This window comes from Meriones unguiculatus, assembly GCF_030254825.1.
Source record: "Meriones unguiculatus strain TT.TT164.6M chromosome Y unlocalized genomic scaffold, Bangor_MerUng_6.1 ChrY_unordered_Scaffold_25, whole genome shotgun sequence".
NCBI lineage: Eukaryota > Metazoa > Chordata > Mammalia > Rodentia > Muridae > Meriones > Meriones unguiculatus.
In genome coordinates this window covers 17,461,152-17,605,330 of record NW_026843710.1, presented here as the reverse complement: position 1 = coordinate 17,605,330, position 144,179 = coordinate 17,461,152, and positions in this window count along the sequence as shown.

Here is a 144,179-nt window from a genome sequence, read left to right as displayed (position 1 = left end):
TTCATATTCAATTAAAGAGGGGGCAGTCTTATCAGCAAAGGAAGGAGTCAGGGAGGCAGAGGACATTTTTCTTAGGCTCTGTCCATGTGGGAAAATAATTTTTCTTGGGTTCTATCTGTGCTGGTGGGGTGAGGACAGGTTTGGGTCCAATAGCTATGGGTGGAATAGCTGAATCTTTCCTTAGGGTAATGTAAAAAATAACTACTGGACCATTTTTGGTACAAGCTTAGTATACACACAGGCCCCATGTGAGGCCCTTATACCAGGGAACAGATTTTTGTTTTCCTTTGGAAGTGAAAGACAGCTTTAAGATGGAGCTGTTGCCATCTTGAGGACCACCTTAGCCTGTCACAGGTATTTGTTTAATAATAATATGATTTCCAGGAGATAATATCAATCTTATATGTAATAAGTATAATAATGTAATCATCAGTATTAAGGTGTCCCCAGTTTCCGGTGGCAATTATAGCTGAGGTTTCACATCCCCAAGAGGTGGACTAAAAGTCTTCAGAACCTCCACATCCCTTAATCCTCTTATAACCTGGGCAGGCATAAAGCCCAATTGCTGGTTCCTGTTGTTCACAGGTGAAGAGTGACTCAGGGACACGAAAGGATATGTCTGGGTACCACTCAGTCTCTGTAATCACCTTCTGGTTTTGCATCATCATTCCAAGGAATATTATCGCAAATAGTCTCATCTGCAAAGAAAAGAGAAATATTTCAGGGTGGCTAGTCATCCTAGATATCAGGAGTACACGTGGCTCTCCAGATGGCTCTATATTTTTTTTCTGCTGTTTAGAAGAGAGGCCATCTATTTATTTTACCAGCCTTTCTGGCAGCCATCTGGCTGCTCCCTCCTTGGTGTCAAAATGGCACATTGATCCTTGACCCCAGATGAAAACTGGATCTGGGCCATTTCATTTGGAAGTGAGGGGGTCTTTCCACATGATTGTGGCATAATTTTTATTTGTTTCAGGGTGCCAAAGGCGATCAGCAGCAGACTTGCCATAAGCATCCAAGGTTAAAAAATTAAGAACAAATAGTGTGTGATGAAGAATATTTCTTGGGGATGCTTTCATGGGATATAACTCCCCCTTCTTTAACTTGTGTAGGGTATTTTTAATAGTTTGATGAACACACTCAACAATGCTTTGTCTTTGAGGATTATAAGGAATGCCAGTGATGTTTTTAATTTGTAATTGATGGGAAAATTCCTGAAAGTTTTTTCCAGTGTAACCAGGACCATTATCCATTTTTAAAACCTTAGGTTTGCCAAAAACCAAAAGGCAATTTAAAACATGAGCTACAACATTTTTTGAGGCTTCTTCTGTATGTAAACTGGCAAAAATGAATCCACTAAAGGTATCTATTGTTACATGAAGATATTTAAGATTGCCAAATTCAGGTAAGTGAGTAAAATCCATCTTCCAGATGTCATTTGGGATGAGGCCTCTGGGATTAATGCCCAAATGGGGGATGAGCAAGAGAGTGACACAGGAAATACATTGTTTATGACAATTTGGTGTGCCTGCTTCCAGGTGATTTTAAAAAGCAGTTGAAGTGTTTGGGCATTTAAATGATGCAGGGCATGGTTCTTTCTGGCCTGCTCAACAGGGTCTACTGAAATGGGAAAATCCAGCATGGAACAACATCAGTGCAAACATTTCCCAGAGAAAGAGGACCTGGAAGGTCTGAATGTGTGTGGAGGTGACCAAGATAAACAGATTGACTTCTAGAGATAATTAACTCCTGGAGCTTGACAAAAAGAGGAACATTTGTAGAAGGTCTAATATAGGGAACTGTTTCAAGAAGTGGAACAGAGTGGGCAATGTAGGCACGGTCAATATAGAGATTAAAAGGAAAATTTCCTAGAACCAGAAAAACCTTAACTACTGGAAAAAGCTCTACAAGCTGTGCCTATTTAAAAGGAGATTGGATAGAATTAGTTTTTCCATTAATAGTACAGGTGGCGATACCATTAGAGAAGCCATCTGTAAACACTAAATGTGCTTCTTATAACGGTTAAGGGGAAGTAATTTTTGGGAAGATGAAAGGGTGGGTTTAATAAATTGTAGTTAATATGTTATCAGGGTAATGGTTATCAATTATGCTAGAAAAGGAATAACAGACAATGGGCCAAATATCGGTAGTTTGCATGACCCATTATAACTGATCTTTAGAATAGGGCATTATTGTTTTATCAGGAGCTTTGCAAAAATATTGATGGGTTTTTCTGTGCTCCAAAAGGATGAGATCTGCAACCAAAGTAGTATAAGGGGCAAGAACCTTAGTTGGAGAAGCAGAGACATGAGTCCACAACACAGGATTATGTTGCCAAAACACACAAGTGGGTGTATGGGATGAGGTACACACAACAAAGAGAAGCAGTTCCTTATAAGAAATAAATGTAACACCATGATTTTGAATAGCTATTTCCACAACCTGAAGGGCCTGTGTTGTGGCAGGGGTTAATGAGTGAAGGGAGTAGGGGATAGTGTCTCCCTTGAGAATATCAAAGAGAAGATTAAATTCTCCTGTGGTGAGTTTAAGATGAGGTCTAATCCAATTGATATCTCCTAGGCGCTTTTGAAAATCATTTAAAGTCTTTAAATGACTTTAAAGACTTAGTTTTTCACTGGATTTTTTGTGTAGTAATTTTTTGATGATGGAGCTCAAATCCTGAATGAAAATATGGGTCTTTTAATTGAATTTTATCTGGTGCAATCCATAAACCATAATTTGTTAATTTTTGTGAAAGCTCTGACAGCTATGAAGCAACAGGGAGCCATCAGGTACAGCTAAAAGGATATCATACATATAATTAATTATATAAATAAGAGGCCAGAGTGTTCTAAAAGGATCAATAATCTGAGCTACAAATTTTTGACACAGAGTCAGACTATTAGCCATGTTCTTGGGCAAAACTAGGCATAGGCCCTTTGAAGTTTGTTACTGGCAGGCTAAAATCAAAGAGCTTTTTATCCATAGGATGCAGGGGAATTGTAAAAAAGCAGTCTTTAAGATCGATAACTATAGAGACTTAGATGTATCTCTCAAAGAAAATGTTAAATCTAAAAAATTAATGACCCAGATAATCCAAAAAATTCAAGACAACATAAAAAGACAAAAACTAAAAATAATAGTAGTAGAGGAAAAAGAATATTCCCTGCTCTAAGGACCAGAAAATATTTTCAACAAAATCATTGAAGAAAACTTCCCCACCTTAAAGGAATGGCCAATAAGAATACAATAGGCTTATAGAACACCCAATAAATTAGACCAGAAAAGAAAATCCTCCCATCACATAATAATCAAAACAGTAAGTATACAACAAAGAAAAAATACTAAAAGCTGCAAGGAAAAAAGGCCAAATAACCTATAATGGCAAACCCATCAGAATCACACCTGACTTCTCAACAGAAACTATGAAAGCCAGAAGGGCCTAGACAGATATCATGCAGACCATAAGAGAACACAGATGTCAGCCTAGGCTACTGTACCCAGCAAAACTCTCAGCCCTCATGGACGGAGAAAACAAGATATTCAATGAAAAAACAAATTTCAACAATACCTACACACAACTCCAGCGTTACAAAAGACACTGGAAAGGAAAATACAACCCAAGAATACTAGCTAATTTCAAGAAAACACAGGAAATAATTAACCACACTATAGTAAAACAAAAAGCAAACAAGCACACAACCTTATGACCACATCCAACATCATAATAAAAGGATCTAACAGCCACTGGTCATTAATCTCTCTCAACATCAATGGACTCAATTTTCCAATGAAAAAAAACAGAATAACAGAATGGATGCATAAACAAAACCCAGCAATCTGTTGCATACCAGACACACCTAAGTTACAATGATAAACATTACCTGAGGGTAAAGGGTTGGAAGATGGCTTTTCAAGCAAATGGATCTAAGAAGCAAGCAGGAGTAACCATTCTAATATCTGATAAAATACAATTTCAACCAAAAAGACATTGGGAGGACAATTCATACTCGTGAAGGGAAAATTTCAACAAGAAGACATAACAATCCTGAACATGCCCCAAATACAAGAGGCACCCACATTCATAAAAGAGACACTAATAAAACTTAAACCACACATAGATCCCCAAACATTATTAGTGGGAGACTTCAATACCCCACTCTCAACAAAGGATTGGTCAACAAGGCAGAAATTAATCAAAGACACAATGTCTCTCTCAAAGGTCATGAACAAAATGGACCTGACAGACATTTACAGAACCTTACACTCAAACACAAAAAGAATTTACTTTCTTCTCATCACCTCTTGGAACCTTCTCCAAAATAGACCACATAGTTGGTCACAAAGTGAGCCTCAACAGAAACTGAAATAATTCTCTGTACCCTGCATGATCACCATGGAATAAAGTTAGACCTCAACAACAACAGAAATAGTAATAAGCCTATGCACACATGGAAACTGAACAACTTGCTACTAAATGACAGCTTGGTTAGGGAAGAAAGAAAGAAAGAAATTAAAGTCTTCCTAGAACTCAATGAAAATGAAGACACAACATACCCAAACTTGTGGGACACAATGAAAGCAATGAGCAAAAGCTAATAGGAAAGTTCATTGCACTAAGTGCCTTCAAGAAGATATTCCAGACAGCTCATTCAAACAACATAATGGCTCAATTAAAACCCTAGAAAGAAGCAGACACACAAAAAAGGAGTAGACAGTTGGAAATAATAAAACTCAGGGCTGAAATCAATCAATTAGAAACAAATAAAACAATTTAAAGAATCAATGAAACTAAAAGCTGGTTCTTTGAGAAAATCAACAAGATAGACAAACCCTTAGCCAAGCTAACTAAAAGGCAGAGAGACACCATCCAAATAAATAAAATCAGAAATGAAATGGGGACATAACTACAGACACTGAAGAAATCCAAACAATCATTAGGAGTTACTTCAAAAGTCCATATGCCACAAAATTTGAAAATCTAAATGACATATATGATTTTCTTGATCAATTCAACTTGCCAAAGCTGAATCAGGACCAGGTAAATCAATTAAATAGTCCAATATCCCCCAAGGAAATAGAAGTGATCATCAAAAGTCTCCCATCCAAAAAAAGCCCAGGACCAGATGGTTTCAGTGCAGAATTCTACCAGATTTCAAAGAAGAGCTAACTCCAATTCTTTTCAAACTATTCCACAAAATAGAAACAGAAGGAACATTACCAAACTCATTCTATGAAATCACAATCACCTTGGTACCTAAACCACACAAAGACCCAACAAAGAAAGAGAATTTCAATCTCCCTTATGAACATTGATGCAAAAATGCTCAATAAAATACTTGCAAATGGAATACAAAAACATATCAAAGATATCATCCACTATAACCAAGTAGGCTTCATCCCAGGTAGGCAGGGGTGGTTCAATATATGGAAATCCATCAATGTGATCCACCATAATAACAAACTGAAAGGGAAAAAAAAAACACATGATAATCTCCCTAAATGCTGAAAAATCATTTGACCAAATCCAACATCCATTCATGTTTAAAGTATTGGAGAGATCAGGGATACAAGGCACATATCTAAACATACTAAAGGTGATATACAGCAAGCCTATAGCCAACATCAAAGTGAACTGAGAGAAACTTAAAGCAATCCCACTGAAATCAGGGACAAGACAAGGCTGCCCACTCTTCAACATAGTTCTGGAAGTCCTTGCAAGAGCAATAAGACAGTTGAAGGAGATCAAGGGGATACAAATTGGAAAGGAAAATGTCAAATTATCATTATTTGCAGATGATATGATAGTATACGTCAGTGATGCCAAAAACTACCAGGGAACACCTACTGTTGATAAACACCTTCAGCAAAGTGGCCATATAAAAAGTTAACTCAAAATCAGTAGTCATCCTGTATACAAAAGTCAAAAGTGCTGAGAGAGAAATTAGGGAAACAACACACTTTATAATAGCTACAAATGACATAAAGTACCTTGAAGAAATTCTAACCAAGCAATTCAAAGAGTGTATGAAAAAAATTTCAAGTCTCTGAAGAAAGAAATAGAAGATATCAGAAGACAGAAAGATCTCCCATGCTCATGGCTTGGCAGGATTGCCATCTTAACAAAAGCAATATACAGATTCAATGCAATTCCCATTGAATTACCAACACAATTCTTTACAGACTTGGAAAGAAAAATTCTCAACTTCATATGGAATAACAAGAATTGCTAAAAGAATCCTCTACAATAAAAGATCTTCTGGAGGTATCTCCATCCCTGATCATAAGCTGTACTATAGAGCAACAGTTATAAAAACTTCATGGTACTGGCATGGAAACAGAATGGTGGATCAATGGAATTGAACAGAGGACCCAGAAATAAACCCACACACTTATGGACACCTGATTTTTGACAAAGATGCCAAAACCATACAATGGATAAAAGATAGCATCTTCAACAAATGGTGCTGGTCTAACTGGATGTCTACATGTAGAAAAATGAAAATAGATCTATACTAATCACTCTAAACAAAACTGAAGTCCAAGTGAATCAAAGACCTGAACATAAACCAGACACTTTAAATTGGTTAGGAATAAAAGTGGGGAATACCCTTGATCTCATTGGCACAAGAGACAACTTCCTGAACAAAACACCAACAGCACAGGCTCTAAGAGCAAAAATTATGAAACTGATCTCATGAAACTGAAAAGCTTCTGTAAATCAAAGTACACTGTCATGAAAACAAAAGGATTGTCTACAGATTGGGAAAGAATCTTCACCAACCCTTTATCTGACAAAGGACTAATATCCAGTATATATAAAGAACTAAATAATCTGAAAAGCAGCAAACCAAGTAATCGAATCAAAAAATGGGGAATAGAGCTAAACAGAGAATTCTCTGTAGTGGAATATCAAATGGCAAAATAAATAAATAAATAAATAAATAAATAAATAAATATTTAAAGAAATGCTCAACCTCATTAGCCATTAGGGAAATGTAAATCAAAAGGACCCTGAGATTTTGAGAGACCAAAATGATTAAAAATTAGCAGATATTATTAAGGCCTGAACTATGTGGGTGGAGAAGTCTAGTAATGTCCTGAGGAGAAGGACTGCCTTACTCCATTCTTTCCCTACCAACTAGGGATGACAATTGCTATGAAATTGGCCCATCCCCCTGGGGATGGATACTAGATCATCATTGACTGGGGACCTTCCTATAGCCAATCAATTCAAAATGTAGCATTTTGACAAATAGATGCTTGCCAGGCAGGAATTGTCCCTGCCTTGGGCATGCTGGGAGGGACCAGAATCTATATATCACCCAACTAACCTGGGCACAGGGCACTCGGCTCCCACCGCTTTGGTGGTGGGTGTGTGTGGGCCCAAGCTGCAGTTTGTAATTTACAATAAAAAGAAACTCATATATTTACAGGGGAGTATGTTTATTCCTGGTCTTTTGGGGTTCATCAACTGGGCAGAACATTTTTGGGGGCTTATTCCAGAACCCCAAGACTCCATGTACCTAACCCAGAGGTTTTTTTTTTTTTATGCCAGCCATAAGTGTCTAATTGTCTCTGTGTAATGTCTGTATGCACAGTACTTTCTGTTCTCTGTTTTGAAAATTCCTCAGAGCCTACCCAGGTTGTCAGTATTTGGGTAGCAAGATGTGAACAAGGTTGACATACTGGTGGTCACAGCTTCAGGAGTTCAGGGGGACGGCCCTAGCTTCATCAGTATTTTCAGTATTTTGGTGGGCCTGGTTCCAGTGAGTACCACGTGGTGTCAACTGGGGCAACAGCCCACTCTCTGTGTCTCCTGGGGCATCAGGGCCCTTGCCTCCTGTACCCAATGCAGGAGGAATCAGTATGTTCAGCCTGCCCAGAATAGTCAGTTTTGGACCTGAGAAATTTGGCCATCTGGTGAGTGGTTTTTGTCTCAATGTCTCTGTGTGGTAATTGCTTGCGTCTATCTTCTGTTTTTTGTTCTAAAAGGCCTGATGAAACTTTTTTAAAATGTATATGTGTGCCTATGTGTTTATAAGATCTACGAACGCATATGTATAGGTTACCACATAGTATATGAAGTGCCTCAGTGCCTCACTGCCATCTTGACTTTACCATGTGGGTTATAATGTGACCACCATCTTGATATTGGTAAAAAAAAAAAGGGCTGGTACCTTAGTCAAATAATTTTCATTTCCTTCTAGGTTAAAAGGATGAGTTATTTAAAATTGCTATTGGTTTTAGAAATTAAATTGTTTGCACTGGTAAATTCTGGTTTTAAAATCTGGTTTTGATTTTTAAGATTATGGTTATACCTGTGACTTCTCTCCTACAAAAGGGGTACTTTATTTTGATATTGCAAAAACAGGTTTTTAAAAAATGTTTAAATGTTTAAGGCTATAATAAAATGTATAAAATTCATCAGGCATTTGGGTATGAGAATGATCTTGGGTAGCATAACAGAAAATTTGAAAGTTTCTCAATCCTTTGGGGGAAAATAAAAATACTTTGGTATTTATTTGATCAGTTTTACAAAATGGAACCAATCCTATGGTTTGTATTAATTGAGAAAATTGCAGTTTTTAGAATGTATCTCATGGAGAACTGTTTGTTTGTTAAGCTGCTTTGTTTATAGAAAACATGTTTACACCCTGTTCGTTAGCTTGAGACAGAGAAAAGAGGAAGTTTCACCAAGTTCCATAAAACTGGTTCTAAGCTCCTTAGAATTTGTTTATGTTACCTTTATGTTATCTGCTACAGGGAAGTTATTTTAGAAAAAGAATTTGGCAGTTTCAGAACTCCTTTTCGTATTAATGTAACTTGTTTTTGCTTTGCCTATAAAAAGCAAAACATAGATGCTGGGCTCCAGCAAGATCATGTCAGAATGGAAAGAATTTTGAAGACAGTTTTTATGTTGTCTGAAAAGCAAGAGAGATAGAGAAAAAATAATAATGTCTGGTTAAGCCAGAAAAAGGAAGCTAGGAACCTGAAGGTATATAGGATGTTGCAGAAAGTTAGTGGATATATTATAAAAAGCCAGAGAGTTAATATGATTTGAGAAAGAAATGTATTTAAATATGTTATAATTCATTTAAAAGGCTGGTGATTCCTCATTGCAAAATGTTTTTTTATGCTCTTTTAAGGGGAAAGAATTCTGGTTGATAGGTTTGGTGTGGCCAGAATAATTTACATAGTTTAAAATTGTTCTGTACTGTTCTGTTATGCAATTGGTTCTAAAACTTATTTGATCACTATAGAGTTCTGAGAAGTTGTTGGAGCACTGACTGCTTATTATTCAGTCATCAGCTTGAGATTTTAATTTCCTTTGTTTGTCTTCTGGAAAGAGACTTAAAGGTGCTTCTCATCATGTTAAAAACATCAATTTAATGTGTATATCTGACCAAAAATCCATAGCCTTTACTATGGTAGTCTTAACATCTGCCATTTCTGGGGTATACTTTGACACAGGAGCTTCTTAAATCTATTCCTTTTAGTTACTTATAAAGAAAAATCCAAGCATCCAGGGTTTAGCACTAAAGCCAGTAATGTATTTTTGCCTAACTTTCCAGTGTAAACATGGAAATGGGTGTTGGGAGCTGCGTGATAGTCTTACCGGCAGAAACCCACATGGACACAGAATCCTCCCGCAACGATATCTTTATTACAGTCACGCAATGGAAAATGGAGAGGAGAGAGGCCTCCCGGCCACCTCTCGGGCGCAGGCGGCGTCCCGCGGGCCGCAGCCCTGGGCGGGAAAATGGGGAAGGAGGAGAGGGATGAGGAGAGGGGAGGAGAGCGCGGGCCCGAAGTGGCGCTGATTATATAAGCCCAGGTCACACCTGAGTGACTTGTCAATACCCTGATTGGCTGCTCACTCTTACCCGACGTGCTTACGCAATCCGTGCATGCGCACTGGATGTTTAGTTTTGAGGGCGAGATGTCAGCGCCACCTAGTGGCGTCTGAGTCTCGGCTCTCCACAAATGGGGGCTAAAAGTAGATGCTGAGTGTATGAGAAATGGCCAAGCTCCATTTGTGCCTGATTACGAACAGCTATGCCCACAGGGAAAAAAAAATGTTACCATGGACACACTTAAGTTGTTTATAAAGGTTATAAAACAAACAGCCAACTGATACTCATTCAGTGGGATGCAGTTTTACATGTTACTCTCAGAATGTTATGTTAGATTTACTAAATATATATTTCCTTTTGTGTACCAAAAAAAATCATATCAGTTTCAGGATGTGACCTGGATCTGGCATAGCTCAAAAGGATCACAGATGAGATTTTCCCTGATCTTTCCCATTTAATAGACAAATTTTAACTTCTGTCTCCAGTCTGAATTTGTCTCAGCAGATTTTCATCTGTTTGACTCTGTTCTGGGATCAGCTGGGGACTTCAAGCTGAAATCTGGACTTCCTGGAAACTGACATGATTGCTCCCTGCCTCTTTGGGTGGATCAACTAACCAGATGCTTGAGACTGCCCTATTGCCCAGCCTTTGGCTAGCATTTCAGCCTCCCTAGCCCCTGATGCCTGTGGTCCAATGGTTAGCATTGGAGAAGCTCCAGAAGATTTGGGGATTTCACCCAAATCCCCCCTAGCAGGCTGAAATGCTAAGTAAAAAAGGGGCTCCCTGGAATTAGCTATTATTTTGGGCATCTGCTTAGCTGAAATGGAAACAAATATTGCAGCAACTGGGCTAAAAGCCTAGAAAAACCCTAGAGGAAAAGGATAATAGTTCTCCTTGGCTTACTACCCCTATATCCACCCTGAAGGGATCCCTACTCATTTTGATTTTTATCTTTGGGCCTTGTATTTCCAATGGCTTAATGGCTTTCATAAAGAAATGCTTGAGAGCAATACACTAATGGTACTCAGATCCCATTGTAAAAAGGCAAATCTATAGGATACAGGGGTCATATCTGGAAGACCCTAGATTGGATCTTCAAATTATCTTCAAATCATGGGGAAAGGGGAAATAAGAGACCAAAAAGATTAAAAACTAGCAGCTATTATTTAGGCCTGAACAATGTCGGTAGAGAAGTCTAGTAATGCCCTGAGGGGAAAGCCCACCTTACTGCATTCTTTCCCCACCCACTAGGGATAACAGTTGCTAGGAAACGGGCCTATCCCCATAGGGAGAAATACTAGATCATTATTGTCTGGGGACGGTCCTATAAGCCAATCAATTCAAAATGTAGCATTTTGACAAATAGATGCTTGCCAGGCAAGAACTGCCCCTGCCTTGGGCATGCTGGGAGGGACCAGAATCTATATATCACCCAACTCACCTGGGCAAATGGCACTTGGCTCCCACCGCTTTGGCAGTGAGTGTGTGGGGGCCCAAGCTGCAGCTTGTAATTTACAATAAAAAGAACCTCATATATTTATAGCAGAGTTCCTTTATTCCTGGTCTTTTTGGGGTTCGTGAACTGGGCAAAACAATTTCACCTTTCACCTATCATAATGGCCAAGATGAAAAACTCAAGTGACAACACATACTGGAGAGGTTGTGGAGAAAGGGGAACCCTCCTCCACTGCTGGTGGGAATGAAAACTTGTACAACCACTCTGGAAATCAATCTGGCACTTTCTCAGACATCTAGGAATAGCGCTTCCTCAAGACCCAGCCATACCACTTCTGGGCATATATCCAAAAGAGGCTCAAGTACACAAGAAGAACATTTGCTCAACCATGTTTGTAACTGCTTTATGTGTAAAAGCCAGAAGCTCGAAACAGCCCAGATGCCCCTCAATTGAGGAATGGATGCAGAAATTGTGGTACAGCTACACAATGGAGTATTACTCAGCAATGAAAAATAAGGAAATCATGAAATTTGCAGGTAAATGGTAGGACCTAGAAAGGATCATCCTGAGTGAGTTATTCCAGAAGCAGAAAGACACACATGGTATATACTCACTCATATAGACATATAACATAGGATAAGTCTACTAAAAATGGTACAACTAAAGAAACTAATCAGAGAGAGGACCCTGACTAAAATGGTCAATCCCCATCCTGAAATGCAAAGAGGTTGGACATCAGAAAAATAAGAAAACAGGAAATAACCTAGGATCCTGCCACAGAGGGCCTCTGAAAGCCTCTGCCCTGCAAACTATCAAAACAGATACTGAGACTTATGGACAAATGTTGGGGAGAGTGCATGGAATCTTATGTAAGAAGTTGGAAATAGTAAGAGCTGGAGAGGACTGGAACCATAAAAAGGGAGCAACAGAACCAGAAAATTTGAACACAGGTCTTTCCAGAGACTCATACTCCAACCAAGGACTATTCATGGACAGAACCTAGAACCCCTGCACAGATGTAGCATATGACAGTTCAATGTCCAAGAACCTGGAAGATATAGGAGCTCCACAAAAGACAAAGTAAAAAAGAAATCTGTGAAGACTGATGCATCAGTCAAGGACCACGCATGGAGAGGACCTGGACACCCTGCTCAGATGTAGTCCATAGGCAGCTGAGTCTCCCTGTGGGTCCTCAAGTGAGGGGAGTGAGGGCAGTCTTTGGCATGAACTCAGTTGCCTGCTCTTTGATTGCTTTCCCCCATGGGGTGGCATTACCAGGCCAAAGAGGAAGAGAATCCAGATAGTCCTAAGGAGACTTGATAGGCTGGGGTCAGGTAGTAGGGAAAGAGGACTCCCCCTTTTCAGTGGACTGTGGGAGGGGAATGGAGAGAAGGAAGAGGGAGGGAGAGAAAGGTGGCTGCAGTCTGGATATAAAGTGAATAAATTGTAGAAAAATATGTTCTGTGAATAACAAATCTTTTTAAATTAAAAAAATATATTTTACAGTTTCAAAAAAAAAAGATCTATAACTATCTCATAAAAGCCAGCAGGGTTGGCTACAGGAATAGTCAGTCCTGGTTGTAAAGCAACCATGGTAAGCATAGTTTTATTAACTTCTCTTAGGTGTTGCAATAACCTCCATTTGCCAGACTTTTTCTTAATAATAAAAATAGGTATGTTTCAAGGAGAAGTATTAGACTCAATGTGATCAACAGCAAGCTGTTCCTGTACTAACGCCACAGCTGCTGATAACTTTTCTGAGGTCAAAAGCCACTGGTCAACCCAAACAGCTAAATCAGATTTCCAAGTGATTTTGTCTGCATGGGGTACAGGGATGCCAACAGCCATTAGGGTAAATTTGTCATGCCTAATCCTGCACAGTCAGATTTTTCAATTACCTGTATAGGTTCTTTTATTCCCTGCAAATGTTTTCCTAAACTTTGTCCGTGAAGAAAGCCATGTTTTAGCATTTGGTGGGTAACAATTTCATTTAGACTAAACATAGTGAGATTTAACTGGGAGAGAGTTAACAGGTAGGCCGGGTTGAATGGAGACTGTATTACCTTCCTCATCTGTCCATGTGAGGACTTTAGAACTTTGGTGGGGATTGGACATTTGTCCTATGCCCCTGAGGTGGGCTGTAAGGGGCCAGGAGGGAGGCCATTTTTTTTTGTGTGAAATTACGGTGGCATCTGCTCCAGTATCTACAAGCCCTTCAAAGCTTTTTCCGTTCAATTTTAAATTGAGGAGGGGTTGATCCTGATTAATTGTCTGAATCCAGTAAACATCCAAGGAGCCAAAGTTATTGCTGCCTCTGGATTTTTTAAAGCTTTTCTGGTTAAGATGGGTGAGGGGAAGCAATAACAGCTGAGCAATTCTTTGTCCCTGGTTGATAGTTAAAGGACCAGAAGTGGAAGAAGCAAGAATCTCTCCTGTATAATCATTGTCAGTAACTCTAGGGAGATACGTAGTCCCTGGAGAGTTGAACTAGTATGACCAAGAAGTAGTCCAAAGGTGCCAGAAGGCAGGGGGCTGAAAACTTCTGTACGCAAGACCTGAATTCCCATATCAGGTGTTAGCGTTGTGCAGGTGGAGGAACACAAGTCTAACCCTGCACTTCCTGTAGTTGCTAGGAGGAGAGAGGAAAGTCCTGATTGTTTGGGAATGGAGGAAATACTTGATATGCCGGAGCTTGAGGGATTAATGTTTGGGGGACAAACCCTATAACCCCAGAAGTTTGTCTCATGTTCAGGGCCAGGGGCTGGCTCCTTAATAAGTTTCCCTGCTTTGGTAGGGGATTGCCTTGAATATCCATTTTAGAGTGACACTCTGAGGCCCAGTGTTTCCCCCTTTTGCACCAGACATGGAGATGAAGGCTGCTGGCCCTCAGCCTTAGCAGCCTTGCAGTCCTTGGCGAAATGTCCTGGTTGTTTGCAAATAAAGCAAGCTTTGGGGGAAGCCCCTAGTTAGGCCTTTAATGGCAGCTCCAAGTGCAATGCCAATAGAACGAGATGAGCTGATGCCTGCACAGCTCAGCTGTGCAGTGATATAGTCAGAAATGTCCTTGCCTTTGTGGATATGGCCATTTGGCAGCTTCGAAGGCAGGGTTAGCATTTTTGAAAACGAGATGTTTTGTGAATTCACTCTAGTTTTCATGTTTGCCCAGAAGCCATTCTGCCGTGTCAGTAAGACGGCTGATGAAATTACTATAGGTAGGGCTCCTCTGGTCCTTGCTGGATATTAGCTAGGGAGGTTGTTACAGCTCCCTTAGGGGGAAGCCTTTTCCAAGCCTTGAGTCCCACAGTTTGGACCAGGAGGGTACTTGGCTTGTTGCTCATTGGTATCATAGGGGCTATTCCCTCATAATTTTTGCAAGGCCCAGTGTTTGGAAGAGCTGCCAGCTACCACATTATGGTGTGCTGTCTCCTTGCAAAATTCAGTAAAATCTGACTTCCAGAGGACAAAATTGTTTCCTGATAATACAGCACGCATCAAAAAATAGCAATCATTGGGTGTGAGCCGCTGGTCAGAGTTTCAATTATGGACTGTGTGAAGGGAGCAACTGGTCCATATTGTAACACTGCATTTTTTTTAGTTCTTTCATATATTTAAATCCGAGGCAGCAATACTGCTGTTCCTATATTCCATCCCCCTCCCCATATGAGATGGCAGAAATTTCGTTTTTGCCACAGGGGCCTCTTTACTGGAGGTAAGATTCTCCTCATCATTTGGGTTAGAGTCCTCTCCCTCTACTACAGGGCCCAAGGTGGACTGGACCTCCTCAGTGGGGGATTGGGCAGAAGCCTGCCCTTGGCTACAAGTTACAGGAAAAACCTTCAGGGTATTAGGGGCCTTTTTCTTGGGTAGGAGGGAGGCAGCCACAGGATGGGGCCTGGTTAATTCAAGATCCAGCTTCCACAGTTCTTTAAGAAGTGTTAAATGCTCGTTTCTTTTGGAGTAGTTCCCTGAGGGATTTGACCTCCTGACAGATTTTACTTTTATTATGCTGAGCAGCGTCCTCTAAGTCAGAATCAAAATGGAAGGCCGGCGTGCAGAAAAGGAGGAGTTTTAATATATGGAGGCAGTAAACAAGAGGCAGTTGCTGAAGCCGTGAAAAACAGGAGGGGTTGCCAGTCTATATTACAGTATTTGGCAGCTTTCTCCTCAAGGGAAATGGCCTTTTCAGGGAAAGGCGGGTCATTAGGAACATCCCATGTCTGCAAGCCAAGGGCTGTAAGGAAGGGGTAAAGGGAGCAGGCAGCAGGCTGAACTAGGACTGGAGCCTCTGGTTCCAGCAAAGGTATGGAAATATATTTGCAGACAGAGGCAGCTCAGGAGAGTTGGGGGAAGTATAGCCCCTTCCTCACCTACTTTAAGGGATTTGGGACTGCCTCCAGAATCGTTTTTGAAGAACTTTTCACTTTGAGAAACTACCTCAGCCAAGTCAGGTTGGGAATGTCTGACCTGAAGAATATCATTAAATTCCAGTAGGAAAATTTTGTGGACCACAAGAATCATAAAATTCTGTAACCAATTTCCAACTCTGCCAATGTCTTACATCAATTGTGCCTTCTTGTGGAAACCAGGGGCAAATATTCATAATAAAAACTAAGAAGCTAACTATATCCTTTTTTCTTAACCCTTATTCCTCAAGTCTTCAGAGATTCCTTGAGACCCTATAAAAATAAGTCATGCTTACTCAATTCTTGTCCCATAATTCATCTTTCTGACTTACCTCTCAAATAAGACTTACAGACATGTGGGTGTGTAGAGATCTCTTATGCAGGAGCTTATTCACTTCCCAGTGAAAATGATAGATCCAATGTAGATTGTGGCCACAAAAAATGACATTCAATTGATTCCCTGTACCTTATTTCCTCATTGGATGACAGAAGTCTTGTCCAGTAGGAGTTCAACAAGGTGCTAAGGGGTGTGTGTAAATAGAATGGTATGGGACAGAGACATGAAGAAGGAGGCCAAGTCTGTTCATCCAATCAAAGCTTTCTTTATTTAGAAATTTATTTCTAACCCTCATTTATTAGAAATTATAACCCAACTTACATAGGGAGAAGGCAGGAAAAGAGTGAAGGCTAATTTACTGCTGCAGGAGATAGCAACAATGCTTTCATGGCTTCAATATTGCACCTGCAAGATACCATAAGGATATTTTCTTAAGATATCTCACAGGTGCTTTAAAACTAACAGAAGGATGTCCTCACAAATCTATACCCATGATTTAGGGTCCTAGATAACTCTTTCACTTATTGGCTTTAGGTCTCCACTAAATGACCTTTGCTCACTAGTAGGCTTTGGCTTTAGAAATTAGTTTTGTCTCCACTAACTAGCTTTGGCTCACTATTTGGCTTTGGCTTCAGTAAAGAGCTTTGGTCTCTGTATGCAAACCCATTTGATGAAGAAGGAAGCATCTCTGTGAATCCAAGAACATAGCACTGATCTATCAGTTGAGGGCAGAGAGCAACATATTTTAACAAAAACAGCCTGGGTTGCCTTAATTTTTTTAGGGTGCCCTGGCCCAACAACTCAATTAACTGCTATCCACTCCCCCTAGTGGAAGACTGGTTTGGTCACAATAGATGGCCTATTGGAACTTTATCCCCCAATATTAGGAGACCTAATATTGTGAATACATAGCATATTTGTCTTGTGCATTTTAATTACTTCACACAGAGTGATTTTTCCTGGTTCCATCCAGTTGCCTGAAAATAGGTTGTTATTTTCTTAGCTGAAGAATACTCCATTGTGGAAATATTGCACATTTTAACCAAAAGTGATTGTCAGTCCTGTTCTTTAGTCTTTGGAATTTGCTGGGATTTAATCATTTTATTGAATGACAAACTTTCAGGATAACTGTTCTTTTAGCCTAGAATTTCCTCCACCTTCTTCTACTTCCTGGTGATTTGAATTGAGATGTCCCTTCAAAGCCCATGTATTTACAGGTGGAGTCACCAGTGAGGAAATGTCTGGTTAGGGTTATAAGGTATGGCCTTGTTCAATAATATAATTCCTTTGGTTTCCCTAATTTCTTTCTCAGCCATTTTTATCTTTTGTATACAGGAGGGCTACTGATTTTTTTTTTTTGAGTTAATTTTCTATCCAGCCACTTTGCTAAAGGTATTATTCAGCTGTAAGAGTTCCCTGGTAGAATTTTTGGGGTCAGTCATGTATCATATCATCTACAAACATTGACTTTGACTTCTTCCTTTCCGATTTGTTTCCCCTTGATCACCTTCAATTATTTTCTTGCTCTAGCAAGGACTTCGAGAACTATTTTGGAGAGATATGGAGATAATGGGCAGCCTTGCCTTGTCAATGATTTCAGTGGAATTGCTTTAAGTTTATTTCAGTTTAGTTTGATGTTGGCTATAAGCCGCTGTATATTGCCTTTAGTATATTTAGATTGTATGCCTTGAATCCCTGATCTCTCCAATACATGAATGCATGTTGGTATTTGTCAAATGCTTTTTCAACATCTTAGGAGATTATGATGTGTTTTTTTTTCTTTCATTTTTTTTTAAATATGGTGGATCACATTGATTGATTTCTGTATATTGTACCATTCTTGCATACCTGGGATGAAGCCTACTTGGTCATAGTGAATGATATCTTTGATGTGTTCTTGTATTCAGTAAAAGACATGAAGTACTTGATATGATCCTAATCAGGCAAGTCAAAGTCTTGCATGAAAAAAAAATCAAGACTCTGAAAAAAGAATTACAAGTTATCAGAAGATAGAAAGGTTTCCCATGCTCATAGCTTGGCAGGCTTAACATTGTAAAAATGACCATTAAAAATTACCAAAAGCAATCTACAGATTCAAGGCAATTCCCATCAAATTATCAAAACAAATCTTTATAGAACTTGAAAGAAAAATTCTCAATATGGAAAAACAAGACACCCAGAATTCCTAAAACAATCCTCTACAATTAAAGATCTTCTGGAGATACCTCCACCCCTGACTCAAGGTGTGTTATAGAGCAACAGTAATAAAAACTGCATGGTACTGGCATAAAAACAGAATGATGGATCAATGGAACCAAATAGAAGACCCAGAAATAAACCCACACACTTGTGGACATTTGAGTTTTGAAAAGGAGGCCAAAATCATACAATGGATAAGATAGCATCTTCAACAAATGGTTTTGGTCTATCTGGATGTCTACATGTACAAAAATGCAAATAGATCCATACTCATCAGCCTGCACACAGCTAAAGTCCAAGTGTATCAAAGACCTCAACACAAAACCAGACAAATTAAATTGGTTAGAAGAAAAAGTGGGGAAGAGCCTTGAATCCATTGGCACAGGAGACAACTTCCTGAACAGAACACCAACAGCACAGGCTCTCAGAGAAACAATCAATAAATGGGACCTTATGAAACCAAAAAGCTTCTGTAAAGTAAAGGACACTGTCATCAAAACAAAAGGAATGTCTATAGATTGGTAAAGAATCTTCACCAAACCTCCATATGACAGAGGGATAGTATTCAGTATAAATAAAGAACTAAAGAAGTTGGAAAGCAACAAATCAGTAATCCAATTAAAAAATGGGGAACAGATCTAAACAGAGAATTCTCAATAGAGGAATATTGAATGGCAGAGAAACACTGAAAGAAATGCTCAGCATCAGTCTTTAGCCATAAGGGAAATACAAATCAAAATGACCCTGAGATTTCACCTTACACACATCAGAATGGCCAAGATCAAAAACTCAAGAGACAACAAAGGCTGGAGAGGTTGTGGACAAAGAGGAACCCTCCTCCACAGGTGTTGGGAGTATAAACTTGTACAATCAGTCTGGAACTCAATCTGGTTCTTTATCAGAAAACTAATAATAGCACTACCTCAAGATCCAGCAATACCACTCCTAGGCATTTATCCAAAAGAGGCTCAAATACACAATAAGGACATTTGCTCAAACATATTTGTAGTAGCTTTATCTGTCATAGGCAGAACCTGGAAAAAATGAAGATCACCCACCCCCAACTGTAGGATGTACTACCCAAAAACTCAAATAACTGCCACCCATTACCACTAGTGGAAGGCTGGTTGGGTCACAATTAGGTGGCCTATTGGAACTTTAACTACCCCTATTAGGAGATCTCCTTATAAGTGCACACATACCAGATTTGTTTTTCTGCATTTTAGTTACTTCACACAGAACAATTTTTCCTGGGTACATCTATTTGCCTGAAAATATTGTGATGCCATTTTCTTAGCTAAATAATATTGTGTTATGGATATATTCCACATTTTCCCCAAATGAGATTGTCAGTCCTGTTCTTTAGTTTTTGGAAGTTGCTGGGACTTTAATCATTGTATTGAATAACAAACTATCATGATAATTTTGTTCTTTTAGCCTAGAAGTTTCTGCATCATCTTCCACTTCCTGGTGATTTGAATTGCAATGTCCCCTCAAATCTCATCTATTTACATGTTTATTCACCAGTGAGGAAATACCTGGGAAAGCCTAGAAGGTATGGTCTTCTTAGATATTATGATTCTTATTGGAAGTATATTACAAGTGGGTGTGATGTGAGGTTGATATGCCAACTAAAGTAACCATACAGAATGGATTCTTTGTGTCTCAGTCTTTGTCACATTCTATCTTTGTTTATATCAGATAGTCTCAGGCTCTCTTTCTCTGAATTTGTCTCTCTAGCTCTTTATCTCTCAGTCTCCCTGTCTCAGCCTCCTGCTTGTGGTTCAATATGAAATGCTATCAGTTCTGCTGAAGGACTTCCACAAGATGACTGCTTGATGACGTGACATCATGGATGATCACAGTCAAAATATAAGCAAGGTCCCAAAAATGTTTTTTATCCAAAGATTTGCCTTGGTCAAAGAATATTTTCACAGTAATTAGTTCAATGACTGAGGGCACATTTCTGCATTTAACAAATAATAATGGAATCTGTGATAATGGGAAGCTCATATTTCAAGCATTTGTGACTTTATTTCTGATCACTTGAAAGAAATATGGGGCATTTTTGCAGAACTAAGATTCTTGGACACAAGAACAGTCATCTCAGGGTTGTGTATTTTCAGCTGCCCAAGTTGAAGCTTGTAGGGCTGCTCAGCCTTTTTCTCAAGCATGCTGTCTATTTGGCTGTTTTAATAACTGGCTCATGAACTCTTACTGACTTTTACCTTTGCCATGGCATCATTCTACCCCTCAGCCAATTAGCCCCTGAGAGAATCTTGAGATTTCCATGGAGATGAGTAAACAAACTTTCCTCAGTGTCCAGTATCTCTGATACTGTGCACACTTGACTCTTTCTTGTGAAGCCCAACAAGCCTTTATCTCATCCCTTTATCCAGATCCCACACCTTTATTCATGTTTACCTCTGTGACAATGTCAGGTAAGAAAGAAACTTTAATGATTATTTAAGTCGACATCTTCCTTTAGGATTGACTCCAAAAAGAGGAACAGGCTGAAATTGAGGACAAGTAGTGCAAGGCTTGGCTATAGATGGGCCTGTTCCTTAGTCAATCAATATTTAATCTTAAGGTTTTACTCTTAAGATGATGCATATTATGGGCATCCTGGGCTATTTTTAACTGTTCACAGTAAACTTTGATGACTTTATCTGCCAATGCATTTTCTTTAGACAGGGTTCCTGACAAATTAGAATGATCACACAAATATCCCATAAAAAAAGGAAAAGATTTTTATTTTTTTTGTATCAAAATTTGAATTTGTAAAAATAAAATTCCAGCAGGAGAAGATGTCTGAATTTTACCTGCAGTTTCTAATCTAGATAAAGACTGATCTATATATGCTCTATCTGTAAAAATGTTCAAAGACTGCTTCTGAAAACTTTGAAACACAGACATTACTGCAGATAACTCTGCTATTTGCACAGATGTGTTAGACATTTGAAAAGATTGTTTTCCTTGTATAAGCATAGGCAGCAACACCAGTTAATGAACTATTAGTAAATACTGTTAAAGTATCAACAATTGGGTTAACTTTTAAATGGAAAAACTATAGGTTGCTCTTATAAAAACTGAATTAATATTCTTTTGTGCCACAACAAGTTGGATTTTGTCATAATAAACTTACATATATTAAAATGCCATATTTATAAGATCTCTGACCAGTCTGAGAGACAGCAAATTTGAGTTACTCATTGTCTACCTTAATCATCTACTCTAAATTTCATCCTATAAAACATGATGTTATAATCTCAATTTTGGCATATTTTTGAAATGTATGTTTTAAAACCAAATTTTCGGTAGATCTATATAGGAACAATTTATGGTTACCCATTTTAGATTTAACCTTGAAAAAAAACCCTAAATACAGAGACTAGGTAAAACTCAATCTTGTTCTCCACTATAATCTTTAGCATAACTTTTAATCTGCACTTTTTAAACTAAAATTAAAGCAAAAATTTTAATTAAACCTACTTTATAAAAGGGCTAGTAAATCTTATTAATCCTATCATATTGTATTAAAACATAATAGCAAAAAAAAAGGACAAAAGCTTTATTTGACATTAAATAGAGAACTAAAGAAACTTAGCCTGTAGCCCTCAGCAAAAATAGACTATTCTGGCCGTACCAAACTTATTGGCCAGAAAGAAACAGCATTAAATCATTTATTTAGGTACTGGCAGCTAGACATATAGTTTATATAATGGTTAACAATGATCTGAATATAACCCTGTATAACCCTAGGCTAACATGGAACAATAGTCCATTTTTTCCTATAAAAGTGCATAAGCAAACATTTTGCATTGAAGAATCTCCAGGCTTTTTAAATAAAGAAAAACATTTTATAGTTTTTTATACATAACATATTGTAATAACTTCAGTTTTTGTTTAATTGGCTTAAACAGAATGGCTTGGTTTTACTTTGTAAAATTAATAAAATAAATACTAAGGTCTTTTTTATTTCCCTCAAAGGGTTGAGAAACTGTTTTAAGTTCTTTGTGAGACTACCCAAGGGTTACTATTTTAAAATACCTAATACATTTTAAAATGTTTTATACAATTTAACTCTGATGGTCCAGGACCAAACTCAGAGGTGTTGATTCAATCTGTCACATGTCTAAAAATATCTAATTCTACAGATACACATACACACAGAGAGAAATACATAAGGAACATAGAAATGTGACATTGTCACCTTGGAGAAACCAGAATACCCAAATACCAGGACTTGATGAGCTCATACTGGACACAAGTCCCATAGATTCCCAAAGGAGTGGACCCCCCCATGGGTCCCCTCCACACATATAGATTCTAGAATGAGCAGAGCCCCCATGGCCCCTACCACAGCTTCTAGATGAAGAGCGGGCTGCAGCAGCCCTATTATCACATAGGGTCCCAGCAACCCTCTCTCCTGCTTCCAAAAGGAGTAGAACTTTTAGGGGCCTCTTCCACGGGAATTTGAGTGTTCTCCAAATTCCCTTGACCAGATTTGAAACTCCCCAAGTTTCCCAGACCTCATGAGCAAACCAAAACTATAAAACAAAACAGAAGCTGGCAGACAAAAACAAAACAAAACAAAACAAAAAACAAACAAACAAACAAACAAACAAAAAACAGAGACAAAGACAAAAAAAAACCAAGATACCTGCTTTTTAAATATTTAAAACATTTTTATTAAAACCCGTTTTTGTAATATTAAAACAAAGCATCCTCTTTAGAAGTGAAATTATAAAGCACTTTTATAATTTTAAAAGTCAAAACCAGACTTTGAAATTTACCACTACAAACAATCCAATTTTTATTATTGTTATTTATTATTACTCTCATTTTTACTATTATTTTTATTATTTTGTAATATTTATTTCTTTAATTCCCTTAATAACTGAATTTGTTCCCTTTCTAATTGGACTTTCTATTGGAAAACAGTAATGTGCTCCTGCAGTGGTCCCATATCTCCTGCACATCTGGCAGGGAAAGCCACCTTTTCTTCCTCCCTGTAATAGTGAGAGACCAAAAGATAAGCAGCAATCGTTAACACTATGTAGAGTAGGCGCGGTATAGCAGTAAGTTCCCTGAGGGAAGAGCTACCTCGCTGCATTCTTTCCCGCCTTCCCGGTTCCGGGTGGGTACGTGACTCGGCTCACAATCTGCCTTCCCGCCTTCCCTGTTCTGGGTACGTGACTTAACTACGGCTTTGTTCAAACCACCCAATCAGACCCCTGTAACTATGCTTATCTCTTCTGTAACCACGCCTCCTGCTCCCGAGCCCTATAAAAACCCATCACCCCAACTGAGAGGCGCGCAAGTCCTCCAATAGGCTTGGTCGCCCCAGGTACCCGTGTATCAAAATAAACCTCTTGCGGCTTGCATCCGAAGGCTGGTCTCGCTGTTCCTTGGGAAGCAGGGTCTCCCCGTCTAGATAGGCTCCTGGGAGTCTTTCAATAGGTTGTCATCATGAAGCACATTTTTTTCTTAGGCATCTGGAACTACAAAAAGCAGCCTTTCTCATATTGCCCCTTGTTTTCAAGGTCCTTAACTCAGGCGCCACCCAAACCATCTTTCAGGCTAGTCAAAAGAATCCACTGAAAGAAGGAGTATAAATGGGGGGACAGAGATGCAAAGAATGGAAACAAGACAGATTCCTGATAAAGACTCAGTTTACTGAACATGCAAACAACACTTATAAAGCAAACAGTTCAAGCATTTTTTTTTTTCACAGTGCAACTGTGAAATTGTTTCTGTGCTGCCTGGCAAGGCATCCAGGAATTCACTCAAGTTTACATAAAGTTTTCTGTCTGGTTCCCAAGGTTTCAGGGAGCTTGCTATCCACTTCTCATGCTCAGAACACCCAGCATGTACAGACCACCAAGGGACAGTCTCTGAGACATGGAACTTAGATAAGACCTGCATCTGCCTAGGCCAGGAGGCACAATTCCAATTACCAGACTCCTTTAGAAACCAGACAATTCCGGGGACTGGTTTGGCTGAAACAGAAAATCTGTGAGTGTAAAAGGAAATGAGGGGGAAATAAACTATTTGACAGCTGGTTCTGTTCCACACTAGTGTTGCCAAACCTCTATAAGCAGGTTTGCCTTGTCTGACCTGGCTGGATGGGCAGCTATGTCCTACTGAGTGGTCAGTGAGAAACCCTCCTTGTCCTGGTGTTTACATTTAAAATTGGGCCTTCAGGACAGTTAAATGGGTCTGAGTTATATGCCTAGGTAGCAATAGCAGCTGTGTTTCCTGCTGTGGTCATCCAGTCAAACCCTCAAAACATAGTGTTATTGCATTTACTGCTTGTTCAGCAATGCCACCTGAGCTCGTACAGTTTGAGATAGCTTGAAAAAGAATAGTTCATTGCTAGGAATCTCTGCTACATACTGAGTTCCTGGAAAGTTTGCCTTACAAAATTAAGGCAAACTCCTGGCCTCCTTTAGCTGTATCTTTTCTCCATGTTAAAAGTCATTGAAAAAGTTGTCAACATATTAATTTTATTTGTTATGTGGGATTTTCATATAATATATATGACATTCCTTTTCTATTGCTCCGAGGTTCAAATTCCTAGCCCTGTGCCACTATATTTTTTCTTTAAAATAACATCAAATGAAGTATGTGTTGTTCATCTAATCAATGGCAGATGATCAGAGTCTCAGTCCCTCCCACCCTCATTCTTTTACCCCTATGCCCATTCTCTACTTCCCTGAGAGGGAAAGTCCTCTTCCCCTTTCTATCTGACCCTAGCTTATCAGGTCTCATCAAAGCTGGCTGACACATCTTCCTCTTTGCCCTGATTCTCAGGGTTTATTTCACCTTGTGTCCTCAATTCCCTCTACTTAGAAGACTCTTCCTGCCTCCTCACCTGCTGATTTTCCAGAGATCAGAGGGGAGGGAGGATTCCTTTGGTAAATCCCATTTAGAGCTGGGTGTTTTAATATTTCTCTGCATAATATAGTAACTTGGGACTCTGTATGCAATCCCATTTGATGCAGAAGGAATCATCTCTATGGATTCAAGGTACATGGCACTGATATATCATGTGAGAGCAGAGAGCAACATCTTTTAATAAAAACAGTCTGAATTGCATGAAAATTTCTATAGGAAGCTCTGGCCCAACAACTCAATTAACATGGAGTTGTTGACATCCAATCCCCCTAGTGGAGGCCTGATTAGTTCACAACAGATGGCCTTTTGGAACTTTTTCCACACTGTTAGGAGACCTCCTAATAAGTGAATACATACCATGTTTGTCTTTTTTTCTTTTAATAACTTCACCCAGGATGATTTATTCTAGTTCCAACCATATACCTGAAAATATCATGTCATTTTCTTACACAAATAGTACTCTGTTATGGAAATATTCCACATTTCCCCAAAGAAGATTGTCATTCCTGTTTTTTAGTCCTTGGAAGTTGTTGGGAATTTAAACATTGTATTGAATGACAACTATCAGGATAACTATGTTCTTTTAGCCTAGAAGTCCCTCCATCTTCTCCACTTCCTGGTGATTTGAATTGCAAATCCCCTTGAATCTCATCTATTTACATGTTTAGTCCCCAGTGAAGAAATGTCTGGGAAGGATTAGGAGATATGGACTTGTTTTATAATATAAATCCTTTTGTTTCCCTAATTTTTTTCTGCCCTTTTGTCTTTTCTATACAGAAAGTCTACTTTTTTGAGTTAATTTTGTATCCAGTCACTATGCCAAAGGTGTTTATCAGCTATAGGAATTCATGAAGAATTTTGGTAGTCACTGATGTATACTCTCATGTTATCTACAAATAGTGACAGTTTGACATCTTCATTTAGAAATCATATCCCCCTTGATGTTCTTCAATTGTCTTACTGTTCTAGCAAGAACTTCCAGAACTATGTTGAAGAGATAGAGAGTGGGCAGCCTTTCCTTGTCCCTGATTTCAGTGGGATTACTCTAAGTTTCTCTCAGTTTACTTTGATGATAGCTATAGGCTTGTTCTATATTGGCTTAATATAATTAGATATGTGCCTTTTATACCTGATCTCTCTAATCATTTAAACATGAATGGAGGTTTGAATTTTGTCAAATGCTTTTTTAGCATCTAAGGAAAATTTTTTCTTGCAGTTTGTTAATATGGTGGATCACATTGATTGATTTCTGTATATTGAAGCACTCCTGCATATGTGGGATGAAGCCTACTTGGTCATAGTTAATGATATCTTTGATGTGTTCTGGTATTCTGTCAAAGACCTAAATTACCTTGGTGCGACCCGAAGCAAGAAAGTCAAAGACTTGTATGAAAAAAAAAATTCAAGTGTCTGAAGAAAGAATTAGATGAAGATAACAGAAGATTGACAATTCTCCCCTGGTCACGGCTTAGCAGGATTTTCATTGTAAAAAAGGCAATCTTGCCAAAAGCAATCCATAAATTCAAGGCAATTCCCATCAAATTACCAACACAAGTCTTTACAGACCTTGAAAGAAAAATTCTCAACTTAATATGAAAAAAAACAAGAAATCCAGAAATGCTAAAAGAATGTCTACAATAAAAGGTCATCTAGAGGTAGCTCCATCCCTGTTATAAAGATGTATTACAAAGCAACAGTAATAAAATCTACATGGTACTGGCATAGAAACAGAATGATGGATCAATGGAACCGAATAGAAGACCCAGAAATAGATCCACACATTTATGGACACCTGATCATTGACAAAGATGCCAAATGGAATAAATGGAAAAAATATAAATACAATGGAAAAAAGATAGCATGTTCAACAAATGATGCTGGTCCAACTTGATGTCTACATGTAGAAAAATGCACATAGATCCACACTCATTAGCCTGCACACAACTAAAGTCCAAGTGTATCAAAAACCTCAACACAAAACCAGACAAATTAAATTGGTTAGAAGAAAAAGTGGGGATGAGCCTTGAACTCATTGGCACAGGAGACAACTTCCTGAAGAGAAACCAACAGCACAGTCTCTAAGAGCAACAGTCAATATATGTGACATTATGAAACTGAAAAGCTTCTGTAAAGTAAAGGACACTGTAATCAAAACAAAATGAATGCTTACAAATTAGGAAAGAATGTTCATCAACCCTCTCTGTGACAGAGGGCTAATATCCAGTATATATAAAGAACTAAAGTAGTTGAAAATCAACAAATCAAGTAATCCAATTAAAAAATTGGAAACAGATCTAAACAGAGAATTCTCAATAGAGGAATATCGAATGGCGGAGAAAGACTTGAAGAAATGCTCAATGTCTTTAGCCATCAGGGAAATGCAAATCCAAATGACCATGAGATTTCACCTTACACCCATCAGACAGGCCAAGATCAAGAACTCAAGTGACAATATACATTGGAGAGGCTGTGGAGAAAGGGAAAACTTCCTCCCATGCTGTTGGGAATGTAAACTTGTATAACGACTCTGGAAATCAACCTGGTGTTTTCTCAGACACTTAAGAATAGTGCATACTCAAGATCCAGCCACACTACTCCTAGGCATATATCCAAAAGAGGCTCAAGTACACAAGAAGAAAATTTGCTCAACTGTTTTTAGCAGTTTTATTTGTAACAGTCAGAACCTGGAAATATCCCAGATGCTCCCTGACTGAAAAAATGGATACAGAAATTGTGGTACATCTATACAATGGAACTCAGCTATAAAACAAAAAAAAAAAGAAAATCATGAAATTTGCAGGCAAATAGTGGGAACTGGAAAAGATCATCCTGAGTGAGCTATCCAAGAAGCACCAAGATACACATGGTATATACTCACAAATATAGACATAATATAGGCTAAACCTACTGAAATCTGTACACCTAAAGAAAAAAATCATAAGGGAGGACTCTGGCTAAAATGCTCAATCCCCATTCCAAAAGGCAAAGAGGATGGACATCACAAGAAGGAGAAAAGATAGACCAAGTTATGAATCCCCCAAAGAGGGCCTCTGAAAGGCTCTGCCCTACAGACTATCAAAGCAGATGTTGAGACTTATGGCCAACTATTAGGCAGAGTACATAGAATCTAATGAATGAAGTGGGAAATAGTAATATCTGGAAAGGCCAAGAGCTCCACAAGAAGAGCAACAGAACCAAAAAATGTGAGCACAGGGTTCATTCCTGAGGCACATACTCCAGCCAAAAACCATACATGGAGATAAAGTAGAACCTCTGCACAGATGTAGCTCGTGGCAGTTCAGTGTCCAAGTGGGTTCCATAGTAATGGAAACAGGGACTGACTCTGACATGAAGTGATTAGCCAGATTTTTAATCACTTCTCATTTAGGGGGAAGCAGCCTTAACAGGCCATGTAAGATGACAATGGAGCCACTCCTGTTGACATCTGATAAACTAGGATCAGAAGAAAGAAGAGAAAATTCTCCTTTAACAGTGGACTTGAGGAGGGGCATGTGTGGTGATGGAGGAGAGATGGTAGGATTTGGAAAGGAGGAGGGAAGTGTTTATGGGGAAATACAAAGTCAATGAAGTGTAATTAATAATATTATAATAAAAAGATAAAAAGAAATATGTGAACTTTTTCTGAACTAATAGCCTTGGACATAGGAAATGTCATCTCTAGGTTGTGGGCTTTCAGCTGACCAGAATGAGGCATGTAAGGATGCTCAGCCTTTCTTTTAAGCATACTGTCCACTTGCCCCCTTAATAACTGGCTCCTAAAACTCTTACTGTCTTTCACATGTTTCATGACATAATTCTCCCTCTTGGCCAATCAGCATCCTAGAGAAATTTGAGGATTCTATAGATATGAGTACAAACTTCCCTCAGACTCCAGTATTTCTGATCTTATGCATATGTGACTTTTTCTTGAGAAACCAAATAAGCCTTTATATCATCCCTTTATCCAGAAACCAAAACTTACTCCTGTTCACCTCTGTGACAATGTAAGGTAGGAAATGAAACTCCAAGGCCCAGAAAATATTTTCAATGAAACCATTGAAGAAAATATCCCCAACTTAAAGGAGAGGCCAATAAGAATACAAGAGGCCTACAGAACACCCAATAAATTAGACCAGAAAAGAAAATCCTCCCATCACATAATAATCAAAACAGTAAGTATAGAGAACAACAACAACAACAACAAAATACTAAAAGAAGCAAGGGAAAAAGGCCAAGTAACGTATAGTGGCAAACCATTAGAATCACACCTGACTTTTCAACAGAAACTATGAAAGCCAGAAGGGCCCCAACAGATATCATGCAGACCCTAAAAAAGCACAGATGTCAGCCCAGGCTACTATACCCAGCAGAACTCTCAGTTCTCAAAGAGGGAGAGAACAAGATATTCAATGACAAAAACAAATTTCAACAATACCTTCACAAAATTCCAGCATTACAGAAGACACTAGAATGGAAAATACAACTGAACAAAACTACCTAATTTCAAGAAAACACAGGAAATAATTAGCCACACTACAGTCAAACAAAAAGCAACCAAGCACACAACCTTATGACCACAGCCAACATTATAATCAAAGGATCTAACAGCTACTGGTCATTAATTTCTCTCAACATCAATGGACTCAATTCCCCAATGAAAAGACAAAGACTAACAGAATGGATGCATAAACAAAACCCAGCAATCTGTTGCATACCAGAAACACACCTAAGTCACAAAGATACACATTACCTGAGGGTAAAGGGTTGGAAGATAGCTTTTCAAGCAAATGGATCCAAGAAGCAAGCAGGAGTAGCCATTCAAATATCTGATAAAATAAACTTTCAACTATAATTATTCAAAAGAGATGGGAAGGACACTTCATACTCATCAAGGGAAAATTTCACCAGGAAGACGTCACAATCCTGAACATCCATGCCCCAAATACAAGGGCACCCACATTTATAAAAAAGACATTGATAAAACTTAAACCACACAAAGATCCCCACACATTAATAGTGGGAGACTTTAACATTGCACTCTGAACAAAGGACAGGTCAACAAGTCAGAAATTAAACAAAGAAACAATGTCTCTAACAAAGGTCATAAATCAAATGGATATAACAGACATTTACAGAATCATACACCCAAGCACAAAAATAATTTACCTTCTTCTCATCACCTCATGGAACCTTCTCCAAAATAGACCATATAGTTGGTCACAAAGTGAGCCTCAACAGACAGAAGAAAATTGAAATAACCCCTTGTATCCTGTCTGATCACCATGGAATAAAGCTGAACCTCAACAAAAACAGAAATAGCAAAATGCCTACACACACATGGAAACAGAACAACTTGCTACTAAATGAGACAGCTGGGTCAGGGAAGAAATAAAGAAATTAAAGTCTTCCTAGAACTCAATGAAAATGAAGACACAATATAACCAAACTTGTGGGACACAATGAAAGCAGTGCTAAGAGTTAAGTTCAAGACATTAAGTACCTTCAAGAAGAAATTTGAGTCAGCTCATTCAAACAACTTAATAGCTCACTTAAAAACCCTAAGGTCTCTCTCTTTCTCTGGATAATATTGGACTGTGGGTCTCTGTATTCCATCCCATTTGATGCAGAGGAAACATAACTGTGGATCCAAGTACATGGTACTGTCCTATCAGTTGAAGACATAGAGCAACATATTTTAATAACAACAGCCTGGGTTGTTTGAAAATTTCAGTTAGGAAATCCTGGCACCAACTCAATTAACTGCCACCCAATCCCCCTAGTGGAAAAGATGTTTGGTCAAAAAAGAAGGCTCATTTGAACTTTATCCCCAACTATTAGACCTCATGATAAGTGAATACATACCATATTTATCTTTCTATATTTTAGTTACTTCACCCAGAATGATTTTTCCTAGTTTCATTTATTTGCCTGAATATATCTTATAGTAAATTTCTTAGCTGCATACTACTCAGTTATGGAAATATTCCACGTTTTCCTCGAAGGTGATTGTTAGTCCTCTTCTTTAGTCCTTGTAATTTGCTGGGACATTAATAATTATATTGAATGACAAACTATCAGGATAACTATGTTCTTTTAGCCTAGAAGTCAATCCATTATCTTTAACTTCCTGGTGATTTAAATTGCAATGTCCACTTGAAGCTCATCTGTTTACATGTTGAGACTCTATTGAAGAAATGTCGGGAAGTGTTAGGAGGAATGGCCTTGTTAAATAATATAATTACTGTTGGAGTTATATTATAGGAGGGTGTGCTTTGAAATTGATATGATAATGACAATGACCAAACAAATGGAGTCTCTGTCTCTGGGTCTCTGTTACTTTATATCTTTCTTTCTGTTGGTGGGTGTTGGTACTTCTATTTTTGAATCTCCCTGTCTCTGTCATTCTCCCTTCTCTTCATTGCCCAAAGTGGTTTAGTAGGAAAAGATCTCAGTCTGCTGAAGAACTACAACAATATGATTGCATGCAAATGTGACATCCTGGATGGTCTCTGTAAAAATATAATCAAGGTCCCAATTAAATGATTTTTGTTCAAAGGGTTGCCATGGTCAGGAAACATTTTCCCAGTAAGTAATTCAGTGACTGAGGAAACATCTGTGCATTTAACAAATAATAATGGAATCTGTGATAATGTGAAACCTACATGTCAAGGACACGTGACTTTATTAATGACCTCTTGAAAGAAATATGTGACCCTTTTCCTGAAATAAGAGTCTTGGACACAGGAACTGTCATCCGGTTGTGTGTTTTCAGCTGCTCCGATTGAGGCATATAGTGCTGCTCAGGCTTTCTCTCAAGCAGGCTGTCCATTTGGCAATTTTAAGAACTTGATCATGAAAGTATTACTGGCTTTCACCTGTTTTATAACATCATTCTCCCTCTCAACCAATCAACACCTGAGAGACTCTTGAGGATTCTATGGAGATAAGTAAACAATGTTTCCTCATGTTGACCTTTGTGACAATGTCAGGCAGGAAATGAAACTTTAATGTTTATTTAACTGGACAGCTTCTTAAGTAGGGAAACTTCAAAGTGTTGTGGGATTAAGGAGAATGTACCACCTGACAAAGTATTTTCCTATTGTGGTTTTTGGATCGGAAATTTCCTAGGTTGTGATTTTGAACTGAGCAGTTACTCCCGTACTCACTAAATGTACTGTCACATTCTTATTGATATAATAGGCTGGCAGGGTCTAGGGTTCCCTGAGTTATTGAGGATTTTAGAGCAGGGGAAAGGAAAGGAAAACAGATAATTCCTGGGACTGGTTTGCCTGAAAAGTGAAATATCTGTAAGTTAAAATGGAGAACTGACAGACAAGATATTATTTGACAGTTGGTGATGTTCCACACTAGTGTTGCCAACCCTCTATTTGCAGGGTTGCCTTGGCTGACCTGGCAGGATAGGCAGGTGTGTCCTTTTCATTGTTCAGTTAGCAGTCCTGGTTCTCATGTTTACAGTTAAAATTCTGCCATCAGTACAGAGAAATTGATCAAGTGTTATATGCCTAGGACATAAGAGCAGCTGTGTTTCTTGATGTGGTCCTCCAGACAAACTCTATAAATGTAATGTTAGTGACAGGACTGTTTGTTTAGAGGTGCCACCTGAGCTTCTGGGGTCTGAGGTAGCTGAATAACCACTATTTCCTGGCTAGTATCCTCTGCTACATAATGAGTTCCTGGAAAGCATGCCTTACAAAGTCAAACTCTGCCCTCCTTTATCGGAATCTTTTCTCCATGTTAAAAGTCATTGTAAAAGTTGTCAACATATTATTTTTATTGATTATGTGGGAATTTCATATAATATATCTTACACTCCCTTTCCATTGCTCCCAGGTTCAAATTCCTACCCATGTGTCAAGCTAAAATACTTATCTTTAAAATACATCAATTGAAGTATGTGTTGTTCATATACCCATTGGAAAATGATTACAATCTCAGTGCCAAATCCTTTAAAGATAACTGAGTTCATTCTTGCCAAACCATTAAACCATCCCCAAGGAGAAGCCATCATTCCTGTGGAGATCTATACATCATCACTTTGATAACAGTTTTTATTATGTATTTATTTATTATGATTTGTTCCCTTTTTATCCACTTTGTTGCCTCCTTACTCTTCTCTTCCAGTCCCATCCACCATCCTCCCATACCCCTATGCAATTCATTTATTTCCCTGATAGATGAGGTCCTCCTTCCACTCTAACTTACCCTGACCCTCATCAGGTCTCATCATAATGGGCTGGCTTTTTTCCTCTGTGGCTTGGTTCTCAGGGCATTGTTCTTCTTGTGTCCTCAATTCCTTCTACTTATGACACTCTTCCTACCACCTATCCAGCAAGTTTCCCAGAGCTCTGAGAGAATTTCATAGGGAAATCCCATTTAGAGGAGGGTATTTCAAGTTCTCTCTCTGCATAGTATAGGACTATTGGTCTCTGTATGCAATCCCATTCGATACAAAAGGAAGCATCTCTGTGAATCCAAGAACATGACGCTGATCTAATAGATGAGGAGGGCAACAGCAACATATTTTAATAACAATAGCTTGGATTGCTTGACACTTTCCATATGATACCCTGGACCAACAACTCAATTAACTGCCACCCAAAACCCCTAGTTGTACACTGGTCAGGTCACAATAGAGGGCTTATTGGAACTTTATCTCCCACTACTAAGAAACCTCCTAATAAGTGAATATATGCCATATTTGTCATTCTGCCTTTTAGTTACTTCACCCAGAATGATTTTTCCTGCTTCCATCCATTTGCATGAATGTATATCTGATGTTATTTTCTTACCTAAATAATACTCTGGTATGGAAATATTCCACATTTTCCCCAAAGAAGATTGTCAGTCCTGTTATTTAGTCATTGGAAGTTGCTGGGACATTAATCATTGTATAGAATGACAAACTATCAGGATAATTATGTTCTTTTAGCCTGGAAGTCCCTTCATCTTTCACATCCTCATGATTTGAATTGCAATGACCCTTGAAAGCCATCTATTTACATATGGAGTCCCCAGTAAGGAAATGTCTGCAAAGCATTAGGATTATGTCTTTGTTAGATAATATAATGTCTTTTGTTTCCCCAATTTCTTTCTCAGCCATTTTAGCTTTTGTATACAGGAGGGCTACTAACATTATTGAGTTAAGTTTGTATCCAGCCACTTTGCTGAAATTGTTTTTCAGCTGTAGGAGTTCCCATGTAGAATTCTTGGGTTCACCAGATATACTGTCATAAAATCTGCAAATAGTAATACTTTCAGTTCTTCCTTTCTATTCCCTCTATGTTGTTTAAATTTCTTATTGCTCTAGCATGGACTTCCAGAATTATGTTGAAGAGATATGGAGAGAGTGGGCAGCCTTTCCTTGTCGCTGATTCCAGTGGGATTGCTTTAAGTTTCTCTCAGTTTAGTTTGATGTTGTCTATAGACTTACTGTATTTTGCCTTTACAATATTTAGCTATGTGCCTTATATCCCCGATCTCTCTAATACTTTAAAGATAAATTAAGGTTTGACTTTGTCAAATTCTTTTTATGCAACTAAGGAGATTATCATGTATTTTTGTTTCTTTCATTTTTCTTTTTTTAGTTTTTTAATATGGTGGATCACATTGATGGATTTCCTAATACTGAACCACCCCTGCGTTTCTGGGATGAAGCCTACTTGGTCATGGTGATTGATATCTTTGATTTGTTCCTGTATATGATCAAAGACAAAAAGTACCTTGGCATGACTGTAAGCAAGCAATAAAAGACATGTATGAAAAAAAATCAAGTCTCTGAAGAAAGAATTAGAAGTAGATATCAGAAGATGGAAATATCTCTGATGCTCACGGTTTGATGGGCTTAACACTGTAAAAATGGCCATTTTATCAAAAGCAATCTACAGATTCAATGCAATTCCCATCAAATTACCAACCCAATCTTTACAGACCTTAAAAGAAAAATTCTCAACTTCATATGGAAAAACAAGTAACCCAGAACTGCTAAAACAATCCTATACAATAAAAGATCTTCTGGAAGTAACTCCATCCCTGATCAAGGTGTGGGATAGAGCAAAAGTAATAAAAATTGCATGGTACTGGCATAGAAACAGAATGGTGGATCAATGGAACCAAACAGAAGACACGGGAATAAACCCACTCACTACAGACACCTGATTTTTACAAAGATGCCAAAACCATACAATGGAAAAAAGATAGCATCTTCAACAAATGATGCTGGTCTAACTGGATGTCTACATGTACAAAAACACAAATAGACCCATACTTACTGCCTGCACAAAACTAAAGTCCAAGTGGATCAAAGCCCTCAATATAAAACCAGATACATTATAACAGAAAAAAGAAGGGGGGGGGAGAGCATTAAACTCATTGGCACAGGAGACAACTTCCTGAACAGAGCACCAACAGCACATGCTCTAAGAGCAACAATCATTAAATGGGACCTCATCAAACTGAAAAGCTTCAAGGGACAACTCATGCTGAAGATGGTTGTGAAGAAGGGGAACCCTTTTTCAATGCTGGTGGGAATATAAATTTGTACCACTGCTGGTGGGAATGTAAACTTTTACAACCACTCTGGAAATCTATCTGGCAGTTTATCAGTCAACTAGGAATAGTGCTTCCTCAAAATCCAGTTATACCACTCCTAGGCATTTATGGAAAAGAGACTCAAGGACACAATATGGACATTTGCTCAACCATGTTTGTATGAGCTTTAGTTGTAATAGCCAAAATCTGGACATAATCCTGATGCCCCCAAATCTATGAATGGATAGAGAAATTGATGTATATCTAAACAATGGAATATTACTCATCATTAAAAAAAAGCAAATCAGAAAATTTGCAGGTAAATGGTGTGAACTGGAAAATACCATCTTGAGTGAGCTATTCCAGAAGAAAGACAAATGGTATACACTCATTAAGAGACATATAATGTAAGATAAACCTACTAAAATCTGTATACCTAAAGAAATTAATCAAGAGGAAGGACTCTGTATAAAATGCTCAGTCCCCATCCTGAAAGGGAAAGACCATGAAAATGAAGAAGGAGAAAACATGGAACAAGTCAAGAGCCAATGACAGAGGGCCTCTTAAGGGCTCTGATCTGCAGACTATCAAAGCAGATGCTGAGACTTATGGCTAACTATTGGGCAGAGTGAATGGAATCTAATGAAATAAGTGGGAAATAATCACATCTGGGGAGGACAGGACCTCCACAAGGAGAGAAAAAGAACCAAAATATCTGAGCACAAGGGTCTTACCTGAAATTCATACTCCAAACAAGTACCATGCAAGGAGATAAACTAGAACCTCTGCACAGTTGTAGCACATGACAGTGCAGTGCTCAAGGGGGTTCCATTGCAATGAGAACAGGGACTGCGTCTGACATGAACTGTTTGGCCTGCTCTTTGAAAACCATGCCCTGATGGGGGAGCAGCTTTACCAGGCCACAGAGGAAGACAATGCAGCCATTTCTGATGAGATTTGATAGACTAGGATCAGAAGAGAGGAGAGGAAGACCTCTCCTATCAGTGGACTTAGGGAAAGACATGAGTGGACAAGGGGGAGGACATGAGGGAATTGGGAGTGGACATGGGGGAATTAGGAGGGCATTAGGGATGAGTTTATGGGGGGTCATAAATTGAATGAAGTATAAATAATAAAAATAAAAATGAAGAATATTTTAAAAATATGATTCCTTTTGGAGTTATATTATAGGAGGGTGTGCTTGGAGGTTGATATACCAATAAAAGTGGCCAGATAGAATTGAGTTTCTGTCACTTGGTCTAGGTGAATTTATATTATTGTTTCTGTCAGTCTTGGTCATAATATTTCTTAATCTGTTTCTGTAGCTCTTCCTCTATCTCTGTCTCTCTTTGTTACCCTTTCTCTGCCTACCACTTGTGGTTTTGTATGAAAAGCTCTTAGTTCTGCTGAAGAATTACAAGATGAATGCTGGCCTATGTGGCATCCTGGATGGTCTCTTTAAAAATATAAACATGGTCCCAATTAAATGTGTTTTCTTCAAAGATTTGCCTTGGTCAAGGAGCAAAGTTTTCCCAGTAAGTAATTCACTGATTGAGGACAGTCTGTGCATTTAACAAATAATAATGGAATCTATGATAATGTCCCATGTCAAGGACACATGACTTTATTAATGACCACTTGAAAGATATATGTGACACTTTTTCTGAACTAAGAGTCTTGGACACAGGAACTGACATAACTAGGTTGTATGCTTTCAGCTGCCCATTATGAAGCATGTAGGGCTGCTCAGCCTATTTCTGAATCAGGCTGTCCACATGGCCCTTTTCATAACTGGCTCCTGTAACTCTTACTGGCTTTCACCTCTTTCATGACATCATTCTCCCTCTCAGCCAATCAGCACCTGAGAGAATATTGAGGTTTCCATGGAGATGAGTAAACAAACTTTTCTCAGTGTGCAGTATCTCTGATCCTGTGAACACGTGACTTTTGTTGTGAAACCCAACAAGCCTTTATCTCATCCCTTTATCCAGATCCCACACTTTACTCCCTTTTACCACTGTGACAATGTCTGGTAGGAAATGCAATTTATTTTTCATGAAATTGGACACAATCCTATGTAGGAAAATTTCAAAGTGATGTGGGATTAAAAGGAATGTACCAAATAACAAGGTGCTCTCCTACTATGGTCTTGGATTTGAAATTTCCTAGGTTGTTTTTGAACTGAGCATTTACTATTGTACTCACTAAATGTACATTCACATTCTTCCTGATATAATAGGCTGGATGGGCCAGGGATTCCCTGTGGTATTGAGTCTTTAGAGCAGGGAAAGGAGAGGGAAACCAGATAATTCCTGGGACTGGTTTGGCTCAAACAGAGAAAGATCTGTGAGTTTAAATGGAGAACTGAGGGGCAATAAAGAAATTCACAGCTGGTACTGTTTCACACTAATGTTTCCAACCCTCTATGAGCTGGGTTGCCTTGGCTGACCTGGCTGGATTGGCAACTGTGTCCTACTCAGTGTTCAATGAGCAACTCAATCTAGTCCTTCAGGATAGAGAAATACTTCATTGTTATATGCCTTAGGCCCAAGAGTAGAAGTTTTTCCTGCAGTTATCCTCCCAGCAAACCCTCCAAATGTAGTGTTTCTGCCAGGACTGCTTGTTCAGAAGTGCCACCTGAGCTCATATGGTCTGAGGTAGGTGGGTAATCACTAGTTTATGGCTCGGATTCTCTGCAACCTAATGAGTTCCTGGAAACCATGGCTTACAAAGTCAAACTCTGTCCTCTAGCAAATTCTATTCTCCAGGTTAAAATTCATTGTAAAAGTTTTCAACATATCATTTTTATTGATTATGTAGGAATTGCATCTACCACACATTATACTCCTGTTCCATTGCTCCCAGGTTCAAATTCCTACCATGTGTCACACTAAATTTTTTGTCTTTTAAATACATCAATTGAATTATGGATTGTTCATATGATCATTGAAACATGATCAGAGTCTCAGTGCCAAATCCCTTAAAGAAAACTGAGTTTGTCCTTCCTGCATGCTGGTACCTCTCCAAAGAAAACTCATAGTCTTGAAGAGCTCTATAGCTCATCACCTTGACAACAGTTATTCTTATTTATTTATTTATTTATTTATTTATTTATTTCATATTATGCAATTTCTATCCCCTTTGCTGCCACCTCCTCTTCCCATTACAGTACCAGCCTCATTCATCTACCCCTATGACATTTCCCTGGTAGGGGAGGGGCTAATCCTCCTTCTAACTGAACCTGGCTTATCAGGTCTCATCTAGGCTGGCTGCACCAGCTTCCTGTGTAGTCTGTTTCTCAGGGCACTGTTTTCCTAGTGTCCTCAGTTCCCTCTACATATGACACTCTTCCTGCCTTTTCTCCTGCAGGCTTCCCAGAACTCTGAGGGAAGGAAGAAATTGATAGGGAAATCCCATTTGGAGCAGGGTGTTTTAAGGTCTCTCTGTCTGCATAATATCAGACTGTATGCAATCCCATTTCATGCAGAAGGAAGCATGTCTGGATACCTAAGAACATGGCACTGGTCAATCAGTTGAGGGAAGAAAGCATATTTTATTAACAAAAGCCAGGGTTGCTTGAAAATATCTGAATGATGCCCTGGCCTAACAACTCAAGTCACTGCCACAGAATCCCCATAGTAGAAGACTGGTTTGGTCACAATTAGATAGCCTATTGGAACTTTATTCCCCACAATAAAGAGACCTCCTAATAAGTAAATATGTACCACAATTGTCTTTTTGTGGTATGTATTTTAGTTACTTTATCCAGGATGATATTTCCTGATTCCATCTATTTGCCTGAAAATATCATGATGTTATTTTCTTAGCTGAATAATACTCCTTTATGGAAATATTACACATTTTCTCCAAAGGAGATTGTCAGTCCTGTTCTTTAGAACTTGGAATTTAATGGACTGTGGTCATTGTATTGACTGACAAACTATTAGGATAACTATATTCTTTTAGCCTAGAAGTCCCTCTACCTTCTTCCACTTCCTGGTGATTTGAATTGCAATGTCCCCTTGAAGCTCCTCCATTTACATGTGGAGTCCCCAGTGAGGATATGTCTGGGAAGGTTTAGGAGCTATTGCCATGTTAGATAATATAATTCTTATTGGAGTTATAGGAGGGTGTGCTTTGACTTTGATGCCAATGAAAATGACTGGATACAATGGGTCTCTGTCTCTGTCACTTTATATCTTTGTTTCTGTTCACCTCAGGTTTCTGCATTTCTGAATCTGTCTCTCTAGATCTTTTTTCCCTGTCTCATTCAGTCTCCCTATCTCTGCATGCTGCTACTGGATCAGGATGAAATCCTCTCAGTTATGCTGAAAAACTACAAGTTGTCTGCTTGCTTATGTGACATCATGGACAGTCTCTCTAAAAATAGAAGCAAGGTCCCAATTAAACACTTTCTGTTAAAAAAGTTGCCTTGTTCAGGAAGCATTTTCCCAGTAAGTAATTCACTGACTGAGGACATATCTGTGCATTTAATAAATAATAATGGAATCTGTTATAATGTGAAATTCACGGGTCAAGGACACATGACTTCATCATTACATAAAAGAAATATGTGACCCTTTTCCTCAACTAAGAGTCTTGGACACAGGAACTTTCATCTCTCTTTTGTGTGCTTTCAGCTATCCAGATTGAGGCATGTAGGGCTGCTCAGACTTTCTCTCAATCATGCTGTCTGCTTGGCCCTTTTAATAATTGGCTCCTGAAATTCTTACTGGCTTTCACCTGTTTCATGACATTATTTTCCCTCTCAGCCAGTCAGCACCTGAGAGAATCTTGAGTTTTGATGGAGATGAGTAAACAAACTTTCCTCAGATTCCAGTATCTCTGATCCTCTACATATGTGACTTTTCTTGTGAAACCCAACAACCTTTATCTCATACCTTTATCTAGATTCCACACCTTTACTCCTTTTTACCTCTGTGACAATATCAGATAGGAAATGAAAGTTTAATGTTTATGTAACTGAAAAGCATCCTAAGTTGAGAAGTTTCAACATAATTTGGGATTTAGGGGAATGTACCAAATGACAAGGTGGTCTCTTTTTGTTGCCTTGGATCTGAAATTTCCTATGTTTTGACTTTGAACTGAGCAGATACTGTTACACTCACTAAATGTACCTTCACATTCTTATTGACATAATAGGCTGGCAGTGTCTAGGCTTCCCTGAGATATTGAGTCTTTAAGAGCAGGGGAAATAGAAGGAAACAGGGTAATTTCTGGGACTGGTTTGGGTGAAACAGAGAAAGAAAGGTGAGTGTAAAAGGATAACTGGGAGGCAATAAACAATATGACAGCTGGTACTGTTCCACACTAGTGTTGCCAACCCTCTATTTGCAGGGTTGCCTTGGCTGACCTGGCTGAATCTGCAGCTGTGTCATCCTTAGTGGTCAGTGAGGAACCCTCCTTGTCCTGGGGTTTATAGCAAAAACTGGGCCATCAGAAGAGAATAATGGGTCCATGTTATATGCCTAGGACAGGAGAGTATTGTGTCCTACAGCAAACCCTCTAAATGTAGTGTTAGTGCCAGGGCGGCTTTTTCAGAGGTGCCACCTGAGCTCATGAGGTCTGAAGTAGCTGGATAACCACTAGTTCATGGCTAGTGTTCTCAGCTACATAATGAATTCCTGGAAACCATGGCATACAAAGAAAAACTCTGACCTCCTTTAGAGGAATATTCTCTCATGTTAAAAGTTATTGTAAAAGTTGTTAACTTATTATTTTTATTAATTATGTAGGAATTTCATATAACATACATTCAACTCCTTTTCCATTACTCCCAGGTTCAAACTCCTAACTATGTGTCACACTAAAAAAATTTGTCTTTTTTTAATACATTAATTGAAGTATGTTTTGTTCATGTAATCATTGGAATATAATCAGAATCTAAGTGCCAATCCCTTAAAGAAAACTGAGTTCATCCTTGCTGCTTCCTGTCTCAACCCCCAAGAAGAAGCTATCCGTCCTGAAGAACTCTATACTTCATCACCTTGATCACAGTTTTTATGTATTTATTTATTTTTTTTATTTTTTATTTATTTATTTATTTATTTATTTATTTATTTATTTATTTTTATCAGTTACATTTTATTAACTCTGTATCCCAGCCATGTCCCGATCCCTCATTCCCTCCCAGTCCCTCCCTCCCTCCCTCATCTCCACCGTGCCCCTTTCCAAGTCCACTGATAGGGGGGACCTCCTCCCCATTCATCTGATCCTGTTTTATCAGGTATCGTCAGGACTGGCTGCAAAGCCCTCCTCTGTGGCCTAACAGGACTGCTCCTCCCTTCGGGGGTGGGGAGACCAAAGAGCCAGTCATTGAGTTCCTGTTAGAAATAGTCCCTGTTCCCCTCACTTTGGGAAACCAATTGGTTACTGAGCTACCACAGGCTACATCTGAGTGGAGGTTCTAGGTTATAGCTATACATGGTCCTTGGTTGAATGTCAGTCTCAGAAAAGACCCTGTGCCCGTGTATTTATTTATTATGATTTGTTTACTTTCTATCCCCTCTGCTGCCCCCTCTCCTTCTCCCTCCAGTCCCACCCATGCTACTTCGTCTACTCCTGTGCAATTTCTCTAGTTCCATTATAGGGAACAAGAGAATAGGGTCCTTCTATTTGACCCTATCTTCTCAGGTCTGATCAAGGCTGGCTGCATCATCTTCCTCTGTGCCCAGATTCTCAGGGCATTGTTCTCCTTGTGTCCTCATTCCATCTACTGTGACCCTCTGCCTGCCTCCTTTCCTTCAGGCTTCCCAGAGCTCTGTGGGGAGAATTTCACAGGGAAATCCCATTTAGAGGTGGGTGTTTTAAGGTCTTTTTCTGCATATTATGGGACTGTGGTCTATGTATACAATCACATTTGATGCAGAAAGAAGCATCTTTGTGGATGCAAGATCATGGCACTGATCCATCAGTTGAGGGCAGAGAGCAACATATTTTAATAACAATAGCTTGGGTTGCTTGAAAATTTTGTTAGGATGCCCTTGTCCACAACTCATTAACTGCCAAACAATACCTCTAGTGGAAGACTGGCTTGGTCAAAATTGATGGCCTATTGGAACATTATCCCCTGCTATTAGTAGTCCTCCTAATAATTGAATACATACCATATTTGTCTCTTTGCATTTTTGTTACTTCACCCAGGATAATTTTTCCTGGTTCCATCCATTTGCTTTAAAATATCACCATGTCATTTTCTAGCTGAATGATACTCCATTATGGAGTATTCCACATTTTCCCCAAAGGTTATTATCAGACCTGTTCATTAGTCTTTGGAATTTACTGAGCTTTTATTCATTGTATGGAATGAGAAACTTTCAGTTATAACTATTTTCTTTTAGCCTAGTTCTTCGATCTTCTTCTACTTCCTGGTGATTTGAATTGCAATGTTCCCTTGAAGCTCATCTGTTTACAAGATTAGTTCACATTTGAGTGTGTGGGAAAGGTTAGAAGGTATAGCCTTGTCAGATAATGTAATTCCTATTGTAGTTATCAGATTGTGTGCTTTGAGGTGATATGCCAATGAAAGTGACCAGAGAGAATGGAGTCTCTGTCTCTCAGTCTCTGTCACTTTATATCTTGTTTCTGTCTATCTCAGTCTCTCTATTTCTGAATATGTCTGTCTAGATCTTTCTCTGTCAATCTCCCTCTCTCTGCCTGCTGCTTATGGTTCAGTATGAAAAGATCTCAGTTTTGCTGAAAGACTAAAAAAGATGACTGCTTGCTGAAGTGACTTCCTGGATGGTGTCTGTAAAAATATAAGCAAGTTCCCAATTAATTAATGCTTTTTGTTCAAAGAGTTTCCTTGGTCAGGGAGCTTTTTTACAGTAAATAATTCACCTACTGAAGACATATCTGTGCATTTAACAAATAATAATGCTATCTGTGATTTTGTGAAAATCACATCAAGGACACCAGGTGACATCCTCCTCACCCTTTTATCTGACCCGAGCTTATCAGGTCTCATCAAGGCTGGCTGCATTATCTTCCTCTGCCACCTGATTCTCAGGGAATTCTTCTACTTGTGTCCTCAAATCCATCTATTTATGACACACTTCCCACCTTCTCTCCTGTAGGCTTAGAAGAGAACTGAGGAAAAGTAGAATTTCATAGGGAAATCCCATTTAGTGTTGGGTGTTTTAATGTCTATGTCTGCATAATATCTGACTGTGGGTCTCTGTAAGCATTCACATTTGTTGTAGAAGGAAGCATCTCTGTGGATCCAAGAACAATGCACTGATGTATTGTTGGGGGCAGAAAACAACATATTTTAATTGGACAGCTTCCAAAATAGGGAAGATTCAACATGAGGTAGGATTAAGGGGAATATACCGAATGAAAAGGTGGTCTCCTGCTGTGGCCTTGGATCTGAAATTTCCTAGGTTTTGACTTTGAATGGAACAGTTACTGGCATACTGACTAAATATACCTTCACATTCTTGTTGATATAATAGGCTGGCAGGGTCTAGGGTTCTGTAGGGTATTGAGTTTTTAAGAGCAGGTAAAAGAGAAGGTACCCTGACAGTTCTGCAGGCTAGTCCACAGGGTCCACCTGAAAGAGAAAGTATAAATGGGGGCACAGACACTTGAAGAATGGAGACAAAACAGATTCTGGTTCAAGTCTCAGATTACTGTACCTGTAAACAACACTTATAAAGCAAAGGGTACAAGCAAAATTTTTTTTTTCACAGTAGCAAAACATCTGTGCCACATGGCAAGGCATCCAGGAATTCACTCAATGTTTCACAAAGTTTTCTCTCTGGTTCCCAAGGTTGCAGGGAACTTTCTATCTGCTTCTCAGGCTCAGAACACCCGGCTTGCAGAGATTGCCAAAGAGCCAAAGACAGTCTTGGAGACATGGAACTTAGATAAGACCCACATCTGCCATGGCCAGGAGGCAGAATTTCAATTACCAGTCTCCTTCAATTCCCTCTTCTCTGTTTTTTGGAGAGCCTGTTGGTTGGAGAAATGTGCATTATTCCTTAATCATCATCAAGATCTCTGTTGCAATTTTTACGAGCCTCTCTCTTAGGTTGGAAAAACCACAATTTTACTCTTACACGTCATTGACTTACCTCCATATCAAATGGGGTTTTTAGAAATATTTAATTTAAATTCATGCAACTGTACCTGCATGCATTGAAGTGGTTGAAGAAGGAAATGTAACACATAAGGAAGGCAGGCACAGGCCAACAAAACCATAGCCACATTCCCCACAAGTGTCAGTCCCTACTTAAGCACAGAGTCAACTGATTGAAAGTGCCTCCTGAGGGTAGTAAATATATCCCAGGCTGTATAGGTCAATTCTAACTGAGGTATCTTGGCAGATTCTCTGTCATGGATCTTATTTCTCATGTCCAATGAGAAGTTTTTGCTAGACCAAATACCAGCAAGGTGATTCTGAACATCAATCCAATAAAATTCTGTTTCATTATGCCAAGAATCAGAAATCATAAGAGGAATCATAACAAAAGCAGGTTGCTTAACAACTAATACTGAAAGAGCATTATTATCAACACTAACACAATTAGTAAGATTGTAATATACACATTCAATTGAATAGGTATCATTGTTATTCAAAAGTCTTACTACAATGTTTCCAATTAGCAGTTTAAATAGGGAGGATTAACACATGCCAAAACAGAGGTACACTTGATTAATTTAGCAAAGCTACTTGCATTACCAGTGAGAAAGTCTATATATACCAACCCAACCCCCAATTTCCATACATGGGTTTGCAAATTTTTATTTGAAGTCCTCCAAAGTCCAGTCCTTCAAGCTTTTTCTAAAACAAAAGACTTAAAAGCTTTTATCAGAATCCAAGTTCTTAATACCCTTAAGGATAGTCCAGTCCAGTCCACAATGCAGCATAATTGTCCTAGGAGTAGATGGTGGTTGTTTCTCTGTTGCAAATGCAAATGCAGCATAATTGTCCTAGGAGTAGATGGTGGTTGTTTCTCTGATGCATCTTGTCCAAGGAACCATCATTCAAGGACAAATGATTTGATCCCCTTTCTCTCAGGGTGGGTAACTCATTGGAGATATAAGAGTGTTATTCTTAACTCCCATAGGAACGGACAATAATATCCCTCCAATGTTCTGCTTTGCCTAATGGCCACTTTTTGTCTAAATATTTGCTCTGGTCAGGGAGTGTTTTCCCTGACTGAGCACATATCTGTGCATTTAATAAATAATAATGGAATCTGTGATAATGTGAGAGTTACATGTCAAGGACACATGACCTTATTAAGGACCACTTGAAAGAAATATGCAACACTTTTCCTAAACTAAGAGTCTAGAACACTGGATCTGTCCTCTCTGGGTTGGGTGCTTTCAGCTGCCCAGATTGAGGCATGTAGGGCTGTTCAAGCAGGCTGTCCACATGGCCCTTTTAATAACTGGCTCCTGAAACTCTTACTGGCTTTCAACTGTTTCATGACATCATTCTCTGTCTCAGTCAATCAGCACCTGAGAGAAACTTGAGGTATCCATGGAGATGAGTACCTCAGTGTCGAGTATCTATCCTCCTTTAGCTGAATCTTTTCTCCATCTTAAAAGTCATTGTAAAAGTTGTCAACATATTATTTTTTGATTATGTGAGAATTTCATATTGTATATATTACACTTCTTTTCCATTGCTCCCAGGTTCAAATTCCTACCCATAAGTCATTCTCAGTTTTTTTTTTCTTTATAATACAATTGAAGAAAGTGTTGTTCATATACACATTGGAACATGATCAAAGTCTCAATGCCAAGTCTCTTAGAGAAAACTGAGTTCATCATTACCACACCCTGACACCACCCCCAAGAAGAAGACATCAGTCCTGAAGAGCTCTATACTTCATCACCTTGTTCACAGTTTTTCTCATATATTTATTTATTACAGAATGTTCACTTTGTATCCCTACTGCTGCCTCCTCCCTCTTCTCTTTCTAGTTGCACCCACCCTCCTTCTCCTATCCCTGTCCCCTTTTTCAAGTTTTGTGATAGGGGAGGGACTATTCCCCATTCTATCAGACCCTAGCTTAATAGGTCTCATCAAGGGTGGCTGCATCATCTTCCTCTGCAGCCTGATTCTCAGGGCATTGTTCTCATTGTGTCCTCCAGGCCCTCTAATTATGACACTCTTCCTGCCTCCTCACATGCAGGCTTAGTAGAGAACTCAGGGAAAGTAGAATTTCACAGGGAAATCACATTTAGAGCTGTGTGTTTTAAGGTCTCTCTCTGCAAAATATCATACTGTGCGTGTATGTATGCAATTCCATTTGATGCAAAAGGAAGCATCTTTGTGGATCCAAGAACATGGCACTGAGCTATCATTGGAGGGCAGAGAGCAATGTATTTTAATAACAGCCTGGGTTGCTTGACAATTTCTATAAGATACCCTGGCCCAACAACTTAATTAACTGCCATCAATCCTCCTAGTGGAAGACAGGTTTTGTCACAATAGATGGCTTATTGAACTCAATCATCCCCAATAGGAGACCTCCTAATAAATGAATACATACCATATTTGTCTTTCTGCATTTTAGTTAGTTCAGGCAGCATGATTTTTCCTGGTTCCATCCATTTGCCTGAAAGTTATATGATGTCATTTTCTTAGTGGAATAATATTCCATTATATAAATATTCCACATTTTCCATGAAGGAGATTATCAGTCCTGTTCTTTAGGCTTTGGAATTTGCTGGGATGTAATCATTGTATTGAATGACAGACACTAAGCCTAACAATTTACTTTTAGCCTATAATTCCATCCATCTTCTTCTACTTCCTGGTGATTTGAATTGCAATGTCCCCTTGAAGCCCATCTATTTACATGTGCAATCCCCAGTGAAGAAATGTCTGGTAAGTGTTAGAAGGTATGGCCTTGTTAGATAATAAAATTCCTTTTTTCCCCTAATTTCTTTCTCAGCACTTTTATCTTTTGTATACTGAAGGCTAGTGATTTTTTTCAGTTAATTTTGTATCCAGCCACTTTCCTGAAGGTGTTTATCAGTGGTAGGAGTTCCCACGGTAGAATTTTTGGGATCAGTCATACTATTATATCACCTGAAAATAGGTGATACTTTGACTTCTTCCTTTCTGATTTGCATCCCCTTGATCTCCATCAATTGTCTTATTGCTCTAGCAAGGAGTTCCAGAGCTATGTTGAAGAGATATGGAGAGACTGGGTAGCCTTGCCTTGTCCCTGATTTCAGTGAGATGGCTTTAAGTTTTTCTCTCTAGTTAGTTTGATGGTGACTATGGACTTGCTCTATTGCCTTTACTATATTTAGATATGTTCATTGAATCCCTGATCTCTCCAATACTATAAACATGAATGGAGGTTGGATTTTGTCAAATGATTTTTCAGCATCTAAGAAGATTATCATGTTTTTTTTTATCTTTTTTTTTTCTTGTGGTTCTGTTGAAAAGCTCTCAGGTCTTTTGAAGGACTACCACAAGATGACTGCTTGCTGACATGACAACTTGAATCGTCTCTGTAAATATATAAGCAACTTCTAATTAAACACATTTTGTTCAAAGATTTGCCTTGGTTAGGGAGTGTTTTCGCTGACTGAGCACATATCTATGCATTTAACAAATAATAATGTAATCTGTGATAATGTAAGAGTCACATGTCAAGGACATGTGACTTTATTAATAACCATTTAATTTTTAATAAATTAAAACTTTTAATTTATTAAAAATTAAGAAGCAGCAGGAGTCAACCGATATTCTCTGGGAGAGATTTATTAGGAGGGAAGGGGGCATAGGACATGGAGAGAGAGAGATAAAAGGAAGGAGGTGCCCCAAGAGAGAGAAAGAGAGTGTAAGAGAGAGAAGAGAAAGTAAGAAAGAGACCAAGTGTCAGGGTTATCCCTTTATGGAGCAAGGTAACCATAGAGTTAGGGCCTTCCAGGTGTGGCTTCCTGGCTGGCAACACATGATGACGACATAGGTTGCTGGGTAACCCAGGAGCAGGTCGTGTTCCAAAATACTAACAACGTGAAAGCAAAATGTGACATTTTTTTCTGAACTAAGTGTCTTAGACACAGGAACAATCAAATCTGTGTTGTATTCTTTCAGCTGCCCAGATTGAGGCATGTAGAGCTGCTCAGGCTTTCTCTCAAGCAGGCTGGCAATTTTAATAACTGGCTTTCACCTGTTTCATGGCATCATTCTCTCTCTCAGCCAGTCAGTGCCTGGGGAATCTTGAGGTTTCCATGGACATGAGTAAACACACTTTCCTCATTGTTCAGAATCTCTGATCCTGTGCATACATGACATTTTCTTGTGAAACCCAACAAGCCTTTATCTCATCCCTTTATCCAGGTCCCACAGCTTTACTCCTTTTTATCTGTAACCATGTCAGGTAGGAAATGAAACTTTCATGTTTATTTAGTTGGACAGCTTACTAAATGGGGAAGATTCAAGGTGATGTGGGATTAAGGGGAATGTACCAAATGACAAGGTGCTCTCATAAATTTGGTCTTGGATCTGAAATTTTCTAGGTTGTCACTTTGAAATGAGCAGTTACTCATGTCTTTACTAAACATACCTTCACATACTTATTGATATAATAGGCTGGCAGGGTCTAGGGTTCCTTGGGTTGAGACATTAAGAGCAGGGAAAAGACAAGGAAACCAGACAATTCCTGGAACTGGTTTGGCTGAAACAGACAAAATTAGTGAGTGTAAATGGAGATCTGATTGTAAATAAGCTATTTCACAGCTGGTGCTCTTCCACACTAGTTTTTCAAACCCTCTATGAGCAGGGTTGCCTTAGCTGACCTGGCTATATCAGCAGCTGTGATGTTCACAGTGGTCAATGAGGAATCCTCTTGGTCCTGGAATTTATAGTTAAAACTGCTCCCTCAGGACAGAGATATGTGTCTGTATTATAAGCCTAGGACACAAGAGAAACTGTGTTTTTTGCTTAAGTTCTCCAGAAAAACCCTCTAAACATAGAGTTAGGGCCAGACTGTTCAGAAGTGCCACCTGAGCTTTTAGGGTCTCACATAGCTAGGTGACAACTAGTTCATGGCTAGGATTCTCTGCTACATAATGAGCTTCTGGAAAGAATGCCTTACAAAGTGAAATTCTGCCCTCATTTAGCAGAATCTTTTCTCCATGTTACAAGTCATTGTAAAAGTACACAACATATTATGTTTTGATTATGTGAGAATTTCATATAATATACACTACACTCCTTTTCCTTTGCTCCCTAATTAAAATTCATACCCAAGTGTCACACTAAAATATTTTTCATTAAAATACATCAATTCAAGTATGAGTTGTTCATCTACTCACTGGAACATGATCAGGGTGTCAGTGCCAAGTCCCTTAAAGAAAACTGAGTTCATCCTTGCTGCACCATGGTGTCACTACCAAGAAGACGTTATCAGTCCTGAAAAGCTCTATACTTCATCATCTTGATCACAGTTTTTCTTGTGTATTTATTATGATTTTTTTACTTTGTATCCGTCTGCTGTCCCCTCCCTCTTCTCCTTCCAGTCTCACCCACCCTCCTCCTTCTACCCCTGAGCCCTTTCTCTAGTTCCCTGATAGCAGAGGTCTTCCTCCCCTGTATATCTGAACCTATCTTATCAGGTCTCACCAAAGCTTGCTGCATCATCATCCTCTGTGTCCTGAATTTTATGGCATTTTTTCTCTATGTTTCTTCAATTCCTTTTACTTCCTGCTTCCTCTCCTGCAGGCTGCCCAGAGCTCTGAGGGGAGGGAGAATTTCATACTAAAATCCCATTTAGATCAGGGTGACTTAAGGTCTCTCTCTGCATAATATCGGACTGTGGCTCTCTGTATGCAATCCCATTTGATGCCCAAGGAAGCATCTCTGTAAATGCAAGAAGGAGGTACTGATTTATCATTGGAGGGCAGAAAGCAACATATTTTAATAACAGCAGCCTGGGTTGCTTGAAAATTTCAGTTGGATGGCCTGGGCCAAAAAAACAAATAACTGCCACCCATTTACACTAGTAGATGACTGGTTTGGTAACAATAGATAGCCTATTGGAACTTTATCACCCACTGTTAGGAGACCTCTTAATAAGTGAATACATACAATATTTGTCTGTCTACATTTTAGTTACTTCAGCCAGGATGATTTTTGATGGTTACATCCATTTGACTGAAAATGTCATGTCATTTTCTTATCTGAAGAATAATCCATTGTGGAAATATTCCACATTTTTTTTCCCAAAGGTAATTGTTAAACCTGTTCTTTAGTCCTTGGAAGATGCTGGGACTTTATTCATTATATTGAATGACAAATTATGAGGATAACTATGTTCTTTTAGCCTAGCAGTCACTCCATCTTCTTCCACTCCCTGGTGATTTGAATTGCAATGTCCCCTTGAAGGTCATCTATTTACATGTTGAGTCCCCAGTGAGGAAATGTCTGTGAAGTGTTTAGAGGTATGGCCTTGTTAGAGAATATAATTCCTTTTGGAGTTATAATATAGGAGGGTGTGCTTTGATGTTGATATGCCAATGAAAGTAACCAGACAGAATGGATTCTCTGTCTCTCAGTCTCTGTCATTTTATATTTCTTTGTGTTCATCTCAGTCTCTCTATCTGAATTTGTCTCTCTAACTCTTTCTCCCTCTCTCTTTTTCTCTCTGACTATTCTCTCTGCTTGCCACATGTCGTCCAATATGAAAAGCTTTCACTTCTGTAGTACCACAAAAAGATGACTGCTTGCAGACGTGTACCTAGATGGTCTCTGTAAAAATATATGCAATCTCCCAATTAAATACTTTGTGTTCAAAGATTTGACTTTGAAATCAAGGAGCATTTTCCCACTAAGTAACTCACTGACCAAGGAAATATCTGTGCATTTAACAAATAATAATGGAATCTGTGAAAATGTGAAACTCAGATGTTAAGGACATGTTACTTTATTAATGACTACTTCAAAAAATATATGAGACAGCTTTCCTTACTAAGAATCTTAGACACAGGAACTATCATCTCTGGGTAGTGTGCTTTCAGCTGCCTAGATTGAGGCATGTAAAGCTGCTCAGCTTTTCTCTTCAGCACATGTCTACTTGGCCCTTTTAATTCTTGGCTCCTGATATACTTACTGGCTTTCACATTATTTCATGATATTATTCTGCTTCTCAGGCATTCAGCACCTGAGTCTTATACTCAAGTATAATCTTTAGCATAACTTTAAATCTGCTCTTTTTAAAATGAAATCAAAGCAAAACTTATCATTAAACATAATTTATAAAGGGGCTAGCAATTCTTATTAATCCTATCATATTGTATTAAAACTTAACAGCAAAAAAAATTAAGGAAAAAAAGTTTTATTTAACATTAAACAGAGAACTTCCCCCAAAAGGGTTGAGAAACTGTTTTAAGTTCTTTGTTAGACTGCCCAAGGGTTACTATTTTAAAATACCTGATAACTTTTAAAATGTTTTACAGAATTTAACTCCGATGGTCCAGGACCAAACTCAGAGGTGTTAATTCAAATTGTCTCATGTCTAAAAATATCCAAGTCTACAGATAAACATACACACAGAGAGAGCTAGGTAAGGAACATAGAAATCTCACATTTTCACCTTGGAGTATCAAGAATACCCAAATACCAGGAATTGACCAGCCCCTACAGAACACAATTCCCACCTATTCCAGAAGGAGCAGAGACCCCACAGCTGTTTTCAAAGCTTTCAATGGAGAGCAGGCTCCAACAGCCCTCTTATCACACCGAATAGGGTCACAGCAGACCTCTCTCCTGGTCCCAAAAGGAGAAGAACATTTAGGGGCCTCTTCCCCTGGAATTGGAGCATCCTCCAGATTCCCTTGAACAGATTGGAAATTCTCCAAGTTTCCCAGACTTCGAAAGCAAACCAAAACCAGGAACCAAAACAAAAGCTGGCAAACTAAAACCAAAAAACAGAGACAAAGACAAAAAACAACCATGGTACCTCTACTTAAAAATTTAAATTTTTTTAAACTTGTTTTTGTAATTTTAAAACAAAGCATCCTCTTTAGGAGTGAAATCGTAAAGCACATTTATAATTTTAAAAGTCAAAACCAGACTTTAATATTTACTGGTGCAAACAATGCAATTTATTATTATTATTATTATTATTATTATTATTATTATTTAGTAATTTTAATTTCTCTAATTCCCTTAATAACTGAACTTGTTTCCTTTCTAATTGGACTTTCTCTTGGAGAACACTAATATCCTCTTGCAGTGATCCCTTATCTTCTGCACATGTGGCAGGGAAAGCCATGGGGGCAGAGGGCACAGGCGGCAAGTCTGAATTAAGAAACTTGGCAGTTTCTTCCTCTGAATCTATTTCATCCTCACTATCTAGCTCCTTAATTGTTTTCTGCTCTCACATTACACAAATCTGTTTGAGTTCCTTTATGATCATTTGAAATAACCCTAGAAGTATTTTTTCTGCCTGTTTGTGTGCTCTAATTTCCCCAAGTAACTCTTCAGCTTGTAAGGCTCCTTTTCCTAAGTTTCCAGATTGATGGTACCTTCAACTGGCAACCAGGGATTAAATTAATTTACAAACTAAAGAGAGTAAGGGTGTTTTCCCAACTCCTCCCTTTTATTAGCATTCATATTAATGTCTTCATTAACATCTTCCTCCTATTTCTCTACCCCATGAATTCGTTGCCTACCTACCCTTTCTTCATTACTGCAACAGGGGGTCATAACAAAGCACATTTTTTTCTTAAGCATCCAGCGCTTCAAAAACCAGCCTTTCTCATTGCTCCTCATTTTCAAGCTCCCTTGCTCAGATGCCAATTGACCCATAGGTTGGGCTTGTCAAAAAGTGTTGTATGTGAGATTAGTATTTACTAATAATCATCTTTAGTAAAGCTTGCTGTTAATACTAAACAGCTGCATAAACAAATTATCACACAGAGACTGTGTTTATTTACTTAACTTAGAACACAATGCTGGGCAATAGTTAAGCCTTCCTAAAACTCCAAACCATCATAGTTTCCTAACATTTAGATTTTAGCCATTTTACTTATTTTTTTTTTGTGAAAAAGTTTGTGCACTCCATCACTACATAGTTTCAAGGTCTGTCCTCCAGCTCTCTCTCCAAGCTCTCTCACTGTTTTCTCTCACTGATTTCCTCCCCTGTGGCTCCTCCCCTCTTTGCTGTCCTCTTGCTCCTTCCTTTGCACAACATTGTGGCTAGTTGTTTTATTTTGGCCTGTTTATCACAATGCAATATCGAGATTGAAATAAGAGACTGGTGGGAGAGAAATCAATATTTGAATGAACAAGGGTAAGGTGTATCCATTTCAAAGGAACATTAAACCAACATTTCCCCCTTGAAGTCTAATAAAAGGCTCTTTGTCTTTCAATAAATTAGTAATTATGGAAACTGATAGGTAAAATCTACATGTGCAATGTCCAGTCCATGGGTGTTTAGCAACTTAGGAGAAAGTTACCTGATTATCCTATCTTGACAAGTTAAAAGTTCTATACCTAAATTAACTTTTATCCTTATTGGTACTACTTATATGAAAGGATTTCTTAATTTCTAAATAAAGCTTAATTGTGGCACTATAACTATTTGTTCTTCAACCCCATCAGAGACTTGAGAAGGAAATAAATTTAGCTATTAGAGTAAATAGGAAGTGCATATTAGTAGTTTCCAAAAAATAAAAATTTACAGAGATGGTTTGCTGCCTGAACAGACTCCCATAACTCTTTATAATGTTGGAGCATCAACTTCATCCTTCAGGGTGAGAATATATGACAGACATATAAGTGAAAGAGCAACTATTTAGGACTTGCTTACCCTGTCTTGGCAGAGTTTGGCAGTCGACTTGTCCTGCATTTAAGCTTGCTCATTTTTAGAAGAATTTGTTTTTTGTGAAGCAAGGGTAATTTCTTTACCAAAGGGGCTTGTTTGCCACATTTGTAGCCATCTCCATATGAAGGTTATTTGATGCTCCTTTTTTTTTTTTCAGGTAGGCAGACTGCTGCCAGGAAATGACTTGTCTCATTATCAAAGAATCTTTACAAGAATAAAAATATTTTCAAATGCCATATTCTGTAGGTCTCTGAAGTTTTGGAAGACTACCTGTCTTTATGTAGTTGATCTGTCTACAAAATCATATCTATCTGTTAAACCTAGGAAGTATACTTCTTTGATAAAGTAGGCTAGTATCTGACATGACTATTAGTTGAATAACTATCAATTATCTTGCATTACCAAATACCCTAACCAGTTTTTAATAGCAGTTTAAAAGTATTGGAAGAACCTTGAATTTGTATCAATATAGCAAAGCATACACCAATGTATCAAAAATAGATTTATTTTTGCATCAATACACAAATTCCTTTACCAATGAGTTAAAAATAACATTATTTGAGAATAAAAAACAAAACCCTAAGTTGAGTAGATTCAATAATCTACCTTTTTTTTTATATTCTTACGAGATATTCTATATTCCTTGTTTCATGTTGAATGAGACCATTAATAATCAACATCTCTCAATGACAACAAAATTTCATAGCCATAGCAAAGAACCAAAAACATACCCAACCCCCCTTTAAGGAAAACTGGATGTTGATTTCATGGATTTCTTCTAGCTGACAATTTGGACATGTAGAAATCCTGTAGAGGGCCCAAATAAAATTTATTTAAATAAGCAGGCAATAACATTTGTGGTCTAGTCTTTAAAGGTTGAAAATTTTAGGCTAAATAAAAGTCCTCTTTGGAACAGTCTAGAATGCTGAACCATTAAGATTAGCAGCTTTCTTCAAAGTTCTTTTGGAAGCAGGCTTTGATGAGAAAAAGCAATTCAATCAATTGTGGAAGGAACAGGCAGAATGCTAGAAAAGGCAAGATGCTGGAACAGATGTTTCAAGTCTCAGTCTCAGCATTCTGAAGAATGATTCTGTCAGCTTTGATCCAGCATCTCTGGTGTCCATTTTTTTTGTTCTACAAACTTAAAATTTCTCACAAGCATTATAAAGTTATGAATTACATAATGTAATTCATAATTACATTGTGAATGTAAGAGATGTGCAGGATGAAACTAAAAGGTAAGCCAATTTAATCTATATCAATTATAAGGTTAGAATAATACATTTTGAGAATAATATAGCTCGGGATTTATTGGCCAAGTATTGTTGAAGTTTTGGCTGGAGGCATATTTTTATGTCTCAGTCAGTTTTAGAGTTGTTCCATGTAAAGGGATTAGCAATAGAAGTTAGCATTTTTATTAAAAACACAATCATTATCATGCTGACATCAATACAAGTTTGGATATATCAAAATATCTTTTTGGGCTCTTGAATGCCTGTTGTTTTAGGTCACATTGCTACCTATATCCCTAGAGAAACCTCCCATTAGAAAGACAAGCTGGATGCCTCAAACAATAGAAAACACGTTTTAAAGAAACTTTATATAAACTTATTTAAAACAGAATATAAGCATATCATAGGTATCTTGTACCCATATATATATATATATATATATATATATATATATATATATAGTAGCTATTTGTCCTATCCCCTTGTTTATATAGAATGGGTAGTTATGCCTTTATAGCCAAACTTAATTTTAACTCCCTCTTACCTTTAGCATTTAAGCATACCCTAGGCATATTATACCTGGGCTTTACATTGATAGCAGCTATGTTTTGGCTTGCCCACCCCCCCTTTTTTTTTACAGACTGGACAGTTAATGCCTTTATATCCAAACTTAGCATTAGCATTGGCATATAAACTCTCTTACCCTAGCATTAAGTATATCCTAGGCATCTTGTACCTGGATTCTTATATTGGTTTTAGCTCCTCTTTGGCTTGCCCTCTTTTTGATATAGGATGGGCAGTTTTGTTTTTTTAAATTTATGATCATAATTTTGAGTTTTTAAGACTAAACTAGGTTGGCATGTACTTTGCCATCTTAAACCTCTTGTGTCTTTTTGACATACACATGACCAACATTTTTCCCCAGTGAAAATATCTCACGTTTAAAAGGATAAGACAGCTTCCAGAGCAGTGTGACATTATCTTTCTTTACATAAACCTAAAAATGATGTGAATCCCACCTATAGATCAGTAAGGACAAAACATCTATTATTAAGGAAATAAAGGTATGAGTCTTCACCAACTTGTTCATATTCATATATTTATCTCTCTCTCTCTCTCTCTCTCTATATATATATATATATATATATATTCTTTTTTTCAAATCAGTATCATTGTAACTCACAGTATTTAAATAAAAATCAAACAAAGAGACAAGGAAAATTTAAGTTTGAGGTCAGTTGTACTAATTTACACTGTAGCAAATAAAGCCTAGTTGGTTATTTTTATTGATGTTTTAGTGGTGGACCCTTACCAGAAAGAACTGACAAGTATCTTACAGCCAGAGAGCTTTGAATTTTAGCCATTATTAATATAATTATTAGGAAGAATGCCCTTTTTCTTGACTGTAACTTAGAATTCCAATCCTTGTTTTTATTTTCCCCATTTTCTCCTACAACTTTCTTGAAGAAGGAATGGAGAAGAACCAACACCATGAAACATATTGCAACCAGATCCATGACTATAACAGCCAAAATGAATCCAAAAAGGACTAAAACACCCTCTGCCATGGCAATTTTTTATTTTACATTCAGTTTAGGCCAAACTCAGTCTAGAGGTCTGTTTGCCTTCTGTTTCTTTCTTTCCTGCCATGGCTGTGGAGCTGAGCCAGTTGAGCTAGCCACAGTATAAAGGAGTGATGTTGTTTACCCCTCAGATAAATTGAAGCAGCAGTGCTTTACTTAAGTCTCAGGTTTGCCACAGGAAGCTGTCTTTTGCTACGGGGCAGGTTTAAGAGTATCTCTTACAGAGACAGTAATTTACCTGGGAGTTTCTAGGTTTTAAGTTTGAGTTTTAAGACTGGAAGCTTATTCTCCCCACCAAATTATGATAAAGTATGATTTAAGGGGTGTGGATACTTAGATAAGTTGGGCACCATTTATGGTAAGTGACTATTAATATTTACTATTGATTTATCTTCTGGTAAAGCTGCTGTAAGTCCTAAACAGCTGTATAACCAAATCACCACACCGAGACTGGGTTTATGTACTTAACCTAGAACACAGTGCTGGGCAATAGTTACTCCATCCTAAACCTCCAAGCCTTCATAGTTTCCTAACATTTAGATTTCACCACATTATACTTGCTGAAACTCCAAGCCCTCATTTTAGTTCAATGGTTTGATTTTACCCATTATCCTTGCTTTTTGTGAAATAGTATGTCCAGTGCATCACCAGGTAGTTCCAAGCTCTATCCTCCAAACTCTCTCTCCAAGCTCTCTCACTCTTTTCTCCCCCTCGTTTTCTGCCCTCTGGCTCCTCCCTTTGCACAACATTGTTGCTAGTTGTTTTATTTTTGCCTGTTTATCACTATGTAATGACTGGATTGAAACCAGAGACTTGGGGGTGGGAGGAATCAGCATTTTAGTGAACAAGGGTAAAGTGTATACATATCAAAAGAACACTATTCCAATAGAAAAGTGTCCACTGTAAAGAGTGAATGTAAATGGGGGGACAGAGGCACAAAGAATAGAGACAAGACAGATCCCTGATCAAATCTCACTTTACTGAATGAGCAAACAAAACTTATAAAGCAAAGCATACAAGGAAATTTTTTTCACAGTAGCAACACATCTGTGCCACCTGGCATGACATCCAGGAATTCACTCAAGGTTATACAAAGCTTGAGGTCTGCTTCCCAAAGTTGCAGGGAGCTTGCTCTCTATATCTCAGACTCTGAACACCCCATTTGTAGAGACCACCAAGGAAATTCTCTGAGATATAGAACTTAAATAAGACCTGCATCTGCCAAGACCAGGAGGCAGAATTCCAATTACCAAACTCCTTTAGAAACCAGACAATTTCTGAGCCAGGTTTTGCTGAAAAAGAGAAAATCTGTGAGTGTAAAAGGAAAAATGAGGAGAAATAAACTATTTGACAGCTATATCTGTTTGACCCAAATGTTGCCAAACCTCTATCAGCAGGTTTGCCATGGCTCACCTGGCTGAATTGGCAGCTTTGTCCTATTCTGTGGTCAGTGAGGAACCCTCCTGGCCTGGTGTTTACATTTAAAATTGGGCCTTCAGGACAGTGAAATGTGTCCCTGTTATATGCCTAGGAAACAAGAGCAGCTGTGTTTCCTGCTGTGGTCTTCAAGAAAAACTCTTTAAGTGTAATGTTAGTGACAGGACTGCTTGATCAACAGTATAACCTGAGTTAATGGGGTCTGAGGTAGTTGGGTATCTCACTACTTCATGGCTAGGAATCTCTGCTACATAATGAGTTACTGGAAAGCATATCTTACAAAGACAAATTCTGCCCTCCTATAGCGGAATCTTTTTTCCAGGTTAAAAGTCAGTGTAAAAGTTGTCAACATATTATTTTTATATGGGATATAAATTCCCATATATTGCTTATATGCGAATTTGATATAATATTCATTACACTCCTTTTCCATTACTCCTGGGTTGAAATTCTTACCCATGTGCCACTCTAAATATATTTTTAAAAATATATCAATTGAAGTATGTATTGTTCATCTAATCTTTGGCACATGATCAGAGTCTCAGTGCTAAATCTCTTAGAAAAAACTGATTTCATCCTTGCCCAACCCTGGTACCATCTCCAAGAAGAAGCCATCAGTCCTGAAGAGCTCTATAATTCATCACCTTGATCAAATTTTTTCTTATATATTTATATATTAAGATTTCTTCACATTTATCCCCTCTGCTGCCCCTCCCTCTTCTCCTTTCAGTCCCATCCACCCTCCTTTTTAGAACCCTATGCCCTTTCTCTACTTCCCTATATGGGAGGTCCTCATCACCCTTCTATGTGAACCTAGCTTATCAGTTCTCATCAAGGCTGGCTGCATCATGTTCCTCTGTGGCCTGATTCTCAGGACATTGTTCTCCTTGTGTCCTCAATTCCCTCTGCTTAGGACACTATTCCTGCCGCCTCTCCTGTAGATTTCACAGAGCTCTGAATAGAGGGAGAATTCCATAGGGAAATCCATGTTGCAGGGAGCTTGCTATCTACTTTACAGGCTCAGAACAGCCCACTTGCAGACACTGCCAAGGACAGTCTCTGAGACATGGAATTTAGATAACACCAGTATCTGGTAAGGCCAGGAGGCAGAACTCCAATTACCAGACTCTTTCAGTTCCCTGTCTATCTTTCATGGAGAGGCTGTCTTAGATTGGTAAAATATGCATGTTATCTTCCTTATCATCAAGGTCTTGGATGCGATTTTTACAATCCTGTCTTAGGTTGGAAAAACCACAATTTTACTCTTATATGTCATTTACTTAACTCCATATCAAATGGAGTTGTTAGAGATCTTAAATTTAAATTCTAGCAACTGCACTTGTATCCATGCGTTGAAGTTGTTAAAAGAACTGTAACATACATGGAAGGCAGGCACCAGCCACAATCGCATCCTGCCATACCCACAAGTATCAGTCCCTACTCAAGCACAGAGTTAAAGGATGGGAAAGCACCTCCTGAGGCTAGTAAATATATCCCAGGTTGTATTGGCCAATTCTAACCTAGGTTTCTTGGCAGATTCTATGGCATGGATCTTATTTCTCATCAGTAACATATCCAATGAGAAGTTTTTGCTAGACCAAATACCAGCAAGGTGATTGTGAAACTGAGTCCAATTATATTCTGTTTCATCATACCAAGAATCAGAAATCTTAAGAGGAATCATGACAAAAGCAGGTTGCTTAACAAATAATACTAAAAGACCATTATTATCAGCACTAACACAATTAGTAAGATTGTAATATACACATTCAAGTTATTAGTATCATTGTTCTTAAATTGTTTCCAATTAGCAGTAAATAGGGTGGATTAACACATGCCAAAACAGAAGTATACTTGATTAATTTAGCAAACCTACTTGCATCTCAGAGAGAATGCCTATATGTTCAAATGCAGCCCCTTATTTCTATACATAGGTTTGCCAATTTTTATTTGAAGTCCTCCAAAGACCAGCTCTTGCAGCTTTTTCTAAAACAGAGGAATTTTGACTTCTTTTACCAGAAGCCATATTCTTAATACCTTTAAGGATAGACCAGTCCAGTCTATGACTGTAAATGCAGGGTCTTTTTCCCAGGAGTAGATGGTGGGAATTTCTCTGATGCATCTTGTCCAAGGAACCATCATTCGAGGACAAATGCATTGAACCCCTTTCTCACAGGGTGGGTAACTCATTGTAGATGTAAGACTGTCATTCTTAACTCCTGTAGAAAGGACAATAATATCCCTCCAATGTTCCACTTTGCCTGCTTGCAAAGGGAGGCTTGAACTACCACCTCAACTTTAAACTAGTTGGCATTCCAACCTACAAACTGGACAGGGGAGATTGGTAAGCAGTCCTGATGAATATTTGCTCTGGTTAAGCAAAGAAGATGACATATTCCTGTTCTTGAAATGTTAAGAGTCTGTTTTACTTGTGTTCCTTCAAAAGCAGGAAAACCCAGCAACCAAGTGTTGTTGGCATAAACAAGGACTTCTGCATCATCTGAAGCTGGATATAGTAGAGGTGGGTTAGGAACATACACCCAATAAACAGTCATCTTGACCAGAGATGTCTTCATTGACATCATTATCATTGCCAAGGGAAAACTCCTCATCCACTTGTCACACCAGATGTTACATTAGCCATCTAACTGCATCATTTTCCTGTGAAAAAACACAGAAAGATCCTCATCCTCATATGAGTACAGGTTTGGGTCTGCCGGGGCCTGCCGGGCAGAGTCGAATGGTTCTTGAGTCGGGTGTGAGGATTAATATTAATAAAATAAACACACAGCACACAGGAAACTGTTTAAAGGTCCAGACTCGACACCTTTTGCAAAAGGCAGACTGCTGCAGCAAGAAGTGCCAGCAGCCAGTCTCCAGTGCTGCCTCATCCTCTGCCTCCAGCCTTCTGACCATTTTTTTTTTAGGAGTTACTTTAGCCAGTAAAACATCTCAGAACAATGTTAATTTGCACAAGGAGCCTGAGGAAGAGGTGTAACCCTGACAAGCTATCTCACCTGTTGTCATAAATAAAAGGAGATGGACTTGCAAGTTCTCTCCTGCCATTTTTAAAGACCTGCTAAAAGCCATCTCTCTGCCGAGATTTAAATATCAAAACAGGCCGTTGAGTCACAGCTCCCGACAAGTCCCCCTTTTTTATATTATTAAAATTGTCCATAACTTAATAGCTATGGAGCAGAAGATTGTGCCTGTCTTAGGTTGTTTCTCTCGAAAGGTATATATTTTTTATTCATGTCCCCATTTTTGGGTTAATATTCGTACATGAATTTTCATACACCCCAGAGAAAACTTACCCGTCTTTGACTACCAACCTCTGCTAGGGTGGACACTGTGATATGATCTTGTGTAGATCAGCTCAGCTTTGACACACCAAAAGGCCTTCAGGCAGATTTTAGTTGTCACTGACAGGAGCATGTCTCCTATTGCAAGCCAAGTCCAAAGTAACACTCCAAAAGTGACTAGCAGGTGACTCCCTGTGCAAATTACCAAGTCTGAGAAACATTTAGAGGAACCACAATAAAAGGCTGTCGAGTAAACAGAACCATTTGAAAGCTTAACATCTCAAAGCAGCAAAACAATTTACATAGGCAGAGAATTTACATAGGCAGTTTCAGGCCCCCCCAAGAGTTCCTGAAGCAAGTCTGTTTTGCTCTGCTGAAAACCAGAGCCAGATTAAAGTTTCACAGTTAGTTCTCTTTTGATTTTGTTGAAGTTTGTAGCAAAACAGTCAAGTCCAGTTTATTATATAAGAGGTTTTTCTTCATGATGTCTTTTCCCAGGAGCAGAATGAAGCAAAAGCGGGGTCAGGAGCTCAGGTATAACACAGCTTTTCAGTCTAGGTCAGGGCAGAGTTTATGGTTGTCTGCAGCAGGAAAATCTTCTTTCTGGGGAACAACTGCAAACCGTACCAGCCTCTCTGGGATCCACCTGGCTCCCTCTGCGTCCTGTGGAAAAACACAAACATGCCCTCTTCCCCATATTAATACAGGGTTGGGGCCCTGCCATAATCCAGTAATTGGATCTTTCCATTTTACTTGGGCAAAATTATCTTTGGTATAAGGATGCCACAATTGATCAGCCGCAGAATGGCCTTGTGTATCCACATTCAAAAAATTTAAAATCAAGAGAGCATAATTAATATTTGGGGATATGACTCCCCCCTTTTTTATTTTTTGCAATTGGTTTTTAAGAGATCCATGGGCTCGTTTTATAATATTTTGGCCCTGGAAATTACATGGAATGCCCATATTATGACTTATATTAATAGAAGGTATACCAATTGCAGCAAGACACTTTAAGCAATGACTTATAACATGTTTGGTGGCTTCTCTGGTAATATTAAATTGTTTTTTTTAAGCTCTTGTTATTTTGATGATGTAATGCATGAGAATTTTGAGCAAATTCTTGTTGAGTTAATCCAACCAAACGTGTGGCTAGATCTGCTAAATCATTTCCTAAAGTTAAAGGTCCAGGAAGCCCTGAATGAGCTCTAATATGCCCTATGTAACAAGGCTGCACATGCTCCAAATACTTTGTTGAATCTCTCTAAATAGATCTTGTATTTGTTTATTAGCTGTATTAATATATGTTACAGTCTCTAGGACTTGTAAAGCTTTAGCTATATAGTGGCTATCAGTATACAAGATGAAAGAGGTAGAAGCCAATTTTTTAAAGACTGCAGCAACAGCTCGTAATTCTACAACTTGAGCTGAGGCTGGCAATGTTTATAAAACAAAAGTTTGTCCCTCTAGTACATAAATAGCTTTTTTATTTGAACATCCATCAGTGAATACTGTTGGAACTTGAGGTAATTGCTTTTGTTTAATTATTTTAGGAAATACAAAAGCATGCTCATTGGCAAATTGATGTAATTTATCTTTTGGATAATGATTATCAATATGTCCTAAATAATGAGCAAAAGCTATCGCCCAACAATCTACATTTTGAAATAGCCAATCTACTTGTTTTTTGGTAAAAGGGACTCCAATTAAGGAGGGCTCTCTACCGAAATATTTACGAGATTCTGAGCGAGCCATTTGAACTAAACTAGCCACTGCTTCATAATATGGTGTCAGAACTCGAACAGGAGACACAGGCAGGTGCAACCATAATAATGGTCCTTTTTGCCACAATACAGCAGTTGGAGTATGAACAGTAGCCAAAATATATGCACCCCATTCTTTTGAATAATCAATATATTGAACATGCTGCTTTTTAATAGCTAATTCTATCTTTTGCAAAGCATCACGAGCTTCTTTGGTAAGTTCCCTTTTTGACAAAGGATTAACCTTTCTTTTTAAAATATCAAAAAGTGGTTTTAGTTCTCTTGTTAATTTTAAATGGGGTCTTAGCCAATTTACTCTGTAACCAACAAAGCCCAGTTGACTGTTTTAGTTGAAGTTTCAATAAATTGGCAGACCCTTACCAGAAAGAACTGACAAATACCTTGCAGCCAGAGAGCTTTGAATTTTAGCTGTTATTAACCTAATTATTTGGATGAGTACTATTGTCTGTAACGTAGTACCCCAATCCTTGGCCTTTGGTCTCAAGGCTGCTTGGCAAGCACTGTTAGCATTCTCATAAGCCAATTGTTTCACTAATAACAATCCAGACTTTTCATCACTTATAAGTCTGTTTGCTGCTTGCATTAATCTTGCCACAAAATCTTGAAATAACTCATCAGGTCCCTGATAGATTTTAGACAAATCCTCCACCTGTCTCCCTGCTTGTGGAAGCTTATTCCAGGCCCTCTGGGCAGCAGTATTGACCTGAGCATAAATGGCCACATCAAAATCTAATTGCTGTCCTATTTCCTTATAGATTCCTTCTCCAGCAAGCATGTCATAAGTTATAGGAATTTGCTGAGCTCGATTAAGTTCAGCTGTAGCTTGACAATGCTCTGCAAAATCTGACTTCCATAAGAGATTATCTCCTCCTGATAAGCATGCTCTTGCTAACTGTTTCCAGTCCCCTGGGCAGAGAGCCTCAGTAGACATGGATTCCAGCAGAGCCAGGGTAAAAGGCGCTGTAGGACTGTATTGGGAGCATGCAGATTTTAATTCTCTTATCTGTTTAAAAGGTATAGGAGCATGGACTCTCACCATATTACCGTGTCCATCGGGTTGCTCCAAAACTGTAAAACTGTAAAACTCAGATATGTTTTCTCCATTCTGCCTGGCTTCTTGTAAAGAAGCTTGTAAAGCAGATACAGATGTTTGTACAGTGGACAAAGGGAAAGGTCCCCTTGCCTTCTGGGCCATTGAAACTGTAGCATTCCCAGGAGGAGGGCCTAAGCCTTCCACCAAAGATGGAATTGGAGTACGAGATTGAGCCTCATTTTCCCTAGTAGTTAAAGCTCAAATTTTTCTGTTTATTTCCTCCAAGCCATACTCCAGTCTTTTAATTTCTTTTTGCCAAGGCTTACACTTTTTAACATGCATAGCCTGAATTGGAGGGTATCTCTCAGAATAGTGCTGATCTGGTTCTTCCTTCAGCTCTGCAACCTCTGAGGAAAAGGTGTAACCCTCACAAGCTATCCCACCTGTTATCACAAACAAAGCAAGTCTTCCTCAATGTCTCCTTCTGGCAAGAAATTATTGTCATCAGAAGGGAAATACAACTCCTCTGGAGGAGCTGATGGTATAATAACATTTTCTCTTGAAGCCTGCCATCTTTCTAACCTCCTTCTCTCTGAGCCTGAAAGTTTAGCTTTCTCAGTTTCCTGTTGCTTATACAGACTACCTTTAATTAAGTTCCATAAAGAAAACACCAGGCTAATGCCTTGTCCCATTTTTATTTTGGGATTTACTCACCGCAACCTTTCTATTTAATGCGAGCTCAGCAGCCAAACAGCGGTGTCCTTCACGGGTTCCCTGTATCTCAAGTCACACGTTCGGGCGCCAATCTGCCGGGGCCTGCCGGGCAGAGTCGAATGGTTCTTAAGTCGGGTGTGAGGATTAATATTAATAAAATAAACACACAGCACACAGGAAACTGTTTAAAGGTCCAGACTCGACACCTTTTGCAAAAGGCAGACTGCTGCAGCAAGAAGTGCCAGCAGCCAGTCTCCAGTGCTGCCTCATCCTCTGCCTCCAGCCTTCTGACCACTTTTTTTTTGAGGAGTTACTTTAGCCAGTAAAACATCTCAGAACAATAGGTTAATTTGCACAAGGAGCCTGAGGAAGAGGTGTAACCCTGACAAGCTATCCCACCTGTTATCACAAACAAAAGGAGATGGATTTGCAAGTTCTCTTCTGCCATTAGTAAAGACCTGCTAAAAGCCATCTCTCTGCCGAGATTTAAATATCAAAGCAGGCCGTTGAGTCACAGCTCCCAACATGGGTCCATGCCATTGATTTCTGAAAGGATCCCCCCATTTTACTTTAGCAAAAGTTTTCTTGGTTTCTGTATGCCAAAATCTATCCGCTGCAGATTTACCATGCTTACCCAAATTTAAAAATTCGAATGAAAAGAACATGATTAAGAAGATTCTTAGGTTTCCAGGGAGTAGCTTCTCCTAATTTATTTTTTGCAAATAAATCTTAATTGTTTAGTGGGCATGCCTTTTCCTTGAGGATTGTAAAAAATTTAAGTTATATTAGAAACTTGAAACTCTTGACAAAATCTTTTAAAAGATTACCTAGTATATATTGTTCCATTGTCAGTTTTAAATTGCTTATGAACTCCTAGAACATTAAAAGCCAGTAGAAAAGGAGTAATAATATTCTTTGCAGCTTTTCCTGGTTGAGGAGTAGCAAAAATAAAACCAGAATAGGTACCTATGCAAACATGTACATATTTGAAGTGTTTAAATTCAGGAATATGAGTAATATGCATTTGTGAAATCTAATTTTGGAGTCAATCCTTTGACTCTCAAATGAAGAACACGCTGAAATTGAGGAAAAGCAGTGCAAGCCTTGGCTATATTATGGGCCTGTTCCTTAGTCAATTCCTATTTAAGCCTCAAGTTTTGACTATTCAGATGATGCATATTATGGGCACCCTGGACTCTTTTAAATTGTGAACAATAATATTTGGGTAGTTAATCTGTTAATGCATTTTCTTTAGACAAGTGTCCTGCCAAATTAGAATGAGCCCTCAAATGTTCTATAAAAAAGGGAAAGGTTTTTTTTGGTATCAAATTTTGAATTTGTAAAAATAAAATTCCAGCAGGAGAAGATGTCTGAATTTGACCTTCAGTCGCTAATCTAGGCAAAGACTGATCTACATATGCACTATCTGTGAAAATGTTCAGAGACTATTTATTAAACTTTGAAACACAGCCAATATTGCAGACACCTCTGCTATTTGCACTGATGTTTTATACACTTGAAAAGATATTGTTTTCCTTTTATAAGAATAGGCAGCAGCAACAGATAATGAAGCATCAGTAAATACCATTAAAGTATCAACAACTGGGCTAACTTTTGTTTTAAATGGAAAATCTATAGGTTGCACCTATAAAAACTGAATTAATTTGTTGGGGTTTTTTTTTGTGTCTCAACAGGTTGGACTCTGTCATAATAAGCTTAAATATGTTTAAATGACATATTTATCAGATCTCTGACAAGTCTGAGGGCCAACATATTTGAGTTACTCTTTTTCTACTTTTATCATCTTCTCTAAACTGCATCTTATAAAACAGGATGTTATAATCTCAATTTTGGCATATTTTTTCAAATCTGATTTAAAACCAAATTTCAGATCAATCTATATAGGCAAACTTTATGGTTACCAACTTTATGGTTACCCTCTTTCCTGGTCCCAAAAGGCCACTTCCTCCGGAATTAGAATGTCTTCCTTATTCCCTCAAAAAGACTGGAAACTCTCCAAGTTTCCCAGAACTTACGAGCAAACCAAAACCAGAAACCAAAACAGAAGCCAGCAGACAAAAACCTAAAAACATTCTGTGACCTCGGGTCCTGGAGTATTACTACTGAACCTTTGCTAAATTGTCTGCACTGAGAAAGCCTGGAAAGCATTGACCTAAGGAGCTGGACATGGCCTGAGTTAGGGAGCAGACAGCCTACCTTCCACAATACTCCTTTATTTCTGCATTGTATCATTCACAAAAGCTTCAACATCTCACAGAGACACTCGGGTCTACACTGTTCTAAGAACTTGCCATGCATTAAGCATTTTACTTGTATTTAAATCCATGAGTTTGTACTGACAGATCAGCAGCGGGAGTGTGGACACTTGCCACACCAACCTGACAAAAATTTCAATTTCTGGAACCCACAACAAAGGCATGGAAAATAACTGACTCTCAAAAGTTGCGCACACATATACACGATGATAAAGGGGTGGGGCAGATATCAGCAACCTGTGTGAATGCAGGAAGCCAACTTTTCTCCAAAACAACAAAGTCCAAGATTCAGCAGCTGAACCTACCATTACCATAAAAATGTCACTGCTGAGAACCATTATCTACAGGGAAAGGCTCCTCGCAGATAAGAAGGGAGACTTTGAACCCAAATTCTACAGTCCCCAGTAAGGGCCTAATGTCAGGGGCTACTGGTCTCACATGAGACAGCCAGTGTCCTGTGCTTCCTTATTAAGGAGCACAGTGGTGTGCAGGAATGAATTGTGCCAAGCAACTTTAGATCTGATCAGACTTGTATAGGTGCACCTGTTTCCAACAGTGACATGGTGTGGTCTGTAGCTGTGTGGACTGCATTTGTAACTACTCTGGGATGCATGAAGCCCAGGGACACATGTTGGACACCTGGGCCTGTATTTAGTGCCAGCCTACAGCAACTAGAGGAGGAGATACGTCAGCACCACTGTGAAGACATACAGCTCTACCAGAAGGGGACACAGTATCACTAACATTTCATCAGGGAGGAATGAGAGAATGTAGTAAAAAGAAACTGGAAACACATGGATAACTAGTGTTGGAGTTTATTGAGATCTTGTAAAACAATGATCTTTTCATCTTACAAATGGTTAACAAACCAATCATTTGAGACAAGTGCCAAACCTGGAAATGCAGGCATATAATCCCAGCCACTCAGGAGGCTGAGCTGTACTGTGAGTTCAGTGCCAGCCTGAGTAATTTACTGAGACCATGTCTCAAAGTAGAAAGTTTCAAAAATAAAAAAAGCTCAGTAGTAGAGTACTTGCCCAGCATATTCAAGGTTGTAGGTGCCCCCAACACAAACAAAAGAGGCAATGCAGTGGTTTAAGCCCTTCTTCTGTTCAAATTTAGGAGAATGGGGAACTAATGATTTATGGACAAGCATATGGCTTCCAGGTTTGGTTGATGGCACTGGGGTTAAACAACCGTGATCAACAGTGTGGCAGGATGAGGTTGGCAGGATATGCCGGGGTCTGGGGCATAGATGCATGCCTTGATTTTTATGGTCTAAATGTATTGACATTTTCCATGACTGATTTTTAATTTTTATAAATAAAAACTCCACGGACCCTGAGTCTGTGTTCCTGGGACATAGTCACCCATATTTCATTCAAAATAAATTATTTTTCCTTAAACCATGAAAAAACAAAAAAAAAACAAAAAAACAAAACAAAACTAAACTAAACTAAAAACAGAGACAAAGAAAACACAACCATGGTACCTGCTTTTTAAACATTTAAATATTGTTCTAAAACTTGTTTTTGTAATATTAAAACAAAGTTTCGACTTTAGGAGTGAAATCATAAAGCACATTTATAACTTTAAAAGTCAAATTTATAATTTTAAAAGTCAAAACCAGCAATCCATGATGATAATCCTGTGTCCACTCTGGTAGAATTTACCGTGACAATGGCCACTCTCAGCTGCTCCATTGTAGTATCGAATTCTCCAGTCCAATTACCTAAAATGTAGCTAGACAATTGTTTAGACAGATTTACAGCACAGGAAAAATTTTCATGTTGTATGCTAGTGACTCAAAGTCCAGCATACTTTCATTGACAGCCAGCGGACATGGGAGCGTTAGCAGGCCTTCTGGTGTTGGTCTCCTTGGTTTGCCTGTGGTATATATGCAAGATTAGAGTCTCACAACAGTGTGATGCAGCCATGATCATTCAGGCCTTTACAGCCATTGAAGCAGGACATTCTCCCCAAGCATGGTTGGATACCATAAAAAGCTAAAATGTTACGCTCAGGATGTGAGGCTAAGCACTGCACTCAGGGTCAGCCGCTTTGGACCCAGAGAAGAGCATGTCTGGGTTGCATGCGAGTTGATGCCCCAGGTCCCGCCTCTGAGAAAAAAGGTATTGGACAGTTCTGATGCTCTTTGGGTGGATGACACCTAAACGAACATCGGTACAAAGTCTCAATTTATTTCTAATATTTCCTATAAGCCCACACCTGTTTGTTTATATCCCCCATTTTTATTCATTATTAGCCAGATAGAGCCAAGTAATTGTGGTGATGATACTTGCTTTTTTGCCCAATGCTGGAATGCTAGTGAATTTAGGTATGCCCTGGTTACTCGCATGCCTTGCTGGGTGCCTGTGCCCGTTGATGCCCCTCACACTATGACTCTCTTCAGACAGAAAAAGGATCTTGGAGCTACAGCCACCATCGTTACTGCCATCTCATTGGCGGCTGTTGGAGCTACCACCGTAGCATTAGCCATGAGTCATACTGTGCAGACTGCTCAGACTCTGAATAATCTTTTAGCCAATATAGCTCATGCTGTGATGTACAAAAAGGAATTAATGCTCAACTAAAAGGAAGCTTGATGGTGTTCAATCAGAGGATTGACCTCGTGCAGGAGCAAATTGATACCCTATGGCAAATCGCTCAACCTGGCTGTCAATGAAAGTATGCTGGACTTTATGTCACTAGCATACAATATGAGAATTTTCCCTGTGCTGCAAATCTGTCTAAACAATTGTCTAGCTATATTTTAGGTAATTGGACTGTAGAATTCGATACTATGATAGAGCAGCTGAGAGTGGCCATTATCACAGTAAATTCTACCAGAGTGAACGCAGGACTAGCCTCAGGATTACCACCATAGATTGCTGCAGCCATGAATCATCTGAAGGAATGGGCGGGCATGGGAGTGTTAGCAGGCCTTCTGGTGTTGGTCTCCTTGGTTTGCCTGTGGAGTATATGCAAGATTAGAGTCTCACAACAGCATAATGCACCCATGACCATTCAGGCCTTTACAGCCATTGAAGCAGGACAGTCTCCCCAAGCATGGTTGGCTACCATAAAAAGATGATTGTTCAAGGTTCCTGAATAAACTGCATTGAAAAAAAAAATTCTTATAAAAAGAAAAAGTCAAAACCAGATTATAATATTTACCAGGCAAACAATCCAATTTTTTATTATTATTTTTATCATTACTATTATTATTACTTAGTAATTTTAATTTCTCTGATTCCCTTAATAACTGAACTTTTTCTCTTTCTAATTGGACTGTCTCTCCGAGAAATATAATATCCACCTGCATTGTTCCCATATCTCCTGCACATGTGGTAGGGAAAGCCAAGGGGACAGAGGGCACAGGAGGCAAGTCTTTATGAGACTTGGCAGTTTTTTCTTCTGACTCCGTTCATCCTCACTATCTAGCTCTTTAATTGTTTTCTATTCTCAAAGTACACAAATCTGTTTGAGCTCCTTTATGAACATTTGAGATATCCTTAGAAGTACTTTTTTTTCTGCCTGTTTGGCTGCTCTAATTTCTCTAAGTAACTGTTTAGCTTGTGAGATTCCTTTTCCCAAGTTTCCAGATTGATGGTACCTTCAACTAGGAACCGGGGACAAACTTTGTTTACAAACTAAAGGGGAAAATGGCATTTTTCCCAATTCTTTGCTTTTATTAGGATTGACTTTAAAGTCCTCATTAACATCTCCCTGCTACTTCTCTGCCCCATGATTTCCCTGATTTCCTAAATTGTCTTCCTCCCAGAGATGGGCAGTCTTCAGGAAGCACATTTTTTTCTTAAGCATCTGGAGCTTCAAATACCAGCCTTTCTCATGCTGCTCCTTGTTTTCAAGGTCCCTGCTTCCGACTTTAACTGACCCATCCTTCGGGCTTTTCAAAAAGTATCATCTGAGATTAATATTTATCTAATAATTATCTTAGTAAAGCTTGCTGTTAATCCTAAACAGATGTATAAACAAATCACCACACAGAGACTGGGTTTATTTACTTAACCTAGAACACAGTGCAGGGCAATAGTTACTCCCTCCTAAACCTCCAAGCCATCATAGTTTCCTAACATTTAGATTTTACCCATTATCCTTGCTTTTTGTGAAATAGTATGTCCAGTCCATCTCTACATAGTTACAAGATCTGTCCTCCAGCTCTCTCTCTCCAAGCTCTCTAGCCCTTTTCTCCCACTCATTACCTGCACTCTGGCTCCTCCCATTTTTCCTGTCCTCTGGCTCTTCCCTTTGCACAACATTGTGTCTAGTTGTTCTTTTTTGGCCTGTTTATCACAATGAAATATCCGGATTGAAACCAGAGATTGGGTCAGGGGGAAGGTAAGCATTTGAATAAACAAGGGTAAAGTGTATACATGTCAAAAGAGCAATATACCAATAGAAAAGGGTCCACCTGAAAGAGTAAGTATAAATGGGGGAAGACAAGACAGATTCCTGATCAAGTCTCAGTATACCAAACAAGCAAACAAAACTTACAAAGCAAACGGTATAAGCAAAACTTTTTTCACAGTAGCAACACATCTGTGCCACCTGGCAAGGCATCCAAAAATTCACTGAAGTTTACATCAACTTTGCTCTCTGGTTCCCAAGGTTACCAGGAACTTACTATCTACTTCTGAGGCTCAGAAAACCCAACTTGCAGAGACCACCAAGGAAAGTCTCTGAGATATAGAACTTAGATAAGAGGTGCATCAGGGAAAGGCCAGGAGGCAGAATTCCAATTACCAGACTCCTTCAGAAACCCAACAATTCCTGGGACTGGTTTGGCTGAAAATGAGAAAATCTGTGGGTATAAAAGGAGAAATGAGGGGAAATAAACTTTTTGACAGCTGGTTCTGTTTTACACTAGTGTTGCCAAACCTCTATGAATAGAGTTGCCTTGGCTAGACTGGCTGGATGGGCAGCAATGTCCTTCTCAGTGGTCAGTGAGGAACCCTCCTGGTCCTGGTGTTTACATTTAAAATTGGGCCTTTAGGATGGTGAAATGGGTATGTGTTATACACCCAGGAAAAAAAAAGAGCAGCTGTGTTCCCTGCTGTGGTCCTCCAGACAAACACTCTAAAAGCAGAGTTAGTCGCAGGAATGCTTGCTCAAATGTGACAATTGAACTCATAGGATCTGAGGTAGCTGGGTAACCACTAGTTCATCGCTAGGATTCCCTGCTACATAATGAATTCCTGGAAAACATGCCTTACAAAGTCAAACTCTGCAGAATCTTTTCTCGAGGATAAAAGTCATTGTAAAAGTTGTCAACATGTTATTTTTATTGCTTGTGAGTGAATTTGATATAATATATATTGCACTCCTTTTCCATTGCTCCCATGTTCAAATTCCTACCCATGCCCACTCTATTTTTTTTCTTTAAAATACATCAACTTCAGTATGCATTGTTCATCTAATAATTGGCACATGGTCAGAGTATTAGCACCAAGTCTCTTAAAGAATAAGGTGTTCATCCTTGCTGCACCATGGCACCACCACCAAGAAAAATCAATCAGTCCTGAAGAGCTCTACACTTCATCTCCTTAATCACAGTGTTTTTATGTATATATTCATTATGATTTGTTCAGATTGTATCTCCTCTGCCACCCTTACCCTCTTCTTCTTCCAGTCTCACCCACCATCCTTTTCTACTTCCCTAATAAGGGAGGTCCTCCTCTTCCTTCTATCTGACCCTAGCTTATTAGTTCTACATCATTTTCCTCTGGGGCCATTCTCAGGGCATTGTTCTCCTTGTGTCCTCAATTCCCTCTACTTATGACACTCTCTCTGATTCCTCTCCTGCAGGCTTCCCAGAGCTGTAACGGGAGGGATAGATTTCCATAAGGAAATCACATGTAGAGCTGGGTATTTTAAGGTTTCTCTCTGAATATTATATGAGTGTGGTTCTCTGGATGGAATCCCATGTAATGCAGAAGGAAACATCTTTGTGGATACAAGGACATGGCACTGATCTACCAGATGTGGGCAGAGAGCAACACATTTTAATAACAACAGCCTGGTTTGCTTGAAAATTTCTATAGAATGCCCTGGCCCAACAACTCAGTTAACTGCCACCTAATCTCCATAGTGAAAGAATGATTTGGTCACAATAGATGGCCTATTGGAAAATTTTACTACACAGTTAGGAGACCACCTAATAAGTGAATACATACCATATTTGTCTTTCTGAATTTTAGGTACTTCAGCCAGGATTATTATTTCTAGTTCCAACCATTTGCCTAAAATTATCATGATGTCATTTTTTTAGCTGAATAATACTCCATTATGGAAATATTCCACATTTTACCCATAGGAGATTGTCAGTCCTGCTCTTTAGTCTTTGGAAGTTGTTGGGACTTTAATCATTGTATTGAATGGCAAACTTTCAGGATAATTATATTCTTTTAGCTTAGAAAATCCTCCATCTTCTTCCACTTCCTGGTGATTTGAATTGCAAATCCACTTGAAACTCATCTATTTACATGTTTAGTCCGGAGTGAGGAAATGTCTTGTTAGGGTTATAAGGTCTGACCTTGTTAGATAATATATTTCCTTTTCTTTCCCCAATTTCTTTTTCAGCCCTTTTGTCTTTTGTATACAAGAATGCACCTGTTTGTTTGTTTTTTTTTAGTTAGTTTTGTATCTAGTCATTATGCCAAAGCTGTTTATTATTTCACATTTCTATCCCCTTGATCTTCTTCAATTGTTTTATTGCTCTAGCAAGGACTTTAAGAACTATGTAAAAGAGATATGGAGAGATTGGGTAGCCTTGCCTTGTCTCTGATTTCAGTAGGATGCTTTAAGTTCCCCTCAGTGTAGTTTGATGTTGGCTATAGGCTTGCTGTATATTGCCTTTAATATATTTAGATGTGTGCATTTTATCCCTGATCTCTCCAATACTTTAAACATGAAAGGAAGTTGGATTTTGTCAGATGCTTTTTCAGCATCTAGGGAGATTATCATGTGTTTTTTTTTTTTTCCCATTTGTTAATACAGTGGATCACATTGATGGATTTCCCTATACTGAACTATCCCTGCATACCTGGGATGAAGCCTACTTGGTCATAGTGGATGACATCTTTGATGTGTTCTTGTATTTGGTCAAAGACATAAAGTAACTTGGTATGATCCTAACCAAGCAAGTCAAAGACTTGCATGAAAAACAAATTCATGTCTCTAAAGAAAGAATCAGAAGAAGGTATCAGAAGGTGGAAGGAACACCCATGCTCATGGCTTACCAGGATTAACATAGTAAACAAGGTCATCTTACCAAAAGCAAACTACAGATTCAATGAAATTCCCATCAAATTACCAACACAATTCTCACAGATCTTGAAAGAAAAATCCTCAACTACATATGAAAAAACAAAACAAAACAAAAAAACCCAATTTACTAGAACAATTCTCTACAATAAATGATCTTCTGAAAGTATCTCCATTCCTGATCTCAAGCTGTATTATAAAGCAACAGTAATAAAAACTGCATGGTACTGGCATAGAAAAAGAATGGTGGATCAATGGTCCCAAATAGGACACCTAGTCCCTTAAAGAAAACTAAGTTCATCCTGCCGCAAACTGGTATCAACCCCAAGAAGAAGCTATCCGTCCTGAAGATCTCTATACATCACCTTGATCAAAGTTTGTGTCATGTTTTTATTCATTACGATTTTTTCACTTTGTATCTGCTTGCTGCCACCACCCTCTTCTCCTTTCAATCACTCCCACCTTCCATCTCCATACCCTAAACCCTTTCTAAAATTCCACTTATTGTGGAGGTCCTCCTCCCCCTTCTATCTGACCCTTGCTTATCATTTTTCATCAAAGCTGGGTGTGTTGTTTTCTTTGTGGCCTGATTTTCAAGGCATTGTTCTTCTGGTGTCCTCAATTCCCTGTACTTATGACACTCTTCCTGTATCCTTTCCTACAGCCTTCCCAGAGCTCTGAGATAAGGGAGAATTTCATAAGGAAATGCCATTTAGACCTGAGTTTTTTAAGGTCTCTCTGTGCTTAATATTGGACTGTGGGTCTCTGTAAGCAATCCCAGTTGATGCAGAAGGAAGCAACTCTGTGAATATAAGAACATGGCCCTGATCTATCAGATGAGGGCAGGGAACAATATATTTTAATAAAAAAAGCCTGGATTTCTTGAAAATTTCTATAGGACACCCTGGCCCAACAATTCAATTCATGGCTATCCATTCCCCCTAGTGGAAGAATGATTTGGTCACAAAAGATGGCCTGCTGTAACTTTATCTCCTACTATTAGGAGACCTCTACTTGAGTGAATACATACCATATTTGTCTTTCCCCATTTTAGGTACTTCACCCAAGATGATTTTTCTTGTTTCCTTCCTTTTGACTGAAAATATCATGATGTCATTTTCTTAGCTGAATAAGTCTTCATTATGGAAATATTCCACATTTTTCACATAGGAGATTGTCAGTCCTGTTCTTTAGATCTTTGAAGTTGCTGGGACTATAATCATTGTATTGAATGACAAACTATCAGTATAATTATGATCTTTTATCCTAGAAGTCCCTCCATCTTCTTCTACTTCCTGGTGATTGAATTCCAATGTCCCAGAATCAGAAAGACACACAGACTATATACCCACTCATAGAAATATAATACAGGATATACCTACTGAAATCTGTACATCTAAAGAAAGTAATCAAGAGAGAGGACTCCAGCTCAAATGCTCAATCTCCATCCCAAAAGGCAAAAAGGAGGGACATCAGAAAAATAGAAAACAGGGAACAAGTTAGGAGTCTGCCAGAGAGATCCTCTGAAGGGTTCTTCTCTGCAGACTGTCAAAGGAGATGCTGAGACATATGGTCAACTCTTGTGCAGAGTGCATGGAATCTAATAAAAGAAGTTGGAAATAGTAAAATCTGGAGATGACTGGAGCTCCACAAGGAGAGCAACAGAACCAAAAAGTCTGAGCAGGAAAGGATCTTTCCTGAGACTGATACTCCAACCAAGTACCATGCATGGAGATAAACTAGAGCCCCTGCACAGATGGAGCCCATGGCACTTCAGTGTACAACTGGGTCCCATAGTAATTGGAACAGGGGCTACCTCTGACATAAACTGATTTGCTGGTCTTTGAAAACCACACCCTGATGATGGAGCAGCCTTAACAGGCCATAGAGGAAGACAATAGAGCCACTCCAGATGAGATCTTAGAGACTAGGATCAGAAGGAAGGGGAGGAAGACCACCCCTTATCAGTGGATTTGGGGAAGGGCCTGAGTGGACAAGAAAGATTGGTGTTAGTAAAAATTAAAATGAACAAATATTAAAAAATATAATTCATTTTGTACTTATATTATAGGAGGGTGTGCTTGGAGGTTGATATGCCAATAAAAATGACCAGACAGAATGGGGTCACTATCTCTTCGTCTAGGTCAATTTATAGCTTTGTTTCTGTCAGTCTAGGTCCCAATATTTCTGAATCTGTTTCTCTAGCATTTTCTCTCTCTCTTTCTCACTTTGTCACCCTCTCTCTGCCTGCCCCTTGTGGTTCTGTATGAAAAGATGTCAGTTCTTCTGAAGGATTACAACAACATGACTGCTTGCCGACATGACATCCTGGATGGTCTCAGTAAAAATACATGTAAGGTCCCAATTAAACACTTTTTGTTCAAAGATTTGCCTTGTTCAGCGAACATTTTCCCAGGAAGTAAGTCACTGACTGAGGACATATCTGTGCATTTTTCAAATGAAAATGGAATCTGTGATAATGGGAAACTCACATGTAAAGGACATGTGAATTTTAGTAACTACTTGAAAGAAATATGTGACGCTTTTCATGAACTAAGAGTCTTGGACACAGGAACTGTCATCTCTGGGTTGTATGAATTCAGCTACCCAGATTGAGGCATATAGGGCTGCTTAGTCCTTCTCTCAAGCTCACTGTCCACTTGGCCCTTTTTATAACTGGCTCCTGAAACTCTTACTGGATTTCACCTGTTTCATGACAACATTCAATGTCTTAGCCAATCAGCACCTGAGAGAATCTTGAGGTTTCCATGGAGATGAGTAAACAAACTTTCCTCAGTGTCCAGTATCTCTGATCCTGTGCACATGTTACATTTTCTTGTGGAATACAACATGTCTTTATCTCATCCCTTTATGCATTTCCCACAACTTTACTTCTGTTTATCTCTGTGACAACATAAGGGTGGAAATGAAACTTTACTATTTATCCAATTGGTCAGCTTCAAATTGATGTGGGATTACGGGGAATGTATCAAATGACAAGGTAGTCTCCTACAGTGGTCCTGGATCTGAAAATTCATAGGTTATGACTTTGAACTGGAATGCTCACTAAATGTAACTTCACCTTCTTATTGATATAATAGACTCCCAGGATCTAGCCTTCCCTAAGATATTGAGACTTTAAGAGCAGAGAAAAGAGAAAGAAACTGGATGATTCCTGAGACTGGTTTACTGAAACAGAAAAAGATCATTGAGCATAAAAGGAGAACTGAGGGGCAATAAACTCTTTGAGAGCTAGTGCTGTTCCACACTAGTGTTTGGAACCCTATGTCAGGAGGTTTGCCTAGCCACCTGGCTGGATAGGCAGCTATATTATTCTCAGTGGTCAGTGAGAAACCCTTCTGGTCCTGGTATTCATTGTTAAAACTGGGCTTTCAGAGCAGAGAAATGGATATGTGTTATATGCCTAGAACACAAGAGCACCTGTGTCATCCATACAAAACCTTCATACATAGTGTTAGTGCCAGGACTGCTTGTTCAGAAGTGCCACCTGGGCTTATGGGACCTGAGGTAGTGGGGTAATTTCTAGTTCATGGCAAGGATTCTCTGTTCCATAATGAGTTCCTAGAAACATGCCTTACATAGTAATATTCTGCCCTCCTTTAGTGGAATCTTTTCTCCATGGTAAAAGTCATTATAAATATTGACAATATATTATCTTTATTGATTATGTGGAAATTTGATATAATATACATTACACTCCTTTTCCATTGTTCCCAGGATCAAATTCCTACCCAGGTGTCACAATATTTTTTTAAATACAGCAATTAAGGTATTAGTTGTTCATATACTCAATGAAATATGATCAGAGTCTCAGTGCCAAGTCCTTCAACGAAAACTTAGTTCATCTTTACTACACCCTGGCACCACCCCTAATAAGAAGTCATCAGTTCTGAAGAGCTATATACTTCATCACCTTGATCACAGTTTTTATGTATTTATTTATTATAATTTCTTTATTTCTTTCCCTCTGCTACCCCCTACATCTTCTCTTCCTAGTCCTACAAATTCTCCTTCTCCTACTCTTATGCCCTTAATCTAATTGCTTGATTGGGAGATCCTCCTACCTCTTCTATCTGACCCTAGCTTATCAGGATACATCATGGCTGGCTGCATCATCTTCTTATGAGGCCTTATTCTCAGAACATTGCTCTCCTTCTGTCCTTAATTCACTATACGTGTGACACTCTTCCTGCCTCCTGTCCTGCAAAATTCCCAGAGATCTGAGGGTAGGGAGAATTTCATAGAGAAATCCCATTTAGAGCTGGGTGTTTTAAGGTCTCTCTCTGCATAATATTGGACTGTGGTTCTTAGTATGCAATCTGATTTGATGTAGAAGGAAGCATCTCTGTGGATATAAGAACATAGCACTGGTCTATGAGGGCAGAGAGGAAAATATTTTAACAACAACAGACTGGGTTTCTTGAAATTTTCCATAGGATGCCCTGGTCCCACAACTCAATTAACTGATCCAATATTTCATGGAACACTAGTTTGTTCACAATAGATTGCCTATTGGAATGTTATCCCTCACTATTAGAAGATGTCCTAATAAGTGAATACATACCATATTTGTTTTTCTGCATTTTAGTTAATTCAGTCAGAATGATTTTTCCTGGTTCCATCCATTTGCCTGAAAATAACATGATGTCATTTTCTTAGCTGTATAATACTCTTTTATGGAAATATTTCTCATTTTCCCCAAAGGAGATTGTCAGTCTTGTTTAATCTTTTGAACTTGCTGGGACTTTAACTATTGTATTGAATCACAAACTTTCAGGATAACTATGTTCCTTTAGTCTAGAATCTCCTCCTCCTTCTTCCGCTTCTTGTGATTTGAATTGCAATGTCTCCTTGAAGCTCTTCTATTTATGTGAAGAGTCCCCAGAGAGGAAATGTCTGGGATGGGTTAATCGGTATGGCCTTGTTAGATAATATAATTCTTATTGGAGTTTTATTATAGGAGGGTGTGCTGTGAGGTTGATATGAAAATGAAAATGACCAGACAGAATGGAGTATCTGTCTTTTGGGCTCAGTCACTTTACATCTTTGTTTCTTTCGGTCTATGTCTCTCTATTTCTGAATCTGTCTTTCTAGCTCTTTCTCTCTCTGTTTCTCTCTGTCTCCCTCTCTCTGCCTGCTGCTTGTGGTTCAGTATGAGAAGCTCTCAGTTCTGCTGAAGGGCTACAACATGTTGACTTCTTGCTGGCTTGACACCCTAAATGCTCTCTGTAAAAAAATAAGAGAACTATTCCCATTAAATGATTTTTGTTCAAAGAGTTGCATTAGTCAAGGAGAGTTTTCCCAGTAATTAACTTAATAGCAGAGGACATATCTGTGCATTTAACAAATAATAATAGAATCTGTGATAACATGTGAAAGTCACATGTTAAGGACACATGACTTTATTAATGATCACTTGAAAGAAATATGTGACACTTTTCTAAACTAAGAGTCTTGGACACAGGAACTGTCATCTCTGGGTTGTATGACTTTTTCTTTTGAAACCCAACAAGCCTTTATCTCATCCCTTTATCCAGATCCCACACCTTTATTCCTGTTTACCTCTGTGACAATGTCAGGTAGGAAATTAAACTTTAATGTTTATTTAACTGGACTGCTTCCTTAGTAGGAAAGCTTCAAAGTGATGTTGGATTAAGGGGAATATACCTAATAACAAGGTGGTCTCCTATTGTGGTCTTGGATCTGAAAATTCCTAGGTTGTGACTTTGAAATGACCAGTTATTCCTGTACTAACAAAAAGTACCTTCACAATTTTTTCAACTTTAAAAATAATTCTTTATTAATTACACTTTATTCTCTTTGTATCCCCCCTGTGGTTTTCTCCCTCCTCCTGTCCCAATCCATTCCTTCCTCCCCCCCTCTGCACGAATGCACCTCCCCAAGTCCACTGATAGGGGTGGTCTTCTTTTTCATTCCTTCTGATCCTAGTCAATTAGGTAATATCAGGAGTGGCTGCTTTGTTTACTTCTGTGGCCTGGTAATGCTTCTATGCCATCAGGGTGAGGTAATTAAAGAGCAGGCCAATGAGCTCATGTCAGAGATAGTCCCTGTTCCTATTAATATAGAACCTCCCCTGTTCCTATTGATATTGAACTCCCTTGGATACTGAACTGCCATGGGCTACTTCTGTGCAGGGGTCTTAGGTTATCTCCATGCATGGTCCCTGGTTGGTGTATCAGTCTCAGAAAAACCCATGTGCCATATTTTTTGGTTCAGTTTCTCTCCTTGTGGAGTTCCTGTCCCCTCTAGATCTTACTGTTTCCAACTTCTTTCATTAGATTCCATGCACTTTGTCCAAAGATTGTCCATAAGTCTTAGCATCTGCTTTGATAGGCTGCAGGGCAGAGCCTTTCAAAGGCCCTCTGTGGCAGGCTCTTAACTTGTTCCCTGTTATCTCACTCTTCTGATGTCCCTCCTTTTTGCCTTTTGGGATGGGGATTGAGCATTTTAGCCAGAATCCTCTCTCTTGATTAGTTTCTTTAGGTGTACAGATTATAGTAAGTTTATCTCATAATATAAGTCTGTTAGTGAGTATATACCATTTGTGTCTTTCTGCTTCTGTAATAGCTCACTCACAATGAACTTTTCAGTTCCTATCATTTACCTGCAAATTTTATGATTTCCTTGTTTTTTATTGCGGAGTAATATTCCATTGTGTAGATATACCACAATTTCTGTGTCCATTTTTCACATGGGGTGGGGGTGCCTTTGGCTTGTTTCCAGTTTCTGGCTATTAAGAATAAAGCTGCTACAAACATGGTTGAGCTAATGTCCTTATTGTGTACTTGAGCCTGTTTTGAATATATGCCTAGGAGTTGTAGAGCTGGATCTTGAGGTAGAGCTATTCCTAGTTGTCTGAGAATGTGCCAGATTGATTTCCAGAGTGGTTGTACAAGTATATATTCCCACCAGCAGTACAGGAGGGTTCCCCTTTCTCCACAACCTCTCCAGCATGTGTTGTCACTTGAGTTTTTCATCTTAGCCATTCTGATAGGTGTATGTTGAAATCTCAGGGTTATTTTGATTTGCATTTCCCTTATGAGTAAGGATGTTGAATATTTCTTTAAGTGTTTCTCCACCATTTGATATTCCTGTTGAGAATTTGCTTTAGCTCTGCACTCCATTTTTTAATTGGATTAATAGTTTTGTTGCTGTTTAACTCTTTGAGTTCTTTATATATATATACTGGATATTAGTCCTCTGTCAGTTATAGGGTTGGTGAAGATCCTTTCCAAATCTGTAGGCAGTCATTTGTTCTATAAGTGTCCTTTGCTTTACAGAAGCTTTCAGTTTCATGAGGTCCCATTTATTGATTGTTGCTCTTAGAGCCTGTTCTGCTGGTGTTCTGTTCAGAAAGTTGTCTCCTATGCCAACGAATTCAAGGCTCTTCTCCATTTTTTTCTTCTAAGTGGTTTAGTATGTCTGGTTTTATATTGCGGTCTTTGATCTACTTGGAGTTTAGTTTTGTGCATGCTGATAAGTATGGATCTATTTTCATTTCTCTGCATGTAGTCATCTAGTTAGACCAACACCATTTGTTGAAGATGCTGTCTTTTTTCCATTGTATGGTTTTGGCACCTTTGTAAAAACCCAGGTATCCATAAGTGTGGATATATTTCAGGGTCTTCTATTTTATTCCATTGGTCCAGCAGACTGTTTCTATGCCAGTACCATGCAGTTTTTATTATTGTTGCTCTATAGTACAGTTTGAGATCAGGGATGCTGATATCTCTTGATGATCTTTTACTCTAGAGAATTGTTTTAGCAATTCTGGATTTCTTGTTGTTTCTTATGAAGGTGAGAATTTTTCTTTCAAGATCTGTAAAGAAATGTGTCATATTTGATGGGAATTGCATTGAATCTGTAGATTGCTTTTGGTAAGATGGCCATTTTTACTATGTTAATCCTGCCAAACCATGAGCATGGGAGTTCTTTCAATCTTCTGATATCTTCTTCTAATTCTTTGTCAGAGACTGTATTTTTTTTCATATAACTCTTTTACTTGCTTGGTTAGGTTCACACCAAGGTACCTTTTATCCTTTGTGGCTATTGTGAAGGGTGTTGTTTCCCTAATTTCTTTATCAGACCATTTGTCTTTTGTATACAGGAAGGCTACTGACTTTTTGAGTTAATTTTATATCCAGCCACTTTACTGAAGGTGTTTATCAGCTGCAGGAGTTACCTGGAAGAACTTTTGGAATCACTCAGATATACTATCATATCATCTGCAAATAGTGATACTTTGAGTTCTACCTTTCCAATTTGTATCTCCTTGATCTCCTTTAATTGTCTTATTGCCCGAGAAGGACTTAAGAGATATGGAGAGAGTTGGCTGCCTTTCCCTGTCCCTGATTTCAGTGGGATTGATTTAAATTTTTCTCCATTGAATTTGATATTGGCTATTGGCTTGCTATATATTGCCTTTACTATGTTCAGGTATGTGCCTTGTATCCCTAGTCTGTCCAAGACTTTAAACACGGATGGATGTTAGATTTTGTCAAATGCCTTTTCAGTATCTTAGGAGATCATCATGTGTTTTTCTCCTTAAGTTTATTTATGTGGTGGACCACATTGATGCATTTCTGTATATTGAACTACCCTTGTATGACTGAGATTAAGCCACCTTGGTCATCGTAGATGATATATTTGATGTATTCTTGGGTTCGGTTTGCAAGTATTTTGTTGATTGTTTTCTGCATCAATGTTCATGAGGGAGATTGGCCTGAAATTCTCTTTCTTTGTTGGGTCTTTGTGAGGTTTAGGTACCAAGGTGACTGTGGCTTCATGGAATGACTTTGGTAGTGTTCCTTTTGTTTCTATTGTTGGTATAATGTTCTTTTAAAATGTATATGCCTTACCCTTGTTAATTCAAATGCTGATTTCTCCCCTCCACCACTCTCTGGTTTCAATATAGATATTGCATTGTGATACTCACTATAAGCATCCTTTCTCAACTCTTGTGTAAACAGGACAAAATAAAGCAACTAGATACAATGTTGTGCAATGGGAGGAGCCAGAGGACAGAAAAGAGGGGAGGAGGGAGAGAAGGCAGGAAATGAGTAGGAGGAGAGGGCAAGAGGAGAGCGAGGAAAGCAGAGGTAGAGGAGAGAACTTGGAGGACTTGGAGGATGAACCAGACCTAAGATTTCAAAAAAAAAAGCAAGTATAATGTGGGAAATCTAAATGTTAGGAAACTGAGGCTTGGAGGTTTAGGAGGGAGTAAATATTGCCCAGCATTGTGTTCTAGGTAACTAAAAACCCAGTCTCTGTGTGGTGATTTGGTTATACAGCTGGTGAGGATTAACAGCAGCATTACTAGAAGATAAACCAATAGTAAATGTTAATAGTTGATTACAACAAATGGAGCCCAACTAATCTAAGAATCTATACCCTTTAAATCATACTTAAACATAATTTGGAGCGGGGAGTAAGCTCCCAGTGATTAAACCTAAACTTAAAACCTGAAAACTCCCAGGTTAATTACTGTCTCTTTAAGAGAGACTCTTATACAGGCCTTGGAGCAAAAGGTAGCTTACTGTGGGCAGACCTGAGACTTCCCTAACAAAACTAGCTGCCACTACAATCTAACAGGATGGAAGAAACAATAAAACAGACTTCTTGGAGCTTGGCTGATAATCTATCTATGGTTTTAAGACTGAAATAAAGGAAAGTCTAAGAATTGTACCTGTGCTTACACTCATAGTCCTCAATTTAACTTTAATCATTGCATTAGCCTTTTATGTCTTCTTGAAGGCAAAGGCTTTATAAAAGATACTAGAACAATATAAAAGAACAAAATGAAGTTTGGAAATAGCACATAAAACAAGAAATACAAAAACATGGAGAACAGACTAAACAACAGGAAGATAAGGCACAGGTTTTAGAAAAGATACTGCTGAAACACCACAAAGAACAACTAGAACAATATAAAGAAAAAATTAAAAGTTGGAAGAGAGGCATAAAACAGGAGATTCAAGAGATTATTGAACAACAACAACAACAAAAACAAAAAAAACAGGGAGATAGGTATAAAATATGTGTGCAGACCTTAAGAGAAGAGTTTAGAATACTAAGTAAAGAAAATACTCAGGTAGAGGCAAAAGACAAAAATAAAGAAAGCCTACCAAAGGTGGTTAGAAAACAAACATTGGCTTATCCAGTCACTAAACCAGCAGATGATGATCATCCACTAAATTATCATGAAGCTGAATGGCACCTTGTGGAAGTGCTAGATCTGAGGAAATTTAAGGAAAGTGTTACTAATTTTGGAATGCACACACCATTTGTAAAACAAATGTTGACTTCCTGGTCAATCAAAAGTAGAGTAATCCCAAGGATTGGGAGGATATGGCAAATACAATATTTGAACCTGGGCCATATTTACAATGGCTATCATGGTGGAGGGAAGAGGCTAGAGAGATAGCACACAAAAATAGAGCCAGAGGTGTTGGTGTTTCTAAGGAACAGCTGCTTGGTGATTGCCAGTATGCTGATATGGAGATAAAAGTTGTATATAAGGAAGAAACCTTATCATTATGTCGCTTAGCAAACTTAAATGCTTGGGACAAGGGTGAGGAATCAGGAAAAAGGCTTGAGCCATTCTCCCAGGTCATACAACATCCAACTGAAACATTTACTAACTTTTTGCAAAGACTGACTTCAGCTGTGGATAGAAGTATATCAGATCCAAAGATCCAATAGCTAAAAAAGCACTAATAGAATCTTTAGCTTTTTTTTTTTTTTTCAATGCAGTTTATTCAGGAACCTTGAACAATCCTCGGACCCTGGGGAAAGCCATCCCACAGCTTAAAAAGCCTCTGGGTAGCCAACCCAGGCATGCCACGTGGGCATTGCAGATAGGTCCACATACATGGAAGCAAGCCAGATCCTCGGCCTTAGCCAAATGTGGAGTTGTTCGTGACAGAGAGCACTCACCATCGGGAGGAAACCAGCTCCATCTTTAAGGCATAGCATTCCGCAGCTCTCTACAGTTCCCCCTTTTTGTTTTAGACGCATCAGGCAAGAGTAGAGGTCTAATCTCTGATATTAGAAATAAATTGGGACTTTGTACCAATGTTCATTTAGGTGTCATCCTCCCAAAGAGCATCAGACCCGTTGGATACCTTTTTCTCAGAGGCGGGACCTGGGGCATCAACCCACATGCAATCAGACATGCTCTTCTCTGGGTCCAAAGCGGCTGACCCTGAGTGCAGTGCTTAGCCTCGCATCCTGAGCGTAACATTTTAGCTTTTTATGGTATCCAACCATGCTTGGGGAGAATGTCCTACTTCAATGGCTGTAAAGGCCTGAATGATCATGGCTGCATCACACTGTTGTGAGACTCTAATCTTGCATATATACCACATGCAAACCAAGGAGACCAACACCAGAAGGCCTACTAACGCTCCCATGTCCGCCCATTCCTTCAGATGATTCATGGCTGCAGCAATCCATGTTGATAATCCTGTGGCTAGTCCTGCGTCCACTCTGATAGAATTTACTGTGACAATGGCCACTCTCAGCTGCTCCATCATAGTATCGAATTCTCCAGTCCAATTACCTAAAATATAGCTCGACAATTGTTTAGACAGATTTGCAGCACAGGAAAAATTCTCATGTTGTATGCTAGTGACACAAAGTCCAGCATACTTTCATTGACAGCCAGGTTGAGCGATTTGCCATAGGGTATCAATTTGCTCCTGCATGAGGTCAATCCTCTGATTGAACACCATCAAGCTTCCTTTTAGTTGAGGATTAATTCCTTTATGAACAGCTAAGGCATGAGCTACACTGGCTAAATGATTACTCAGGGTCTGAGCAGTCTGCCCAGTATGACTCATGGCTAATACCCTGGTGGTAGCTCCAACAGCCGCCAATGAGATGGTAGTAACAATGGTGGCTGTAGTTCCAAGATCCCTTTTCTGTCTGAAGAGAGAAATAGCGTGAGGGGCATCAATGGGCACAGGCACCCAGTGAGGCATGCGAGTAACCAGGGCATACCTAAATTTACTAGCATTCCAGCATTGGGCAAAAAAGCAAGTATCATTACCACAATTACTTGGCTCTATCTAGCTAATAAAATAAAAATGGGGGATATAGACAAACAGGTGTGGGCTTATAGGAAATATTATGAGAAGCCTTAACCCCTCGTTGGAACATCCTGCGTCAGTTCTAGAACTAGCAGTGGTGGTGTCCTAGCTCTGAGTAGGTTCAGGAGACCATTGCCCCCAGGGGCGAGACGTGCTCCATGCCAATTGACTAACTCCATGTTTTCCTCCAATTTTGAAAGTAATTTAAGGTTCTTAAATTATTTTTTCCCTTTTTTTAAAAAAATTTTCATCAATTACACTTTATGCATTCTGCATCCCCCATAAGCTCCTCCCTCCCCCCTCCCAATCCCACCCTCCCTCTTCCCTCTGCTTGCATGCCACTCCCAAAGTCCACTAATAGGGGAGGTTCTCCTCTCCTTTCTGATCTTAGTCTGTCAGTTCACATTAAAGTGGCTGTATTGTCCTCTACTATGGCCTGGTAAGGCTGCTCCCCCCCAGAGGGAGGTGATCAAAGTGCAGGCCAATCAGATTATGTCAGAGGCAGTCCCTCTTCACATTACTATATAACCCAATTGGACTCTGAACTGCCCTGGGCTACATCTGTGCAGGGGTTCTGGGTTATCTCCATGAATAGTCCTTGGTTGGAGTATGAGTCTCTGGGAAGTTCCCTGTGTTCAAATTTTCTTGTTCTGTTGCTCTCCTTGTGGAGACCCTGTCCTCTCCAGCTCTTACTATTTCCCAGTTCTTACCTAAAATTCCGTTCACCTGCCCAACAGTTGCCCATTCGGCTCAGCATCTGCTTTGATAGTCTGAAGGGCAGAGGCTTTCAGAGGCCCTCTGTGGTAGGTTCCTAGGTTGTTTCCTGTTTTCTTCTTCTTCTGATGTCCATCCTCTTTGCCTTTTCGGATGGGGATTGGACATTTTAGTTAGGGTCCTCTCTCTTGCTTAGTTTCTTTAGATGCACAGGTTTTAGTGGGTTTGTCCTATATTGTATGTCTATATGAGTGAGTATATACCATGTGTGTCTTTTTGCTTCTGGGACAACTCACTCAGGATGATCCTTTCCAGATCCTACCATTTACCTGCAAATTTCATGATTTCCTTATTTTTCATTGCTGAGTAATATTCCATTGTGTAGATGTACCACAATTTCTGCATCCATTCTTCAGTTGAGGGGCATCTGGGCTGTTTCCAGCTTCTGGCTATTACAAATAAAGCTGCTACAAACATGGTTGAGCAAATGTCCTTTTTGTGTACTTGAGCCTCTTTTGGATATATGCCCAGTAATGGTATGGCTGGAACTTGAGGAAGCGCTATTTCTAGTTGTCTGAGAAAGCGCCAGATTGATTTCCAGAGTGGTTGTACAAGTTTACATTGCCACCAGCAGTGGAGAAGGGTTCCCCTTTCTCCACAACCTCTCCAGCATGTGTTGTCACTTGAGTTTTTGATCTTGGCCATTCTCATGGGTGTAAGGTGAAATCTCAGGGTTGTTTTGATTTGCATTTCCCTAATGGCTAGTGAGGTTGAGCATTTCTTTAAGTGCTTCTCTGCCATTCGGTATTCCTCTACAGAGAATTCTCTGCTTAGCTCTGTTCCCCATTTTTTAAGTCAATTACTTGGTTTGCTGCTTTTCAGCTTCTTTAGTTCTTTATATATACTGGATATGAGTCCTCTGTCAGATAAAGGGTTGGTGAAGATTCTTTCCCAATCTGTAGGTGATCGCTTTGTTTTGATGACGGTGTCCTTTGCTTTACAGAAGCTTTTCAGTTTCATGAGGTCCCATTTAATGGTTGTTGCTCTTAGAGCCTGTGCTGTTGGTGTTCTGTTCAGGAAGTTTTCCCCTGTACCAATGAGTTCTAGGGTATTTCCCACTTTTTTTTCAAGCCGATTTAATGTGTCTGGTTTTATGTTGAGGTCTTTGATCCACTTGGACTTCAGTTTTGTGCAGGGTGACAAGTATGGATCTATTTTCATTTTTCTACATGTAGACATCCAGTTAGACCAGCACCATTTGTTGAAGATGCTATCTTTTTTCCATTGTATGGTTTTGGCGTCTTTGTCAAAGATCAGGTGTCCATAAGTGTGTGGGTTTATTTCTGGGTCCTCTGTTCGGTTCCATTGATCCACCATTCTGTTTCTATGCCAGTACCATGCAGTTTTTAAAACTGTTGCTCTATAGTACAACTTAAGATCAGGGATGGAGATACCTCCGGAAGATCTTTTATTGTAGAAGATTGTTTAGCAATTCTGCGTTTCTTGTTATTCCATATGAAGTTGAGAATTTTTCTTTCCAGGTCTGTAAAGAATTGTGTTGGTAATTTGATTGTTGGCATTGCATTGAATCTGTAGATTGCTTTTGGTAAGATGGCCATTTTTACTGTTAATCCTACCAAGCCATGAGCATGGGAGATCTTTCCATCTTCTCATATCTTCTTCTAATTCTTTCTTCAGAGATTTGAAATTTTTTTCATACTAGTCTTTGACTTCCTTGGTTAGGGTTACTCCGAGGTACCTTATGTCATTTGTGGCTATTGTGAAGGGTGTTGTTTCCTTAATTTCTTTCTCAGCCCTTTTTTCTTTTGTATACAGGAGGGCTACTGATTTTTTTGAGTTAATTTTGTATCCTGCCACTTTGCTGAAGGTGTTTATCAGCTGTAGGAGTTCCCTGGTAGAGTTTTTGGGGTCACTCACATATACTATCATATCATCTGCAAATAGTGATAATTTGACTTCTTCCTTTCCAATTTGTATCCCCTTGATCACCTTCAACTGTCTTATTGCTCTAGCAAGGACTTCCAGCACTTTGTTGAAGAGATATGGAGAGAGTGGGCAGCCTTGTCTTGTCCCTGATTTCAGTGGGATTGCTTTAAGCTTCTCTCCGTTCAGTTTGATGTTGGCTATAGGCTTGCTGTATATCGCCTTTACTATGTTTAGATATGTGCCTTGTATCCCTGATCTCTCCAATACTTTGAACATGAATGGATGTTGGATTTTGTCAAAGGCTTTTCAGCATCTAGGGAGATTATCATGTGGTTTTTTTCTTTCAGTTTGTTAATATGGTGGATCACATTGATGGATTTCCGTATATTGAACCACCCCTGCATACCTGGGATGAAGCCAACTTGGTCATAGTGGATAATATCTTTGATGTGTTCTTGGATTCGGTTTGCAAGTATTTTATTAAGTATTTTTGCATCAATGTTCATAAGGGAGATTGGCCGGAAATTCTCTTTCTTTGTTGAGTCTTTGTGAGGTTTAGGTACCAAGGTGACTGTGGCTTCATAGAATGAATTTGGTAATATTCCTTCTGTTTCTATTTTGTGGAATAGTTTGAAGAGAATTGGTGTTAGCTCTTCTTTGAAGGTCTGGTAGAATTCTGTGCTGAAGCCATCTGGTCCTGGGCTTTTTTTGGATGGGAGAGTTTTGATGACCGCTTCTATTTCTTTGGGGGATATAGGTCTACTTAGTTGATCTACCTGGTCCTGGTTCAGCTTTGGTAAGTCAAATCGATCAAGAAAATTGTCCATTTCATTTAGATTTTCAAATTTTGTGGCATATAGACGTTTGAAGTAAGTCCTAATGATTGTTTGGATTTCCTCAGTGTCTGTAGTTATATCCCCCTTTTCATTTCTGATTTTGTTGATTTGGGTGGTGTCTCTCTGCCTTTTAGTTAGCCTGGCTAAGGGTTTGTCGATCTTGTTGATTTTCTCAAAGAACCAGCTCTTGGTTTCATTGATTCTTTGAATTGTTTTATTTGTTTCCAATTGATTGATTTCAGCCCTGAGTTTGATTATTTCCAGCCATCTACTCCTTCTTGGTGTGTCTGCTTCTTCTTTTTCTAGGGTTTTTAAGTGAGCCATTAGGGTGCTTGAATGAGCTGTCTCGGATTTCTTCTTGAAGGCACTTAGTGCTATGAACTTTCCTCTTAGCACTGCTTTCATTGTGTCCCACAAGTTCGGGTAAGTTGTGTCTTCATTTTCATTGATTTCTAGAAAGACTTTAATTTCTTTATTTCTTCCCTGACCCAGCTGTCATTTAGTAACAAGTTGTTCAGTTTCCATGTGTGTGTAGGCTTTTTGTTATTTCTGTTATTGTTGAGGTCCAGCTTTATTCCATGGTGATCAGACAAGATACATGGGATTATTTCAATCTTCTTGTATATGTTGAGGCTTGCTTTGTGATCCACTATGTGGTCTATTTTGGAGAAGCTTCCATGAGGTGCTGAGAAGAAGGTAAATTCTTTTGTGTTTGGGTGTAAAGTTCTGTAAATGTCTGTTAGGTCCATTGGATTCATGACCTCTGTCAGAGACATTGTTTCTTTGTTTAATTTCTGTTTGGTTGACCTGTCCTTTGTTGAGAGTGGGGTGTTGAAGTCTCCCACTATTAATGTGTGTGGATCTATATGTGCTTTAAATTTTATCAATGTTTCTTTCACAAATGTGGGTGCCCTTGTATTTGGGGCATAGATGTTCAGGATTGTGATGTCTTCCTGGTGGAATTTTCCCTTGATGAGTATGAAGTGTCCTTCCCCATCTCTTTTGATTAATTTTGGTTGAAAGTCTATTTTATCAGATATTACAATGGCTACTCCTGCTTGCTTCTTGCGTCCGTTTGCTTGGAAAGTCATCTTCCAACCCTTTACCCTCAGGTAATGTCTATCTTTGTGTCTTAGGTGTGTTTCTTGTATGCAACAGATTGCTGGGTTTTGTTCATGTATCCATTCTGTTAATCTTTGTCTTTTTATTGGAGAGTTTAGTCCATTGATGTTGAGAGAGATTAATGACCAGTGGCTGTTAGATCTCTTGATTTTGATGTTGGCTGTGGTCATAAGGTTGTGTGCTTGGTTGCTTTTTGTTTTACTGAAGTGAGGTTATTTATTTCCTGTGTTTTCTTGAATGTAGCTAGCTTTCTTGGGTTGTATTTTCCCTTCCAGTGTCTTCTGTAATGCTGGATTTGTTTGTAGGTATTGTTGAAATTTGTTTTTGTCATTGAATATCTTGTTTTCTCCATCTATGAGGACTGAGAGTTTTGCTGGGTATAGTAGCCTGGGCTGACATCTGTGTTCTCTTAGGGTCTGCATGATATCTGTCCAGGCCCTTCTGGCTTTCATAGTCTCTGTTGAAAAGTCAGGTGTGATTCTAATGGGTTTGCCATTATATGTTACTTGGCCTTTTTCCCTTGCAGCTTTTAGTATTTTTTCTTTGTTCTGTATACTTACTGTTTTGATTATTATGTTGCGGGAGGATTTTCTTTTCTGGTCAAATTTGTTGCGTGTTCTGTAGGCCTCATGTATTCTAATTGGCCTCTCCTTTAGCTTGGGGAAATTTTCTTCAATGATTTTGTTGAAAATATTTTCTGGGCCTTGGAGAAGGGAGTCTTCTTTTTCCTCTATACCTATTATTCTTAGGTTTTGTCTTTTCATATTGTCTTGCATTTCTTGGACGGTCTGTGTCAGGAATTTTTTGGATTTAACATTTTCTTTGACAGATACATCGATTTCTTCCATTGTATCTTCTACACCTGAAATTCTTTCTTCCATCTCTTGTAGTCTGATGGTTATGCTTACCTCTGTAGTTCCTGTTTTCTTCCCTAGATTCTTCCTTTCCATTATTTCTTCCATTTGTGTTTTCTTTAATTTTTCCAATTCTATCTTCAGGTCTTGAGTTGTTTTGTTTACTTCCTTCACCTGTCTGATTGTACTTTCCTGATTTTCTTTTAGTTCCTTGAACTCTGTTTCTATCATTTCATTCAGTGTTTTAAGCATTTCCTTTCTAAAGGCCATAAACTGTTTGGCTGCATCTTCCTCTATTTCTTTACGGATGGCAATATTCTGTTTGAGTTTATCTTCCTCTATATCTTTACGAATCTTATTTGTTTCCTCTGTTATCATCTTCATGAGCATACTTGTTAGGTCATCTTCTTGGATTTCAGTTATGGTGGGGTGTCCAGGGCTACTTGCCCCTGGGTAACTGGGTTTTGGAGATGCCATATTGCTCTGTCTTTTGTTGCTTGAGCTTTTACGCTGGCCTCTACCCATTGTGTTATCTTAGGTGTTTGGGGTTATTTTCTGGTGGTTCCTGGGGATCCTGTGGTGGAGAGAATCCCCTTTGCAGAAAGCTGGTTTTTCTTGAAGGATGTCTTCTCAGCTTTTTGGGTATAGTCCCTGGATGGCTGGTGTTTTTTCAGGAGTTGCTCACCTCAGGGAGATAGACCTGAGTGGTAACTGTGGTCTTTGTTAGTTGAGAGGGTTCTCCTCTCACCCAGGGAATTCCTGAGGGCAGCTGCCCTGTTTCTGGGTTTCTTGTTGCAAATTTAATGATCAGCTGCTGTGACCCAGTTGGACATCAGGCGCGCCTCAACTGTTTGTGCTTGTGTCTGGAGCACAGCTGAGTGCTGGCGCCTCGGCCCCATTAGACTGCTAGACTTTTTCTAGGGAAGGATTGGGTGATTTAGATCAGTACAGTTTCCTTCCTTCCCTGTGGATTCTCTGGAGACAGGGACTCCTAGTGTCCTTTTTTTGCCCTGGTGCACACTGCTCAGTGTCCGCCAGCTGGCTGGCTGCAGAAATTGCCTGTGCCTGGAGCACAGTTGTGTGATGGTGGCTTGGTCTCTGCCAGCTGTCTGGTGCGCAGAAACTGCCTGTGTCTGCCTTTGCGGCTTTTGGGAGCCTGAGTGGCTCCCTAAGCTGGGTAATTTTCCAGGGACCTTTTCAGGTTGGGGGTGAGCTGAGTGCTCTGAGATCAGACCCGCTGTTTCTATCTCCGGCGGCAAATCAGGCGCGCAGGCAAGCAGGGCTCTGTGCTGGAACCTGGGTCCCTGGCTCTGGCTCTGGGCTGGCTCCTGGGGTGCCTGTGGAACCCGACAGAGTCTTTTCCAGGGGATGTCTGGGTTACCTAAGGCCGGTCCCAATCGTTTCCTGTAGCCTGGGGTTATCTCTCAACTGAAAATTCCAGTCTCTGATAGTGTGGTGCCCACGGTTCAGTCTGGGACCTTGACCAGAGACACTGGCTTGTGGCTCTGGGCTGGGGCTGGGGCTGGGGCTGGGGCTGGCGGCCGGCAGCCAAGAGTCTGGCAGAACTGGGATCTCTTCCGCGGTTTAGCCGGGTGAGTTAAAAGCTGATTGAATCCCCCACCGTGGGGTATCCTCTCACCTGGGAAACACAATGACTGTGTTTTATGGCCGAGAGTTCTGATTGCTGGTCACTGTGCTGATCCTGCTGTGCTGCTGCTCAGAATGAGAATCCTCTCGGCTCCGCCATCTTGCCCCTCCCCCAAAAGCGAATCTTTAGCTTTTGAAAATGCTAACACTGAATGCAAAGTGGCAACAAGGCCATTAACAGCAAGATCTGCTCCAATAGATGAATGGATTAGAAATACGATTGACATTAGACCTCATTCACCCAATTTGACCTTGATAGGAGAAGCTACCTCAAAAGACCTTGAGAAATGTTGTAATTATGATGGGCAAGATTACTACAGAAGAAATTACCAGGAAAACCAAAGTAATTCAAGAAGGGAGCCTATGCTTCGTAGAATATGCAGAAGATGTGGCAAGGGTTGTCACTGGCCTAGTGAAGGTAGAGCAGTCACAGATAAATGGGGTAATCCTTTATCAAAAATCACCCAAGGGGCCTCTCCCAGGCTCCAGAACAGGACAGGGATACTCCTCCACAAGAAAACACCACTGCTCTGGAAATAAACATTAAAAACTTGGACAGTGAGGTTGAAAGGGTTAGACTAACTTTGTAACCTATATGTCTTCTAAAGCCTATAGTTTTGAGTTTTAGGTCCAGGTTAAGCTAAAGCCTCTTCAAACCTTTCCAGAGAACAGAGGAATGTGACCCTATCTGTGAGGACAGATATAAAAAAAGGGGAAGCAAGCAATGACCTTCACTCAGCAAAAGAAGGACCAGACCCTTGTCCTTGAGATACCGTTTCTTAGAAACAAACCTAGACTTCTTCTGAGTAGCTTTTGACCTTCATCCAAAAGTCTGTAGCCCCTAATCTTCAAGGATGAGCCAACCACCCCCACCTTCAATTGCAGCTGCATCCACACTTGGCAGGACTGGCCAAGCTTGAGCACCTAAGACTAACCAATTATCTTACTTTATAACTTCCTCATCCAATCCTAAATTGCCAAAACTGCAACTTCAAATTTCCCGCAATTTTTCTTTTAAAAACCTAAAGGCCTTTGTCTCCTGGCCACTCTTTGCTGACTGGCAGGGGTGACCCCATTGTATGATGGTTAATAAACCTCTTGCTTTTGCAATGAGTCTTGGGTCTGGGGGAGTTTCTGGGAAGGGCATGATTGAACTCCTGAGCTGTGAGACCCCAGTTCTTACAAGGCCAAAGCAGATTCTATAGATGAATCAAAAAATCAGGAGGAGAACAAAAAACAAATATATTGGCAAACCTCTATAAATGATCAAAGGCCAAAATTAAAGATAATTTTAAATAATATTGAAATTGAAGGCTTTGTAGATACTGGGGCTAATGTCACAATTATTACTTCTAAATCCTGGCCTCTACATTGGCCACTTCAAGAGGTGGATATTCAATTCCAAGGAGTTGAAACTATCTAAAGTGAAACAAAAATATTAGATGGCTTAAATGTAAACAACCAGAAGGTCAAATAGGAAAACTAAGACCATACGTGGCTGAGATAACCATAAACTCATGGGGAAGAGATCTATTACAACAATGGAAGACCCAGATTAACATCCCCCCAAGTTCTGAGACAAGCCAAAAAACAGGTAATACTCCCGATAAAGAAGCTAAAATTATTAAAAAATGTCATCAAAAACAGTTTCAGACTGTCCAGGCTGTCCATAAACAAAATACAGGAGAGGCCATTTTTTCAACTGCCTGTTGGGAAGCCACTGCTAATAAAATTCCCACAGCCTTACCACTAAGGTGGTTGGCAAACCAACCTATTTGGGTTGAACAATGGTCTATGAGTAAAAAAAAAATGTTACTGGCACTAAAACAGCTAGTTCTGGAACAGCTGGATGCTCAACATATAGAGGAGTCCAACAATCCTTGGAATTCCCTGGTATTTGTCATCAAAAAGAAATCTGACAAATGGAAGATGTTAACAGATCTAAGAGCAATTAACAAAATTATTTAGCCAATGGTATTGTTACAATCTGAAATCCCTTTGCCTTCCTTGTTACCTAAATAATGGCTTATTATAGTGATCGATTTAAAGGATTGCTTTTTCACAATTCCTTTACATGAACATGATAGGGAAAGGTTTGCTTTCTCAGTACTCACTTTAAATAGAAGCTGTCCAATAAAGAGATACCACTGGAGGGTCTTACCACAGGGGATGTTAAAACAGTCCTACTTTGTGCCAATATGTTGTACAACAACTGTTGGGGGTAATTCTTAAGTAGTTTCCTCAATCCATAATTTACCACTATATGGATGATACCTTATTAGCTGATTCAGATATGAAAATATTAGAAAATATTTTGATGAAATAAATAGAACTTTACCTTGTTTACAGATTGCTCCTCCCAAAAAAATACAAAGAGGAGATTCTATTAATTACCTATGATATAAAATAGGTCTACGGAAAATTCGACCACAAAAGTATAAATAAATAAATAAAAACAGTTAAGAACTCTTAATAATTTTCAAAAATTGCTGGGAGATGTTAACTGGTATGGTCTACCCTGGGTTTAGCTACTCAAGAGCTAAGTAACTTATTTCAAACCTTACAGGGTGATAAAGACTTAAATAGTCCAAGAATGTTATCAGCTGATGCTGAAAAGGAATTGGCTATGGTAGAAAGGAAATTACAAGATGCATGTATAGACCATATTGATCCAAAAAGGGCCTGTATTTTGGTTATTTTGCCCTCCACTCATTCTCCCACAGGAATTCTTATGCAGGGGCAGTACTGTATTTTAAAATGGATATTTTTGGCACACAGACAAAATAAAAAACTAAAAACCTATATAGAAAAGTTTTCTGAATTGATCCTAAAAGGGAAGATGAGACTTGGTAAACTGGCTGGAATAGATCCGGCTGAAATTGTGGTGCCCTTTACCTATGCTGAAATTGTGTCATTATGGGCAGACAACAATTATTGGGAAAGAGCTTGTGAATTTTTGGGAAAAATCAACAACATATACCCAAAAAGCAAACAACTTCAGTTTATAAAAAGAACCAATTGGATTCTCCCTCATATAGTAAAAGAAACTCCAATTTCTGGAGCTCCCACATTTTATATGGATGCCAATAAATCAAAAAGGGCAGATTATAAGTCAGAAAATCTGAGTAAAGTGGAGGAGAGTCCTTATGATTCAATTCAAAAATCATAATTATATGCAATTATCTTGGTGTTATCAGATTTTCAGGAATTTCTTAATGTAGTCACTGACTCTTAGTATGCAGAAAGAGTTGTTCTGCATATAGAAACTGCTGATCTAATTCAGGATCATTCAGACTTAACTTCACTGTTCCTTCAATTACAATAAGTAATCAGAAATAGAAATAATCCATTGTATATAACACATGTCAGATCTCATACAGGTCTACCAGGTCCTCTAGCACAAGGCAATAATTAAATTGATCAACTATTGATAGGAAGTGTGTTAGAGGCCTTAGAATTTCATAAAAAAAACACCATTTAACAGCAAAGATTTAAAAAGAGAGTTTTCTATCACTTGGCAACAAGCCAAAGAAATTGTGAGAAAATGACCCACTAGCTCTTTATATAGCCACACTCCATTACCTGCAGGAAGTAACCCAAAATGGATGTGCTTTATTTTACAGAGTTTGGTAAACTGAAATATGTGCACTATACTATAGACACATATTCAGGGTTTCAATGGGCAATAGCCTTAAGCTCTGAAAAGGCTGATTCAGTTATTACCCATTTATTAGAAGTGCTGGCAATTATGGGCATACCTAAACAAATTAAGACTGATAATGCTACAGTGTATGTCTCTAATAAAATGGAAGGATTTTTTACATATTACAAGATAAAACATGTCACAGGTATACCTCACAATTCTACTGGTCAAGTAGGCATTGAAAGATCCAATCGTACTTTAAAAGACATGCTTAATAAACGGAGAGGGGTATTAAAAACCCCCAGAGATAGATTACATAATGCTTTATTGACCCTAAATTTCTTAAATGTTAATGAACAACAAACAACAGCTGCAGAGAGACACTGGGTCATAGAAAAAATTGCTGAGTTTTTTCAGCCTATATATTTCAAAAACACCCTAACTTCACAGTGGAGAGTGGGGAATGTGTTATGCTGGGGAAGAGGTTTTGCTTATGTTCATGCAGGAGAAGAGAAATTATGGGTTCCTTCAAAACTAATAAAAATCAGAAATGACAGTAGAAGACCACCAGAAGACCTTAGACATTCAGAAGAGGAGAGAAATCAAGATCAAACAGAACAGGTAAAGTAATTTGATAATCCCTTTACCTGGAAATACCTCTGAAACTGACAGATGTAAAAAAAATGTCTCCAGCCAGAACTCCATCAATACTTGGCCAATAATCCTTGGCTATAATATCCTCAAAATGTATTATGCTAACCTTTTAATTTGCATAGATAAAATTGGCTTACAGTTTTGTTTCATCCTATACATCTCATACATTTATAATTTTAGAACTCTATAATGCTTGTGAGAAATTATATGTTTGCAGAACAAAAGAACTAGATGACAGAGATGCTGGATCAAACCTAACAGAATCATTCTTCAGTATGCTGAGAAACTGATACATCTGTTCCAGCATCTTGCATGTTCCAGCATTCTGCTTGTACCTGCCTCAACTTCTTCAACTGCCATTTCTCATCAAAGACTACTCCCCCCCGGAAAAAAAAAAAAACTTTGAAGAAAGCTACTAATTTTAACTGGTCCAGCATGGACTGGACATTGCACATGTAGATGTTACCTAACAGTTTTCATAATTATTATTGTATTGAAAGAAAAACAGCATTTTATTGGACTTAAAGGGGGAAATGTTGGTATAATGTTCTCTTAAAATGTATGTGCCTTACCCTTGTTAACTCAAATGCTGATTTCTCCCCCCCCACTCTCTGGTTTTGATCCCAATATTGCATTGTGATATTCACTATAAGCATCCTGTCTCAACTCTTGTGTAAACAGGACAAAATAAAGCAACTAGATATAATGTTGTGCAATGGGAGGAGCCAGAGGACAGGAAAGGGGGAGGAGCAAGAGAAGGCAGGAGATGTGCAGGAGGAGAGGGCAAGAGGAGAGCAAGGAGAGCAGAGCTAGAGGAGAGAGCTTGGAGGACTTGGAGATGAACCAGACCTAAGATTTCAAAAAAACAAAAAAACAAAAACGAGTATAATGTGGGAAATCTAAATGTTAGGAAACTGAGGCTTGGAGATTTAGGAGGGAGTAAATATTGCCCAGCATTGTGTTCTATGTTAACTAAAAACCCAGTCTCTGTGTGGTGATTTGGTTATACAGCTGGTGAGGATTAACAGCAGCATTACTAGAAGATAAACCAATAGTAAATATTAATAGTTGATTACAACATTCTATTTGGAGGAAAAGTTTGAAGAATATTGGTGTTAGCTCTTGTTTGAAGGTCTGGTACAATTCTGTAGTGAAACCATCTTTCCCTGAGCTTTTTTGTATGGGAGACTTTTGATGACAGCTTCTCTTTCTTAGGGAATATAGAATTTTTTTAATTAATTTACCTGGTCTAGATTCAGCTTTGGCATGTAGAATCTGTCAAAAAAAATTGTCGATTTCATTTCGATTTTCTTGCTGATAGAATAGGCTCTCAAGGTCTAGGTTTCCCTGGGATATTGAGTCTTTAAGAGCAGGGAAAAGAAAAGAAACCAGAGAATTACTGAGACATGTTTGGCTAAAACAGAGAAAGATCATGAGTTAATGAAGCACTTAGGTACAATAAACTATTTGACAGCTGGTGCTGTTCTGCACTAGTGTTGGCAAACCTCTATTTAAATGGTTTCCTTTTGGCTGACCAGGCTGGATCAAAAGCTCTGTCCTACTTAGTGGTTAGTGAATGTTCCTCCTGATCCTGGGGTTTACAATTAAAACTGGGCCTTCAGGACAGAGAAATGGGTCTATGTTATATGCCTAGTACACAAGAGCAGGTGTGTTTCCTGATGCGGTCCTCAAGACAAACCCTCTAAATGTTGCTTTAGTGACAGGACTGCTTATTCAGAGGTGCCACTTGAGCTCATGAGACCTGAGGTAGCTGGGTAACCACTAGTCCATGACTAAGATTCCATGCTACATACTGAGTTCCTAGGAAGACTGCCTTACATAGTAAACCTATCCCCTCCTTTAGCAGAATCTTTTCTCCATGTTAAAAGTCATTGCAAAAGTTGTCAACATATTATTTTTACTGTTTATGTGGTAATTTCACATAATATACATTATATTCCTTTTCCAAAGCTCCCATGATCAAATTCCTAGCCATGTGTCACATTATTTTTTTTTTCTGTAAAGTACATCAACTCACGTATATGTTGTTCATATGGTCATTGAAACATGACCAGAGTCTCAGAGCCAAGTCCCTTATAGATAACTGAGATCATCTTTGTCGCACCCTGGCAACACCCCCAAGAAAGAGCCATCGGTCTTGAAGAGCTCTATACTTCATCACCTTGATATTAGTTTTTCTTCTGTATTTATTCATTATGATTTGTTTACTTTGTATCCCTTCTGCTGCCCCCTTTCTCTTCTCCTTCCAGTCCCATTCAACTTTCAAATGCCTTTCTCTAGTTCTCTGATAGGTGAGGACTTCTTCCCCCTTCTATCTGACCCTAGCTTATCAAGGATCACAAGGCTGGCTCCATCATCTTCCTCTGCAGCATGATTCTAAAGGCATTGTTCTCTTTGTGTTCTCAATTTGCTCTACTTCAGTCACTCTTCCTGCCTGCTCTCTTGCAGGCTTCCCAGAGCTCTGAGGGGAGGGAGATTATTTCATAGGCTAATCTTATTTGGAGCTGGGTGTTTTCAAGTCTCAATATCTGCATAATATCTGACTGTGGATCTTTGTATGTGATCTTATTTGATATAGAAAGAAACATCTCTGTGGATCCAAAAATTTGGCACTCATCTATCAGTTGAGGGCAGAGAGCAACATATCTTAAGAACAACATCCTGTGTTTCTTGAAAATTTCTGTAGGATGCCCTGGCCCAACAACTCAATTCACTGCCACTCAATCCCTCTACTGGAACACTAGGTTTGTCACAATAGATGGCCTATTTGAACTTCATCACCCACTATTAGGGACCTCCTAATAAGTGAATATATACCATATATATCTTTCTGCATTTTAGTTACTTCACCCAGGATGATTTTTCCTGGTTCCATCCATTTGCCTGAAAATATTGAGATGTCATGTTCTTAGCTGAATAATACTCCATTATGGTAATAATCCACATATTCCCCAAGGGGGATTTGCCAGTCCTTTTCTTTATACCTAGGAAGTTGATGGAACTTTAATTATTGTATTGAATGGCAAAATATCAAGATAACTATGTTCTTTTAACCTAGAAATCCCTCCATCTTCTTCCACTTCCTGGTGATTTGAGTTGCAATGTCCCCTTGAACCTCTCTATTTACATATGGAGTCCCAAGTGAGGAAATGTCTAGCAAAGGTTAGGAGGTATGGCCATGTTAGATAATATAATTCCTATGTGGGTTATATTACAGGAAGGTGTGCTTTGAGGTTGATATTCCAATTTTAGTGACCAGACAGAATGGAGTGTCTGTTATTCAGTCTCTGTCAATTTATATATTAGTTTTTGTTGGTCTCAGACTCTATTTCTAGCTCTTTCTCTCTCTATTTCCCTCTCTCTGCCTGCTGCTGTGGTTCAGCATGAAAATCTCTCATAAAGGAGTACAGCAAGATAACTGCTTGCTGACGTGATATCTTGATGGTCTTTGTAAAAATATAAGCAAGGTCCCAATTAAATGCTTTTTGTTCAAAGAGGTGCCTTGGTCAGGGATCAAGTAAGTAAATATGTAAGCAATTCACTGACTAAGGACATATCTGTGCATTTAACAAATAATAATGGTATATGTGATAATGTGAAAGTCAAATGTCAAGGACACGTGATTTTATTAATGAACGCTTGAAAGAAATATGTGGCAGTTTTCCTGAACTAAGAGTCTTGGACACAGGATCTGTCATCTCTGGGTTGTGTGCTTTCAGCTGCCCAGATTAAAGCATGAAGGATTACCCAGCCTTTCTCTCAAGCATGCTGTCTACTTGGCCCTTTTAATAACTGGCTCCTGAAACTCTTACTGGCTTTCACCTGTGTCATGACATCATACGGCCTCTCAGGCATTCAGCACCTGAGAGAATCTCAAGATTTCCATGAAGATGAGTATACAAACTCTCCAAAGCATCCAGTATCTCTAATCCTGTGCACATGTGACTTTTCTTGTGAAACCCAATAAGCTTTTATCTCATCCCTTTATCTATATCCCACACCTTTCTTCCTGTTTATCTATGTGAGAATGTCAGGAGTGATGTGGAATTAAGGGGAATGTACCTAAAGACAAGTTGGTCTCCTACTGTGGTGTTGTATCTGAAATTTCCTAGGTATTGACTTTGAACTGAGCAGTTATTCCTAATTGATATAATAGGCTTGCAGGGACTAGGGTTCCCTGGGATATTGAGTTTTTAAGAGCAGGGAAACAAGAAGAAACAAGATAATTTCTGGGATGAAACAGAGAAAGAACAGTGATTGTAAATGGAGAACTGGGGTGGGAGGATAAACTATTTCAAATCTGGTGCTGTTCCACACTTATGTTGGCAATCCTCTATGAGCAGGGTTGCCTTGTTTGAACCGGCTGAATCTGCAGTAGCAGTGTCTTCCTCAGTGGTCAGTGAGGAACCCTCTTGGTCCAGGGCTTACAATTAAAACTAGGCCTTAAGGGCAGAATAATGGGTCCCTGTTATATGCCTAGGACACAAGGGAAGTTGTGTCCTCCAGCAAAACCTCTAAATGTAGTGTTAGGAATAGGTCTACTTTTTCAGAGGTGCCACCTGAGCTAATGATGTCTGAAGTAGCTGGGTAACCACTAGTTCATGACTAGGATGCTCTGCTACATAATGAGTTCCTGGAAAGCATGCCTTAACAAAACAAACAAACAAAAAACTCTGCCCTCCTTTAGCAGAATTTTTTCTCCAAGTTAAAAGTCATTTTAAAAGTTGTCAGCATATTATTTTTATTGATTATGTGGGAGTTTCATATAACATACCTTACACTCCTTTTCCGTTGCTCCCAGGTTCAAATTTCTTACCCATGTGTCACACTAAAAAATTTATTTTTCATTAAAATACATCAATCAAAGTATGTGTGGTTCATCTAATCATTGGAACATGATCAGAGTCTCAGTGCCAATCCCTTAAAGAAAACTGAGTTCATCCTTGCTGCACCCTGGCACCAACCCCAAGAAAAATCCATTAGTCCTGAAAAGGTCTATACTCTATCACCTCGCTCAAAGTTTTTCTTATGCATTAAATTATTATGATTTGTTCACTTTGTATCCCCTCTGCTACTCCCTCTCATTCTCCTTCCAGTCATATCCACACTCCTTCTTCTTCCCCTATGCCCATTTTCTCTTCCCTGATAGGGGAGGTCCTCCTTCCCCTTCTATCTGACTAGTTTATCAGGTCTCATCAAAGCTAGCTGCATCATCTTCCTCTACAGCTCGATTCTCAGGGCATTTTTCTCCTTGTATCCTCAATTCCCTCTACTTATGACATTGTTCCTGCCTCCAGACTTAGCAAAGAACTGAGGAAAGATAGAATTTCATAAGGAAATCCCATTCAGTGTTGGGTGTCTTAATGTCTCTCTCTGCATAATATTGGACTGCAGGTCTCTGTATGAAATCCCATTTGGTATAGAAGAAAGCATCTCTGTGGGATTCAAGAACATAGCACTGATCTATCAGTTGAGGGAAGAAAGCAACATATTTTAATTGGACAGCTTCCTAAATAGGGAAGCTTCAAAGTAATAGAGGATTAAGGGGAATGTACCAAATGAAAAGGTGGTCACTTACTGTGCTCCTGGAACTGAAATTTTCTTGGTTGTGACTTAATTGAACAGTTACTCTTGTATTCACTAAATGTACCTTCACATTCTTATTGTTATAATAGGCTGGAGAGGCTAGGGTTTCCTGAGGTATTGAGTCTTTAAGAGCAGGGAAAAGAGAAGGTAACCTGACAGTCCTGCGGTCCAGTCCTACATGGTCCACCTGAAAGAGAGAGTGTAAATGGGGGGAAAGAGACTCAAAGAATGGAGACAAGACAGTTTCCTGTTCAAGTCTCAGTTTACTGAATGTGCATACAAAACTTTATAAAGCAAAGCTTGTATAAAACTTATACAAGCAAAATTTATTTCATAGCAATACATTTGTGCAAACTAGCAAGTCATCCAGGAATACACTCAAGGTTACACCAAGTTTGCTTCTGGTTTCCAAGGTTGCAAAGAGCTTGATATCTACTTCTCAGGCTCAGAACAGCCCACTTGCAGAGACCACCAAGAACAGTCTCTGAGACATGGAACTTATAAAGACTTATATCTGCCAAGGCCAGAAGGCAGAATTCCAATTACCAGACTCCTTCAGTTCCCCTTCTTTGTTTCATGGAGAGCCTGTCTTAGTTTGGCAAAATATGCATTTTTGCTTACTTGTCATCAAGGTCTTGGATGTGATTTTTACAAGTCTATGTCTTAGGTTGGAAAAACCTCAATTTCACTCTTACATATCATATACTTACTCCCATATTAAATGGGGTTTTTAGATATATTTAATTTAAGTTCAAGCAACTGCACTTGCATGCATTGAACTTGTTGAAGAAGGAAATGTAGCACACAAGGAAGGCAGGCACAGGCCAACAAACCCATCCCCTCCATGCCCACAAGTGTCAGTCCCCACTTAAGCACAGAGTCAAAGAATGGGAAAGCACCTCCTGAGGTGTCAATCCCCACTTAAGCACAGAGTCAAAGAATGTATTGGCCAATTCTAACCTGGTTTCTTGGCAGATTCTTTGTTATGGATCTTATTTCTCATCGTTAACATGCCCAATGAGAAGTTTTTGCTAGACCAAATACCAGCAAGGTGATTGTGAAACTGAGTCCAATTAAATTCTGTTTCATCATACCAAGAATCAGAAATCCTAAGAGTTTCATGGCAAAAAGCAGGTTGCTTAACAAATAATACTGAAAGAGCATTATTATCAGCACTAACTCAATTAGTAAGATTGTAATATACACATTCAATTGAATAGATTCTTAAAATGTCTTACTACAATATTTCCAATTAGCAGTTAATCCTTCATAAGGAGGATTAACACATGCCAAAACAGAGGTATACTTGCTTAATTTAGCAAAGCTACTTGCATTCCCAGAGAGAATGTCTGTATGTCCAAATGCAGCCCCTAGTTTCCATAGATAGGTTTGCCAATTTTTATTTGAAGTCCTCCAAAGTCCAGCTCTTACAGCTTTTCGAAAACAAAGGAATTTTGACTGCTTTTATCAGAAGCCAAGTTCTTAAAACCCTTAAGGATAGACCAGTCCAGTCCACAACTATAAATGTAGAGTCATTATCCCTTGAGTAAATGGTGGGCATTTCTTCAATATATCTTGCCAAGGAACCATCATTCAAGGACAGGAGCCTTGATCCCCTTTCTCAAAGGAAGGGTAACTCATTGGAGATGTAAGACTGTAGTTCGTAACTCCTGTAGGAAGGGAAAATGATATCCCTGCAATGTTCCACTTTGCCTGCTTGCAAAGGGAAGCTTGAGCTGCCACCCCAACTTTAGAGTAGTAGTCATTCCAACTTGGATAGGGGAGACTGGAAAGCTGTCCTGATAAATACTTTCTCTGGTAAAGCAAAGAGGATGAACTCTTCCTATTCTTGAAAAGTTAAGAATCTGTTTTACTTGTGTTCCTTCAAAAGCAGGAAAACCCACCAACCAAGTGTTTTTGACATAAACAGGGACTTCAGGATCATCCCAGGAAGCTGGATGTAGTAGATGTGGATTGGGACTTATGCCTAATAAACAGTCATATTGACTGAAGGGGTCTTCATTGACATCATTACCATAGTCAGAAGAAAACTCCTCATCCACTTGTTGCCCAAGACAATCCCATAGTCATTGCACTCCATCATTTTCCTGTGGAAAAATAGAGAGTTCTTGTCCCCATATGCGTACAGGGTCATGTCAATGTCATTGATTTGTTAAAGGATTCCTCTATTTTACTTTAGCAAGTTTTCTTGGTTTCTATATACCAAAATCTATCTGCTGCAGATTTACCATGCTTACACAAATTTTAAAAAATCGGAATGAAATGAACATGATTAAGATGATTTTTAGGTTTCTAGTGGAAATTCCACGGGATGATTCTTAGCATACCCTTCATTATTTTTATTGTTAATTACAATTTCTTCACTTTCTATCCCCCCATAAGCGCCTCTTTACTTCCTTCCTGATCCCACCAACCCTCTCCCTTCTTCACACATGCTCCTCCCCAAGTCCACTGATAAGGGAGGACCTCTTCTCCTTCCTTCTGATCTTAGTCTATCACACACATCATAAGTGGATGCATTATCATCTTCTGTGGCCTGGTAATGCTGTTCCCCCCTCAGGGTGAGGTGATCAAAGAGCAGGCCAATCATATTAGGTCAGAGGCAGTCCCTCTTCCCACTTGTGGAACCCACTTGGACACTGAACTGTCATGTGCTACATCTGTGCAGGGGTTCTAGGTTATCACCATGAATAGTCCTTAGTTGGAATATGAGTCTCTGGGAAGACACCTGTATTCAAATTTTCTGGTTCTGTTGCTCTTCTTGTGTGGTTCTCATCCTCTCCATCTCTTACTATTTCCCACTTCTTACATAAGATTCCATGCACTCTGTCCAACAGTTGGCCATAAGTCTCTTCATCTGTTTTGATAGTCTGCAGGGCAGAGGCTTTCAGAGGCCTTCTGTGCAGGTTCCTAGATTGTTTCCTGTTTACTTCTGATGTCCACCCATTTTGCATTTCAAGATGGGGATTAAATGTTTTTAGTCAGGGTCCTCTCTCTTGCTTAGTTTCTTTAGATGTACAGTTTTTAGTAGGTTTCTCCTATGGTATATGTCTATATGAGTGAGTATATACTATGTGTGTCTTTCTGCTTCTGGGACAGCTCACTTCTGATGATTCTTTCTAGGTCCCACCATTTACCTGCAAATTTCATGATTTCCTTATTTTTCATTGCTGAGTAATACTTCATTGTGAAGATGTACCACATTTCTCCATCCATTCTTCAGTTGAGGGGCATCTGGGCTGTTTCCAGATTGTGGCTATTACAAATAAAGCTACTACAAACATGTTTGAACAAATGTTCTTACTGTGTACTTGAGCCTCTTTTGAATACATACCTAGGAGCAGTATGGCTGGAACTTGAGGGAGCTCTATTCCTAGTTGTCTGAGAAAGCACCAGATTAATTTCCAGAGTGGTTGTACAAGTTTACATTCCAACCAGCAGAGGAGGAGGGTTCCCCTTTCTCCACAATCTCATCAGCATGTGTTGTCAATTGAGTTTTTCATCTTGGACATCCTGATGGGTGTAAGGTGAAATCTCAGTGTCATTTTGATTTGCATTTCCCTAATGGCTAATGAGGCTGAGCATTTCTTTAATTTTTTCTCTGCCATTCGATATTCCTCTACAGAGAATTCTCTGTTTAGCTCTGTTCCCCATTTTTTAATTAGATTACTTGGTTTGCTAATTTTCAGTTTCTTTAGTTCTTTATATATACTGGATATGAGTCCTGTGTCAGATAAAGGGTTGGTGAAGATTCCTTCCCAATCTGTATGCAGTTGTTTTGCTTTGATTACAGTGTCCTTTGAATTACAGAAGCTTTTAAGTTTTATGAGGTCCCAATTATTGATTGTTGATCTTAAAGCCTGTGCTGTTGGTGTTCTGTTCAGGAAGTTGTCTCCCGTGCTAATGAGTTCAAGGGTATTCCCAATTTTTTTTTCTAGCTGACTTAATGTATCTGGTTTTATGTTGATGTCTTTGATCCACTTGGACTTTTGTTTTATGCAGGGTGATAAGTATGGATCTATTTTCATTTTTCTACATTTAGACATCCATTTAAACCAGTTCCATTTGTTGAAGATGCTATCTTTTCTCCATTGTATGGTTTTGGCTTATTTGTCAAAGAGCAGGAGTCCATAAGTGTGTGGGCTTTTTTCCTGGGTCCTTGTTCCATTCCATTGATCTACCATTCTGTATCTATGCCAGTACCATGCAGTTTCTTTAACTGTTCCTCTATAATACAACTTAAGATCCTGGATGTAGATACCTCCAGAAGGTCTTATTGTAGAGGATTGTTTTAGCAATTCTGGGTTTCTTGTTATTCCATATGAAGTTGAGAATTTATCTTTCCATGTCTGTATAGAATGTTGTTGGTAATTTGATGGGAATTGCAATGAATCTGTAGATTGCTTTTGATAAGATGCCCAATTTTACTATGTTAATCCTGACAAGCCATGAGCATAGGAGAGCTTTCCATCTTCTTATATCTTCTTCTAATTATTTCTTCAGACACTTGAAATTTTTTTCATACAAGTCTTTGACTTGCTTGGTTAGGGTTACTCCAAGGTACTTTATGTCATTTGTGACTATTGTGAAGGGTGTTGTTTCCCTAATTTCTCTTTCAGTACTTTTTTCTTTTGTATACAGAAAGGCTACTGATATTTTGTAATTAATTTTGTATCCGGCCACTTTGCTGAAGGTGTTTATCACCTGCAGGATTTCCCTGATAAAGTTTTTGGGGTCACTTAGGTATACTATCATATCATCTGCAAATAGTGATAATTTGACTTTTCCCTTTCCAATTTGTGTCCCCTTGATCTCCTTCAACTGTCTTATTGCTCTGGCTAGGACTTCAAGTACTATGTTGAAGACATATTGAGAGAGTGGGCAGCCTTGTCTTTTCCCTGATTTCAGTGTGATTGCTTTGAGTTTCTCTCTGTTCAGTTTGATGTTGGCTATAGCCTTGCTGTATATTGTCTTTACTATGTTCAGATATGTGCCTTGTATCCCTGATCTCTCCTATAATTTAAAGATGAATGAATGTTGGATTTTGTCAAATGCTTTTTCAGCATCTAAAGAGATTATCATGTGTTTTTTGTTTTCATTCAGTTTCTTAATATGGTGGATCACATTGATGGATTTCCATATATTGAACCACCCCTACATACCTGGGGTGAAGCCTACTTGGTCATAGTGGATGATATCATTGTTTGTTTCTTGTATTCATTTTGCAAGTATTTTGTTGAGTATTTTTGTATCAATGTTCATAAGGAAAATTGGCTGAAATTCTTTTTCTTTGTGGGTCTTTGTGTGGTTTAGGCACCAATGTGACTGTGACTTCATAGAATGAGTTTAGTAATGTTCCTTCTGTTTTTATTTTATGGAATATTTTGAAGAGAACTGGAGTTAGCTCTTCTTTGAAGGACTGATAGAATTCTGCACCAAAACTGTCTTGTCCTGGGCTTTTTTTGGATGGGAGACTTTTGATCATTACTTCTATTTTTTGGGGGAATATTGGACTATTTAATTGATTTACCTGGTCCTGAAGTTTTGGATTGTCAAACCTGAAGTTTTGGTAAGTCAAATCTATTAAGAAAATTGTCCATTTCATTTAGATTTTCAAATTTTGTGGCATATGGACTTTTGAAATAAGTCCTAATGATTATTTGAGTTTCTTCAGTGTCTGCAGTTATGTACCCCTCTTCATTACTGATTTTGTTTATTTGGGTTGTGTCTCTCTGCCTTTTAGTTAGCTTGGCTAAGGGTTTGTCTATCTTGTTGATTTTCTCAAAGAACCAGCTCTTGGTTTCATTGATTCATTGATTTTTTTTCAATTGATTGATTTCAGCCCTAAGTTTTATTATTTCCATCAGTCTACTTCTTTTTGGTGTGTCTGCTTCTTCTTTTTCCAGGGTTTTTAATTGAGCCATTATGTTGCCTGAATGAGCTGTCTCAAATTTCTTCTTGAAAGCACTTAGTGCTGTGAACTTTCCTCTTAGCATTGCGTTCATTGTGTCCCACAAGTTTGGGTATGTTGTATCTTCATTTTCATTGAGTTCTAGGAAGATTTTAATTTCTTTCTTTCTTCTCTAACCCAGCTGTCATTTAGTAGCAAGTTGTTCAGTTTCTATGTGTTTGTAGGCTTATTGTTATTTCTGTTGAAGTTGAGGTCCAGCTTTATTCCTTGGTGATCAGACAGGGTACAGGGGATTATTTCAATCTTCTTGTATCTGTTGAGGCTCGCTTTGTGACCAACTATGTGGTCTATTTTGGAGAATGTTCCATGAGGTGATGACAAGAAGCTAAATTCTTTTGTGTTTGGGTTTAAGGTTCTATAAATATCTGTCAGGTCCATTTGATTAATGACCTCTATTAGAGACATTGTTTCTTTCTTTAATTTCTGTCTTGTTGACCTGTCCTTTGTTGAAAGGAGGGTGTTAAAGTCTCCCACTATTAATGTGTGGGGATCTATGTGTGGTTTAATTTTTATCAATGTCTATTTTATAAATGTGGGTGACCTTGTATTTGGGGCATAGATGTTCAAGATTATGATATCTTCTTGTTGGAATTTTCCTTTGGTGAGTATGATGTGTCTTTCCCCATCTGTTTTGATTAATTTTGGTTGAAATTCTATTTTATCAGTTATTAGAATGGCGACTCCTGCTTGCTTCTTGGATCCATTTGCTTGGAAAGCCATCTTCCAACCTTTTACCCTCAGGTAATATCTTTGTGACTTAGGTGTGTTTTTTGTTTGTAACAGATTGCTGGGTTTTGTTTACACATCCATTCTGTTAGTCTGTGTCTTTTTATTGGAGAATTCAGTCTATTTTTATTGAGAGAGTTTAATGACCAGTGGCTGTTAGATCCTTTGATTATGGTATTGCCTGTGGTCATAAGGTTGTGTGTTTGGTTGCTTTTTGTTTTACTATAGTGTGGTTAATTATTTCCTTTGTTTTCTTGAAAGTAGCTAGTTTTCTTGAGTTGTATTTTTCCTTCTAGTGTCTTCTTTAACACAGGAGTTGTGTTCAGGTATTGTGTAAACTTGTTTTTGTCATTGAATATCTTGTTTTCTCTGTCTATGAGAACTGAGAGTTTTGCGGGGTATAGTAGCCTTGGCTGACATCTGTGTTCTCTTAGGATCTGCATGATATCTGTCCGGGCCCTTCAGGCTTTCATAGTTTCTGTTGAAAAGTCAAGTGTGATTCTAATGGGTTTGCCATTATATGTTACTTGGCTTTTTTCCCTTGCAGCTTTTAGTGTGTTTTCTTTGTTCTGTATACTTACTGTTTTGATTATTATGTGGTGGGAGCATTTTCTTTTCTTGTCTAATTTGTTGGGTGTTCTATAGGCCTCTTGTATTCTTATTGGCCTCTCCTTTAAATTGGGGAAATTTTCTTTAATGATTTTGTTGAAAATATTTTCTGTTCCTTGGAGGAGGGAATCTTCTTTATTGCTACTCCTATTATTCTTAGGGTTTATCTTTTTATGTTGTGTTGAATTTCTCGGACGGTCTGTGTCAGGAATTTTTTAGATTTAACATTTTCTTTGGCAGATACATCTATTTCTTCCATTCTATCTTTCACACCTGAGATTCTTTCTTCCATCTCTTGCAGTCTATTGGTTATGGTTTCTGTTTTCTTCCCCAAGTTCTTTCTTTCCACAATTTCCTCCTTTTGTGTGTGTGTGAAGTTTTCCAATTCTGTCTTCAGGTCTTGAGCCATTTTCTTGATTTCCTTACCTGTCTGACTGTATTTTCCTGTTTTTCCATCAATTCCCTCAGCTGTTTGTTTGAACAATCCTCTTTTTCTTTTATTTCATTCATTGATTTAAGCTTTGCCTCTCTATAGGTCACAAACTCTTTTGCTGCAACTTCCTCTATTTCTTATTGATGACCATAAACCTTTTTTTTATCTTCTTCTATTTCTTTGTGCATTTTTTGTTTCCTCTGTTATCCTCTTCATGATCGTAGATGTTAGGTCCTCTTTTTGCATTTCAGTTACACTGGGGTGCATAGGGCTACTTGTGCCTGGATAATTGGGTTCTGGAAATGCCATATTGCTCTGTCTCTTGTTGGTTTAAGTTTTATGCTGGCCTCTACATAATGGGTTATCTTAGATGTTTTCAGTTGGTTTCTGGTGGTTCCTGGAATCTTGTGGTGGAAAGAATCCCTTTGGCAGAAAAAAGTTTTTTCCTGCCCTTCTTTGTTTTTTTCAAATAAATCTTAATCGTTTAGTGGCCATGTTCTACTATGCCTTGTTCTTGAGAATTGTAAAATATTTTAGTTATATTAGAAAACTGAAATTCTTGACAAAATCTTTTAAAAGATTTGCTAGTATATCCTGCTCCATTGTGAGATTTAACGTGCTTAGGAACTCCTAGAACATTAAAAGCCTGAAGACAATGAGCAATAACATTCTTTGCAGCTTTTCTGGTTGAGCATTGGGAAAATAAACCCAGAATAGGTATCTATGCAAACATGTATATATTTTAATTGTTTAAATTCAAGAATATGAGTAATATATATTTTCCAAATTTGATTTCCACTCAGTCCTTTAAGATTGACTCCCAAATGAGGAACAGGCTGAAATTGAGGACAAGTACTTCAAGCTTTGGCTATACTATCAGCCTGTTCCTTAGTCAATCCATATTTAAGTCTGAAGATTTGACTCTTCAGATGATGTGTGTTATGAGTATTCTGGGCTCTTTTTAACTGTGAACAGTAAACTTTCGTAACTTTATCTGCCAATGCATTTTCTTTAGACAAGGGTCATGGCAAATTACAATGAGCCCTCATATGTCCCATAAAAAAGGGAAAGGAGGGTTTTTTTTGTATTAAATTTTGAATTTGTAAAAATAAAAATACCAATAGGAGAAGATGTCTGAATTTGGCCTGCAGTCTCTAACCTAGGCAAAAACTAAGCTACATATGTACTATCTGTAAAAATGTTCAAAGACTTCTTCAAAAACTTTGAAGCACAGATATTACTGCAGATAACTCTGCAATGTGTTAGACTTGAAAAGATATTGTTTTTCTTTCATAAACATAGGCAATAACACCAGATAATGAACCATTAGTAAATACCATTAAAGTATCAACAGTTGAGCTAACTTTGGTTTTAAATTGAAAATCTATAGGTTTTTCTTCCAAGAGTTGCCTTGTCAAGGAGTGTTTTCCCAGTAAGTAATTCACTTATATATTCTGTGCATTTATCTACTTATAATAGAATCTCTGAAATGTGAGGCTAAGGACACATGGCTTTATTAATGACCACTTGAAAGAATTATGTGACTGTTTAACTGAACTATTAGTATTGGATACAGGAACTGCCATCCCTGTGGCATGTACTTTTAGATTGAGGCATGTAAAGCTGCTCCGTCTTTCACTCAAGTAAGCTGTCCATATGGCCATTTTAATAATTGGCTCCTGAAACTGTTACTGGCTTTCACCTGTTTCATGACATCATTCTCCCTCTCAGTCAAACAGCAACTAACCTTTGTGATGTAAAAATAGCATGGTGATGTGATAATACCATTATGAATTAATATCATTGTGATGTCAAATTACTATTTTGGTATCATAATAACATTGTGATTTCATAATACCATTGTGATATCATCAAAGTATTGAGAACTCATAACATCTTTTTGATGTTATAATTGTATTGTGCTTTCATAACATAATTGTGATGTCATCATGGCATTGTGATATCATAATAGAATTGTGATATGATACCACAATCATTTTTAGCAGCTTTATAATGTTATAATAGCATTGGGATGAATTGATGAATTGATGAATTTTGATGTCATGATGCTTTTGTGAAGTTATCATAGCATTGTGATATCATCATTGCATTGTAATGTCATATATTATTGTAAAGTCTTACCATTGTGAAGTCATAATATAATTTTGATGACAAAATTCCATTGTGATGTCATACTAAAATCATGTAATAATACCATTGTGATGTCATAATAGCATGGTGATGTCATAATGCCATTATGAAGTCATAATACCATTGTTATATAATAATAGAATTGTGAAGTCATGACACCATTTTGATAACATAATAGCCTTGTAATGTCATCAAAACATTATGTTGTCCTTATATCATTATAAAGTCATACTGTTGTGAAGTCATATCATAGTGATGTCATAGTAATATTTCAATGTCATCCTAATATTGTGGTGTTATAATACTGTGTGATGTCATATCAACATTGTGATGTCCTATCATTGTGATGTCATAAGACCACTGTGATGCCATAATAACATTGTGAAGTCATAATACCTTTGTGATAGAAAATAGGATTGTGGTGTCATGACAGCATTGCGATATTGTAATAATATTTAGAAATAGTGATATCATTGGGATGTCATAACATTGTGATATCATCATCTATTGTGATGTCATTATACAATTGCGATATCATAATACCATTTTGCTGTCATAATAGCATTGTGATGTCAAAATAACATTATGATTTCATGTCATTGTGATGTCATAATGACATTAATATATCATAATAGCATTGTGAAATAAAAATAGTATTGTCATGTCACAATATTATTGTGAGGTCATAATAGCATTGTGATATCATGATTTATTTTGATGTCATAACACCATTTTGATATCATATTACTATTATGATATCATACAATTGTGATGTCATAAATGCCATATTGAGGTCATAATTGCTTTGTGATGTCATAATAGCACTATTTTCTCATAATAGCATTGAGATGTCATAATAGTACTGAGATAGTATAATACCATTGTGATGTCTTAATACCTTTTTTTGCGGTCATAATAACATTGTGATGTTATAATAGCATTGTTATCTCAAAATCTATTTTTTGATGTCATAATAGCCTTATGAGTCATATTATTGTTATGATGAAATAGCATTGAGATATAATCATATCATTGTGATATCATTACAACTTTTTAAAGTCATAATAGCTTCTCATATCATATAAAACCATTGTGATATCATAATACTATTTTAAGGTCTTAATAAGATTGTGATGTCATCATAGCATTGAGATGTCCTAATATCTTTGTAAAGTCATACCTTGGTGAAGTCCTAATATTCATAATATCAGTGTAATGTCATAATCCACTGTGATTTCCTAACACACTCATGTAATAGGATTGTGAATTCATAATACAAATGCAAAATCATAATAGCATTTTGATCATAATAGTATTGTGATATCATAATAGCATTGTGGTGTCATACCACAATCATATCATAATAGCTTTGTGATGTTACAATCCCATTGGGATGTATTGATAAATTTTGATGTCATGGTGCCATTGTGATGTCATCATAACATTGTAATCTCATAACACCATTGTGATGGCATACTAACATTGTGTTGTCATACCATTTTGCAGTCATAATGGCTTTGTGATGTCAAAATACCATTGCTATGTCATATCAGCATGATGTCATAATAGCATTTAGATATCATACCATTGTGATGTTTTAATAAATTTTTGAAGTCATAAAGTCTTGTATGTCATAAAAGACTTGTGATGTCATCATAGCATTGTGATGTCAAAATAGCATTGTGAATTCATAACACCAATGTGATTTCATAACACCATTGTGATGTCATAATACCATTTTGTGGTCATAATAGCATTGTGATGTTATAACAGAATTGTGATGTCACCATAGCATTGTGAACTCATAACACCATTATGATGTCATAATATCATTGATATATCATAATAGCATTGTGATGTCATAATCACATTGTGATGTCATAATATCATTGAGATATCATCATAGCATTGAGATGTCATCAGAGCACTGTGATGCCATAATCGCACTGTGATGTCATAATAACATTGTAATGTCATAATCTCATTGTGATGTCATAATACCATTGTGATGTCATATTATTTTGCTGTCATAATAGTATTACAAAGTCATAATAGCAATTTTATGTAATCATAGCATTGTAATGTCATATATGATTATAATCTCACCATTGTGAAGTCATAATAGCAATTTGATCACAAAATTTCATTGTGATTTCATACCACAATCATGTCATAATACCATTGTGATGTCATAATAGTATGGTAAAAATACTATTTTTATGTTATAATAGCTCTGTGAAGTCTTAACACCATTGTGATAACATATTAGCACTGTGATGTTATCATATTATTGATATGGCCTAATATCATTGTAAAGTCAAACCATTGTGAAGTCATAATAGAATTGTAATGTCCTAATTCCATTGTGATGTCATAACATAATCATTTCATAAGAGCATTTTGATGTCATCAAAACAATTTGATTTTGTCATAGTTTTGTGCTGTCATAATAGCATAGTGAATTCATAACATTAAATTCTTGTAATAGCATTGTGATGTCATAATAGCATTGGGATGTCATGATTAGTTTTCATATCATAATTTCATCAGCATATCATTGTGATATCATCATAGCATTGTGATGTCATCACACTATTGTCAAGTTATAATACCATTGTTATGTCATAGTAGGTTTGTGCAGTCATAATGCAATTGTGGTAACATAATAAGATTGTGATGTCATCATAGCATTGACATGAGCTATTATCATTGTGATGTGAAACTGTTGTGAAGTCATAGTAGCATTGTGAAGTCATTTTAACATTATGATGTCGGGGATATCAGAAGATGGCAGTGGCTAGTGTGCAGCTTAGCTGAAGGGGAGAGGACTTGTAATGAGGAAATTGGTGAGTGAAGGGGCTGATCAACCCAGAACAGAGTTATCTAGACTTCCAAGAAGAAAGAGACTAATCATGATCTGAGTCCATCTAGAATCAGGTCACAGCAGACTCTTCTGGGAGGAAACAACCCGAGAGGTGATCCCCAGGCACTTCCCTGCACCCAGCACCCTACTCCCTCTTCAGAAGAGGCAGGAGGCATCCAGCAGAATCTGCCACAGACCACACTGTCTGTACCCCAGCCTCAGTGAGAGCTATAGCTCCCACAAAAAAACAAACAAACAAAACAAAACAAAACAAACAAAAAAAAAAAAAACAAGAAGATTCGGATCCTATTGGCACTCCTTGTGAACAAGAATGCCACCATAATCCTGCCCCGGCAGTGGAGCAGAAGGATAGAGAGGTACACAGCAGCTTCACAGTGCCAGGACCCCAGTGCTGCCAGCTGCTCCTAGCAAACAATCTTCTACTCGGGATCTGGGACTGTGGCCGTTCAACACGTTCTGAGACTCTCCCCGGTAGAGCACAATAAGGTCTAGCACCAAGTCATAGCACCTGGGGCTCCCCGGGACCCCTGGGAAAAAACCCACAGCTCAAGCCTGGGACTGAGAAGTCCCAACCCCTCCTGGCACTCCCCTGAGAGTGCCACTATAAGCTTGCCGTAGCAGAGGGAAAGGTCAGAGGGGAAGGACAAAGGGGCAACCTGCCACATGACACAGCAGCCCCTCTCCAGCTCACCCAGTGGCCCCTGGCAGAGAAACCTGAGTTCTGGATCTGAGGACACTCAACCCTAACTGGTACTCTCCCAGAATCAGCAAACATAGGTTCTATTGCCAGACTGCTTCTGGCAGAGAGATCTGGGCCTGGGATCCGGGATTGAGAATATTCAACCCAACTTTTTCCCCAGGACAAGCCAACAAAACCCCTCCTGGAGAAGGGAAAGGACAGAGAGGTGGCACACAGAACAGGTGGACACTGAGTACTGCTGTCACAGTGCCACAGAGCTGACCTTTACCCTACCCACACATTTTCAGCAGGAGGACCAAATTGTAGAGAGCAAGGGAAAACCCTGTGCATTCCAACTGGTCCTGAAAGGGAGTGAGTGAGCCTTCTAAGAAGAGTGTGCCTCAGACCCAGGGCTTCTCCACACAAGCAGCCAAATGAGATCCCTGCCACCCATACCCCTAGTGTGGGCATAATAGAGATTCTTGGGATAGCAACCCCAACGCTGAAGCTTCTGCCTTATGGGTCCACCAGTGTAATCCAGATAAACAATCCCTGGATCCCACAGAACTACATACTAGTTTGGCCTGTAGGCCACTGCAATGTCAGAGAATCTGCACATACACACTGTACCCCCTAAAAGCACATGCAAATAGCACCAGCATCACATTCCTTACTTAGGCAAAACTGAAAACACAACGCACACCCCAAACCAGTGAACCTCTCTTACCTACCTGAAAAAACAGTCCAGAAAACAAAAAGAGAAGATCTAGCCTGAACTACAAACTTGAGGAACAAACAGTGAGAGTTGTAAATAACCAGAGGGCTAGAGGCAGACGTAAGAACACACCCACCAAAAATCAGGACATAATTACCTCACCAGCAACCCCACAAACCAATGGACACTTCAACTCAATAGATATACAAGAAAATGACCTCAAAACTATGTTTCTCCAGCTATTAGAGGACCATAAAGATGAAATGAACAAAGCCCTCAGAGAAATAGCCAAAGAAACTGAGACAAACAAAGAGAGAGAGAGAAAAAAAAGCCCTTAGAGAAATGACCATGAAAGTTGAGGCAAAATAGAGGAAAGGAACAAAGCCCTCAAATAAATGTCCACACAAATGAAGGCAAATGAGAAAGAAACAAAGCTCTCATAGAAATACAGGGAAATACAGCAAAAAGGTAGAGGCACATTTAGTGTTATATAGAGAGAAAACGGACAAAAAAAAAAAAAAAAACAGAAGCTGTCATTAAAAATCAGGACTCCACATTCAAACAGATGAAGGAAATGGTGCAAGACATAAAAAAATAAAATCAATAAAGAAAACACAAATAGAGAAAAACCTGGAGCTGGAGAACATAGAGAAAAGATCAGGAACTACAAAGGTAAGCATCACCAACAGAATACAAGAGATGGAAGAAAGAATCTCAGGAGCCAAAGATACACTTACAGAAATTGACATGTATCTCAAAGAAAAAATAAAATCAGAAAAGTTCCAAACACAAAACATCCAAGAAATCAAGGATACCATGAAAAGACAAAATCTAAGAATAATAGGAGTAGAAGAGAAAGAAGACATCAGGCTCAAAGGTTCAGAAAATATTTTCAAGAAAATTATAGAAGAAAATTTTTCCAACTTAAAGAAAGAGATGTCCATAAACATACAAGAGGCTTACAGAAGACCAAATAGACTAGACCAGAAAAGAAATTCTTCATGTCACATCATAGTCAAAACACTGAACCTACAGAACAAAGAAAAAATTCTAAAAGCAGCAAGGGAAAAAGGTCAAGTAACATATGAAGGTAGACCTATCAGAATCACACCAGATTTGTCAACAGAATCTATGAAAGCCAGAAGGGCCTGGACAGAAATCATGCAGTCCTTAAGGGACCAAAGATTCCAACCCAGACTACTATACCCAGCAAAATGTTCACTCAACATAGAAGGAGAATTCAAAATATTCCATGACAAAACCAAATTTAAACAATATCTACATAGTAACCCAGGACTACAGAAGTTACTAGAAGGGAAACTCCAAAAATAAGAAAACAACTACATCTAAGCAAACAGAGGAAATAGATAACTACACAACAAAAAACCAAAAGAATACAAGCAATGAAACTCAGTGACACAACCAACCCCAAATCAAAAGTAAATAACAATTATTGGTATCTAGTATCTATCAACATCAATGCACTCAACTACCCACTAAAAAGATACAGACTAACAGAATGGTTGTGGAAACAGGATCCAATATTCTGTTGCATCCAAGAAACACACCTATTTAACAAATAAAAACAGTACCTCAGAGTAAAGGGCTGGAAAAATGTTTTTCAAGCAAATGGTTCCAGAAAACAAGCTGGAGTAGCCAACATAATATCTAATAAAATACACTTTCAACTCAAGTTAGTAAAAAAGATAAAGAAGTCCACTATATTCTCATCAAATGAAAAAGCCACCAAGAGGACATCACAAATTTGAATATCTGTGCCCCCAAAACAAGAGCACCTACATTCATAATTGAAACAATAGTAAAGCTTAAATCACACATTGATTCTAATACCTTAATAGTGGGAGACTTCAACACTCCACTCTCACCAAGGGACAGATAAACTAGACAGAAAACATATAGGGAAATAAAAGCATTTATAGAGTGCCTAAATCAAATGGACCTAATAGACATCTACAGATATTTTCACCCAAACTCAAAAGAGTGTACCTTCTTTTCAGCACCGCATGGAACCTTCTCCAAAATAGACCATATAGTTGGTCAGAAAGCAAGCCTCAACAGATACAAAAAGATTGAAATAATCCCTTGTATTCTATCTGGCCACCATGGACTAAAGCTGTACGTCAACAACAGCAGAAATAACAAAAAGCTGACAAGCACATGGAAACTCAACTTGCTACTCAATGACAGCTGGGTTAAGGAAGAAATAAAGAAAGAAATTAAAGACTTCCTAGAATTCAATGAAAATCAAGGCAAAACATATCCAAAATTAATGGGAAACATTAAAAGCAATGCTCAGAGGAAAAATTATAGCATTAAATACCTTCAAGAAGAAATTCGTAACATCACATATAAGCACCTTAATGGCCCAACTGAAAACCCTAGAACAACAACAACAACAACAAAAAAGCAGATACACCCAAGAGGAGCAGACAGCTGGAAATAATAAAACTCAGGACTGAAATAAATCAATTAGAAACAAATAAAACTATTCAAAGAATCAATGAAACAAAAAGCTGGTTCTTTGAGAAAATTAACAAGATAGATAAACCCTTAGCCACACTAACTAAAAAGCAGAGAGAATCTATCCAAATCAGCAAAATCAGAAATGAAAAGGGGAACATAACTGCAGACATTGAAGAAATTCAAACAATCATTAGGTCATACTACAAAAACCTATATGCCACAAAATTTGAAAATCTAAATGAAATGGACAATTTTCTTGACAGATTCCATCTACAAAAATTAAGTCAAGATCAGGTAGAAAGAGTGAATAGCCCTATATCCCCCAAGGAAATTGAAGCAGTTATTAACAGTCTCCCCTCCAAAAAAAGCCCTGGGCCAGATGGTTTCAGCACAGAATTCTACCAGACCTTCAAAGAAGTGCTAACACCAATTCTCATCAAACTATGCCACAACATAGAAACAAAAGGAATATTACCAAACTCATTCTATGAAGCCGCAGTCACCTTGATACCTAAACTACACAAAGACCCAACAAAAAAAGAGAACTTCAGACCTATCTCTCTTATGAACATTGACACAAAAATACTCAATAAGATACTTGCACACAAAATCCAAGAACACATCAAAGATATCATCCACCATGACCAAGTAGGCTTCATCCTAGGCATGCAAAGGTGGTTCAACATACGGAAATCCATCAATGTAATCCACCCCATAAACAAACTGAAGGAGAAAAACCACATGAACATCTCCTTAGATGCCGAAAAAGCATTTGACAAAGTCTAACACCCATTCATGTTTAAAATCTTGGAGAGATCAGGGATACAAGACACATATATAAACATAGTGAAGGCAATATACAGCAAGCCTATAGCCAACATCAAAGTCAATAGAGAGAAACATAAATCAATCCCACTGAAATCAGGGACAAGGCTGCCCACTCTCTCCATACCTCTTCACCATAGTACTTGAAGTTCTAGCCAGAGCAATAAGACAACAAAAGGAGATCAAGGGGCTACAAATCAGAAAGAAAGAGGTCAAAGTGTCACTCTTTGCAGATGTTATGATAGTTTACATGAGCGACCCCAAAATTTCTACCAGAGAACTCCTTTAGCTGATAAACACCTTCAGCAAAGTGGCAGGATACAAAATCAACTCAAAAAAATCAGAAGCCCTCCTGTATACCAAAGAAAAAAAGGCTGAGAAAGAAATTAGTGAAACAACACCCTTCACAATAGCCACTAATAACATAAAGTACCTTGGTGTGACTCTAACAAAGCAAGTGAAAGACCTGTTTGAGGAAAACTTAAAGACAAAAGGGCCGAGAAAGAAATTAGGGAGACAAAACCCTTCACAATAGCCACTAATAACACAAAGTACCTTGGGGTGACACTATCCAAGCAAGTGAAAGACCTTTTGAGAAAAACTTCAAGTATCTGAAGAAAGAAATTGAAGAAGATATCAGAAGATGGAAAGATCTTCCATGCTCATGGATTGGTAGGATTAACATTGTGAAAATGGCCATCCTGCCAAAAGTAATCTACAGATTCAACACAATTCCCATCAAAATACCAACTCAATTCTTTACAGACCTTGAAAAAAAGATTCTCAGCTTCATTAAAAAAAAAGACAGAATCTCCAAAACAATCCTTTACAACAACAGATCATCTGGAGGTATCTCCATCCCCGTTCTCAAGCTGTACTACAGAGCAATAGAATAAAAACTGCATGGTATTGGCATAAAAACAGAAAGGAGGATCAATAGAACCAAATAGAAGACCCAGAAATAAACCCACACACCTATGAATTCTCGATTTTTGACAAAGAAGCCAAAATCATTCAATGGAAAAACAACAGCATCTTCAACAAATGGTGCTGGTCTAACTGGTGTCTACATGCAGAAAAATGAAAATAGATCCATATTTATAACCCTGCACAAAACTAAAATCCAAGTGGATCAAAGACCTCAGCATAAAACCAGATACTCTAAATCTGTTAGAAGAAAAAGTGGGAACAATCTAGAACTCATTGGCACAGGAGAAAACTTCCTGAATACAATTACAACAGCACAGGCTCTAAGAGCAACAATCAATAAATGGGACCTCATTAATCTGAAAAGTTTCTGTAACTCAAAGGACACCATCATCAAAACAAAAAAGACTACCTACAGATTGGGAAAGAATCTTCACCAACCCTTTATCTGACAGAGGGCTAAAGCCAGTACAGTATATACAAAGAACTAAAGAACCTGAAAAGCAACAAACCAAGTAATCTAATTAAGAAATGGGGAACAGAGCTAAACAGAGAATTCTCCATAGAGGAATATCAAATGGCAGAGAAACACATAAAGAAATGCTCAACCTCACTAGCCGTTTGGGAAATGCAAATCAAAACAACACCCCACACCCATCAGAATGGTCAAGATGAAAAACTCAAGTGACAACACATGCTGGAGAGGTTGTGGAGAAAGGGGAACCCTACTCCACTGCTGGTATGAGTGTAAACTGGTACAACTAGTTTGGAAGTCTATCTGGTGCTTTCTCAGACAATTAGGTATAGTGCTTCCTCAAGACCCAGCTATATCACTGTTAGGTATATACCCAAAATTTGCTCAAGTACACAACAGGGATATTTGCTCAACCATGTTTATAACAGCTTTATTTGTAATAGCCAGAATCTGAAAACAACCGAGATGTCCATCAATGGAGGAGTGGATAAAAAAAAAATTGTGGTATTTTTACACAATGGAATACTACTCAGCAATGAAAAATAAGGAAATCATGAAATTTGAAGGCAAATGTTGGGATCTAAAAAGGATCATTCTGAGTGAGCTTTCCCAGAAGGAGAAAGAAAAACATGGTATATACTTGCTTATATACACCTATAAGATATGATAAACATAATGAAATCTATACACCTAAAAATGATAATCAAGATAGCAGACATGGGGTAAGATGATCAATCCTCATTTAGAAAGACAGATGGGATGTGCATTGAACATATGGCAGGAGTCTACTGCAGGAGGCATCTGAAAGACTCTACCTAGCAGTGTTTCAAAGCAGACACCAAGACTCATAACTAAATCTTCGGCAGAGTACAGGGAATCTTATGAAAGAAGGGGAGTTAGTATGATGGGGAAAGGATAGAAGATCCACAAGGACCAAATATATCTGGGCACAGGGTCTTTTCTGAGACTGACATTCAACCAAGGACCATGTATGGATATAACGTAGAACCTCTGCTTGGTTATAGCCTCTGGTAGCTCAGTAACCAATTCGTTTCCCATAGTAAGGGGAACAAGGACTATTTCTAACATGAACTCAATGGCTATCTCTTTGACCTCCCCACCCCGCAAAGGAGGAGCAGTCCTGTAAGGCTACAGAGGAGGACTTTGCAGATCTGATAAAACAGGGTCAAATGAATGGGGAAGAGGTCCCCCCATCAGTGGACTTGGAAAGGGGCAGGTTGGAGATGAGGGAGGGAGGGTGGGATTGGGAGGGAATGAGGTAGCGGGATACAGCTGAGATACAGAGTTAATAAAATGTAACTAATAAGAAAAAATAAAAATTAAAAAAACATGATGTCATCATAGCATTGTAATGTCATATCATTTTGATTTCATAACAGCATTAAATATCATACCATTGTGATCTCATAATACAATTTTGCAGTCATAATAACATTGTGGTGTCATAATAGCATTATAATGACATCACAGCATTGTGATGTCATAATACCATTGGGATGTGATAATATTTTGATATCATAATTGTATTGTTTTGTCAAAATACCTTTGCAATGTTGTAATAGCATTGGGATTTCCTATAATTGTGATGTCATAATAGTATTGAGATATCATAATAGCATTGTGATGTCATCCTAGATTGTAATGTCCTAATAGCATAGCATGTTTTTTTCATAATACCATTGAAGTCATAATACCATTTTGATGTCATCATAGCATTGTGATGTCATAATAACATTGTGAAGTCATAAGATCATTAGGATATGAAATTGTGATGTCATAATAGCATTTTGATATCAAAATACCTTTGTGATGTCATAATAACATTGTGATTTCATATCATTGTGATGTCATAATAGCATTGAGATATCTTAATAGCATTGTGAAGTCACAATAGTACTGTGATGTCGTAACAACATTGTGATGTCATAATGACATTGCAATGTCATAGGAACATTGTAAAGTCATAACACCATTGTGAAAGCATAATACATATTGTGATGTCATCATAGCATAATGATGTCTTATAGCACTATGTCAATATTGATGTCATAATAATATTGTGATGTCATAGCATTGTGAAGTGAAAATACCTTTGTGATGTAAAATAGCATTGTGATGTCATAATAGAATTTTTTATTCATAACACCATTATATAGTTATCATAGCATTGTGAACTTATAACACCTTTGTGATATCTTCATAGCATTTTGATATCATAATAGCATTGTGATGTCATGATAGCATGGTGAAGTCATCATAGCATTGCTGTGTCATGATAGCATTGTTATTTCATAATTACATTGTGATGTTATGAAACTATGTTATCATAATAATATTGTGCTATTGTTATAGCATTGTGATGTCAAAATTCCATTTTAATGTCATACAACAATCATGTCATAATAGAATTGTAATGTCATATAGCATTGTGATGTCATAACTTTGGGATGTCTTCCTAAGCAAGTCCTAAATAGTTCCACTTTCACTTATATATGTCTGTCAAAATATTTTGAGCCAGAGGCTTAAGATGATGCTTCAATGTTACAGAGAATTATGGGTGACTGCTCAGGCAATAAATTGTTTCTGTCAATTCTTTTTTTTTTTTTTTGGAAGCTCCTAACATGCACTTTCTATTTACTCTAGTAACTAATTTTATTCCTTCTCAAGTCTCTGATGGGGTTGAAGACCAAATATTTATATTGCCACAATTTAGCTTAAGTTGTTTAGAAGTTAAGAAATGCAATCATATAGGTAATATCATTAAGAATAAAAGTTACTTTAGGTATAGAATTCTAAACTTGTCAAGATAGATAGGATAATCAGATATTTTCTCCTAAGTTGCTAAATGTACATGGACTGGACATTACAGATGGAGATTTTACCTAATAGTCTTTTAATTTCATAATTATTATTATTGTATTGAAATAAAATGATCTTTTTATTGGACTTAAAGGGGGAAATATTAGGAAAATGTTCTTTTGAAATGTATACACCTTACCCTTGTTCATTCAAATGCTGGTTTCTCCCCCCAGCTCTCTTTTTTTCAATCTGGATATTGCATTGTGACACTTATTCTATGCATCTTGTGTAAACAGACAAAAATAAAGCAACTAACCACATGTTGAGCAAAGAGAGGATATGAGCCAGAGGACAGGAAAGAGGGGAGAAGCCAGAGTGCAGGAAGAAAAAAGGGCTAGGGCAGAGCTAGGAGAGTTGAGCTGGGATGGGAACAAGGAACCAAGGGGAGAATGAACCAGACCTAAGATTTCAGAAACAAACAAACAAAAAATAAGTAAAATGGGTAAAATGAAAATGTTAGGAAACTATGAGAAGATGGAGGTTTAGGAGGGAGTAACTATTGGCCATCATTGTGTTCTAGGTTAACTAAATAAAACCAGAATCTCTCTAACGATTTGGTTATACAGCTCTATAGGATTAACAACAGATTTACCAGAAGATATATCAATAGTAATATTAATTAACATATACATGAGAGATGGTCATACCATTGTGATGAAATAATAACATTGTTATGTCATAATAGTATTGTGATGTCATATTAGCATTGTGATATCATAATACCTTTGTGAATTCATTTGATTGTAAAGTCATAATAGCATTGTGATGTTATAATAGCATTCCTTTGTCAATAACATTGGCATGTCATGACACCATTTTGATGTCATCATAGAATTTTGATATCTTAACACTGTTGTGATATCGTAATACCTTTGAGTTGTCATGTTATCATTCTGATGTCATCATAGCATTGTGATGTTATATCATTATGATGTCCTAATACCATTATGAAGTGATACCATTATGAAGTTATAATAGCATTGTAATGTCATATATCATTGTGATGTCCTGAAAACACAGTGAAGCCATACAGTTGTGAATTCATAATAGAATTGTGATGTCATAATACATTGTTATGTCATATCATTGTGTTTTCATAATAGCATTGAGATGTAATAACATTGCAATGTCGTCAAGCATTGTGATGTTATAATAGTATTGTGAAGTCATGATAAAATGGTGATATCATTGTGTTGTGATGCTTACATAGCATTGTGAGGTTATAATACCATTGTGATGTCAAAAATAGCATTGTGATATAAAATTATTGTGATGTTTTAATACCACTGTGAACTCATACCTTAATGAGGTCATAACACCATTTTTATGTCATCATAGCATTATGAATTCATAACAACATTGTGATGTCAAAACACCATTATGATATATCATTCAGATGTCATAATAGCATTGTGATGTGATAACATCATTGTGATATATAATTGTGATGTCCTAATAGCATTTAGATGTCATATATTGTGATGTCATAATGCCTTATTGAAGTAATAATAGCATTGTGATATCATCATAACATTGAGATGTCCTAATATCATTGTAAATTCATACAGTTGTGAAGTCATAATAGCATTGTGATATCATAAAACCATTGTGATATCATAATAGCATTGTGCCATCATAATGGCATTGTGATGTCATAATACCATTGTGATGCTATAACAGCATTGTGATATCATAATAGTAATGTTATATAATAGCATTGTGATGTCATAATTCTATTGTGATGTTATATGACAAACATGTCATAATGGCATTTTGTTATCAGAAAAGCATTAGGATGTCAAGATGCATTTTCATGTCATGATACCTTGACATCATGTCTTAGTAGCATAGTAATATTATGATACCATTGTGATGTCATATCATTGTGATGTCATAATAGCATTTAAATGTCATATGATTGTGATTTCTTAATAACTTTTTAAATCTTAATACCATTGTGATGTCATAATAGCAGTCTTATGTGATAACTTTATGATGTCATAATAGCTTTGTGATATAATAGCATTGTGAAGTCATAACACTGTACTATCATTGTGAATTTCTAATAGCATTATGATGTTATAATATCATTGGGTTGTCAACATTCTATTGTGATGTCATACCATAATTGTCATAATATCATTGTGATGTCATAATATCATGGTGATGTCATAGTAGCTTCAGTGTATTGTCATAAAAGCATTGTGATGTCATTTCATTGTAATGTCCTAATACCATTGTGAACTTATACTGAAATGAAGTCTTATTAGCATTGTGACATCTAATATAATTTTGATGTCAAAATACCATTGTGATGTCATCATAGCATTTTCAGATCAAAATATCATTGATATGTCAAAATGGCATTGTGATGTCATACACAATCATGTTATAATAGCATTATAATGTCATAATAATATTGTGATGTTATATCATTGTAATGTGATTATAGCATTGTGACATCATAGTCCTATTTTGATGTCATAATATCATTGTGATGTCACAATAACATTGTGAAGTCATATTGCCTTGGTAAGGCAGCATTTTCATGTTAAGCATTTCACTGACTGAGGACATATCTGTACATTTAACAAATAATAATGGAACCTGTGATAATGTGAAAGTCATTGACATATGACTTTATTAATGACCACTTGAAAGAAATAGTGACACTTTTCCTGAACTAAGAGTCTTGGACACAGGAACTGTCATCCCGGTGTTGTGTGTTTTCAGCTGCCCCGATTGAGGCATGTAGTGCTGCTCAACCTTTCTCTCAAGCAAGCTGTCCACTTGGCAGTTTTATGAACTGGGTCATGCAAGTCTGGCTTTCACCTGTTTTATAACATTATTCTAGCTCTCGGCCAATCAGCACCTGAGAGAATGTTTTGGTTTCCATGGGAATGAGTAAATAAACTTTCCTCAGTGTCCAGTGTCCAGTTCCTGTGCACACATGACTTTCTCTTGTGAAAACCAACAAACCTTTATCTCATGCCTTTATTTAGATCCCACACCTTTACTCCTGTTTACCTCTGTGACAATGTCAGGTAGGAAATAAAACTTAACTTTATTTAATTGGACAGCTTTCGATGTAGGGCAGCTTCGAAGTGATGTGGGATTAAGAGAAATGTACCAAATGACAAGGTGTTTTCCTACCATGGTCTTAGATCTGAAATATCCTAGGTTGTGACTTTGATGTGAGCAGTTACTGGTGAACTGATGAAATATACCTTCACATTATAATTGATACAATACACTGGCTGGATCTAGGGTTTCTTGGGGTAGTGAGACATTAAGAACAGGGAAAAGAGAAGGAAACCAGACAATTCGTGGGACTGCCTTGGCTGAAACAGACAAATTGGTAAGTATAAATAGAGATCTGAATGTAAATAAACTATTTCACAACTTGTGCTCTTCCACACTAGTTTTTCAAACAGTCTATGAGCAGGGTTACCCTGGCTGACCTGGCTGGATTGGCAGCTGTGATGTTCACAGTGGTCAGTGAGGAACCTTACTGGTCCTGGGATTTACAATTAAAACTGTTCCTCCACGAGAGAGAAATAGGTCTGTGTTATAAGCCTAAGACACAAGAGTAGCTGTGCTTCCTGCTTATGTACTCCAGAAAACCCTCTAAACATAGTGTTACTGCCAGGACTGCTGTTCAGAGGTGCCACCTGAGACTTTGGTGTCTGACAGCAATAGTTCATGGCTAGGATTCTCTGCCACATAATAAGCTCCTGTAAAGAATGCCTTACAAAGTCAAACTCTGTTCTAATTTAACAGAATCTTTCTCCATGTTAAAGGTCATTGTAAAAATTGTCAACATATTATTTTTACTGCTTATGTGAGAATTTAATATAATAGACATTACACTACTTTTCCATTGCTTCCAGGTTCAAATCCAATGGGTCACACATTTAAAGAAAATGTTTCTTTAAATTACACATTATTCATCTACTGAGTGGACCATGATCAGAGTCTCAGTGCCAAGTCCTTAAAGAAATTTAGTTCGAGGAATATTGGTGTTAGCACTTCTTTAAAGGTCTGGTAGAATTCTGCACTAAAACCATCTGGCCCAGGGCTTTTTTTTTGGGAGGGGGGAAGACTGTTAATGACTGCTTCAATTTCTTGGGGGATATAGTGCTATTCAGCCTTTCTACCTGATATTGAATTAACGTTGGAAAATGGAATCTATCAAGAAAATTGTCCATTTCATTTAGATTTTCAAATTTTGTGGCATATAGGCTTTGTACTGTGATCTAATGATTGTTGGGATTTCCTCAGTGTCTGTAGTTATGTCACCCTTTTCATTTCTGATTTTGGTGATTTAGATAGATTCTCTCTGTTTTTTAGTTAGTTTGGCTAAGGTTTTGTCTATCTTGTTGATTTTCTCAAGCAGAAGCTTTTTGTTTCATTGATTCATTGAATAGTTTCATTTCTAATTGATTAAATTCAACCCTGAGTTTGATTATTTCCAGTCATCTGCTCCTCTAGGGTGTATCTGCTTCTATGTTTTTTTCAGTTGGGCCATTAAGTTGCTTGTATGTGATGTTACAAATTTCTTCTTGAAGGTACTTAGTGCTATGAATTTTCCTCTGAGCACTGCTTTCAATGTGTCCCGTAAATTTGGGTATGTTTTTCCTTCATTTTCATTGAAGTCTAGAAAGACTTTAATTTCTTTCTTTATTTCTTCCTCAGGTATCATTGAGTAGCAAGTTGTTCAGTTTTCAATGTGTGTATAGGCTTGTTGTTATTTCCATTGTTGTTGATGTCCATCTTTAGTCCATGGTGATCAGATAGAATACAAGGGATTATTTCAATCTTCTTGTATCTGTTGAGGATTTCTTTTTGACAACCTATATGGTCTATTTTGGAGAAGGTTCCATGAGGTGCTGAAAAGAAGGTATACTCTTTTGAGTTTAAGTGAAAATATCTGTAGACGTCTATTAGGTCCATTTGATTTAGGGACTCTGTAAGTGCCTTTATTTGCCTATATGTTTTCTGTCTAGTTTATCTGTCCCTTAGTGAGAGTGGGGTATTGAAGTCTCCTTCTATTAAGGTATTAGGATCAATATGTGATTTAAGCTTTAATAATGTTTCATTTAGGAATGTAGGTGCTCTCGTATTTGGGGCATAGATATTCAAAATTGTGATGTCCTCTTGGTGGATTTTTTCTTTTATGAGAATATAGTGGCTCTCCTTATCGTTTTTGATTAATTTTGGTTGAAAGTCTATTTTAATAGAAATTAAGTTGCTACTCCAGCTTGTTTTCTGGAACCATTTGCTTGAAAAAATATTTTTCCAGGCCCTTTACTCTGAGGTAGTGTTTATCTTTGTTGCATACTTTTGTTTCTTGGATGCAACAGAATGTTGGATCTTGTTCCTGCAACCATTCTGTTACTTTGTGTCTTTTTATTGTAGAGTTGAGTCCAATGGTGTTGATAGATACTAGTGACCAACAATTGTTACTCTCTTTTGATTTGGGTTGGTGGTGTTGCAGAATTTCATTGCTTGTATTCTTTCTGTTTTGCTGTTGTTGTGTAGTTACCTATTTCCTCTGCTTCCTTAGATGTAGCTGTTTTCTTTGGTTTGGAGTTTCCCTTCTAGTAACTTCTGTAGAGATGGGTTACTGTGTAGATATTGTTTAAATTTTTTTTATGGAATATTTTGAATTCTCCATCTATGTTGTTTGAAAGTTTTGCAGGCCATAGTAGTCTGGGTTGGCATCTGTGGTTCATTAATAACCGCATGATTTCTGTCCAGGCCATTCTGGCTTTCATAGTTTCTGTTGAGAAATCTGGTGTGATTCTACCTTCATGTGTTACTTGGCCTTTTTCCCTTGCTGCTTAATTTTTTTTCATTGTTCTGCCAGTTCAGTGTTTTGACTATGATGTGACATGAAAAATTTCCTTTCTTGTCTAGTCTATTTGGTGTTCTGTAGGCCTCTTGTATGTTTATGGACATCTCTTTCTTTAAATTGGGAAATTTTTCTTCTATACTTTTCTTGAAAATATTTTCTGGACCTTGGAGCCTGATGTCTTCTTTTTCATCTACTCTTATTATTCTTAGATTTTGTCTTTTCTGTTTTCTTGATGTATCTTTGGCACCTGAGATTCTCTTTTGTATTCTGCTGGTGATGCTTACTTGCAGTTCCTGATCTTTTCTTTATGTTCTCCAGTTCCAGGATTTTTCTCTATTTGTGTTTTCTTTATTGATTTTAATTCTGTTTTCATGTCTTGCACCATTTCCTTCATCTCAAGTACACAACAAGGATATTGGTCAACCATATTTGTAGCAGCTTTATTCATAATAACCATGATCTGGAAACAACCCAGATGTCCATCAGTTGAGGAATGGATACAGAAATTGTGGTATTTTTACACAAGGGAATGCTACTCAGCAAATAAAACAAGGAAATCATGAAATTTGCAGGCAAATGGTGGGACCTAGAAATGATCATCCTGAGTGAGGTATCCCAAAAGCAGAAAGACACACATGGTACATATTCACTTATATAATCCTACAAAATAGGAGAAACACACTGAAATCTATACACTAAAAAAGATAAATAAGAAAGAGATCCCAGGGTACAATGATCAGTCCTCACTTAGAAAGACAAATGGGATAGACATTGGATGTAAGAGCAAACAAGTAACAGGACAGGAGCCTACCACAAAGGGCCTCTGAAAGACTCTACCTACCAGTGTATCAAAGCAGATATTAAGACTCATAACCAAACCTTTGGCAGAGTGCAGGGAATCAAAAGAAGGGGGGCAAGTTAATATGACCTGGAGAGTACAGGAGTTCCACAAGTTCCAAATATAACTGGGCACAGGGGTCTTTTATGAGACTGTTTCTCCAAACAAGACCATGTATCGATGCAACTTAAAACCTCTGCTCAGATGTAGCCCTTGGTAGCTCAGTATCCAAATGGATACCCTAATAAGGGGGACAGAGACTGCTTCTGACATGAACTCAATGGTGGGTTCTGTGACTTCCCCCTACAATAGAGGATCAGCCCTGCTAGATTAAAGAGGGGGACTTTGGAGCCAGTCCAGAAGACCTGATAAACCAGTATCAGATGGAAAGGGAGGAGGTTCTCCCCTATCAATGGACTGGGAAAGGGGCATGGAAATGAGGATGTAAGGTGCTATTAGGAGGGAAAGAGGGAGTGGGATACAGCAGGGATACAAAGTTAAGAAAATGTAACTGATATTAAAAAATAAAACAAACAAATAAACAAAAACCTGAGTTCATCCTTGCCACACCCTGACAGCATTACCAAGAAGAAGCCAACAGTCCTGAACTGATTTATACTTCATCACCTTGATCATAGTTTTTCTAATGTATTTATTTATTATGATTTGTTAACATTATATCCCTGCTGCTGCCCCCTCCCTCTTCTCCTTCCAGACCCACACACTCTCCTTCTATCCATATGCCCTCTTTTTAGTTCGCTGACAGGGGAGTTCCTCCTCCCCCTTCTATCTGACCCTAGCTTATCAGGTCTCAACAAGGCTGACTGCATCTTCTTCTGTAGCCTGATTCTCAGGGCATTGTTCTCCTTGTGTCCTCACCTCCCTCTATTTATGACACTCTTTCTGCCTCTTCTTCTGCAGGCTTCCTTGACCTCTGAGGTGAGGGAGAATTTCATAGGGAAATTGCATTTAGAGCTGGGTGTTTTAAGGTCTCTCTCTGCATAATATTGGACTATGGATCTCGGTTGCAATTTCCATTTGATGTGAAAAGGATACATCTATTGGATTCAACACATGGCACTGATCTATCAGTTGATGGCTTGAGAGCAACATATTTTAATAATAATGGCCTGGGTTGCTTTAAAATTTCTGTAGGACATCCTGGCCCAAAAATAATTAACTGCCACCTAATACCCCTAATCAAAGACTGCTGTGGTCACAAACAATGGCCAAATGAAACTTTATCCCCCAATATTAGGATATATTCTAATACTTGAGTAGATACCATATTTCTTTCTGCATTTTAGTTATTTCACCCAGAATGTTTTTTCCTGGATCCATTCATTTGCCTGAAAATATCATGACATCATTTTCTTAGAAAAATAATACTCCATTATGGAAATATTCCACATTTTCCCCAAACGAGGTTGTCAGTCCTATTCATTAGAACTTGGAAGTAATTAGGTCTTTAAACATTGCATTGAATGACAAACTATCAGGATATCTATGATCTTTTACCCTAGAATTCCCTCCATCATCTTCTACCTCCTGGTGATTTCAATTTTTATTGCTTATGTGGGAATTTCATAGAATATACATTACATTCCTTCTCCATTGTCCCAGCTTTAAGTTCTGTTTATGTGTCATACTAAATTATTATTTTTCTTTAAAATACATCAATTCTAGTATGTGTTGTTCATATACTCATTGGAACATGTTCAGAGTCTCAGTGCCAAGTCCCTTAAAGAAATCACTGGCACCACCCACAATTGATTTCAGCCCTGAGTTTGATTATTTCCAGCCATCTATTCCTCTTTGGTGTGTCTGATTCTTTTTTTTTTTCTAGGGCTCTTAAGTGAGCCATTAAGTTGCTTGCATGAGATGTTTGGAATTTCTTTTTGAAGGCACTTAGTGCTATGAACTTTCCTCTTAGCACTGCTTTCATTGTGTCCCATAAGTTTGGGTCTGTTATGCCTTCATATTCATTGAGTTATAGGAAGTCTTTATTTTTTTTTTATTTCTTCTCTGACCCAGCTGTCATTTAGAAGCAAGTTTTTCAGTTTCCATGTGTGTGTAGGCCTTTTGCTATTTTTGTCATTGAGGTCCAGTTTTAGTTCATGGTGATCAGATAGGATACAAGGTAGTATTTCAGTCTTCTTGTATCTGTTTAGGCTTGTTTTGTGACCAACTATATGGTCTATTTTGGACAAGTTTCCATGAGGTGCTGGGAAGAAGGTAAATTCTTTTGAGTTTGGGTGAAAGTTTCTATACATGTCTGTGAGGTCCATTTGATTCATGACCTCTGTAAGAGTTATTGTTTCTTTGTTTAATTTCTGTTTTGTTGACCTGTTCTTTGTTGAGAGTGGGGTGTTGAAGTCTCCCACCTTTAATGTGTGGGGTCTATGTATGTTTTAAGTTTTATTAAAGTTTCTTTTACAAATGTGGGTGCCCTTGCATTTGGGGCATACATGTTCAGGATTGTGATATCTTCCTGGTGGATTTTTCCCTTGATGACTATGAAGTGTCCTTCTCTATCTCCTTTGATTGATTTTGGTTGAAAATCTACTTTATTACATATTAGGATGGCTGCTCCTGCTTGCTTCTTGGGTACATTTGCTTGGAAAACCTTCTAGCCCTTTATTCTCGAGGAATGTCTATCTTTGTGATTTAAGTGTGTTTCTTGTATGCAACAGGTTGTTGAGTCTTGTTTATGCATACATTCTGTTAGTCTGTGTCATTTTATTGGAGAATTGAGTCTATTGATGTTGAGGGAGATTAATGACCAGTGGCTGTTAGATTCTTTGATATTGATATTGGGCATGGTAGTGTGTTTGTGTGTTTGGCTACTTTTCATTTGCTGTAGTGAGGTTATTTATTTCCTGTTGTTTTCTTGAAAATAATTTTCTTGGGTTGTATATTTCCTTCTAGTATCTTCTGTAATGTGGATTTTTGTGTAGGTATTGTTGAAATTTGTTTTTGTTGTTGAGTATCTTGTTTTCTCTGTCTATGAGGACTGAGAGTTTTGCTGGGTACAGTAGCCTAGGCTGACATCTGTGTTTTCTTAGGGTCTGCATGATATCTTTCCAGGCTCTTCTGGCTTTCATAGTTTCTGTTGAGAAGTCAGGTGTGATTTTGATGGGTTTGTCATTATACAATTCTTGGCCTTTTTCCCTTGCAGCTTTTAGTATTTTTTTTCTTTGTGCTACATACTTACTGTTTTCATTATTATGTGACAGGAGGATTTTCTTTTCTGGTCTAATTTATTAGGTGTTCTGTAGACCTCTTGTATTCATATAGGCTTCCTCTTTAAGTTGGGGAAATTTTCTTCAATGATTTTGTTGAAAATATTTTCTGGGCCTTCGAGTAGGGAATCTTCTTTTTCCTCGATTCCTATTAATCTTAGGTTTTGTCTTTTTATCTTCTCTTGGATTTCTTGGATGGTTTGTGTCAGGAATTTTTTAGATTTATTATTTTCTTTGACAAATACATTGATTTCTTCCAGTGTATCTTCCACACCTAAGATTCTTTCTTCCATCTCTTGTAGTATGTTGGTTATGCTTACCTCTGTAGTTCCTATTTTCTTTCCTAGTTTCTCCCTCTCCGTGATTTCTTCCGTTTGTGTTTTCTTTAATTCTTCCAATTCTATCTTCAGATTTTGAACTGTTTTCTTGATTTCCTTCACCTGTCTAACTGTATTTTCCCGTTTTTCTTTCAATTCCTTCAGCTGTTTGTTTGAACGTTCCTCTGTTTCTTTTATTTCTTTCAGTGACACAGACTGTTTTGCTGCATCTTCCTGTATTTCCTTAAGGATGACCATAATCTGTTTTTATTATATCTTCCCCTAATTCTTTACGCATTTTATTTACTTCCTCCATTAACCTCTTTGTTAGGATAGATATAAGGTCATTTTCCTGAATTTCACTTATGTTAGGGTGTCCAGGGCTACTTGCCCCTGGATAACTGGGTTCTGGGGATGCCATGTTGTTTTGCCTTTTGTTGGTTTTGCTTTTTTGCTGGCCTCTACCCATCTCTCTGTCTCAGGTGTTGTCTGTTAATTTGTGGTGCCTGCTGAGTCCTGGGGTGGGACTTGGCAGATTTCTGAATTTCCCCTCTGTTTTTTGGGTATGGTCAACTCAATAGTGGTGCTTCTCAGGGATTGTCACAGTTCACGTCAGGTGTATGGACATGTATGGTAACTGTGGTATTCAGGAAGGCTCACCTCTCATCAGGAGAGGTCCAGATGATAGCTGTCCTGATGCTGGGTTTCTTGCTCTGACTTTAGTGAGCAGCAGCTCTTGCTCTTAAGGTGTAATTTTTGGGTGCAGCCCTCTTGAACGACCAGGGATTCCCACAGTTTTGTCCATTTAGCTAGGGATAACTGGTTGATCCTTGGAGTTGTATCTGAGGGCTGCTGTAATGGCTCTCTCACTTTTGTAGGTCTTAGGATGCAGGTGTGTGCCTCAGTGCCTTAGCTATACTCAATAATGGCATGTGAGCACAGTGCTCCTGCCTGCAGTGGAAGGCTAGAGTCTTTGTGAATCCAGTAAGTCTTTTGGTGCTCGGTGTCATGAACATTAGACCTGATGCTCCCCTGCTGTGGGGTTTCCTCCTGACAGGGACACAAAGTTTTTGCTTTGGGGACCGCCATTCTGTCTGGGATGGTGAGTAGAACCCGCAGGCACAGACTCGTGTGACTCTGCCTTTCTAGCATATGGGAGCCTGGACGTCTGCCTAAACTAAGTAATTTTTTCCAAGAGCTTTTCGGGGTGGTGGTATCAGCTGAGTGCTCTGAGATCAGGCCAGCCATTCCCCTCCCTGTGGGTTTGCACCCGACAGTGAAACTCAGTCTCTGGTGCCCTGGGGCTCACAGTTCTATCTTTGGCAGTGAATCAGGTGCCCAGGCCTGGGTCCCTGGCTCTGGCTCTGGGCTGGCTCCTGGGGCACCCAAAGAACCCAAGTATTTTCCAGGGGATGTCTGGGTGACTTAAGGTCAGTCCAAATAATTTCCTGCAACTTGGGGTTATCTCTCGACTGGAAATTCCAGTCTGTGATGTTGTGATGCCCACAGTTCAGTCTGGGACAGTGACCAGAGTATGCTGGAGTGTTGCTCTGGGCTGGTGACCAAGGGCCTGGAGGAACCAGGATCTCTTCCACAGTTTAGCTGGATGAGTTAAAGCTGATTAAATCCCCCACTGTGGGGTATTATCTCACCTGGGAAACATAATCACTTGTGTTTTATCGCCACATGTTCTGATTGCTGGTCACTGTGCTGATCCTGCTGTACTTCTGGACAGAATGAGAGTCATTCTGGTGCCGCCATCTTGCCCCTATAAATGAATCTTAATTGTTTAGTGGGCATGCTCTACTATGCCATGTCCTTGTGTACTTGAGGATTGCAACATATTTTAGTTATGTGGGAAACTTGAAATTGTTGACAAAATCTTTCAAAAGATATGCTAGAATATGCTCTTGCATCGTCAGTTTTAAAATGCTTAGGTACTCCTAGAACATTAAAGGCTGTAGACAATGAGCAATAACATACCTTGCATGTTTTCCTGGTTGAGGATTGGCAAAAATAAATCCATAATAGGTATCTATGCAAACATGTACATATTTTAATTGTTTAAATTCAGAATATGAGTTATATCCATTTGCCAAATCTGATTTGGAACCATTCCTTTAGTGTTAACTCCAAAATGAGGAACAGGCTGAAATTGAGGACAAGTACTGCAAGCTTTGACTATACTATGGGGATGTTCTTTAGTCAATCCATATTTAAGTCTCAAGGTTTGACTATTAAGATGATGCATATTATGGGCATTTTGGGCTCTTTTTAACTGTGAACAATAAATTTAGTGATTTTTTCATGTCAATGCATTTCCTTTAGACAGGGGTTTTGGCAAATTAGAATGATCCCTCAAATGTCCTATAAAAAAGAGAGAGGTTTTTTTTTATCAAATTTTGAATCTGTAAAAATAAAATTCCAGCAGGAGGAGATGTCTGAATTTGACCTGCAGTCCCTAAAACTAGCCAAAGACTGAGCTACATATGCACTATCTGTATAATGTTCAAAGACTGCTTATTAAAACTTCAAAACATAGCCAATACTGCAGATAACTCTGCAGAGGAGTTAGACACCTTATCATCTGCTCCAAACTTCCTCCTATAAAACAGGATATTATAATCTTAATTTTGGCATATTTTTCAAATGTATGTTTTAGAACCAAATTTTAGGTAGATCTTTATTGGCAAACTTTATGGTCACCCATTTTAGATTTAGCCTTAAAAAAATTAAACAAATAGACTAGGTAAAACTCTATCTTGTACTCAACTATAATCTTTAGCATAACTTTTAATCTGCACTTTTTAAACTAAAATCAAAGCAAATCTTTTAATTAAACCTAATTTATAAAGGGCTAGTAAATCTTATTTATCCTATCACATTGTACTAAAACTTAACAACAAAAAATTAAAGGTCAAAAGTTTTGTTTGACATTAAAAAGAAAACTAAACTGTTGTCCTCCACAATAATGGACTATTCTGGCTGTACCAAATCTATAGGCCAAAAAGAAACAGGATTAAATCTTTTATGTAGGTACTGGGAGCCAGGCATATATTTTATATAATGGTTAACGATAATCTGAATATAACCCTGCATAACCTTGGGATAACATAGAACAATATTACTTTTTTTTCCTATAAAAGAGCATAAGGAAACATTTTGCACTGAAGAATCTCCAGCCTTTTTAAATGAAGAACAACATATTTTATACTTTTTATACATGATATATTGTAATAACTGTAGTTATTTTTTGTTTAATTGACTTAAACAGCATGGCTTGGTTTTGCTTGTAAAATAATAAAATAAATATCAAGGCTTTTTACTTCCCCAAAAGGGTTGAAAAACTGTTTTAAGTTCTTTCTTAGATTGCCCAAGGGTTGCTATATTAAAATAACTGATAAACTTTAGAATGTTTTTAATATTTAACTCTGATGGTTCAGGACCAATCTCAGAGGTGTTGATTCAAACTCTCTCATGTCTAAAAATATCCAAGTCTCCTGATGAACATACACACAGAGAGAGATACATAAGGAACATAGAAATGTGACATTGTCACTTTGGAGGAACCAGAATATCCAAATACCAGGACTTGACCAGCTCCTACTGGACACAAGTCCCACAGATTACAGAAGGAGTAGACCCCCTTATGGGTTTCCTCCATACACATAGGTTCTAGAAGGAGCAGATCCCCCCATGGCCCTTTCCACAGCTTCCAGGGGGAGAGCAGGCTCCTGCAGGCCACTTATCACACTGAATAGGGTCCCAATAACCCTCTTTCCTATTCCCAAAAGTAGTAGAACTTTTCGAAGCCTCTTCTCTGGGAATTGGAGTGTCCTCCAGATTCCCTCAACCAGATATTGGAAACTCTCCAAGTTTCCCAGACCTCGCAAGCAAACCAAAACTAGAAATCAAAGAAGAAGCCAGCAGACAAAAACAAAAACAGAGACAAAGACAAAAAACAACCATGGTACCTGCTTTTTAAACATTTAACATTTTTATTTAAACCTGTTTTTGTAATAATAAAACAAAGCATCCTCTTGAGGAGTGAAATCATAAAGCACTTTTATAATTTTAAAAATCAAAACCAGACTTTAAAATTTACCAGTGAAAACATCCAATTATTATTATTATTTCTCTTATTATTACTCTTATTATTATTATTTTGTAATATTTATTTCTTTAATTCCCTTAATAACTGAACTTGTTCCCTTTCTTATTGGACTTTCTCATGGAGAACAGTAGTATCCTCCTGCAGTTGTCTCATATCTTCTGCACATGTTTCAGGGAAAGCCACCTTGCCTCCCTTCCTATGATAGGCAGTCATCATGAAGCACATTTTTTTCCTTAGGCATGTGGAGCTCCAAAAACCAGCCTCTCTCACATTGCCCCTTGTTTTCAAGGTCCCTAAGTTGTGTACCATCTGATCCATCCTTCCAGGTAGTCGAAAAGGGTCCACCTGAAAGACGGAGTGTAAATGGGAGAACATAGACGCAAGGAATGAAAACAAGATAGATTCCTGATCAAGTCTCAGTTTACTGAATGTACAAACAACACTTAAAAAGCAAAGGGTATAAGCTTTTTTTTTTTTTTTTTTTTTTTTTTTTACAGTAACAACACATCTGTGCGACCTGGCAAGGCATTAAGTTTACACAAAGTTTGTGGTCTGGTTACCAAGCTTGCAGGGAGCTTGCTATTTACTTCTTAGGCCCAGAGCATCCAACATGTGGAGACTGCCAAGGATAATCTCTGAGACATGGTACTTAGATAAGGCCCACAAGTGACAAGGCCAGGAGGCAGAATTCCAATCACCAGACTCATTCAGTAACCAGACAATTCCTGGGAGAGAAAATCTGTGAGTGTAAAAGGAACAATGAGGAGAAATAAACTATTTGACAGCTGGTTCTGTTCCACACTAGTGTTGCCTTGGCTGACCTGGCTGGATGGGCAGCTATGTCCTACTGACCACTGTCAGTGAGGAACCCTCCTGGTCCTAGTGTTTACATTTAAAATTGGGCCTCAGGACAGTTAAATGGGTCTGTGTGATATGCCTAGGAAACAATAGGAGCTGTGTTTCCTGCTGTGGTCCTCCAGTCAAACCCTCTAAGTATAGTGTTATTACCTTTACTACTTGTTCAGTGATGCTACCTAAGCTCATAGTGTCTGAGATAGCTGGGAACGGACTAGTTCATTGCTAGGAATCTCTGCTACATAATTAGTTCCTGGAAAGCATGCCTTACAAAATCAAACTCTGGCCTCCTTTAGCTGTACCTTTTCTCCATGTAAAAAGTCATGGTAAAAGTTGTCAACATATTATTTTTTTAGTTATGTGGAAATTTAATATAATATACATTACACTCCTTTTTCATTGAGATCAGGTTCAAATTCTTAGCCATGTGCCACTCTAATTTTTTTTCTTTAAAATACATCAATTGAAATCTGTTTTGTTCATCTAATTATTGGCACATGATAAGAGTCTCAGTCCCACGCACCCTTCTTCATCTACCCCTAATGCCCTTTCTCTATTTCTATGATCGGGGAGGTCCTCCTGCCCATTCTATCTGACACCCTAGCTCATCAGGTCTCATCAAGGCTGGCTGAAAAATCCTCCTCTGCTGCCTGATTCTCAGGACATTGTTCTACTTCTGTCCTCAATTCACTCTACTTACAGTCTTCCTGCCTCCTCTCCTGATGACTTTCCAGAGCTATGAGGGAGGGAGAATTCCTTTGGTAAATCCCATTTAGAGGTAGGTGTTTTAAGGTCTCTTTCTGCATATTATAGTACTGTGGGTCTCTGTACATAATCCCATTTGATGCAGAACGAATCATCTCTGTGGATACAAGGACATAGCACTGATCTATCATGTGAGAGCAGAGAGCAACATATTTTAATAACAACAGAATTGGTTGCATGAAAGCTTCCATAGGATGCCCTGGCCCAACAAAATAATTAACTGACTGACACACAATGCCCCTAGTGGAAGCCTGATTTGTTCACAACAGATGGCCTTCTGGATTTTCTTTTTTCCTACACTGGAGGAAACCTCCTAATAAGTGAATACATACCATGTTTGTCTTTTTGCCTTTTAGTAAATTCGCCCAGGATGATTTTTCCTACTTCCATCCACTTGCCTGAAAATATCATGATGTCATTTTCTTGGCTGAATAATACTTCATTAAGGAACTATTCCACATCCAAAGGAGATTGTTATTTCTGTTCTTTAGTGCTTGGACGTTGTTGGGACTTTAATAATTGTATTGAATGAAAAACTATCAGGATAACTATGTTATTTTAGCCTAGAAGTCTCTCCATCTTCTTCTATTTACTGGTTATTTGAATTGCAAAACCCCTTGAAGCTTATCTATTTACATGTTTAGTCCCCAGTGACAAAAAGTCTGGGAAGGGTTGGAAGGCATTGCCTTGTTAGATAATATAATTCCTTTTGTTTCACTAATTTCTTTTTCTGCAATTTGTCTTTTCTATACAGAAAGGGTACTGTTTTTATTTGCTTTTTTTGAGTTAATTTTGAAACCAGTCACTTTGCCAAAGGTGTTTATCAGCTGTAGGAGCACCCTGGTAGAATTTTGGGGGTCACTGAGGTATACTAGCATGTCATTTACAAATAGTGATACTTTGATTTTTTTGGTTTAGCATTCCTATCCCCTTGATCTCCATCAATAGTCTCATTGCTATAGCAAGGACTTTCCAGAACTATGTTGAAGTGATATGGAGATAGTGGGCAGCCTTGCCTTGTCCATGATTTCAATGGGATTGCTTTAAGTTTCTCTCAGTTTAGTTTGGTGATTGCTCTAGGTGGTTCTATATTGCTTTTAGCATATTTAGATATGTATCCCTTGTATCCCTGATCTCCCCAGTCCTTTAAACATGATTGAAGGTTGGATTTTGTCAAATGTTTTTTCAGCATCTAAGGAAAAGTGATTATCATGTTTTGTTTTGTTTTTGCAGTTTGTTAATATGGTAAATCACATTAATGGATTTCCTTATATTGAACTACCCCTGAATACCTTGGATGAAGCCTGTGTGGTCATAGTGGATGATATCTTTGATGTGTTCTATTTTGTCAAAGACCTAAAGTACCTAGGTGTGACCCTTACCAAGCAAGTCAAAGACTTGTATGAAAAAAGGTCATGTCTCTGAAGAAAGAATTAGCAGAAGATATCAGATGATTGAAAATTCTCCCATGGTCATGGCTTAGCAGGATTTTCATTGTAAAAATGGCCATTTTACCAAAAGCAATCTACAGATTCAGTGCAATTCCCATCAAATTACTAACACAATTGTTTACAACGTTGAAAGAAAAATTCTCAACTTTATGTGGAAAAAAATAACGCAGAAATGCTAAAAGAGTGCTATAAAATAAAAGGTCTTCTGAAGGTAGCTCAATCCCTGATATCAAGGTGTATTATAGAGCAACAGTAATACAAACTGCATGGTCCTGGCATAGAAACAGAATGGTGGATCAATGGAACTGAATAGAAGACCCAGAAATAAACAAACACACTTATGGACACCTTATTTTTGACAAAGATGCCAAATCCATATAATGGATAAAAGACAGCATCTTCAACAAATGGTACTGGTGAAACTGTATGTCTACATGTAGAAAAATGCAAATAGATCCATACTTATCAACCTGCACAAAAGTAAAGTCCAAGTGGATCAAAGACCTCAACATAAAACCAGTCACATTAAATCAGTCAGCAGAAAAAGTACTCATTGGCACAGGAGGCAATTCATGAACAGACCACCAATAGCACAGTGCTAAGAGCAACAATCAATATATAGGACCTCATGAA